This window comes from Equus przewalskii, chromosome 4, assembly GCF_037783145.1.
Source record: "Equus przewalskii isolate Varuska chromosome 4, EquPr2, whole genome shotgun sequence".
In the NCBI taxonomy this organism is placed as follows: Eukaryota; Metazoa; Chordata; class Mammalia; order Perissodactyla; family Equidae; genus Equus; species Equus przewalskii.
This window is the reverse complement of record NC_091834.1, coordinates 50,005,028-50,130,842: the sequence shown is the minus strand read 5'-3', so window position 1 is coordinate 50,130,842 and position 125,815 is coordinate 50,005,028. Positions and strand designations below refer to the sequence as shown.

General features: G+C 37.9%; 2 long non-coding RNA genes across 3 annotated transcripts; one reads left to right on the top strand and one right to left on the bottom strand.

The window, feature by feature from the left end:
* The first annotated feature begins 5,889 nt into the window (after positions 1-5,889).
* LOC139082814 (uncharacterized) lies at positions 5,890-74,712 on the top strand. Of its 2 annotated transcripts, XR_011539072.1 has the most exons (6): positions 5,890-6,133; positions 9,895-10,025; positions 28,391-28,444; positions 53,731-53,848; positions 54,586-54,783; positions 73,496-74,712. It is a non-coding gene; the product is annotated as an uncharacterized lncRNA (long non-coding RNA). The 2 variants fall into 2 exon arrangements; XR_011539073.1 differs by lacking the exon at positions 9,895-10,025 and having other exon boundaries at positions 6,002-6,133.
* On the bottom strand, positions 55,054-66,954 carry LOC139082815 (uncharacterized). The gene is made up of 3 exons (XR_011539074.1): positions 66,805-66,954; positions 55,695-55,764; positions 55,054-55,572 (listed from the first exon to the last, which is right to left on the bottom strand). It is a non-coding gene; the product is annotated as an uncharacterized lncRNA (long non-coding RNA).
* Positions 74,713-125,815: the final 51,103 nt, after the last annotated feature.

The window sequence follows — 125,815 nt, the reverse complement described above, 5'->3', positions numbered from 1 at the left end:
CACTGAATGGCTCCAGCAAGGAACTGAGATCAGCTACTTTCATTTCCTGGTTTTCATGGAACTTTATGCAGATGAAGACAGTTTAAAAATAATATATCACAAGTAATTCTTCAAAATATACAATTTAATGTGATCCAGTGCATGAATTTAAGTATTAGGAGAGTCATTTTATCATAGGGACTAGATTTTGATGGAGTTCACCATACTCTAAGAAAATCCTGTATGGGAAACTGTACATTCACTCAAAAAATAAAAGGTGAAGCGGTTATTAATTATTCACTTTATAAAAACATCTTCTGCTTAAAAATGATTAATAATAGGGCTTTTAAAATGTGATATTCCTCTAACACATTAGGTGTTATGTGAATGGATTTAGAATGAATGTAGAATCTCAGAATTACGGTGGAGAAAGAAAATATCTGTTTTTTGTGTTTAAGCAAAGGGTTGGTGGATGTTGATGGCGGCGGAAGTGCACGTGTGGGGACTGGGGGTATGTGGAAACTCACTGGACTTTCCACTCAGTTTTGCTCTGAACCCAAAACTGCTCTAAAAAATGAAGTTTATTAATTAAAAAGATAAGGGAGTTGATTAGAATTTCAGATCTGTGACTCAGTATTTGTGTGATCTTAAATTAGTTATTTGTCTGTCTCAGTCGTAGGTTTTTATTCTGTAAAATGAAGATGATAATAGATCCCATACCAGTATTGAGAGGATTCACTGAACATATCTATCTCTGTCACTGTCTCTGTCTCTCTCTATCTATCTCCTGGCTCATTTTGAGTACTCAAAAAAAAAAAAGAAAACCCAAAAATGCTCTTTTGTTTCCCCTTAAATTCCCTTATGTCACACTTGAGAGACATGGTGAGTTTAAAGCAGAACAGGACAGAATCCAAACATTCTACCTTCTTGTCCAACACATTTTTCACAATCCCACACACTTCCCAGAAACCCAGCTTCGCATGCCGTGAGAGACGCCCGTCTGCACTGTTGTGTTACAACACAAGTTGTAACCTGTGACCTGCGTCGTGGGGGTTGCTCACCAAATTGGTTGACAAAGGAACCTATTTGGTGGATTTTATTTGTTAAGATTATCCTTGGTGAACTCTACCAGGCACATTTTCCAGGCTCTGTTCAGTTTTCCCGTAATCATTTTCAACAGCCTAAAGCTGTAAGGAGGCCTCTTAAGCAGTGTGATAAGGAACAATAGAGTCCTCTGCATCAGAGAGCCTAACTGTGCTCTCCAGTCTGGGAGCCGACTTGAAGCCTAGTGGTTTTGACAGGTGAAAAGCTGTGCACTTTAGTCATGGATGAGCCATTTCCAGAAAAGGACAACCCACTCTATCTCCTGGATGGTTTAATTGCTTAACTGCCAGATGGTTTCTTCTAGTCCCTTCTAACTTTATTATTTTGATTCTCCAAATCACAAGCACATCTATTCTACAAAGCGGAGGTTTTTAACCTCTTGGCGTCAAGAACTGCTTTGAGAACTGGATAAAAACCACAGACCTGCTCCTCAGGAGATGCAGACACATGTACACACGGCAACCTTTACAAAATGTCTGAACTGAATTTCAGGGAGCTAAACTCTGCTGTAAAGAAAACTCACACATCAAAAACTTAAACACACACAAAGGAAGCAAAACTAATATTGAAAAATAAAATAAAGTGAAATATTGAGCAGTTGCTGCTCTCTCTTAAAAAAATGAATCCCTAAAATGAACTACTTTCAAGAAAAATTTTGAACCCAAAGGGCTGTTTCTCACTGCAACTCAACAGGATTAGGTTTGGGCTGCCCGTAGAGATGGTGGCCAAGAGCAAAGAAGAGTCAGCATGGACTGTCTCAGGAGAAAAAAAACCCGACAAACAAAACCAAATTCTAATGAAACAAAGGCAGCTAATATTTAAAATACGTATTTAAATAATAACTCTTAAGAAAGTATAATTATTCCTTTCTTAGATCACAAGTATATTATTGAGACTTTAAGAAACATGTTGAGAAAATGCAGTAGACATTGTAGCAAAAAGATAAGAATGCTTCAGGATGGACATCTCCAGGTGGGAAAAATGGGATCAATAGACTATCTGATAAATTGGACCATGAGGAAGATTGTTTTGAGAGGCTGTTGAGAGTGAGGGAAGAATATCTATAGTTCTATAGAAAGATAAGTAAAAAAAGAAGAAAAAAATTAAAGAAAGTGTTACTTTCACGAAAAATAAAAGTTGTATATGCAGAAAACAATCATAGCTCACCACTTGGTTTAGCAGCGCATGGTTTATTCAGTCATGGTAATTTAAATGAAAAGAATGGGGGGCAGGTATGGACACCAATTGTCATCTTTTATAATATGAGTTAAATAGATTATACTTAAAATTGGTAAATCAAGAAATACCAGTATAAGTGCAGTTTTTAGCAATGTAGAGACAAATATTTGGAAAAATACAAATCATTAGAAGTGCTTAGTTTGGTCATTGAGATTAAAGAGTCAGAAGTGTTAGGGGACAGCAATTTTTTAATATGACTTTTTAAAAGTCATATAATGGATCTTTTAAAAAGTCATATAATGAGTCTTTAAAAAAATCAAGTTTTATACGGAAACCCATGTTTCTGGATCCTCTTGAGGGTCTATGAGATCTGAAGGTACTGGACTCCAGTTCAAGTGTGTTCTGGACCTGGGAAGCAGCCGCCTCCGTAGGAAGGGACTTATGTTGTCACTTTCCCTTCCTCAGCCAGCCCCACTCCCTCCCTTGTAAATGTGTGCATTTACATTTTCCACTTCTCCCTTGATGAACCTTTTAGTGTTACTGTCTGTTAAGAACACTTATTTGATGTTCAATAATTCCGTTCAGTTTTATTCCAGTTTCTGTTTCTTCTTTTAATTCAAGTATGATTTTTTAAGATATATTTTTTAAAATCACACCTATAGTATGATCCTAATTGTAGAACATTCTTTCTATGTGCCTATCTCTAAAGCTGCCCAGAGGTGTCTGGCATTGTGTTCATCACAGATAACATGGGCTAATCTGGGAAGAGAGAGGGTGATTTATTGCTTCCTTTCTGTGTGATTTTCTATACTGCTTAACTTTAAAAAAAAAAGAATAAAAAGACTTATTTTTGTAAAAAACAATAGAGTCATAACTTTAAAATAATCTCATCCTCTTACCAACTCATCTTGAAGCTCTATTTTTTGGTGAAATGGCATCTTTTCCTCTTTACCACTCCATGTAATTTGTTCCCAGGACTAGTTCCTTATCAAGCCAAACTTTTCTGTTTTTATCCAGCTATATTTGTAAGTATGTAGCTTTCTGAGGTCAGATATTTTGCTAATTTTTTGTTCATAGCTATATCCCCAGTGCCTAGAGCAGTGCTAGGCACGTGATAAACCTTCAGAAAACAGTTTTTGAAAGACTAAATGGATAAAGAACCTGGAGCACTTTTCATAAGAAGTCATGTGGCAGCAAAAAGTGTTTATAAGAAGTACACAAATATTACTAGGTATTCATCACGCCCTTTTGAAGGAGCTCAAGACACCTGGTAGCTATTTTTTTCTAAGAACAGTTTTAAAAGGAGGATATCAGGCCCACGGGAGTGGAGATTTGAGTTGTGTAACTGTCCTTGGTTGTTCCTCAGTTCCAGCACTGACAACCAGTGTAAACTGGGCGTGGCGTGCATTGCCTCTTCAAAGGAGCAGTATGGGGAAACAATGACTCATATTCTAGTGAGAAATGGAAGTGACGACCTGGACCAAAAACGTCTAAGGAATTGGTGGACCTAACTGAGAGCTACAGAGGGTGGCGGGGGGAGTTCTCATGTGCCCACTGCCCCCAGTGTCCGAGCTGCTTGGGTCAGTTGATGGAGTGGTTCCCAGGCCGTGGCTCTGACTTTGGCAGGATCCTTGCTCTCTGCTTCCTTTTATCCCTTAGGCTCTAGGCACTCAGTCAGCTTCCCTTCTCTCTGTAAACCCAAGCTTGGCTGTGGAGAAGGATCCTCCCACCCCCACCCCAGCCCATGGCGTTATCCTTGTCTCTCTGCTCCTGTAGCATTTTGGATACAAGAAAATGTGCTGATCCAAAACTTGCATTCCAGGTTAGACAGACCTGGGTTTGAATCCTTTGCCAACTTAGGGGTTTGGACAAGGCACTCAGCAGCTCTGGAGCCTCCCTTTGTTCGTCTGTAATAGTACCTACCTACAGTATTATTGTGAGAGATTAAATAAAAATAGCCACATAAAGCTCTTAGCACAGTGTGTAGCAAACAGGAAGTGCACAACAAGGGTTAGTTAGTACAGCTGATCCTGTTACAAGTATTTGTTTATATATTTGTCTCCTCTAGTAATGGACTTTTCCAGGGCAGAGATCCTGTCAGTCATCTTTGGTATTCCATTTGCCTTGCAACATAACTTGAGTACAGAAGTTGCTCAATAAATCTTTAACTCATAAATAACTGCATATAGGTGTGTATATATTACACATGTTTATATCTGTGCATACACATACATATAGATACATATAGAATGAGATAAAAAGGCCTTTTGAAGCTCTAATTTGCTTATGAATATGGATAGCATTATTAGAATAATTATATACACAACTATTAACACCCTGATTTAATTATATTGGAGATTTTCCCTCACCATAATTCGAACATTTCCAAGTTGAATTACTCTTGGCCACAAGAAATTTCCGTCTTCATGGCAAGATCCAATCCCCAAGAAAGGAGGCTGCATATTCATGCACTAGACGTGTACATTCTCTGGGCCAATTTTAGATTAAGCCAAAGAGAGAGGATGGGGTACTTCAGGAAAGCTGACCCTTTGGGGGCAGGGGCATGCTGCAGGTCACTCCTTGTTGGAATCTCTCTTCCATGATGTCCGACTCCTCCCTATAGTGAGATTTTTCGTAGTAGGGAACCTGACAGGTGATAGTGCTGACACAAGCTGGGAACTCAAGAAGGTGGGGTGGAAGAACGAGCTTTTTGGGGAAGGAAAGTCAGCTACTGAAATTTCGTTTTAGTTGATATTGTATTCAAGTGGGTGTGTCCAGAAGACAGAGGAGATAATAATGTTATGGAGGTAAAGCTGTGGCTGAAGACGCCAAATGCCATGAGAGATCATAGAGGCTAAAGATGGAGAAAAGCTATTTGAAGTCATTTAAAGCTATCTGAAGTCATCTTGGGTGTGCATGTTATGCTGTTTAGTTGGCAGAAAGAATCAGATAGTCTAGTTAAGATAGACCTGGTTTTGATTCCACAAATGAAACTGGGGAGTTGAGATATGTTATCAGGGAGATCTACAATAGATCTCTGTCTCCACGCAGGACAATGCCCGCCAAAGCTTCATCACAGCTGTCCGTCATCCTCCTCTTGCACTATTGCCGTTTTACAGAGAAGGAAACTGAGGCTGAGAGAGTGTAAGTAACTTTCCCAAGGTTGTACTGCAAGTAGGCAGATGGCTTGAACCCACATATCTGTACGACTTCCTAACTTGCCTTTTTGCCAGTTGAGAAATTCTTTGAAAATCTGAGGAAAGCAGGAACTTCTTTGCTCTGATTTAAAAAAAGCCCAAAGTCACATACACATCACATTTTACATGCAATTGCAGGAGATTCGTGACCCCCTGCAACCCATCTATGGACCTCTGTTGGATGTGTTGACATCAGATTAAGAGCAATGAGCCAATTTTCAACAAAATAACCTTTAAATATGTGTTGGCCTTCCAAGTCATCACAATGTGATGCTATCAAACGACATTTTTGTGGCTCCAAACATTTCTGGAGCTCCAGCTTCAGAACGGCCCCAGAACCCGTTCACTGGCCACAAAAGAAAATTAGTCCCAGTTACTTACTTTTGTTTTCTCCAAATAGTGTTTATTGTCCTGCCTGTTCATTATCTTTGGTTTCAAATGACTTTTGGCTGTTTTCAAAATTGCAAATCGTTCCCAAGGATTCCATCGTTAAAGAAATCCAAAGAATGTGCAATAAACTCAGAAAGAAACCCTAAAGGGGCATTTTAGAAGGGATTCTATCCAAGGTTAAACCTTGGGATAAGGAACTGTTCTCAAATACACCCAAATGACAGCTACACATGTTGTCTGTGGTTATTACTTTAACGACAGGAACTCATATTTCAGTGTATAAGGTAAGGTCTTTAAAAAATATTACTTTGAAAATATCTAGTAAAATTTACTGCTTCAGGATTTTTTTGATTATTGGAAACAAAACTTTGTCATTTGTGTAGGTACAATTTAGTGTCTTTTGCAAATCTAATCTTTCACTGATTCTCTGTAGAAATAGCACTTATCTTAGTCAATGTCACTTGGCCTGTTTGTTTCTACTATCCCATTAATTTCCAATGCTTCTAAGTTGTTGAATAACTACATCTAAAATAATGGTTGTAAAAAATTGTTGTTGTTTCTTGTGGCAGTTTTTGTAGCATCTTCTTTTCTTCTAAGGTCTGGTTGAAATGCATCTATTTTAAAGATTCATTTTGTTTTGGGGATATGATGTTACTGCTTGGATGATTGGAAATAGTTCTAGAACTGGTTGTCTGAACTCACGTTGGATGTTTAAGTTATCAGTAGTATTGGCTAGAAAATTGCTTTGTTCTGACCACATATCCCTATGTGGTGCTAGAAAGCCAGGGACCCTATAGATTGTAGATAAATATCAATATGTAGAAGGGTATGATTAAAATGTCCACAATCTCATCTTATCCTTTATCCCACTTAAATGATTGACTTTGCTGATATGCGTTTATACCAACGTATTGGGCTCCCCATCTGGAATGGAGTCTAGGGCCATAGGGATCAATATATTCTCATGTTATAGCAAATACTTAAGGCAATAGTTCTCACCATTTTAAAAAATATTTTTACTGCCACACACACACACACCCATTCACAAGTTCTTATGGGCAACACAGCCCCACCAGTAACTAATCGTCAGGTCATTGATAATGCACGCTGTGGTGCACATGGGTGGTTCCAAGCCCAGGTACTTGCTCTAATTCTGTCACTTTCCTCCTCATGGAGACATCATACTAGTGCACTGTGGTACTGTGGTTCACAATCATTGGCTTAAGAGATAGACAGATAATGTCCTTCATATGTCCTCCAGTATATTTAGTGTTGATTCCGGCTACTCACAGTATGATCCAGGAACCAACAGCATCAGCATGACCTGGGAGTTTGTTAGAAATGCCGAATGTCAAGGCCCCACCGCAGACCTGCTGAATGAGCATTTGCATTTTAACAAGATCCCCAGGTGATTTGTCTATACTTTAGAGATTGAGAAGCACTGATTTAGATGGTTCTGCATAAGCTCATATACGTAGAAGTTACAGGAAATGTTGAGTTGTTGTATTCTGGGTGATAGATATTGACAAAACAACAAACAAGCAAAAAACCATAAGGGGACTGAATAGACACAACAATTCCCTCTTTGGCAAATGATGGGTATAAATATGTAAAATGGTTAAATTCCAGATATTTGGCTTGTTTACTTTAGCCTTTGGAATTGGTTGTTTTTCTATTTCTGTTGCCTTTTGCATTGAGTTTAGGCCCTGTTCTGGCTCATGTGGTGAAACTGACTGAAGCTCAGCATCCCAAATCTGCATTTTTAATTTGCTTCTCCTGGGAGCAAGAGTCTGTGGTTTCATCCCGTATGAAACTGCAGTTCTTGTGGAGTAATCTTGAATCATCCCAAACAAGTAGCAAGGATTAAGGATGTGACCAACTGACCAAAAATATGCAACCACAGATGCAACCACAGGTTTGTGGCAAACACACAATGCTGTGCCTGGAGAGTAACATTCCATAGGAGTTGCTGCAGAATCCTGTAGGTCTAGTGGGAGCCCCAGGAAGCACTCTCCTGAGCCATTATTTAGTGGGTTGTTGAAGTGGACCCCCCTTCCTTCTTACTCTGTTGGTAGGAGTGCAAATTGGTATAAGCCTTGTAGAAGACAATTTTTTTTTGAGGAAGATTAGCCCTGAGCTAACATCTGTGCCCATCTTCCTCTATTTATACGTGGGATGCCTGCCACAGCATGGCTTGATAAGCCGTGCTAGGTCCATGCCTGGGATCCGAACCAGTGAACCCCCTGCCGCCAAAGCAGAGCATGCGAACTTAACTGCTACGCCACTGGGCCAGCCCCTAGAAGACAATTTTGATAAATGAGTATCAAAACCTTTCAAAAGTGCATATTCTGTGATCTAGCAATTCTACCGATGGAGATTTATTTAAAAATAATCCTATGTATGGATTAGTAGGGGAAGTGGTATGTCGATTCTATGAAGACATGGCTACACTAGCTACAGGAAACAAAAGAACCTTTCTGTTTGCTCCACCATCAGCACCCCTCCTTCTGCTCTCTGCCAACTCCCTCCTACAAGGCTTCCTCAAAGTAGCTGAAGGGCTTTTAGTAAATCATTTCATCCCACTTGGGGCTCAGTTTCCTCATTTGGACAATAAGAAGTTTGGAATAAAGGCAGTGTTTCTCAGAATATTGTCTATGTGGACAACCTGAGTGAGAATCATTTTGCCTGCTTGTATGAAATGCATATTCCTGGGCCTGAATCATCACAACACTGTCTGAAGGAGGGTGAATTTTCTTTTTGTCGAGGAAAGAAAGGCTCAGAGAGACTTTCATTTTACACTTGGTGAGCGGTAGAGCTCAAATTTGAATTCACTTCTACTGGTTTAATTCCAATGTCTGCTCTATCACTCAGGGGCTAGCACAATAGGCAAACACACAGGTGCAGACCTCTGCCCTTATCACATCCTAGCAGGGAGAACTTTGAAGACTATTGTCACATGCCCCACGTTGTTCCTTAAAATGGCTTTTTTGGTGGAAATATCTTTGTAAATCTTTAATTTACTACCATGGATATAGTAGATCTGATTTTCGTTTTTTCTTTCCTTTTTTTGAGTTACAGGAAAAGAGAGATTCCACTCTTCAAATATGTAATATTCAATGGCCAATGAAAACGCTACATCTCACTTTTAAGTTACAGATCTCTCTGGTAGGAATGCATATTGCTCTGCTTGGGAAGATGGTGCTGCTGTGAAGTGGAACACGACTGACTCTTGTTCTGTGGCTTACGTGTACTCTAATCAGATGTGCCTTTTATTCCAGGAAAGCCTTGATTTCGTGTCTAGTAGTTGTAGGTTTGCTACTGCTTCAACCTGTGCTGTTTATATCTCCCTTATACTTTCGGAACTGCTTCCCAACTGTTGGGGAAAAAAGAAATCTTTTCTAAAGCGTTAATTAGAGAAATGTATTTATTGAGCATCTTTCATGTGCCTGGCACTGGGCAAAGCCACGGGGCTAACCAGTGAGCAAAGCACCCAAGGACCCGTGTCTCATGGATTCAGTTCACTGTTAAACTCTTTCCCCTTCACTTTGTTAAGCTTCACTCTAAAATTTAGTTGGTTAAGAAAATAATTAAGTGGAGTTTTGTGTGTAATTTAACTCATTGGAAGTGCAATAGTGTGCAAGATCCTGTACAACTTAAAGCATCACTCCCAAAGAGGAAGACCAACAGTGTAACTCCCTACATAAAAACTGTGAATCAATTTTTTTAATGTAAATAGAATCAATAAATCTGGTTGCTTTGAGAATTCTGCTTTGCTGTTTAATACTCTTTCGTTATATTTGATCTTCAGTTGCATGGGCTGCTTTGGTTAGTGATGGTAGTAGAGGATTATTGTAGCCTTTAAGGGGATGAAAGGAGAAATGGAAATGATTAAAAATAAGTTCGCTTTTTCATGTACAGGAAGGAGGAATAGTGAAGAAGCAGCAATGCACTCTTAAAATGATTAAGTAATTTACTAGGGCAATTTGAAGCCTCGTTAAAAATTAACAAATTGATCTTAATGCGTCTCATCTCATTTTGTTGGCAGGTTGCCCAGTGCCTTGAAGTTCTGATTAATGGGCTTGGATGATTGATAATCTCTACCATATGGCAATAATCTAACATTTGAAAAGCCATCTCTCCTTTCTGTTGATTATAGTGAGGCAAAGACAGAAAAAGGTGAGCCCTTCCTTAGAGTGATTTTCACAAAATTTTCATTTTAATTTGCTGACTGTACAAAGAAGAAATCTGCCAAGTGTTGCGAGTGCATCTGGGACTTGGCGCATGTGACGGTTATAAATGCCTCGCTGGACACCAGCTGTATCTACATACATTTAAATCAATTAGATCAGAATCAAAATTCTAGGTCTCTATCAACTGTTGAAATTTGCCATATTGGTATGGGAAGTAGCAAGACAAATAAGGTGTCCTGGCCCTGTGGCCCGATAGCAGGCTTAGGTCAGTGTTCTGGCTTTGTCCCATTCATGCCTGCTCAGGAAACAAGGAGTTTCTTGTATTCACATCAGCAAGTCAAGGAGCTTCCTGTGAATGTCCATGCCCCAATCAGTGTTTCACCTGCATGGGACACCAGGCCTTTGTTTTTTGGCTTGCGTCAATTCTTTGTATGAAAATCTATGATACCAAGAATCATTGAGTTAGAAAGGGTCCTAAATGATTCTGATTCAAATCCATGCCTTTAGGTTTTTTCTATATCCCCATTTTAGGACTGAGGCTATGAACCTTGCCTAAAGACATTGAACTAGGACGTGAAAGAGAGTCACACTGAGTCTCTTCCCTTTGCTCATCATCTCCCCTCCTGTAAGCACTGATCAAATCCTTCCACCCTATTCATTTATTCAACCCTCGTGAATACGCACACACTTTGCAACCTCTACTATTTCCAGTTATTTATTTATTTATTTAAAGAGGAGTTTTTTTAACTTTTTTTTCTCCCCTAAGCCCCAGTACATAGTTGTATATTTTATTTTATTTTGTTGTTTTGGTGAGGAAGGTTGGCCCTGAGCTAACATCTGTGCCAATTTTCCTTTATTTTGTAGGGGGGATGCCGCCACAGCATGGCTTGGTGAACAGTGTGTAGGTCTGTACCCGGGATCCAAACTTGTGAACTCTGGGCCACCAAAGCAGAGCACATGAACTTAAGCTAGGCTGGCCCCCCTGGTTGTATATTTCAGTTGTGAATCCTTCTAGTTCTTCTATGTGAGCTGCCATCATAGCATGGCTTCTGACAGATGAGTAATGTGGTTCCATGCCTGGGAACTGAACCAGGGCCACTGAAGCGGAGCGCTCTGAACTTTAACTGCTAGGCCATCAGGGTTGGCTCCCCAGTTATATATTTTTGAGTGGAGGAATAATTTGATGATACTTTCAAAGTAACCTTCTAAATATGTCTTTAAAGGGTTAAAAAAAATTCCCCAGTAACCTAGTCAACTCATCAATATCTCATATGTTACCAGTACTTTTTCTAATGGCCTGCATTTATGAATCTTTCCAATGCATCCGCTTTAGTTTTTATAGAAATGGTCTACAACGCTTTTTTTCCACTCATATTTCATGGGTTTACATAAAATTTAATTGATTGTACATTATTAAAATAACGTGTGATCGGAATTTGCAGTTTTGAGAACATAAACAGGGGACAACCCTACATTTAGGAGTAGAAGTGTGCAATGATATCAGAGGTGAATGTAGGAGCCATAAGTGCTCACAGTCCGTGGACATCAGCATGTGTCGGTTAATCCAGTGGCTTGATTAAGAGGAAACTGACTAAGAGAGCTGTAATACCTAACATTTATGAGGGTTTATTCTGGGCCAAGCCCTGTGTTAATCACTTAACGTACAGTCTCTCATCTACTCCTTACTGTACCGATGAAGATTAGGCATTATTATCCCCGTTTATACAAATGAAAAAAAAAATCTCTGCTAAGTAGCTTGTCCAAAGTCACAATGGTGGCAAGTAGCAGAGTAAGAAAAGCCCCAAATCTGGCTGTCTCCAAAGACTTTATTTTTAGCCATCATGCTATATTAATAATAATGGATTTTGACTATCTAAAAACTCAAAGAAATCTACACCTACAGAAAGAATGCAGATATTACAAATGAACTCTCCATTTTAGTAAAGAACTATCATTTTCCTTACTTAGTACTGGTTTGTTGCTATTCCTATTACAAGAAAGTTTTGTTGAAGGAGGCTGGAAAAACACAGTGACTTTTGGGCTCTGCATCAATGAGGGCAAATAAACAAAATGTCTCCTCCTGCTCTAAGTGATTTATTAGAAGTTTACAGTTTCAGTAGTGAGTGATGTCAAATTTAATATATCCTCAGGATTTACATGAGTTCTGTCAGCTTGCAAATTTCTAAGCTAAAAACATGGACACTTTATGGCAGACATTTGTTTTCTTGTGGTTCTTTGTACTGTTGCTCCACCCTGTTCAGTTTAAGTCTTTCAGTTTTGAGGAAAGCTTTGATCTTTGATTAGAGAGAATAATTTGGATAATTAGGGAACGTTTGTGGTTTTTACTCATGATGTAGACAATGATGCATGTATGTGGATAAGCTGTGAGATGAACCTGATTTCTTATATACATGTTTTTTTTACTTCTCCTACATTTAAGAATTAAAGAGTACTCAAAAAAATCCGTTTAAAGTAGAAAATTGACCTTGACTTTATGACATAAGTCTTGGAGTAAGCCAACCAAGTAAACCAACCATTTGTTTTGGGAGGCTCCTAGAGCCGTTGAAGCAAACTGCCTAGAAGCTCTCATCATAAGTGGACCAGCTGGCTCTATTGCTCTTCATTCCGTTTAATGAAGTCAAGATAATCCTGGTTTTAACAGACGTTTGGAATCTCCTGTACCTAAATGGAATGCTCCTGCCTTAAATGAATCTGGCACTCAATTTCCTAGAACACCTTTCTCATCAGCATGTTTATTTCACACCTTTTGCGTATGTTCATGCATCAAGAAGTTACTTCTCTCATTCTTGCCTCTGAGTGGTAACACAGATCACCTAGTTTATCCAGAAGAGCCTCTCCCTCCCTTGGTGGTGTGCTGGTAAAGGCTTAACAACAGGCACTCAGTGGGGAAGCACCAATGTCCTGGCTCTGACTGGTAGCGTTTGGTGATTTGCATGGTGAAAATACTCCCCTCAAGGCCCATGTCAAGCTGCCACTCTGACCATGCTGAATCCTGGGTTGGGAAGAGATGTGCATGATCAGCTTTCACAATTTGGTCCGCGCTGGCTCCTGAAGAGCCCTGCTCTATCTCTTCTGCCCTTTAATCAAACAGCTTGTGCAGGCTTGCTCCTGATGTTGACCAAAAGGAAAGCGACGAAAAATTTCCTCAGACAGCACTTCCTTGCTGAGTTTTCAAGTTATTACTTTGTTTACTCTTTTATTTACTAGTTCACATGCACTTGTAAGCGAAAGATTTCACTTCAGGGCTTGTATGAGTGTGTGTGTGTGTGTGTATTTAAATTGATATTTGTTCTGTTTCAGGCTCTCATTTTCGGTGTTTGCCTCCTATGTTTTCCTGGGTCTCGAGCCTTGTATATTTAACTTGCTCTCTTCAGCCTCCTGAGTAATTAAGTCAGTAATAAAATTGACCCAAGCGTGAGTCCATCAGGTTGAACCCTTTCTCCCAGTCTATCCTCACTGATTTCCTTAGTGCAAACTGCTACATGAAGAGGACATGCTGCAGTGTCTGTGCTTTTTTGCAAGAGGGGAAAAATTGTGCAAATGTGAGACTAGCCCGCAATTTTATGCAAGGCCTTCCTAACATTTGAACAGGATTCCAAGTACAAGTAAGATGCTTTAAATGATCTTTTAATCATATAATGAAATGGGATTACCTTTCTCCTGAAATGTCTTCTGGCTTTTCTTGTCATATTCTGAAGCTCACTACATTGAACTGTGTGACATCAGCAGGATGAAATATAGAAAACACTACCAACCAATGCTCCGTCCTCCTCAGGAAGAGATTTCCAGACTTCAGATAGGTTTGCTTTTCTTGGGTGAGCCTTTAGTCTTTTTAAGGTTGGTACAAAGAAGTGACCACACTGGGCAAAATGAGGCAGAGAGGCCACATTTGATAATCTCTTCTGCCTCAAACACATAGAAATGATAGATAAAACATAATAAGAGAAAAGAACAGGAAACAAAAAAAGACAACTAGCTCAAAAGCAAAATAAATATTTTGGGGGCCTTGAAATGTTGCAGAAACGCTTAAGAGTGAGCAAAGCTGATGCCACTGTCTTTGAAGTTTTTCTCAAATGCCACCATCTCAGGATGCCAAAGCAAAGCAGCTTCTCTTTTCTCTCATGCTGACAAGCACTATCCCTCTGCTCTGCTTCATTTTTATGCTTAGCACTTACCGTCCTCTAGCATGCTACATATTTTACTAATTTGTCTTATTGTCTGACCATAGTGTCAGCTTCAGGAGGTCGGGGACTCTGTCTCATCTTTGTGAATGAATGAATGAATGATAACATATGTAATGCATTTAGCAAAATACTAGCACCTAGTAAATGTTCAATAAATGCTATTGTCGTTATTAGTGTTGTGACTATTAGGACTAACAGGCAAGTCTTGGTGCCGGCGCCGTCTGATGTTTCCTCCCTTATTTCTGTCTCACTCTTGCATCCCTCTGCTGCCTTTGCCTCTATATTTACTGCTCTCGTTTCTCTACTTGATTTGAGTTTGGTGTGGAAATAATATATTTTCCCTGGTTCAGAAATCCACTGAAGACAATAAATGCAGCTTCCCTCCCAAAGAGGGTTTCAAGAGAAATAAGGAACCTTGATGTTGGCTTTTCTGTCTGAAGTCCTGATTTCCTAGACCCCAGTCCATGAGTAGGAAGCATGCGGTGTAGACGGAAGGATGAAATGATGACTCACCTGTGTTCCATGAGCGGGAAGTTGGCAACCTTTGCTTGCTAAGAATAACATGAAGGGTGTGGCTTGTCCCTATTAGCACTCGTGAGATTGCTTGCATCATTTACACTAGTGCTCAGCACATAGGAAAAATGTTTTTAAGAAGCGGCTGAGGGATTTTATCCCCCATAAATAACATGTGGTTGAAGGAGTCATAAGATTAAAAATACCAGCAAAGCAAATTGTTACGGCTAAGTTGAACATTTTGGTTTTGAATTTTAAAATGTAATGACCATAAACGACCTCATGTTGTAATGCTCCACACATCTAACTACTGCTTTGTCAATACATGTTTACTATATAGATTTCTAAATACTTGGATGATTTGCTTCAAGGTGGTGCTCATCTTTGCTAAGTCTCTCAGGGTAGAATGAGGTACTTCGGTCCCTGAAGGGAGCAGCAGGAAGTGGGAGATGTCGACCAGAGAGGCCTCTTGCCTGGAGGAAGATTCCTCCAGGCTGACGTATTTTGATTATTACCCTGCTTCACTAGAGCTCACCACTGGGGCTGATGCCCAAGGCTGCTGGAGCCACAGCTCTGGGGGCATGAGGTGGTGAAAACTGTTGAGGAATTTCATGAAGCAAGAACTCTTTCAACAACAGGCATCCTGGTGCTAAGGCGTGTTGGCGGCCCATCCGCTGTGAGGAATCATTGCATCTCAGAGCTGGGGGAGCCTTGGAACATGCTCTGGTCTGTTTCCATTGCTGCAGCCTTGTGGAACCAGTCCAGGCTCTGCGCTATACAGGTCACTCTGTTTAACCAGCTTGATGACTTTCTGAAAGTCACTTACACTTTCTGAGCCTGAGTTTCTTCAGCTATAAAACAGGAATAATGTTTGCTGTCAAGGTTATTATGAGAATAGACACTTAATACATTAAAAAAAATCTTATTAAGCATCTGCTGTGTGCCAGACCTGTATTAGATGATGGGAATACAATAGTGAGCAAAACAAATACTCTCCTTGCCCTCATGGAATTTATAATCCAGCTGGGAAAACAGATATTAAATAGTGACTGGCACGGAACAGTGTCTCAAAAAATGGTAGCTATCTTATTATTCATTTAAAACATGAGGACAGTGCAGTGCCAAGAGGTTAAGTGATGTGCCTCAAATTCACAGTTAGTGTTGGCAGAGTCAGGACTTTATGTTAAGGCCTATAATGTACAATCAAGTACTTGTCACAAAGGCTGATGGTAGAGGCTAGAGCCTTGGTGATGAGACTAGACCTTTTTTTTCTTTCTGGTGAGGAAGATTGGCTCTGAGCTAACATTTGTGCCAATCCTCCTCTATTTTGTATGTGGGATGCTGCCACAGCATGACTTGATGAGCAGTGTACAGGTCTGTGCCCAGGATCCAAAGCCACAAACCCCAGGCCACTGAAGTGGAATGTGTGAACCCAACCACTACGCCCCTGGGCTGGCCCTGAGACTAGACTTTTTGATTCATTTGGAGGCAGCATTTCCCATCCAGACACCAAGGCAGCATCGGTCTCCCCAGCATTTCTAGGTATTGCCAGGTCAGACTTATTTCAGGTCAATTGGAAAAATTTAAAAGCCACTATTAGTTCATTTTACGTGGAATTTTGTTATGCTTTTGTAGGTTCTTGGAAAATCTACAGAAAGATCAGTAACATAAGTCATAGTCTCAGGATTAAAGGTGCATTGATTTGTACTGGCCGCAGAGCTAGTGTTGAGGAGAAAGCCCATTATGTAACTCAATGACTCCCATGAAAGAACTCATATGAGAAATATGAGAATTTAGAACCAACAGAGATTTTGCTTCCTCCTTTCTTACAATGAGAACCATATAAATAATCATGTTTGCCTTTTTGCCCAGCCTGCCAAAAGTCTTGGACTCAGAAGTAATGCCCAGTTACAAGGAATGCATAAACCCTTGAGGCTGGCATATATATTTCCTTCTCATTGCTTTGGCTCTGGTATGTCTTTCATTTCTATTATTTACTGTCTATATGTCCTTTAGTCTGAGCTAATATACCAAAATAATATGTTAAAAAACTGCTTTCCCTTGTAGGGCAGAGAGTGCCAGTACAGGGAGAAAATAGAAGCTTTGAGGGAGGTAATCTGGAAACACACGAGTGGGAATAATCTCTGACAATCATTCTGTCCTAAACCCCTTTGACCAGGTAACTACAGACTTCTGTTTGCTGCTGATGGAATGAAGCTCAAGGACCTATGACCTCTTGGATCTGATCTCAAAATAAATGCCTTCCAGCCTTTCCTTTTGTTTCTGTGTACATTTGCCGGCATATCAGATAAGGCACAGCAGTTAAAAGCTTTTGGTCCCATACTTCCCGTTTATCTAGATTTGCAAGCTTAGTTTAGTCTTGGCTTCCAGTATGCTTGCTATGATTAGGATTTTGATCTCTGTGACCAGTTACCTTTACCTCTGTTTTCTTTACCTCTGTGCACTAAATTTACATCAATTTTCTACAGAATGGCGTGTGTTCTGCAGAATTGGCTCTTCCCTCGTGTTCTCGTTGCTATTGAGAAGGAAATACAAATAAAATGTTTGGACTCAACTCTCAGATAGGACTATGTTTCAACCAAGTAGAGCTATAAAAACATCATAAAACCACCCAGATTTACCCCAGCTTTCCAGCCTAGGGACAAAGTAAGGTCACACTAAGAGTCCCAGGGCAGCCGATTTCTGGCTCAGCCCAGTTAGTCCTATTGCTGTAGCCCAAGGTTCTTTCTATTGAAGGCGTCACTGGGTGCCCAAGACATACTCACCAAAGCTCATGAATGACCTGCCTTCTTTTTCTGCCGTGGGGGTCCCACTGTTTTCTCTGCTGCCCTGATCTGTGTTTCTCCTTTGATCCTCTCCTGGCTGTAATGCTCATGACTCCTTTTGAGGACATTGTTTTCTGGTGCTCCATCCTCCTGGAGCTGTGGTTGTAGCCACTCCTCTGCTCCGGTTCCACAGGCTCCATGCTGTTCCATCTGACCCGTGTTACACCCGCTTAGCAGGCGCAAAGCTGAAGTCCTATGTCCTCAATTGTCTGCAGGCCTTCTAGCATGACTATTTTTTAACTCGACCTGCTTATCAGTTAATTGGGCAGGCGTAGCAAACTGCTTGTTATGCCCCCAAATCTGGTCTCCCCCTCTTCCATATAAAATGGCTGCTTAGTTAACAGACTACTTCTCCAAGTCTGCCCTGCAGCTAAGTAAGGCCATGGAACTCTCACTAATGGAATACGAGAGTTTAAATATTTGGTCACTTACTTAGAAAGAAAGAGTTTGCCTTGTACATCATCTTTCCCCCTTTCCCCTGGGGAATGTCAACCACACAGATAAGGATAGCATCCTAGTGCAGTGGTTCTCAAAGTGTGTTCTGCAGACACCTGGAGATTCTTGAGGCTCTTTCAGGGAGTCTGGAAAGTCAAAAGTATTTTCATAATCATATTAAGATGTGATTTGCCTTTTTTACTGTTTTGCATTTGCACTGATGGTGCAAATGCAATGATGTGTAAAGTTGCTGGTGCCTTAGCATGAATCAAGGCAGTGACACCCAACTATACCAACAGTCATTACCTTCTTCACAGCCTTGCACTTGCAATAAAGCAAAACAAAAGAAAACAAAATGCTAGTTTCAGTTAAGAATGTCTGTGAAGAAGCATTAAAAATAATCAACGTAATTAAATCATTGCTGTTGAGTACATGTCTCCTTAATATCCTGTGTATGAAATAGGAAGTATGCATAAGCACTTCCGATGCATACGGAAATATGTGGTCTCAAGGAAAAGCACTTGTGTGATTGTTTGAGTTGTGAGTTGAACTATTCACTTTTCTCATAGAACACCATTTTTATTTGAAGAAATGATTGACAAACTATATTTTTTCAGACATTTGGCATATACTTTGTTGAAAATCAGCTTGTCACTTCAAGGGAAAAAAATGGATGATATTTGTTACCAATGATAAAATTTGAGTTTTCAAGCGAAAATTTGAATTTTGGAAACTATGTATTTGCCACCATGAATTTGGCAGCATCCTAATATTTAAAAACTTTTCTGATGAAATCAGTGGTGATATCAATGAATGTGATTTTCTGATATTGTGAAATAAAATGTGTCAACATTTGGAAGTTCTGAATATCTCAATGAACCAATGATTTCTAAAGGACCAAAGCATGATGTTAGAAAATTACGCATGGGTAAAAGATCCATTTGAAGCATAAAGTAAGAAATTTTGTTTGATAAATTTTGACAGATGTATTCAGTTCTATAATCACCACCACAGCAATAGATTTTAATGTGACAGAGTATAAAAAGTTTATTGATATTGTTTCAGATTCCATATTGCAACTAACCTTTAAGACACTGCCACTTGACTTTTGGTGTAGTATCAAAGAACAGTGTTCACAATTATCTGAGAAGGCTATTAAAAGTATGCTATTTTTCTCACCTATATATTTGTGTAAGGCTAGAGTCTTTTCACATACTTTAACTAAAACAACTTACTGCCCAGATTGAATGCTTCATTCAATCATCATCATCAGTGTCTTCTATTATTAAGCTAGACGTTAAAGAGATTTTCAAAAATACCAAATAATGCCACTCTTTTCACTACATTTTGAAGATAGTTATTCTTTGTAAAATAAGTTGGTTATATTAGCATAACAAGGAGTTTTTCCATGGTTTTAGAAAATGAATTAAACAAATATTTTAATAATTTTTCAGTTCTAATTTCGAATATAGTAAGTATCAATAGACGTTACCCACATAAACAGATGTCTTTGGGGTTCTCAATAATCTTTGAGTATAAAGAAGACCTGAGACCAAAACATTTGAGAACTCTGGCTTCAGTTATGGCAGAGCCACATGATGGAATCAGCCTGGACCGTTGGTGAGCTCTTATGACGTAGCCATCCCCTTCCAGACTGTTGTATGAAAAGGGAATATACCTCTATTTTGTTTGAATCACATGTATATTGGGGACTCTTTGCTCTAGCATCTTGGCCCATATCCTAAATAATATATTGGTCTAGAAAGTGATCTAATGAACACAATTAGAATTTTATTTCCCCTTCAACACCCCATAGCGTCCCCAAATCGAACTTGTGTACCTTGACTCCCAGCAATAGCTTGGATGGTTGAGCAGTGACTTTATTTCCTTAACTTTTCAGATGAATTCAGTCCTGAGCCAGTTAGTCTGAACATAGCAAGTCAATTGTCCTTGTCATGAAGGACCTCAGGATTCAGAAATGGAATGTTTATCAAGTAAATGTCTTATGACCATATTCATGACCATATTCTAGGACTCTTACACAAGGTTTTAATCTGCATTCTGTCTTTGTTCCCCTGATGTCAGTGTATTTGGTCTAGTTGTTATGGCAATAATATTTTTCTGAGACAACAGTGAAGGCATGTGATTTAACAAGTACAAGGATATCATTTGGGACAGTGGAAGAATACTTGGATTTGAAACTTTCTGGGGAAATTCATCATTGTTGGTCATCATGTTTATAATAAAATCCCTAGAACATGGGAATCACATTTTACTAATTTCTCTTTATTAGACTTTGCACAGTGGAAAAACTTGATTTACTACAATGCTCTTTAATGATAGCATTGCTGTTCTATTGTTTAAGCTCACATGGATCTAAGACCCCACAAATCCTAATTACTCAAGAGAGGAGAGGAAACCTCCTAGTCTCTTCTTCTTCTTCTTTTTTTTTTGGTGAGGAAGAATGCCCCTGAGCTAACAGCTGTTGCCAATCTTCCCCTTTTTTTTTGCTTGAGGAAGATTGTTGCTGAGTTAACATCTGTGCCAATCTCCCTCTATTTTGGATGTGGGATGCCACCACAGCATGGCTTGATGAGTGGTATGTAGGTCCATGCTTGGGATCCGAACTGGTGAACCCCAGGCTGCCAAAGTAGAGTGCGCAAACCCAAACACTATGCCACCAGCCCACCCCCCAGTCTCTTCCTTTTTAATGAGCCATGTTAAATTTTTTATTTTATCATTTCCTTGTTCAAAATATCATGAATAACTATTCATTTTCTCCACAAGCAAGTCTACGTCCTGTCCTTGGCATTTAGACTCTGTATAATTTGGCCTCATTCTACCCAGCCACTGGGACTCTTAGCAGGCAGCACAAAGCCCTGTAGGTGGCTGAGTCCACAAAAGAGGAAAGAAGGGAGAAGCATAAATTCCTTGGTCTGATACTATCACCACTGTCTTGAAAACACCTTTTATTCTCTTGTTCCTAGTCATACGCATCCGCAACATTACAACCCTGATTGAACTCAGCCTTCTACCTACTCTGAACCTGATCTAACTGAACCTCATCCAACAGCTGAGCATTGTTGGAGAAAAATCAAGCAACTGTGCTTTCTCCGTTGAAAAGCCTAACCACAGATCTTGAGCAGACACCCAACACAGACCGGCAGTCCTGCCAACTTCTCTCATATCTTCACTCGCCTGCTAACTGAGGTGACATCTTTTCTCTTCTAACTTCCTCATCTGATGACTTGTCTCATAATTTATTTTAAAAAGAATGGATAAAAATGACATGTATCTGCTCACACATATTTTACCTTTCCTCTTTTTATGATGAGAGAATTGTCCTCAGTTCCTATCTAACACAGTGCTCCCCACTCCTGGTCTCCTTATTTCTGCTTGTAGACCAGCCCTGTGAAATAGGAGAGAACATTTCTATGCTTTCTGGGAGACAATATTTATCATGCACACTTGCATTCATTGTGCCACAGATACATTGGCTTTCCTTCCGTCTTTTGAAATTTCTGTTGCAGGTCTCTTGCTCTTGTCCTTTTCTTCGCTTGGAACAATGTACATTTAGGTTGCAGCCCAGGTGTCACCTCCTCAGAGAAGCCTTGCTTGACCGTAGTAACCACGGTACCCTTCTGTATTAGTTTGCTAGGGCTGCCATAACAAAGTACCACAGCCTGGGTAACTTAAACAACAGACATTTATTTTCCCAGAGCCCTGGAGGCTAGAAATCTGAGATCAAGGTGTTTGCAGGGTGGGGTTCTTCTGAGGCTTCCCTCCTTGGCTTGTACATGGCTGTCTTCTCCCTGTGTCTTCACATGGTCTTCTCTCGGTGTGTCTGTGTCCAAATTTCCTCTTTCTACAAGGACACAAGCCCTAATGGATTAGGGCACACTCTAATGATCTCGTTTTAACCTAATTACCTCTTTAAATACAGTCCATCTATCTCCAGATATGGTCACATCCTGGGGTACGAGGGATTAAGACTTCAGTATATAAATTCTTGGGGGACACAGTTCAGCCCATAACAGCTTCCCTCGGTGACTCTCTATCCCATTGTGCCATTTTTTTCTTAGCATTTGTCACTATCTGAATTTATATTATTCCTCTATTTGTTTACATATGTCTTCCCCACTGGAATGTAAGCTCTAAGAATGGAGGGACTTCATCTCTCAGTTTCCTCATGCCTAGAACAGTGTCTAGCTCAAAACAGAAGCTCAATGCATGTTCATGGAATAACTGGAAAGGCAGTGAGGAGAGGGGAATAATTATGGATGCTTTGTCTCAACCTGGGATGGTTTCCGTTCTCCCTTCTGCACTATTGTTTTTTAGTTCTCCTGCTGTTAATGCTTCTATTTTCTCTTCAGATCCTTCAAGGCTTATAGCAAGTCATCCCTCTTTCTGGAAATCTTTCCAAATTCCACAGCATAGATTGAGTTTTCCAGTCTCTGAATCTTCTACAGAAGTTATTGCCTCAATTAATTATTTTGGCACGTCATATCATTGACTATTACTTTTGGTTGTTCTGTAACTGTTTCCAGTCTTCATTTTTGTGCTCCATCTCTCCAGCGAGGTAGTGATATGTCCAAGGGTGTCAACCATCATTTATATTTTGCTTCTGGGTACACTATGGAGTCCTAAATTAATAATGCAACTGAGTTAAACAGGCTTAGATGCAATTTCCCTTCCTTATTTAGAAGCAAAACCTGCACCTCCTGGCAAGGCACCATGAGTGGAGCTGGCAGCTCTGTGTGGTGTGCTTTCTGAAGCATAAGAGAAACCTGCTGCCCTGCCTGCACATTTCTGCACCATTCTCCCCTCTGCATTTGCTCACAGATGTCTAATGGGAACTTTCTGAGAAATTGTTAGGCTGAAAAATAGAGCAAGGAGTTTTTTTAAAAAATTGCTTTATTAAGATATTATTGACATACAAAAAGCTATAGATATTTAATGTTTCCAACTTATGTTTAGAGGTAAGTATACACCCTGTGAAACCATCATCACTATCAAGAGCAAGGTGTTTTAAATGTAAATATCTCTTAGGGGAGGCAAGGTATGACTTACACTCACATTTCCTGGCTGATTCTTGTCTATAAAACAGACTTAATAGAGAGTGGGAAGGGAGTGGATGCCTGAAGTGGGAAAAATGTGCTGAAAAAGGAACCTGAGGACCTGATTTACACTTTAGCCTGAGTCAGTCCTGGCCTGCACCAGCAGGCTGAAGAATTAGACAATACTTCCTTGAGACAGAATCAGGTATGACTGAGTATCTGCTTAGAGAACCATGGCTCAAACTTTCACTCTTAATATGAGCCATACGACCTTAGGAAAATTACTTAACTTCTTTGGGTCTGAGAATCCCCGTCTGTAAAATGGGGTTACTTCTAAGTTTATTGTGAGGATCAAGTTAGTGTTTAATAAATATTAACTATTATTATAGGGCACTTTTCTTAGTTTAAACCATTCTCACTGTATGTAAGAACAAACCTGTTCTCTTAGGAATGGTGGAGGGGGTGAGGGATTGGCTAACTGGCTTATACTTAAGGGATTGATATTCCTTCCCTGTCTGCTCTCTTATTAAGGGGAGTTGTCCTCAAACTTTTGGAGCCAAGGAGCTACTTTTTATGTTCTAGAAGGTTTGAAGTTACCAGCATGTAAATGTGAGGGGAAGTACGGATAATGAAAAATCTCAGAGCAAGTTGGAGTGGGTGTGGGGGTGATGGTGCTGACCTTGTCTCTGAGTGATATTGCCTCAGAGAGATTTTGGAAGGAACTAACTCCTTTACCACTGGGAATTCCATCAAACTATGGAAAGGTGGCTAGCCCTGAAAGAAAAATAGGTCTAAGAATATTCCCATTTTAGAATAAACTAAAGCCCAGTGAACTGACTTGAATGAAAGTCCTACAGAGGAACTCTAGCCAAGTGTCTTTTCACGACTTTATGCTGCCTTTCCCATACACTTCAGAAATGAATTGAACTGAAAAGTGCCGAAACTCAAAGAATATTCTAGAAATCCATGTGGAACGTCTCAGAGGTAGATTTGACCTTGTAAATAGTTTAGAAACACAATGTTTATACTACATCAAGATTTTCAAAGGTCCCATCTACTTTGAGGCCAATTTTACACTCTGGAAACGTACACCTCTTCCTGCTGGCTATCAAAACAGCCTTGAAGTGGTGGGCATAAAGACTCATGGTCATGTAACATTCCTTTTAGACACATATCAGAATATTTGTTATTACATTACTGCCCAAACACCCACAGAATCTCAGGAGGTCAAAGAGGATTAATGTTGCAGAATTTAGTCCCACCCATTTCTCTTTCATTCAAATCAAACTTTTGAAATGATTGCTGTCGGGAGTTGATTTTTGCTTCTAATAAGGGATAAGGGAAAGATGTGTGACCACTCTGGTCTCAGTCTTTGGAGTCAAGCCATATTCTGGAACTGTTTTATTTGGAAACTACAGCTAAGTCATAGCAAGGAAATCATCCAACATGAATTACATGACCCAGCTTGCAGGTGAGGAATGGGAAGGAGTTGGCCTTACACAGTACAACATGTAATGGGCAATCAGAAAGTATCCTATAAAGTGCCCATTAGCTACTGAAGGTTGAAAAATGGCTTGCTTACAGCTGAAGCTGGTAATTTGGGTCAATAAAATTGTCAGATTCACCTATCTCAGCCATAAATCTCATGCCATAAATCATGGTCAATGACCAGACTCTTCTGCATAATTTCCTTAACTGGTCTGTAAACAGTATAAAGTACCTATATTATCTACAGTGCACATTAGATTAGAGGAAGGCATATTTTATGTCAACCACAGGGCCTAAAGGCACTAGTACACAGTAAGAGTCCATTACATGTGCATTAATTTCATAGAGTTTGTTAAAATGATGAAAATGTTTTAATAGCCCCCAAAATATTTATTTTCTTATTTTGCAGAGTAATAAAGCCATTCATCTATTTATTTACTAATTTAATAAATATTTAGAATGCCTAATCTAAGCACTAACTCTCATCCTTACTAATTGAGTGAACTTTGGCAATTACTAACTATTCTGCCTCAGTTTCCTCATGTGTAAAATTAGGAAGATAATAGTATTTACCTCCTAAGGTTTTTGTGATCATTCAATGAATGAATATACATGAAATGCTTAGACAAATAGACTGTCTCAAACATTATAAACATTAACATTAATTATTTTTGGTATAGGACAATGATTATATAGCTGGACATCAAATTACCCTAAAATTTAGTGGCTTAAAACAACACATGTTTATTATCTCACAGTTTCTGTAGGTTGGGAATCTGAGCATGGCTTAGCTGGGTCATTTACTTCACAGGCTGCTATCAAGGTGTCCACTGGGCTGTAGTCATCTCAAGGCTCAACTGTGGAAAGCTCACAAACAAACTTGTTGGCAGGATTTAGTTCCTGAATGGTTATTGGCAAGTAGTTCCCCTCACTTCCTTGCCATTTGGATCTTTCCAAAATGGCTGCTTTCTTTGTCAAAGCATGCAGCTTGAGAAGTTAATAGATTAGAATCAGCTAGCAAGACACAAGTCATGGTCTTTTACAACCTAATTATGGAAGTGATGTTCCTTCACTCTTGCCATATTTATTGATTCGAAGTGAGTCACCAGGTTCAGCTCGCACTTAGGAGAGAGTATTATGCAAGAGTCAAGAAGGGTCAGGGATCACTGGAGGCCATGTTAGAAGCTGTCTACCATAATGATGAACAACACAAACTTAAGGCTTGTGTGTTTATTGGGGAAAACAGACATTAAAAATAATTCTGGAATAAAATACCAATTAAAAATTGTGATAAGCACTATGAGTTGGAAATACAATGTTTGATAATAAATTACCATATTGGTACCTGATTTGAGTTGGCATATTTCAAATGAAGGCATCTCTGAAAAAATAATTTTTAGTTTCAGATTTGAAGGATGAGTAGAGTTAGCCAGGGTGGAGCAGGGAGAGAGATGAGCCCTCTTAGAAGAGTGAACAGACAATGTGTAGGCCTTGAGATAGATGAGCACCAGCAGGTGACCTCTCCATGTGGCTTGAGATTTTCACAGCACAGTGGGTAGTTTCTAAGATAGAGTGCTCGAAGAGAAGGAAGCAGAGCAGGAGCTGACAGGTCAAGCTGCAGGGCATCCCTTCCATGGTATTCTATTGATCAAAGCAGTTACAGGTTCAGACCGGAGTCAAGGGAAAGGGTAATAAACTCTACCTTTGAAGGAGCAGCATGCTTGCACGAGAACTGGCAGAATTGTTTGGGGCATCCTTGGAAAATAACAACCACAATGGGTGATTTTAGCAAGAGTAATTTAGATTCAAGTTCAAAATTGGATGAGAGGTAACAAAGCCTGTATAGATACCTGTTTAAGAAGCTTAGATGGGGCTGGGAGATGAGACTTAGCTGGGTAACTGGAAGAAGGTGGGTTAAAGAGAGGACTTTAAAGTGATGTTTGTATGTTTAGGGAATAATGCTATAGAGAAGAGCTTGAAGATCATGATATAGATGGACCAGTGGTTGAAACAGGTTTCTGAGAGATGGGAGGAGAAGGAATTCAGAACAAAAATTTGGGGGATTGGGCTTAGACAGAACTTTTTCCATTGTAACAGGAAAAAAAGAGGAGAAGGTAGGAGTGGATGCAGGTAGTTGAAGGCTGACTTCCATTGGTTTGGGGATCCCAAGTAGTATAAACCCAGCAACACACACAGAATGCAGAAAAGAAGAGTGTGGGCAAGATGGGAGAACTCTGCACTGCAAAAGGGAAGGGAAGAGAAGAATAAGGGAGTGATCGTAGATGCAAGGGAACCCACTCAAGGAAAAATTTTAATTTGTATGTTGCTTCCTCAACAGGTTGTTATTGCAGGATTGATTCTCGTTTTATCTCCGGAACAGGAAACAGCACAAAGAAGGTTTTATTCAGTTGCATGTTCTCTGTTCTCTCCTGTTGGATTTCCTTCTTAAGTTAAGCTAAGCTGGACAAAACAGGAAAAATTTCTTTCAGAAGCAGACAGACCCCAGGCTTTGTTCTTCAGCCCTTGTGGCTTTTTCACTTGTGGAGTATCTCACTGGGTTCCAGATCAGCACTGTGTCCTCAGCTTTGATTAAAGGTTTATATAAGAAACACAGGCATGAAAAAATGCACAACATTGTTTACTGCACCTCATGGTGTCCATTACTTCTCATTTCAGGCCCTGCATGATTTACTCTTTCTGCATTTTGCTCTCAGAACTTTTTCTCTTTTGAAGGAATAGTCTGTTTAATTTTATTGCATAATTAAAATGCCAAAGCAATCACTGTTTTTTGCTTTTTTTTTTTGCATGGGGTGTCAGGGTCTTAGACCTAAATTTAGTACTGCATCTATAGATGGTCATGGCGTAGAGTACAAGAGTACAGAGTTTGAAGTTTTATTTCTCTAAGCCACAGTTTTCTCATCTGTAAAATGAGATATTGTTGAAGCCTATTTTATAAGGTGATTTTGAGGATTAAATGAGTTAATACATGTGAAGTACTAGAATACTACTTGGCATTTGATTGTTTGCTCTATTAGTCTTGATTATATCCTTCAATTTGCAGTGGCTGATTTGCAAAGGGAGAACTTCAGTTTCTGGGCTCTCATTTCTAAAGTAGGTCCACATATGTCCGACATAGTCATCTTTTCATTTCTTTCTTCCAAAACATTTTCCAGAATTTTTTTTTTTTTTTTTTGATCTCTCTATCCTTTTCTGTAGGGCCTAGAGTAGATCGTTTCTAAGGAATCTTCCAGTTCTTCAGCCATATGTATTTTATGACTCTTCTCCATGGAGGTAGGGATAAAAGAGAAATATTTATTCAAGGCAATAATATGAATGGTTCTAACTTAACACTGAAGGACTTTTTATTTATTTTTGACCTGGAAAGTGGATTTTAATTTAACACATGATATTCTTCCTGTAAACTTTCTCCATACCTGGTGTGGATGGATGGGCTGAGCAAACACAGTGTTCACTGGCTCATATTAACTCGTAAAGGCAGGGTAAGAAAGCTTCAAAATCTTTAGCGCGTAGGGACATAGAATCTACACGTATAAACAAAGAGATTATTATTTACCATTAGCATGAGAAAAAAACCCAAGGGTGTCCACATCATTTGAGGCACCCAGAGATTTTATTGTTACTTAAACATTGTGTTGTGAGATAATTATTTCCTTGTTCAAATAAAGTTGATGGTCTTTTTTTCTAAAATGTTATAGAGAATTGATACATGAAGTAGAAGATTGGAAAAGATAAACTCTAATGTCTTTTCAACTCTTAATATTCATGCTTTTGTAATCTTGTCTTCAGAGCATTGAGTCTGGAATTTCTCTACTCACTTGTGATGGCCTCATCTGAGATTAGGTAAGTCATTTTGATTTTATAGTGGGGCTGAGTGTCAGGGCATCCCAAACATAAGCAATCAGACCTTTCCCTGTGTGCTCTAATTAATTCCTCTGAGGCCAACTGTAACTGTTGTTTCAAGATCTGGCTCTAAGTGTGCATTCTTTCAGATCACAGTATGATATTTTCCTCTATTTGTAGCTCTATCATAAGAAGGATTATCAAATCCTGGTTAAGGGTTGGCTAGGTTAGTTGTACATTTGCATGAAATCAGGGAGTTTTTTCTTTTTCATTTTGTATCTAGCTTGTCACAAAAGACAAAAGGGATTTCTTCTATCTGAAGTATCAGGAGTTCACTGGCTGTCACCCAAAGCTTCGAATCAGGCTGGGGTCTCCTTACCAGATTTGATGCTTCGTTTGCACTGTTATGATTATTTGGGGCTATACTTGAAGTTAAAGGCATGAGTATGGGTGGAGGAAGGCAGTTATCTAGAGTCTAAGGCATGGGCGTTGGGAGAGCTCTGCTTACATCCTGAATCTTCCAGAATGAAACTCACTCCTTCAGAAAGGGCCAGCATGCTATAAATGTATCAACAGGGTCATACTGACCCTGTATTTAAAATATCCAGATGCACAGACGTCTCAATCCCATTGCGCAGAAAGAAAACACCCAGCTTAGGTGTGCCCAACATCTTGGTAGACAGTACATAATTATTAGAATAGTGGATAATCACTGCCAAGTATTGCTTTTAATGTATGGCATTGATAACCAAAATGGGTCTGGGGCTTTCTCTTTTAATCTTTGACAACGTCACACTTACTAGGAAAGATGAGCAAAAATGTGTGAATTTAGGGTTGCTTTTCTCTAATAATTCTTTTACTAGGCCATCAGGATTTTTTTTTTTTATTATAAACAATCTTGTATTGTTCTCTAATTATTTAACCTGTGGACTAGAAGCGTTTCAATGATAGGTACTTCGCTTCCTTAACTCCCTTTATATCTTAGTGCCTTTTCCAACACTAGCTCAAAAGTAAAATAACTAACTTCTTGGGACTTATTCTTTGATTGACTAAGAAATAGAGTTTGGTTCTAACTGTTAAAAATTGATTAAAGAAGACAATTTAGTTGATACAAACAAACTTTAATACTTCATGAAGTGGGCAGTCTCCATTTGGAGAACTACAAAATGGGGTGGAAGGCAGGAAGGTATTATCGGATAAAGAATAAAGAACAAGGAATGGAAAAATGGAAAATATCCGGTTGGCTGGGGCCACATAGTCAAGTTTGTTTGGATATTTGGGGTGAGAAGGAACAAGAAAATAAGTATAGAGCCCAGCATTGTCTTGGTATTGGGGGATTGGCTAACTGAATATACTGCATTTTGGATCAAGCAGAGCATTTATAGGGACATGAAAGTTCTCTAAGTTTCAGTTTGCTGATATTGCACCTGGGGCAGGAACGGCTCCATCTTGGGCCTAGAAAGTTACTGCAATGCAACTGATGCATTAAAAATCAGACTTTTAGCTTCTATTTCTTCAGATTATACTAGGTGCTCTAACAATTGGAAGATGTGGAATACAACTGCACACGTTCCCCTCGGTGAAGAGTTATTGTGTCAAAATGAGGGGGATAGGGGAGGGCAAGAGGCAGAGAAGAGGCCCAGAATGGGAGTGAGGACCAGCTTCCCCAGGGCCTAGCACATTGCCTGCCTGGTATACGGTGGCCACTGGTAGAGGCTGGTTGATGAATGAATGAATGTATGAAAGCTGAATTAATCTGGACAAACAAGTGGGTTAGTTCCAAATCTTCCCTGTCTTTTCTTGGGAAAGCTGAATTAAATCCAGCTGTTCTTCAGACTGCCAAGCCACTTTTGAGCAAGTTCCTTTCTATTTCTTCCATTTCTATTTATTTTCCCCTTGAGTGCTGAAAAAATAAAAGCCTCACTAATTATTTATTCTTTATAAGGGTTGGCCGTTGTACTTAACTTTTTCTTAATTGTTCACATTCTGCATATTTACTTATTTTTCCTAATGCTCTTCCATTCCCAGTAAGATCTTATTTTGTGACTGTAGTGATTAAAGTGCAGAGGGTTTCCTATCTGGGTCTCGTTATTTGTCCTTTTCACATGTCTCTGCTATAAATTTTCCCTAATACCAATTTTCTTATCTAAGCTGACCACCTCACTGACTATATAAATGTGACTTGGAAGTTTCAAATGACTCAAGGCGTTGTATCTCTTGCATTTAGAACAAAATGTTTCAAAAACAGGGATGTGCAATTCAGTTCTTTCTCAGAAATTCTCTTAGGCTTTTAGAATGTATGCACATCAATGAGATTCACTGATTGAATGTGACACCTGACCAGCTGGGTGAGAACATATCTGTAAGTAAATTTTACCCCATGAGCAGCCTCCTGGCACCAATAGGTCTTATAGGCTGCAATTATAGGAATTAATAAGGAAGAACAGAAAAACTCTGAATTGGAGCAGCCCCTGGCATATCCAGCTTTCCTACACCCATTAGCCACATAACTTAAAAGAAAATACATTAGCATTAGAGTCAATTTTAAGGAAAAGAAAAAAAATCCCATTAGTTTATTCTACAATGCTGTTCATTATAATATCTTCCAATACTTGTTCACATACTACTATTTTTAAAATAGTAATGATTATATGATACATGCAACTTTGTATTCTGTTCTTTTCTTGACCTTATTCATATCATTATATTTTCTTTGTTATTATAGCATTTATAGTTTACCTTGTTTCTGCCCTCATTTACCATATCTTCCCCTTTCTTCTTACATATTAGCTAATGTTATTACTACTGCCTAACTTCTAAATTACTTTGCAATACCATGGACAAAGCCAACCAAAGCACAGCCATATTCAAACTCGTTCTATCCATCCTTCTCTTCCCCGCTCTCCCTTCCCCTCTTCTCTTCTTCCTCCAGCTCCTCCTCCTCCATTCCTCTCTCCCTCTCCCTCTCCCCTTCTGGTGCACAGAATTGGATTGATTTAATTAACCATGCTCCTAAGTTAGTAAGAAAATATCGTAAGTCATCTAGGCATAGTCCTTATTTTATGACCCTTCTTTGCCTTGTTCCTAAACTTGAGTCCCATTCACAAAATATTCTGATATTTAGGTGGTCATTTTGCACATTCCCTGACTAACAGATACTTCAGGGTTCCTAGGGCAAGTCATTCCTCTTTTTTTGGAAAGAAGGAAATTTTCTCATATTTTCCACATTCATTGATTGCGCTGGTTTCAGTGATAAATATGGTGGAACAGTGGTTCTCAAATTTTAGTGTGCTCGTTTTCACCTGGAACGCGTGTTAAAACAGATTGCTGGGCCCCAGATTCAGAATCTCTCATTTAGTAGGTCTTGGGTGGGGTCCAACAATTTGCATTTCCAGGTGATACTGATAATGATGTTCAACCACTCTAATGAGGGAACTGCCTCATTAGAGGATTTCTACCTTTTTTATTAAAGCACAGGTGAAAAGGAATTGGGGTTTTTTTTAAGGAAGAGGGCTTTGCCTCAGGTCAGAAACCCAAGGATTTACTCAGCCTACATATTGTTCTAAGTCTGGAAGGCACCTCTGCTACCAAAAACCATTTAGCGATACTCGTCAATCCAGGGAGGAGGTATGTGCTTTTACTATTTATTTAGCGATGAGGTCAGGTCTTTCTTTTAATTTATGAGTTATAAGTAAAATTCCACCATAACCCTCTCAGAGAGTCCAAAAATTTAATTGCATAAAGTGAATTCCATAACTTCCACATTAATGAAAGAGCTGTGGAGAGCCAACTTGTAGAAATGTACAGCCAATGGCCTTATGTCTAAATGAGTGTCAATTGCAGTCCAATTATCTGTGGGCTCCATTTTAACATTTTAGTTATTTCTAATCCTTGGTCCCTTTACATGAGGGTAATCAAAAAATAAAACTTTATAAATGTGGAATGCAAAAAAATCAGCTGATTTGGGCTAGCAGTGCAAAACACAGAGGAAGGAGCAGTGTTAAAGCTTTGGCAAGACAGCAAAAGATGCAGTTTTGGGATAAAGAGATCTTCACTTACCTCTCCTCTTTTCCTCCCTTTTCTAGTTCTTTCTTTCTACAGCCATTTATTGCGCGATGAAAAAGTGAACATAAGCTTAACCCATGGCCAGGTAATAGTAGATGTTCAATAAATACTTGCTGCATAAAAGAAAAAATGGACAAAAAGAGGTAGATGTGAAGTTCTGTGGGAGTGGAGAGTGGGGTGATGACATTGTTGCTAAGTGTCATTGTCGGAGCCTTAGGGGACTTTGAGATCGTCCTGCCTCAGATATTACTGCAGGAATGTCATCCCACCATCCAAACTCATGTAGTGATTAGATCTAAGTGTATAGTACAGATCTTCCTGAAAGCATGACACGGTAAGCTGTTAACAATCATTTTAACATGTCGATGTGAATTCATGTTTCCCACGAAATGTGTTATGACTTGGGCATTTTACAGAGAAAGGCAGATTGGGATGATTAGGAGGGAGACAGGGTGAATTTGGACCTGAGGCACTTCCTGGACAGGCTGCCACCAACAGATACCCTCAGTACCTAGGCTCATAGAAAAAAGACACATGCTCAGAGAGGGTGCACTAGATACTGCAGAGGAAAATTTGTTCACCTCTCAGGGATCAGCCCTGCTCTTAGGGTTCTTTATGCCAGGACCTCACCTAGAGGCCTTTCGTTAAAGCACAGATTGCTGGACTCCATCCTCAGTCATTCTGATCCAGCACATATGGATGGAGCCCCTGAACTTGCTTTTCTAACAAGTTCCAGGTGATTTTGATGCTCCTGGTCCAGGGACCACAATTTGAGACCCATTGCTTCAGTTATTTCTGAGCAAAATGCAGACTTCTCAGTTAATATTTTATCTTTAGTAATGAGGGTAAAAAGATTAGAAATGGCTGTAATATTATATTTTAAAGAAATGATATGGTTTTAATGGACTCAAATTTACTGAGAATGTGTTAGAGACTTTCTGTTCCTCCCAGGAGGGCATATAACTAAAAAAGTTTTTTATTGTGATCAGGTCCAAATAGCAAACTGAAATTGTTTTAAGAAATAAGATTAATAAGTTATGTATTGGGGGAGAAAAACCTGTGGCTGTGTATTTTTGGAGGTTTATTATCTTTCAGGTTTAGTACATAATAATTTTTCTACTCCACTGTACATGATTAGAAAAGGAAAACCCGTCCCCCAATCATGAGTAAAAATGAAGGTTAAAAAGTAACATGGCCAGCGTCTGTGTGTGTGTGCACATGCACACACAATCTTGGAGGAAAAGGAGATCTGTTGTAACATTTCAATAGCACGGATGTTTTAGATAAGTATAAGTCAAGGTAAATATTTAAAATTTCCATCTTAGCTTGGGAAGTCCAGCACACAATAACCAGAAGTTTTCTGTAACAGTAAACAACCTATCTTTTACATCCCTTTTGTGTTTTAACAACGGTTGCTTGAACGTACATTGACTCAGTGATTTTAATCTAAGTAGAAGCAGTCTTTTATTTATTTTCCTTTTGATAAACAGCTATGAGGAGGGGATGCTTTAAATGAGTTTCATGACAGTGACAATAACAATCATCATAATTTATGTTTGTTATCTAGTTATTCAGGATATAGTTTCATATCAACTATTGTTTCTTCTGAATGCCATAAATAAATCAAGATGCTGCTATCAGCTCACTAATGTTATAAGGTCACTTTGAAGTACTCACAAAGCAAATATTATCATATCTGTGTTACATATTGGATCCAGGGATCCTGGATGATAAAATTGGTTCCCTATACTTACTCAGCCTGGGTTAATATAAGAGAAATAATGAAATCAAATAGGTGATACAACAATTTCAGCCAGCATCATGACCAAAGCATGTCAATTACATGGGTAATCGATATGCAGAAATAGATAGGAGATAGGCTAAGAAGCCAAATCAATTGAACAAAATTGTGAGTAAAAAGATTAACTCAATCCAAATTAATTGAGCATAATTGTGGGGAAAAAAAATCAGTTTAGGGTCCTATAAAGTCATCCTAACTCTCTATCTAGTGTACTCTTCACTATAGATACAAGCCTTTAGATATGTTAAGGGCTACAGCTTCCTTACAATCATGTTTACATTTATAAAAAGGAATTATGGAATTACTTAATAGGTGAAATTTCCATGATAATATGTTTAAACACAGAGTGTAATCACCCAATCAGCTGCCTCTGTTGTGGACAGAACATAAGAGAGTTGAAGAACTTACTGTAGATTTAAAAGATAACACCCATCATAATGATAGAAATAAAATTTCAGGCTTAAATTTATATTTATTTTATATTTTTTAAAACAAAACAAAGTGTAAAATAGAAAACCATATTAATGCTAAATTATTTGAAACAGACTAGGAATTTTAGAGGTGTTTAGGGAAGAGGAAAGAAAATGTGACGGGGTCATGGGGGGATGTGAGGTATCAACTTGGCTTTAGAGGAAGGATGCTTTTCTGATAGGAGATGAGGAGGGAAGAACATTTCTACAACTGTCCCCATCCCCCTAGATTAGGCACAAGCCTAAACACCTCTACAGTCTATCTGGCACTGTAGAAGATTGTAAGATTGTGGAGGCCATTGTTGTTGTTGTTATTATTTGCCTACCTAGCAAGCTCTCCCACTGTCCTTTCTTTAGCTACCAGAGTATGTGAGCCAGGTGTAGTCACTTATGCCACCCCAGGCCCTGGGGGCCTAACAACAATCTAAGTGAGGCGTGTAATACAAAGAGAGCCAATGAGCATCCTTCCCCGTGGTTCCTGGGGGCATGAGGCTGGGGCAGCTACCAGTCTTATATCCTGCCAATGGAAAAGGCCAACTTCCAGAAAAAGAGCGTGAAGTCAATACATGAGGAGAAGCAGTGATGAGCTTGAATGATGAGATATAAGAGAAGAAAGGAGAAAGAATCCAGGAGACAAAGAGTCCTTGGAGTGTCACCTTTCTTCAGTCTTGAGCCTACCCCAGTAAACATCAATAACTTCCCTTTTGCTAAATTAGTATGAATTGGATCTCTGTCACTTAAATGAAAACAGGACCTAACCTTTCCATGCAAAATAACCCATAACCATTCTATAGACGAGAGAAATAAGGTAAGTTTTACGTAAGCCAGAGTGAGGATTATAACCCGGGGAGGCCTTAGAAAGTGTTCTGGAGAAGCATGGTTTTCAGTACAGTCTTATATCTTTTTAGAACAAAGAGCATACATTAAACACACCCAGGATACATTTTCGTCAAGGTTTCAAAAGCTATCTAGTTGAAAAGTAGCAGGTCAACGTGACTGTGATGTCAGGAAAGGGACTAATTTGGGGATTCCCAATAGGGCATAGGAGGGGAAGTCTGCATTCTTAAGAGAGTGCATTCTTTACTTTAGTGCTTAAGCAGATGTACAATGTATGTTTAATATGCCAGAAGTCAGGCTTTTTAGTTCAAGCTGAATCAGGTTTGAACCCGAATAGTTACCCCATATGCCTCAGTATGTGAAAATCTCTTGTCATTTCTAACTCTCCTCACCCATCATTACAGCTGGCAAACTGTTGTAGGAAATTTTTTTTTAATGCTCCTTTCTGAATATTATTTCTTTTCACCAAAAGTTCCATGGCACTATTCTCTCCTGTATCGAGAATATAGACTCGATATTTGGCTTAATTTCAAATTTTTCTTAATTTTAATGTAAGACTTTGGCTTAATTTCAAAGCCAAAAAGGATGTTACTGGTGAGCTTCCAGACTTTCAGAGCACTAGATGATCTAGGATATAACCTAAGAGTAAGCTAACATTGAATGTCCTGATCCATTTTGGAGGCTGTAATGAGTTAGTCCCTGAGAGTGACAGTGAGGCTGGGTACCTGAGGGTTACTGTAGATATTAAACCAATTTGCTGTTTTCCTGTTTCACTTGAGGGGCGACTGGGTCTTGAGGATTTGTGGGCTTGTTTTGCAGAAGAAAGAGAATGCCTTCGGGGAGGTTGTGACCCATCACTGGATGGCGGTGCTCAGCAGCTGCTGAAGCTCAGAAGTCAGCTGGCCAGGGGCTTAACAGGAGTGACCCCATTGTTTCTCTGAAGCTTCTCCTGCCAAGCCCCTTCCCTCTATAAAACCCCCTGCTTTCTGTTCTTTGGAGGCAGATTTGAGTGAACCCGTGCTCCTGCCGCCTTGTCTTGGCCAGCTTGAATGGGGCCTTTCTCCATCCCCAAGCACTGATGTCTCAGTGTATGGCTTGCTGCACACTGGACACATGAATTTCAGATTAAGAGGTTCCGTATCAACAGAATTCTTAATATTGTCTAGTGAGAGTGATCACCATCATTGACATCTGGGCTGAATCTAAATTTAAATTTTGGACTCATATGAGCTCAACCTGCAGGACTTTCCTTGGTGAGGATAGGGACTTTCAGAAAAACTAAGTTTTTCTACTTCAACCTGCAGCAGACCAGAAAATGGCCTCATCTGATAAATGGCAGAGTTCACTGTCTTTATAAGTGCATTTCCCAGGTGATTCAGCTGTCTTTTTTGGAGAACATTGCCATTCCCTGGACTTCTTTGCAGCAATAACGGAGCACTAGAATACAATTTCCACATCCTCAGCTGGTTTTCAGGGGCTGGGTTGGTTAGCATTCATGGAAATGCCTTCTTTAATGCACAGAGATAGACTAATCCAGCATGTGTTGGATTCATAGACTGTCATGATTTGTTGGTTAAGTATCTGAGAGTTGGCAGAGTGTTTTCTGCTAAGCAGATATTTTTGAACAGTGAGTTTTATTAGAATGTATTAAAATTCATATGTTTGTCATTAATTTGCAATTAACTCATATCAAGATGTTGTTTTATAAGAGCAATTTAACATCCATAAAACCCTCTGAGTATTTTTTTTTAACATGCTGTAAGTTCCTTTTGACCTTAGAAGACATTAGGTATGGTATCAAAGGCAGCTAACTCCACAGTGAAGACGTGGGTTTGGTGAGAGTAGAGGAGCGCAGTTAAGTGGTGAATGAAGAGCCAATAAAGTTTAACTGCAGAAGTAGCTAACTAGAAACTGAAGCCTGGGTTCCAGTTTAGCAAGTTGTGTGATGATGAACTTGCCTTGCCTTGATCTTCTTTTCTACATAATGGGAGTGACAGGGAGTTGTTCTGAACATAAAAGAGCATAAAATTATAGAAGCATCTTGAAAGATGGGACATGGTTCAGTAAAAGTAAACACTGTTATACTTGTAGTCCATCAAACCTTTCTTCCTCAATTGTGACTGCAGACTTACTTGATATTGAGGTGAATGCTGCCTGTGCCATGCACTCCCCAAGTTATAAACTAACATGGGTCGTGTTTCCTAAACACTTCTCAGTGTCTTTATTTTATTTTTCCATAAATGCAAGGTCCGTGGTTCAATTGCATAAGCAAAGGATTTTGAGTCAGAACTGCATATGTTTGAGACACAGAATTGAAGGCAAGTCAATTATCCTGTTCATTCTATGCTTTTCTTCCTCCTTGAAGGAAAATGGGGCAAAGAAGGGGTGATATGAATATGTGGGGAATTGGCCTACAAGGCATTGATCATCTACCTGCCTGAATCAGAAAAATGGGACTATTTTCTTTTTCAGAGTTATATATTCAATATATAAATTAATATGTAAATATATGTAATATAATCTAACAAATGCATTAATGATGTAATTTTCACCAGAAGTTGTTAGGGTAGTAATCGTTTATCATACTTTAATTTTAGCCTCTTACTCTGTTGAAAAGAGATAATTTTTTCTTTTACTAAACTAGGAAGATTCTTTTGACATCTTTTCACCCCAAAGAATCTTCAGAGTGGAGGGAGAAGGGCTTGCAGCTCCAGGGGCCATGAGTGGGCTGCACCTCTCTTCTTCTCCCTTGGACTCCTGGAGGAGCATGCTGATTTCCCTGCCCCTCCTCTCCTTGTTCCTGATTAGCCTACAGGCTGCTGCCAGAATTTTCCTTCTAAATTACGACTCTGGTTATGTAATTCCACTGAGCATAAATTTTGATGACTCCACACTGACTATTAAATAGAAGTGTATCAAACTGAAGTTCAGAATTCTCTAAAATATGATTTAAACTTCTTTGGCCATCTGATAAGACCCTTTAGCTTTTTATGCTCTGTCAAATTAGATTACTTGTTATTTCCCAGATATAGCCTACTTCCATACCTTGGAAAGCCATTTTTCTCAAATTCTTCTTGTTGACTTTCTTTGTTATGGAAGGCCTATCTCAAAAAGCACCACCTCCCTGAAGCCTGCTATGTTCTCCCAACAGCTATTTGTGTGTGATGAATACTTGTACTTTGGTGTGAGTGAGTGTGAGCCTTTCAGGGGCAGGGCCTGGTGCCTGTCATATTAGTCTTCCACCATATTGATAACCCTAGCATTGATTAAGTAGTAGATCTTCAGTGAATATTTCTTGAACTGCAACTTGAGCTCAAATGCTCTCTTCAACTTTTCTCCACCCACTCACTTCGTTATTGCTATTAGCTGGATCAAGCTCAGGCCTCCTCCACAAAATCTTCTCTGATAAGCTCTTCCAATAGCTTCCTTCATCTACATGAAAGCACTTTATTCTTCTTTTTACTATTTCTCCCACTGTTTGACTTCCAACTCTTATATCCTGCCTTTTGTTCCTCGCTTATTTTCTGATGAGTTGGCTCCCCAAACTGCATTTTAAATTTCTTAAAAACACAGATTAGGTTGCATGCATAGCACCTTTCAAAGCACCTGGAGAGTGCCCTGTTAGAACAGATGCTCAGTTGTTAGTTACTGATTGACCAATCCCAACAGTAGGAGAAATGGCCTATAAGGAAGAGGGGAATTTTGTCATCACTGTGGTTGGGCCCCCTAGAACCTATAGATGTTTTAGACCATTGGGAAAGAAGTAATGATCTTAAGACCAGAATATAGCCTGGATTGATTTACCATGAATCATTATCGAGCAAATCCTATTTCTTATTTTTGGAAAGGTTTGGGATGCACTTAGACTACTTTATTTAAACTAATACAGGTTAGACTTCTCCAGGCTAGCTGGACAGAGATTGCTAAGTAAAACTACTGAAGGCTCTCAGCTTTATCAAGAGAGAAGAGTTGTATCAGTGGAGTAATTCTTCCTCGGGGGATAATGCCTACAATTTGGGTAGCTGCCACCAGTTGAATGGTGATGACTGGCAGTTATAATGAGAAGTACACATCAGTTTCTCTGTGAACTTAACATATTGTAATACACATTCCTGGACCCCACCCACCCTAGGAGTTTCTGATTCAGATGGTTTGAATTGGGAACAAAGCTTTTTTTAAAGCTCCCAGATGATTCCGATGTACACCTACAGTTAAAAGCCACTGGTTTGGAATTTGCCATATCTTGATGCCCAAGAATAGGTTTTCTTCAGGTAAGTTAACTGGAACCAAAGATAGAAAATGAGAAGCACTTGACTTTGCTGCTTCTATATAATTATTTATCAGAAACTTATAGGTATATATGAGCTTTTTTTGCCTTCTTATAATACCTAAGTTAGAGTCAAATAAATGCACACTCCGAAGTGGGAACCCAGGAAGTACTTTGTAATAACTGATACAAGCTCTGGGTATTTAAGAGTTTACTTTCCTCTTATCCTAAAAGAAGGTTTTTAGTATTCTCTGTTGGGGCCTCCTCTGGTACTTTTTCATGGCTCTAGGCCCCTTTCCAGCTATTCCTAACTTCTATTCAAAGGAAAGGTGTGATTTTTCTTCTGGAAGGCTCCCTGTTGCTCTGCAATCCTTAATTCCTCTTGCCTTTGTGTTCTTTTGATCAGTGGACTGCTCCCTGGTTACTGAGCCCTTGGATTCATTCTCATTCTCTACCTCTGGCTCTGAATTGCCTTCTGAAAAGATAGCCTTTTTAAGAATTCCCTCATTCAGAGCCCCATTCAGTTTGTTTATCTTAGTCTTCTTAAAAAGGCTATACACTTTAAAATTTGAATACTTAAAAACCATCAAACAAAGCTGTTTTTAAACAAGATTATATAGATGCTATATGGCTGTTATTAGTATGAACTATGCTTAAAAATTTGTCAGGAAACCACAAGCATTAATCTGGGGGGAGGTACAGCACTGAGTACCCCCCACATCTGTGCCATATTGGTGTCTTCTCTATAAAACAATGTTTCAGCAAAGCCCTTTTGGTGCTTATGTCCATTTAAATGGGGGTTATTGAGTAGAATTTTACTCTAGAAAAGTGTTTTATCAAGATGGAAATTCTATGAGCATTTATTGAGTAGCTCCTGTGCCAGCCATCGTGGAAGGCACAATGTAATTCTTAAATTCTTAAAGCCTCGTAAACAGCTATGATTCATATATTTTACGTAAGAAAATTGAAGATGAGCGAGTTACATAATTTGCACAAGGTCACTGTAACTGCTTGGTGTTTGTTTCCTCTCCCACTCATTGCAGCTAAGTCAGTAGCCACTTGGCCCACTAGCCTGTGGCATTGAGGTTTAAGACAAATTATAAAGGAGCCAGATTAAGAGCAGCTGTCCATAGCGTTCCTTCAATCTATATGGAGGATGCTAACCTAGCACATTGATGATGCTGATACAATTAGTCAATAACACCAACTAATGTGTCATTTGGTGAACATATGTATTTACTTTCCACACAAATGAATGGCCTCTGCAAAAATGGGCATCTTACAAATCTAACAGGTTTCTTTAGGAGTCACAATTCAGTTAAGGAGTTAATAACTTTTTTTTTTTCAATTCTGCCTTTGACTTTGTTGATTTGAAGACTTCTTTTCTGACTATGGAACATCTTGGGTAGAGTCTATATACTTCTGGTCAATTTTGATTACTGTAACTCAGTCCAGTTTTCAATTTTCAAGATCAAATCTAACCCAAAGCCCTAAATTTTTCTTGCTCCATCTCTCAGGCCTGAGCACCTCCAGTGTCTTGGAATAGGAGGAGAGAGAAGGGAAGGCGGAAGAATCTCTTTATTCATCTGGCTCTGGTTTAGATGTCTCCTAGTTGGTTGTTGATGTTTCTCTACTGGCCCTGCGTGCCTCTGTGGGGCAGCATCCAAGTGTTGATCTTCTCCTGTGGCGTAAGTGTGTGTTGTCCTCAATACCCAGTTCTCTGATGTTGGAATCCCGTATTTTTCAGCCCCCACGATCCCCACCACCAGCAGTCTAGCCACAGCCTCCTGCTGCCACAATCCAGCCTTCAGCCAGCACTCGATAAACAGCTTGCTTGGGTAAGCTTCCATAAAAGACAGCTGGAGGAGAGCTAATTTCTGCATTGTCCATTTGGCCCTTAGGAACTCAAGTATCTTTTCCACTTCAATAGTCTCCTCTTTCCACCATAATCTCATTCTTATTCTCTTTTCCTTTGCTCAGATAGGCAAAGGCTAAGTTTACCAACAAATAGCATCCCTTCTTGTAGGAAAGCCCTCTTGGAATTGTCTCTAATGACCTTCCTACCCTCCAGGCTATCCAGAGAAGAGAAACAGGCCCCACGTGGAAGAGGGGCATTCCGTCTCACTTTGTATTCAAGGCCAATGTCTTCACCTCACCCTGCTTTTCTAGTGTAAGTCATTCCAACCTCGCCTGCAATTAGAATTACCTGGAGAACTTAAACTTCAATTGCTTAGAATGGTACCCCAGACCAATTAAATAATTAACTCTAGAGGAGGCATCCAGGCATCAGATTCGCAAGCTCCCAGGTGATTCTAATGTGTAGCCAAAGTTGAGAATCCCTGTGTATAGATTAAAAGTGGGAGTGAGAATGATTTTCAGATCACCTGGTTTGGCCACCTCTTAATAAGCCCTGGCAGGCGTTGCAGGTCTCTGCAGGTGTCGACCCTTCTTTGAAAGTGTGGCTACTTCTCTTCTGTTTCCAGCTGTGGTGCCTAGCAGATCATTCAGGGAAAAATTCCCCTCAACATCCTGTTGTGCACGATGAAATGACATCCTCGAGTATAGAAAGTGAATTGAAGAAAGGGCTTGCTGCCTTCCTCAGCTGTGGCCCTTCGAGGGAGGTGCCCAGAACGTGAAACAGCGCCAAGTGTTTGTGCTGTGGACGAGTTATACGAAAGGGTGCAGGCAGCTTGCTTTCTATTCCTTCATTTCCAGGACAAATAAAAGCAGACACTGCATGTGGTTATTTTTTGTTCTCTCTCTCAGTTTGTTTGTTTAAGGAATGCACAAGGCTGAGGCTTTTTTGTTGTGGTTTAACTAGTCTTGGTTTTGTTGTGGTGAGATGCAAAATGAGTGTAGCCAAGGAGAAAGAGAAATTCCATCTGTGAAAATGAGAAACACAGCCAGCCTAAAGTTGGTGGAGAAAAGGAAGCATTTTCATATAGAGATAGCAAAAAGCCTCAGTGCCTGGGATCAGGAAAGCCTGTCTTGACTGTGTTGGAACAGAATTTTCAAAGTGAAAAGAACATGGGATTTAGAGTCAGGAATCTTGTCTTCTGGACTTGACTCTGCCACTGACTGGTTTAGAGAGACAGTGGTTAGTAACCTGACATGTGGAGTCCACACTGGCCAGCCTGGGAACCGATCTTGCTTTACCACTGAACAGGGGAAGTCTCTTAACTTCTCTGTGTCTCAGTTTCCTCATCTATAAAATGAGGACCACAGTGGCACCTACATCAAAATTGTTATGAGGATTGTCGACGAAAATAATCCATATCCAATCTATAAATGAAAATTTGGGTGAGTTTATTCTGAGCTTAAAATCTGAGGATTATAACCCGGGAGAGTCTTTCCACAAAGGAACAGAGCACTCCAAAGAGGTGGGGGGGTATACAGGGTCGTTATATACCCTCAAAGAGGATGTTTCACATATGATTGGAATGTCCCTTTTACAATAGTCTCGAGACTACTCTGTCGGCACAGCCGATTGATGGAAATAGCAGGTAGGTCTTCTGTCTCGGTGAACACAGCAGGGTGGCAGTCTCTTGTCTCCAGCTGGGTGGTCACAGGTGAGCTGGGAGGCGAGTGCAGCAATCAGTTCCTAGCCTAAGGAAAAATGCTAATGTCGGGGGGAAGTTGCATCTTTATCTCAAGGGCCTTTGTTCTGGCCATAGGAAATGTCTAAGCAGATATGCAATGCGTGCTCAATAGCCAGTCAGTCCCTTTTGGAGGAAAAAAAGAGAAGTCAGGCCGAATTAGGTTTATACCAAATGGCTTCCTCATATACTCCAATATATCCTATTGCTTGCCATTTTTACTTGTCAGGATTAAATGGGTTCATATTCTAAAATGCTCTATGTAAGCAGTTGTTAGATAAAATAAAATTAATTAAATTTGGGCAACTCATTGGACCTTGCCGCACTTCAATTTCTTTATATCTAAAATACAGAGCCAAATGTCTCTGAGTTCTCTCCCTCTGGTACAATCTGGTGATCCTACATAGGTTTGGTGCTTTTCACTTTCCTAGTTGCTTTTTTCTTTATTTATATGCAATTGTAAGGGACTGAATGTTTGTGTCCCCCCAAATTCATATACTGAAATTCTAACCACCAATGTGATGGTATTAGGAGGGGAGGCCTTTGAGAGGTAAATAGGTCATGAGGGCAGAGCCTCATGAATGGGGTTAGTGCCCTTAGAAAGAGACCCCAGAGTGCGCTCCAGTCCTCTTTCTGCGAGGTGAGACTACGTTGAGAAGTCAGAAGTCTGCAACCTGCAAGAGGGCATCTCTTTTCCTTTGCTCAGATAGGCAAAGGAAAATCATCCCGGCACCCTGATCTCTGACTTCCAGCCTCCAGAACTGTGACAAATGAATTTGTTATTTATAAGTTGCCCAGTCTATGGTACTTCATCATAGCAGCCAGAATGGACTGAGACAATGATTTAACACTCCAAACTAATATATAAAACTAATACATAAAACTAAATGTAACAATATAATTTCACCGATGGGATTAAGGGTATACCATAACTTTGATTTATTTAAAAAATATAATAATTATTATTACATAATAATGATTTGCTGTTCAGGAAGACCAGTTCTTGAGTATGAGGAATAGTTCCTTATAATGAATTTACATGAAATTAGAGAATTGCATGCTGATGAGGAAAAGTAACCAGTGTCCTCCACAGTCAAACCACAGACTCACGATGTCTGGCCTCCATGTCTTGGTTCCCACAGCTCTTTGTGCTTGGAATGCCCTTTGTCCCCAGTGGTGTGGCAGAGAGCAAGCTATCCTTCAGTGACTAACTCAAGTGCCTTCTTCCCCACAGCTTCCTTGATTTCTCTGGTTGGAAATGACTGTTACCCTTTCTCCCTTTCTGAGCTTGAGCTCCTTCCATAACTGCATTAACCTCTCTTGTGCAAATTTTGCATCATACTCTGAACTACAGTTGTTTGTATGCTTGCCTTTGGCCTTCCCCTTAGCTTGTGGAGCTTGTGGCTGTGTGGCACAGTGTTCTACATCATAACACACGGACTTGAAGGAATTGGAGGGAAAGAACAATTTGTGTTTTTTACCTTAAAAATTAAATAACATGTTAATGACTTTCTTCTTGGTAATTTAGATGCCCCTTTTCTACTGATTGTAGTGTTTCTGGTTTATAACCAGTACATCAAACTATTCAAAGTTATTTTACTGCAGGTTCTGTAGTAAATAGTTTTTCAAATAGTTCTTAAAATAGTTTGAAGTACGTTGTATAACATACCTAGAGTAATATAATACCTGTATTATACACATGTAGTTTATGTATATTATATACATTTTAATAATTTAAAGTTAAGTATGATTTTTATATACGTTTTTCTCATTTTCCTTAGAAATTAGAAAATGAATTATATTTGTGCTTGGGGCAGGAAGTCGTAGCAAATTTCTTTTTGTATTATGTTTACATATCCGACTTAAAAAAAGTCTTTACATTGGTTTTGTAATTTGATTCCAATTTTTCTAGGATGCCCAAGAGATGTCAGTTTGAATCATATGCAAACAGGCTTTTTTTGTTTTGTTAGTCGTAGATAACAGGATGAAACTTTAAAAAAAAAATCGATAGAGTTCTATCGCAAGGGTAAGTAAATGTAGACAGCAAAAAATTTTTTGGAGATTCTGAAAAAGACGTATTTTTCTGCTGCTGTAATTCCCTATGGATCTGTGTGGAAGCAGGGGGAAAGTTCCATGTGGTTATTTCCTAGCATTGATTCTCCAATCAATCACTTACCTGCACTGGAGCAAGAAATAGTCAGTTATTTTTTCTCTGTAGTTCATCATTGTGAAGATGACTATAAAACCATGAGATAAATACCTTGGCAGGCCCCTTGGATTCTGACACATTTCCCAGAATGCCTATGTTTAACATATATTTCTTAATTTAACTTATCTTTTAAAATAAAACTTTATCCAGACACATAGTAAAGTATTCAAATACTATAATAAGGTAAACAATAAATGTAAGTCTGTTTTCCTTCACGTCCTCCCTTATCGCTAATCTCCCCAGTTCCCCTACTGTCCCCCTTCCATGCCCACAGAGAGCTGCCGTTCCTGACGTCTCGGGACTCATTTAAATTAGAGAGTGTCTTCTGGCCACCTGACCTTAAGTGCTTCCCAAGTGACTCTCCCTATTAGGACACTTGTTTTATGTTCATCAGGGCACTTCTCACTGCCTGACATTTTCTTGTTCATTTTGAGTATCTGTTTATAGTCTGCCCCTCTCCCACTCCTCATCCAGAAGGTGAATTTCATGAAAGCAAGAGCTCCCTCTTCTTGCTCAGTGTTGCATCATCTTCTCTTAGAAATGTGCCAGCAAAAGAATTGGTGTCTGTTAAGTGTTTGCTGAATGTTAAATCCTTTTGTAAGTTTTATTAAAGTATAATTGATAACAATTGTATTTACCAGCCTACTGGTCAATTTAATAAGTTTTCACAAAAGTACATAGTCACATAACTACTACTGTGGTTGTGATATGCAATATTTTCATCAGCCTAAGAACTCTCCGTACCCCTTTGCAGTCAATTCTCCTGGTAACCACTCATCTGCTTTTTATCATTAGAGTTTTATCTTGTATATAATTTTCACCTAGATGGAATGATATAGTATGTAGTCTTATTAGTTTGGTTTCTTTCACTTAGCATATGTGCTTTTAAAATTCATCCATGTTGGTGCATTTATTAGTAGTTCATTCTATTTTATTGTTGAGTAAATTTCCATTTCACAGATATACCATATTTTGGTAGATATTTGCTAGACATTTGGGTTGATTCTAGTGTCGGGAACTAGTGTTGGGAATGGTTTACCCAAACTATAAGCTAAGCAGTTACCCTGCCATAGTTTCAAGGATCCTGACAGGAGACATGAGATTTCTGGGTCAAAGACGAAGGACGATTTACTACTCAGTGCAATAGCATAGCCAGAGTCTCAGCATTTGTGCCAGTTTCCTGAGCCCCTATTCTTCCAGGCTGACATGAAGAAGGCTGGGCATGGTTTCTTTCAAGGAGAGAAATGCTGAGGTTGGGGAACTTGAATCTTTTATCATGGGCGGTATGCCCATCTTATCTTTGATGCAGAGGGAGGCATTATCCTTATTGAAATGTACAGCAAAACAAACCTGTGATCTCCCTAGAGGGAGAAACTATATCTTCCCGGGCTGTTTGCTCTATACACATCCTTCAAGAGATAGTAGGAAACAAAGGCAGCCATGGCCTCTATTTGCAAGACATGCAGAAACACAGGAGACTCATGGGGAGTTAATACTCAACATTCTGGTTTTGGCTACTATAAATAAATCTGCTATGAACATTAGCATACACATTTCTGTGTGGACATATGTTTTTACTTATCTTGGGTAAATACCTAGAAGCGGAATTTCTGGGTCATATGGTAAGGGTGTGTTTGACTTTATAAGAAAATGCCAAAATGTTTTCCAACATGGTTGTATCATTTTGCATTCCCACCAGCAATGTTTGAGATTTCCAGTTGCTCCACATCCTCATCAGCACTTGGCATTTTTAAAGTTGAGCTATTCTAGAGAGTGGGTTGGTACTTTGCATTGTGGTTTTAATGTACGTTTCTCTAATGACTAATGATGTAGAATATTTTTCATATGCTTTTTTCTATCTACTGCTCTTTTTGGTGAAGTGTCGGTTAAGCATTTTGTTAAAATTGTGGGTCGTTTGTCGTATCATTGAGTTTTGAGAGTTCTTTGTATAATCCGGACACATGTTCTTTATTGTATAATGTTGGGAGAGAATTCTCCGTGGATCTCTCATGTTTCTGCAAATTTTGTTAGCAGTGACACTGAGGGCTATTGTTCCAGACTATCTTTTTTTTTTAAAGATTTTATTTTTTCCTTTTTCTCCCCAAAGCCCCCGGTACATAGTTGTATATTCTTCGTTGTGGGTCCTTCTAGTTGTGGCATGTGGGATGCTGCCTCAGCGTGGTCTGATGAGCAGTGCCATGTCCGCGCCCAGGATTCGAACCAACAAAACACTGGGCCGCCTATAGCGGAGCGTGTGAACTTAACCACTCGGCCACGGGGCCAGCCCTCCAGACTATCTTTTTAAAGGTATTTGAAAAGCAAAAAAAGCCTTGGGCAATTGAGATGGTGTCTCCCTTTGGGAAGGGAAAATTTGTTTACTGTCTAGCATAGTAAAGATAATATCTCCCAGGTTTGCTTGCAGCTCTTTAAAAAAAATGGGTTTTCCTAAGCTTGTTACTGAGTTGTGATGCAAATCTACTGCATGTGTAACATCCACCAGGGCCCAGCTGCACATCCCTCCCACAGGTGCTTGCTCTGCTCTGAGTAACGAAGTCCTTTGTCTGTGACCCAAGAGTCTCAGGTCTTCTGCTAGAATCCATGAAACTGTGGCAGGCTAACCTGTCAGTTTGCTAGTGGTATAAAATCTCAGACCTTTCACAGCTCTTGACAGATACACTTTTTCCAAAATTTTTTCTCTCAGTCTATGGCTTACGTTTTCATTTTCTTAACAGCAGCTTTTAAGTATTTAATTTTTGATAAGGTCTAATTTATTATTTTTTTAATTATAGTTCTTGCTTCTTGTGCCCTATAATAATAAATCTTTGCCTATCTCAAGGACAGAAAGAATTTTTTCCTATGTTTTCTTCTAGAAGCTTTATAACTCTAGGTTTTATATTTAGGCCTATAAGTCATTCTGAGTTAGTTTTTATATATAGTGAGAGGTTTATTGTTGTTTTTACATAGGGATATTCAATTGTTCCAGTACCATGTGTTGAAAAGATTATCCCCTCCCTATTGAATTTCCCTGGCGTCTTTATAAAAAATGAATTGGCCAAATATGGAGAGGCCTATTTACATATTTTCTATTCTGTGCCATTTATCTTTATGTATATCTTTAAGTCGCACTATCTTGATTATTGAAATTTTATAATAAAGTCTTAAAATCAGATAGTATAAGCTCTAAAACTTTGTTATTTTTGAAAATATTTTATATATTCTAGGTCATTTACATTCCATAGAAATTTGAGAATCAGCTTGATGATTCCTACAAAAAAGTTTCTGGGGTTTCTATTGGGATTGTGTTGACTCTTTAGCTCTATTTGGGGAGAAAAGACATCTTCCAAATACTGAATCTTTTGATTTACTATGCAGTATATCTCTTAATTTCTTCAGGTCTTTGATTTCTTTCAGCCATGTTTTGTATTCACCACTCGCGTGTCTTGTAAATATTTTAAGTTTTTCCCTAAATATTTAATATTTTTTGGTGCTATTATGAGTGGTAATGCTTTGTTTTAAATTTTAATTTCCGATTGTTCATTGCCAACATGTAGAAATTCAATGAATTTTTATGTATTGACGCTCTATCTTGCAATCTTGCAAAACTTACTAATTAATTTTAATCAAGTTTCTTTGTGGGTAGATTCCACAAATTATTCTACATAGACTATCACATATTCTGGGAATAAGAAGAGGTATAATTTTTTTCCTCAATCCATGTACATTTGATTTGTTCTTGCCTTATTGTATTGAATAGGACCTCCACAACAGTGTTAAATGGACATAGTGAGCATAGACATCCTTGGATGTTCCTGCACTTAGGGGGAAAGCACTCAATCTTTCATCATTTAGTATGACGTCAGCAATAGGTTTTTCATAGATGCCTTTAGTTTCAAGAATTTCCCTCCTATTCCTAGTTTGCCCAGAGTTTCTATCATGAATGGATGTTGAATTTGGTCAAGGGCCTTTTCTGTATCTATTGAGCTAATTGGGTGGTGTTTCCTTTTGTAGGCTCTAGAACTGAAGAATTTACATTGACTGATTTTTGAATGTTAAAGCAACCTTGTGCTTCTGTAATAAAACCAAAATGATTGTGATGTTTTATTCTTTTTTTATATAATTGGATTAAATTTGCTAAAATTTTGTTAAAGAATTTTGTGTCTATGTTCATGAGAAATAGAGGTCTTTAGTTTTTTTTTTATTGGCTGCCTTTATCTGGATTTGATATTAGGGTAATGATGTCTTCCCACTCTATTTTCTAGAAGAGTTTGTGTATACATGGAGCTATTTTTTTCTTAAGCTATTTCATTCTTTCATAAGAGATGCTATCTGGGTCTGGACTTTTCTTTTGTAGGAAGTTTCGAAGCTATAAATTGATTTTCTTTAATGAATATAAGACTATTCAGGTTATCTTTTTCTCTTTAGTGAACTTTGGTAAATAATGTCTTTCAAGGAATTTAACCCCTTCATCACAGTTGGCAAAATTATTGACATAAAGTTCATCATTTTCCCTTATTATCCCTTTAATGTCTATAAGTTACGTAGTGATGTCTCCACTTACTTCTGATTTGGTAAGTTGGTTTTTTCTCTCTCTTCTTTCCTCTCTTCTTCCCTCCTTTCCTCTGTTTCTCTGTATTATTTCCAGTGTTCTTTATTGTTATGTATATATCAAAAATTCCCTCTGGAATCAGTTTACTTTTTCCTCAAAGATTCTTTTTACCATTTTTTTTTTTTTGAAGTGCCTGTCTGCTGGCAGTGAATTATCTCTGTTTTTGTATATCTGCAAAAGCCTTTATTTCGCCTTCATTTTTTGAAGATATTTTTGCTGGGTGTTGAATTCTAGGTTATATTTATTTTTATTCTTTCCCTTGTCTTTTGGCTTGCAATGTTTCTGACCAAAATTTCGTGTCATTCTTATCTTTGTTCTTTGATATATAATGTGTCTTTTTTCCCTCTGGTTATTTTAAAAACATTATTGATTTTTAAACAATTTAATTTGGTGTGATTTGGTGTTTTCTTCATTTTTCTTTAGTCTTTAACCAATGAAATTATTGGATTTGTAGTTTTTAAGATTTCACCAAATTTTTATCTTCATCAGTCTTTTAATTTATTTCACCTTTCTTCATCTCCTTTCACTTCCCTACTTCTCTGCATAGGGAAGTTAAATGATAATGTATGACAATCCATTATCTCTGGCCTTTTATAAGAAGGCTAATATGTGGGAAAAAAATTCAATTTAAAAACTACCTTTTTTTTTTGGCCTTTTTAATGCCATTTAATAGTAATGTAGGTTGGGTAACATGGATTATTTCTACACTCTTAGAAAATAGGTAATATATATTTACCTTTCTCAACACAGGACATACTAGACAGTTGCTTTTATACATGATCTCTTTGGTTTTTCTGTTTTTCCTATTAACTTATTTATTTATTTTTTTAAAACATAACTGCATTTTATTTTTATTTATTTATTTATTTTTTAAAAGATTTTATTTTTTCCTTTTTTCTCCCCAAAGCCCCCCGGTACATAGTTGTGTATTCTTTGTTGTGGGTCCTTCTAGTTGTGGCATGTGAGATGCTGCCTCAGCGTGGTTTGATGAGCAGTGCCATGTCCATTCCCAGGATTCGAACTAACAAAACACTGGGCCACCTGCAGCGGAGCACGTGAACTTAACCACTCGGCCACGGGGCCAGCCCCTTTCCTATTAACTTATTAATAGGAAAAACTTACTTTTAAGTGAATCTTACTTTTTTTTTTTTTTTTGAGGCAGATTAGCCCTGAGCTAACATCTGCTGCCAATCCTCTTCTTTTTGCTGAGGAAGACTGGCCCTGAGCTAACATCCATGCCCATCTTTCTCTACTTTATATGTGGGATGCCTCTCACAGCATGGCTTGACAAGCAGTGCATAGGTCTGCACCTGGGATCCAATCTGGTGAATCCTTGGCTGCAGAAGCAGAATGTAGGAACTTAACTGCTGGGCCACTGGGCCAGCCCCTAAGTGAATCTCACTTTTATCTTTCTGAGGACCAACAAAAATTCATGTGATTCTAGTGATTTTTATAAGCTTATGTTTAAGAATGGTTGCATTTGTCTACTTTTTAGAACACTGATATGTTCTATACAATATTTTATGCAAAACAATATATATATATTTTGGTAAACAGATAAATTGTTATATGTTGTGGTCTTGTGATATTTTAAGGTTTATGAACAGAGTGGGCAGATTAAATTGAGACTCTGTACTTTCTTTTGAATAGTTCTATAATGTTATAGACATGTTTTGAAACTGTAGCTTATATATCTAGAACTTAAGGAAATTTATACTTTTACTGTTTGGCTCTATCTGTATCACAGATTGTCACATGGTTGAATAACTGTTGATATATTAAAAAAAAAAAGCCATTTAGATTAATAACCCTGTCCTCAGGTCAAGCAGAGTATAAGAATCACAGATCTGTTATGTGCCCCCAAATAAACTAGTTCTGTGGCTGATATTGTCAGGTTATGTAGCAAGAGGATTACCTGTTATATATAAACTGGTAACTGAGTATTTCTGGAGTGTTTGAAATGGAAACAAATATTTGAATACATTGATGTGTGCAGTACTTTAAAATGTATTGTTAATTTGCTCAACATCCTATGAGGTAAAAAGAAAGAAATTACTATTACGCAAATTTAGTATCAAGGGCATTAAGAACTTAGGTAATTTTCCAAGCCTGTACAAGGAGTCAGGATCAGAATAGCCTTGGGTTTTAAAAGCAAATCTGTTCTCCAAATCCTGGTCTCTGATGAGTCACATGGGTGAAAAGCTCTGTTCAAGAGATGTTCATTCTCTGCTCTCGTATTTCTGTGGATATTCCTGTCTTGGTTAATTTGAAACCAAGGTTACTCATAGTCCTTAATTTGGACACAATTGGTATAAGTGGTCAGCTTACTGTTATTTAAAAAAATGCAATGGCAGTGGGCTAGTCATAGGAATTAAAGTATGTTAGAAGCATCTCCTGCAGTCAAGAAACTCATTGCTCGTAATAATCACTTTGCCAAATGTTCAAAACTATGTTTTGAAGGGGAGGGAATTATTCAGAGAAGTTGGGTACGCATTATGTGTGCGTGTGTGTTTATATATATATATGTATAGACATACATACATATATATTTGAGAGAGAGAGAAAGACAAGCTGTTTATGGCAATAAGGATTGTAGTGGTTTGAGGTAGTAGAAATAGGTTTTTTTTCTTTCCTTCTTTCTTTTTTGCTGAGGAAGATTAGCCCTGAGCTAACATCCATCGCCAATCTTCCTCTATTTTTCATGTGAGCTGCTGCCACAGCATGGCCACTGACAGACGAATGGTATAGGTCCATGCCCAGGAATGGAGCCTGGGCTGCCAAAGCAGAGAAAGCCCAACTTAATCACTAGGCCATGGGGGCTGGCCCAGAAGTAGGTTTTTGTTTTTATTTTTGAGGAAGATTAGCCCTGAGCTAACATCTGCTGCCAATCCTCCTCTTTTTGCTGAGGAAGACTGGCCCTGAGCTAATATTCGCACCCATCTTCCTCTACTTTATATGTGGGATGCCTGCCACAGCATGGCTTGCCAAGCAGTGCCATGTCCGCACCCCAGATTCGAACCTGCAAACCCTGGGCCGCTGAAGCGTAACATGTGCACTTAACCACTGTGCCACTGGGCTGGCACGAGAAGTAGTTTGTTTTTAATGTCAGGAATTTGGAAGGAAAATGAGGGCAACAGTGAAATTGGGTTTAAAATGTCTTTCCTACTGACTGATTAGTTATGAAAGACTATTTTTCATTCACAGATGAAATGTTACCATCTTATGAATTTTATAGGGAGAAGATATTATGCTTCGTAATCTTTCATACATGGAAGTTATGGTTTTCTTCTAAGTAGTTAATTTTTTTCGTATAATAAAAAGTCTGCAATAGGTGTTTGCTGACATTGATTCAGCTCCTTGATGATTCCATCAAAGATCTAGGAGCCTTTTCTCTTTAGCTCCATTGTCCTTATGTTGTTGTCTTCTGTCCTTAAGATTGCTGTCTTATGGTCACAAGATGGCTCAAGAAGCTTCAGTCACCTACAGGATGCTTTATTCCAATCAGAGGCTGAAAGAAGCGGCTGTGCCTCTTACGTCTTTTCTCTTCTAAGAGGTACACAGAAATGCCAGAAGCTCCCAGCAGACACTTCCCTGTACATTTCATGGCCAGGACCAGATCACATGACTCTACCTTGCTGCAAGGGGAGCTGGGAAATCAAAGACCCTTACTGAAACTGTTAAGATTGGCTCAGTCTAATCATAACCCATCGCCTGAGTCTGGGCACATTGCTACCCTAAGGATAAAGCATAGGGGTGAATACTGAGTAGAAACTAACAGTGTCTGTCGCATATGGCTGTATTTTATCCTTCATTACTATAATGTAAGTAGTCCTCCTCTATATAATAAAGCAGTCCATGTATTCACTAAAAGAGAATTACCTTGTACTCTAAAATTCGTAACTCTACAAATGCCAAAATACCTCTGTGAAGTATCTTTATTTATTGACTCTCTGTCTCTTTTACTTTCCTGGGAGAAAATTCAACTAATTTGTCAAAGATTTAATTACAGACCCAGAATAGGAATCAAATAGAACCTACCCCTCAAAATGTGTAAATATGAATTATCATAAAACTTTCCTGAAAGCGAAAGATACTCCCAAATATAAGCTGTATGGTAGTTGCATAGGCAAATGGGCACTCTCACTTTTTTGATTCTAGAGTCTTTGACAGTGAGTAGATTCTAAAGTTTGGGTCACATGTCTGTGTTACATCGTTTAATCATGAGGATGTTGAAGTAAATCTTTGAAAATAAATCTAATAAATATATAATAAATATCCACTTTGTTTCAGAAACTGTGCTAGTACAATGGAGATTAAAAAGATGCAAATTAAATTCTTCCTTCAAGCTCACAGCAAAATGACATGAATTTCTCAGAAACTCAGGATAAAAAGTATTCAAAGTCTCAACAGTAAATTGGGTGGTTTTTTTGTTACCAAGATTACCAGCTTGGGAGTTCTGATATCCAAAGTATGAAGCTATAAGTACAGGTGAGTTTTAAACAAAATAAATAAAATTAACGAATATCACACCAAAAGCACTGTTTTTCCAAGTTGGGGATATATAGAGAGAACAAATATGAGGCGATACTATTTCCCTACTTTCAAGCCAATCGTTTGGGCATTCTGAAGCTGTAGTTAAGTTACACAGGCAAAAGAAATAATGCTGTTACATTTAAAATATATTTTCACATAAACCTTACACTCAATATTCATTCTAGAGACATATGAATCAAAAAATGATTGAAGAAAAATAGTGTGTCTAGGTTCATAGACGTTTATTTAGAAAATATGGTGATCTGGGCCCTGTGCTAAAGCACATGCTTCAAAGGTGTTCTGATCTCCATTTTAGAGATGTGGAAACTAACTCTCAGGGATCAGCAACTTGCACAAGTTCTCATAGGATATAAAGACATGATGGCAGTTCTGGTGGCCCTAAAGGGTTGGGGGGTAAAATTCCTGAATCCATTGTATACAGCTAATATAGTGGTGCTCCACTCTGGCTCACATTGAATCACCTAGGGAGCTTTATAAAATCTGAATGCCTGGCCCCACCTTATACTAATTAATCCAAATCTGTGATGTTGGGGCCCAGACAGTGGTATTATAAAGCACAAAAACAAAACCCAAAAACTTCCTCCGGTGATTCTTTTGTGCAGCCCAGGTTAAGAACCACTACTTTTGCTGTAGGCCTGAGGATATGATTAACTGTGTTGTTGAATCAGGGTGATCCATATCCAGTGGGTTCTTGAAGATTCAGTTCATGTGGTATTTCGTGACCTGAAAGCAAATATAGACAAGTTCCTTGTGTCTTATTTGAAATATTGTCATGTGGCATCATCTTTTCTAGCCTTTGTTCTTTTTTCTGTTTTAAAATGACTCATGCTGAACAGTACACTTACTTCATGTTGCAACTTGGTCCTTCACATGGTTGTCCCAATGCCCATTTATCTTTGTGGTCATGGGCGCAGCCTAAAAATTTAGAACAATGCAAGTCATTTAGAAATTCAAAACATGATTTCTGGTAATGCTTCAGGAAGTATTTTAAGGATAACTTTCTTTTCCACAGTGCCCTGGACTCCTTCCTGAAATAGATTAAAAACTGGTTATTGGCAGAGAAGAGAAATAGGTGGAAGGGACTTGGGCTAACACTGGGAACTATGTGATTAGTCTTGATTTAAATGCTGGAAATGGCTGTTGAGTCACTTATGGCTTTTCTAATTCTGAATCTGTCTCTCTGGAATATTTATTTTAACACTTCCCAGACAAAGATATGCAAGAAAGTCTAGTGTAACTCATTCTTTTGAAAGGAATTAAGAGCCTAGTTTTGTCATGCATGCACACTCCTAATTATTCTTTCGTCCTTTTAGATAAAATGGGGGAAAAGGACAGAGGCAAATTCTCTTAGATATATTCTGACCTAGGACAGAGTCCAAATATTATGTTATCCCAGGTTTACCCAAAGCTTAGGTAGACAGATTGTTTTCCATGTTCTCTGCTTCATCACCCTGGTTCTCACAACTCCTTGAAATTTTGTATGTGTGTACGTACTTCAGAAAAATTGTACACCACACTCCCCTCCTCTGCCTAGAGCAATGTTGTTTTGCTAAAATGACTTATTTGAATCCCAAACTTACTATTGACCAGGCATGGGACTTCAGACAAATTGCTTAACTCCTCCGAGATTTTCATTCATTCATCTCTAAAATAAAGATAATGTTATCTACAGCTTACCATGTTTGCAGGAATTAAAATTACATAATTTATATAAAGCACCTAGTACAAAGTCTGGGACATGGTACCTCCTCAGTAAATATAATTTATCTTCTCTTTTCCTCCCCCTTCCGTCTATCAAAATACATTCACAGGAAGAACCTGATGCCAGCCATTTACACATAAGTGAGAGTTTGTCTTTTTTTTTCATTTCCTAGGATATTCTATAGAAGTAGACTTCTAAGAATAATAATGATAATAATAATAGACAGTTATAATGCTTGTTATATACTTTACTATGAGAGTTATTGGTTAGATGGCTTATCTTCTTTATAGAAATTTATTATCAGTGAGTGGGGAAAGGTTATTTTTGTGTATGGTTGGTTGGAGAACAGAGAAGTCACTCCATACAGGCAGCTCTCTCCTCTGCATATGAGGAAAACCCACCCGAAGTCACATTCAGTGATGTGTTCGTGCAAGCAGCAGTTAATGACCGTCATAGGACGACCTGTCATCAGAGTCTATCCGAGCTGATTCAGGGTTAAGATTAATCATGAAAGTCAGCACCCACAAGACACAGGTTCTGGGAAAGAAATTAGGCTGCACTTCTATGAAAATAGTTACAAAGAAGTAACAATAATTAGGAGAATGGAAAATATGACCTTCAGCCATTTGGTGCCCTGGTAGATATACAACACAGCTCACATCAGCCTTGAGGATGTGAGAAAATCTGCGCAGTGGAGACTTGAATGGTCTTTGAAATATTTCTCAAAGACACTCCTGGGATACTTGTCAGAAGTGCCCTAAGTATATTTTTCTAGAGACATAGAACCCTTTCTTCAAGGACCTATAGAGAAAAGGCAGACAAGGCTTTAGATTCTGCCCTCTCATCCTCTTGAAGACATACCTTACTTACAAAAGGAGATTTAGATTACATGATTGCATAAAACTTGGCACAGAGAAACTGAAAGCAAATATTTATTCTACAAGGATGGGTTAACAGTGTTACGGTAGTAAGACTTACCTTGTACAACTTTGAAGAAATGTATAGAGTTGTTAATGGAATGACATTATGATTAACAAACATAATTAACAGTGATTAAGAAATGTTAAGAAACTGCTGTGAGACACTGGCGCTGTGCCTGAGCGGTTAAGTTTACACTCTCTGCTTCAGTGGCCCAGGGTTCGCTGTTTGGATCCTGGGCACGGACGTACACACTGCTCATCAAGCCATGCTATGGAGGTATCCCATGTAGACGAATTGGAATGACTTACACTAGGATATACAACTATGTGCTGCGGCTTTGGGGAGGAAAAAAAAAGAAAAAAGAGGAAGATTGGCAACAGATGTTAGTTCAGGGCCAATCTTCCTCACCAAAAAGTATACCTTAAAAAAAAAGAAACTGCTGTCAGATTTCTGGTAAATATTTAACAACACTTGTGAATCAGACAACAAAAGTGGAATAAAGCCCCTCCTCTCTACCTCTGCTAAAAAAAAAATGTGCATTTTTCTTTTTGACCCCAAATCAGGATTTGTCCCATAGAATTGGCCTCTTTGTTACTGTATATCCTTCAAGTTTCTGGATCAGCACTATGGGGAAAGCGACACAGCCTCAAGCGAACCTCACGTAACTTTGCTCCATTTTGCTGATTTGTATAGAGAAATATAATCCCCAGTTCTTACTGAGAATACCCTAAATAATGCCTTAATCCTGATTTGGACTAAGGAAAACTAAAGGTCTCTTTGCTTCTTTATCTTTTTCTCTCTATAGTATGTGTGTGTGTGTGTGTGTACATATGTATTTTTTTTTTATTATGATAGATTACAAGCTTGTGAGATTTCAGTTGTACATTTTTGTTAGTCACGTTGTGGGTACACCACTTCCCCCTTCGTACCCTCCCCCCACACCCCCTTTTCCCTGGTAACCACCGATCAGATCTCCTTCTCAATATACTAATTTCCACCTATGAGTGGAGTCATATAGAGATCGTCTTTCTCTGACTGACTTATTTCACTTAACATAATGCCCTCGAGGTCCATCCACGTTGTTGTGAATGGGCCAATTTCGTCTTTTTTTATGGCTGAGTAGTATTCCATTGTGTATATATACCACATCTTCTTTATCCAGTCATCAGTTTCTGGGCATGTAGGCTGGTTCCATGTCTTGGCTATTGTAAATAATGCTGCGATGAACATAGGGGTGCAACGGACTCTTGAGATATCTGTTATCAGGTTCTTAGGATAGATACCCAGTAATGGGATGGCTGGGTCATAGGGTATTTCTATTTTTAACTTTTTGAGAAATCTCCATACTGTTTTCCATAGTGGCTGTACCAGTTTGCATTCCCACCAACAGTGTATGAGGGTTCCTCTTTCTCCACAACCTCTCCAACATTTGTCGTTCTTGGTTTTGGATGTTTTTGCCAATCTAACGGGGGTAAGGTGATATCTTAGTGTAGTTTTGATTTGCATTTCCCTGATGATTAGCGATGATGAACATCTTTTCATGTGTCTATTGGCCATATTCATATCTTCTTTTGAGAAATGTCTGTTCATGTCCTCTGCCCATTTTTTGATCGGGTTGTTTGTTTTTTTGTTGTTAAGCAGTGTGAGTTCTTTGTATATTATGGAGATTAACCCTTTGTCGGATAAGTGGCTTGTAAATATTTTTTCCCAATTAGTGAGCTGTTTTTTTGTTTCAATTCTGTTTTCCCTTGCCTTGAAGAAGCTCTTTAGTCTGATGAAGTCCCATTTGTTTATTCTTTCTATTGTTTCCCTCAACTGAGGAGTTACAGTGTCCAAAAAGATTCTTTTGAAACTGATGTCAAAGAGTGTACTGCCTATATTCTCTTCCAAAAGACTTATTGTCTCAGGCCTAATCTTTAGGTCTTTGATCCATTTTGAGTTTATTTTGGTGTGTGGTGAAAAAGAATGGTCAATTTTCAATCTTTTGCATGTGGCTGTCCAGTTTTCCCAGCACCATTTGTTGAAGAGACTTTCTTTTCTCCATTGTAGGCCCTCTGCTCCTTTGTCGAAGATTAGCTGTCCATAGATGTGTGGTTTTATCTCTGGGCTTTCAATTCTGTTCCATTGATCTGTGGACCTGTTTTTGTACCAGTACCATGCTGTTTTGATCACTGTAGCTTTGTAGTATGTTTTGAAATCGGGGATTGTGATTCCGCCGGCTTTGTTTTTCTTGCTCAGGATTGCTTTAGCAATTCGCGGTCTTTTGTTGCCCCATATGAATTTTAGGATTGTTTGTTCAATTTCTGTGAAGAATGTTCTTGGGATTCTGATTGGGATAGCATTGAATCTGTATATTGCTTTAGGTAGTATGGACATTTTAACTATGTTTATTCTTCCAATCCATGTACAAGGAATGTTTTTCCATCTCTTTATGTCATCGCCTATTTCTTTCAAGAAAGTCTTGTAGTTTTCATTGTATAGATCCTTCACTTCCTTGGTTAAGTTTATCCCAAGGTATTTTACTCTTTTCGTTGCGATTGTGAATGGGATAGAGTTCTTGAGTTCTTTTTCTGTTAGTTTATTGTTAGTGTATAGAAATGCTACTGATTTATGCACATTAATTTTATACCCTGCTACTTTGCTGTAGTTGTTGATTATTTCTAATAGTTTTTCTGTGGATTCTTTGGGGTTTTCTATGTATAAGATCATGTCGTCTGCAAACAACGAGAGTTTTACTTCTTCGTTACCTATTTGGATTCCTTTTATTTCTTTTTCCTGCCGAATTGCTCTGGCCAGCACCTCCAGTACTATGTTGAATAGGAGTGGTGAAAGTGGGCACCCTTGTCTTGTTCCTGTCCTCAGAGGGATGGCTTTCAGCTTTTGTCCATTGAGTATGATGTTGGCTGTGGGTCTATCATATATGGCCTTTATTATGTTGAGGTACTTTCCTTCTATACCCATTTTACTGAGGGTTTTTATCATAAATGGGTGTTGGATCTTGTCGAATGCTTTCTCTGCATCTATTGAGATGATCATGTGGTTTTTGTTTTTCATTTTGTTGATGTAGTGTATCACGTTGATTGACTTGCGGATGTTGAACCATCCCTGTGTCCCTGGTATAAATCCCACTTGATCATGGTGTATAATCTTTTTGATGTATTGCTGTAATCGGTTTGCCAAAATTTTGTTGAGGATTTTTGCATCTATGTTCATCAGTGATATCGGCCTGTAGTTCTCCTTCTTTGTGTTGTCCTTGTCAGGTTTGGGGACCAGAGTGATGTTGGCTTCATAGAATGTGTTAGGGAGTTCTCCATCTTTCTCAATTTTCTGGAACAGTTTGAGGAGAATAGGTATTAAGTCTTCTTTGAATGTTTGGTAGAATTCTCCAGAGAAGCCGTCTGGTCCTGGACTCTTGTTTTTGGGGAGGTTTTTGATTACCGTTTCTATTTCCTTACTTGTGATTGGTCTATTCAGATTCTCCATTTCTTCCTGATTCAGTTTGGGGAGATTGTAGGAGTCTAGGAATTTGTCCATTTCTTCCAGGTTGTTCAATTTGTTGGCATATAGTTTTTCATAGTATTCTCTTATGATCTCTTGTATTTCATTGGTATCTGTTGTGATTTCTCCTCTGTCATTCCTGATTTTATTAATTTGCGATTTCTCTCTTCTTTTCTTGGTGAGTCTGGCTAGGGGTTTGTCAATTTTGTTAATTCTTTCGAAGAACCAACTCTTTGTTTCATTGATCCTTTCTATTGTCTTTTTTGTTTCAATATCGTTTATTTCTGCTCTTATTTTTATTATTTCCCTCCTTCTACTGACTCTGGGCTTTGTTTGTTCTTCTTTTTCTAGTTCTGTTAGGTGTCGTTTGAGGTTGCTTACGTGAGCTTTTTCTTGTTTAGTGAGGTGAGCCTGTATTGCGATGAATTTCCCTCTTAGGACTGCTTTTGCTGCATCCCAAATGATTTGGTATGTCGTGTTCTCATTTTCATTTGTCTCCAGATAATATTTGATTTCTTCTTTAATTTCTTCAATGATCCATTGTTTGTTGAGAAGCGTGTTGTTTAGTCTCCACATTTTTGCACCTTTCTCTGCTTTTTTCTTGTAGTTGATTTCTAGTTTAATAGCGTTATGATCAGAAAAGATGCTTGATATTATTTCAACTCTCTTGTATTTATTGATGTTTGCTTTGGTTCCCAAAATATGGTCAATCCTTGAGAATGTTCCATGTGCACTTGAGAAGAATGTGTAACCTGCTGTTTTTGGATGAAGTGTTCTATATATATCTATTAAGTCCATCTGGTCTAATTTTTCATTTAATTCTATTATTTCCTTGTTGATTTTCTGTCTGGATGTTCTGTCCATTGGTGTTAATGGTGTGTTGAGGTCCCCTACTATTATTGTATTGTTGTTGATGTCTTCTTTTAGTTCTATTAAGAGTTGCTTTACAAATTTTGGTGCTCCTGTGTTGGGTGCGTATATATTTATAAGTGTTATGTCTTCTTGGTGGAGAGTCCCTTTTATCATTATATACTGTCCCTCTTTATCTTTCTTTATCTGTTTTGTTTTGAAATGTACCTTGTCTGATATTAGTATAGCGACACCTGCTTTCTTTTGTTCCTTATTAGCTTGGAGTATTGTTCTCCATCCCTTCACTCTGAGTCTGTGTTTGTCTTTGGGGCTGAGGTGTGTTTCCTGGAGGCAGCATATTGTTGGATCTTGTTCTTTGATCCATCCTGCCACTCTGTGTCTTTTGATTGGGGAGTTCAATCCATTTACATTTAGAGTGATTATTGAGACGTGGGGGCCTACCACTACCATTTTGTGTCTTGTTTTCCGGTTTTCTTCAGTTTCCTTTGTTTCTCATCCCATGGTTTAATCTGTTCTGATGTAGAGCTGCTACTCTCTGTTGTTGTCCTTCTACTTATCTCCTCTGCTCTTGGTTTTGTAGCCCCTTTCCTTTTTTGGATTTTTCAGGAATGAGGGTTTTCCTGAGGATTTCCTGAAGAGGAGGTTTTGTGGCAATGAACTCCCTTAATTTTTGTTTATCTGGGAAAGTTTTTATTTCTCCATCGTATTTGAAGGATATTTTCGCTGGGTAGAGAATTCTTGGCTGTAGATTTTTGTCCTTCAGATTTTTGAATATATCATTCCACTCTCTTCTAGCCTGTAAAGTTTCTGCTGAGAAATCTGCTGATAGCCTGATGGGGGTTCCTTTGTAGGTTAGTTTCTTTTGCCTGGCTGTCCTTAATATTTTCTCCTTGTCGTTGACTTTTGCTAGCTTCACTACTATATGCCGTGGAGTTGGTCTTCTTGCATTGATAAAGTTTGGAGATCTATTGGCTTCTGTCACCTGAAGATCTATCTCCCTCACCAGATTTGGGAAGTTCTCAGCCATTATTTCTTTGAATAGGTTTTCTGCCCCTTTCTCCTTCTCTTCTCCCTCTGGTATACCTATAATCCTTACGTTGCATCTCTTAATTGTGTCTGATAATTCTCGGAGAGTTTCTTCATTTCTTTTAAGTCTTGCTTCTCTCTCCTCCTCTGCCTGCAACAATTCTATATTGCCATCTTCCAAATTGCTAATTCTTTCCTCCTTATTATCGGCCCTACTGTTCAGAGCATCTAGATTTTTCTTAATCTCCTCTATTGTGTTCTTCATTTCCAATATTTCTGTTTGGTTCTTCTTTATCGTATCAAACTCTTTTGTGACATAGCTCCTGAACTCGTTGAGTTGTCGGTCAGAATTCTCTCTTAACTCATTGAGAATCCTAATGATGGCTGTTTTGAAGTCATCATCATTTAGGTTATATATCTCATTTTCTTTGGGATTGTTTTCTGTGTATTTGTTACTTTCTTTCTGTTCTGGAGATTTAATGTATTTTTTCATATTGCTTGATGATGTTGATTTGTGCCTCCGCATGGAGATAGAGTTTAGTTGCTCCTTTCACTTGTTTCAGCTGCTGCGGTGGGGGGAGCAGCTGTTTATACTTCACCAACCAGGAACCCTGTCCGTAGTTGCTAACTGGGCCTGGGCCCCTCTTCGTAGCCACAGTGGCCCTTTGGATTCCCTCCTCTGCCGTGGGGGCCGTCACAGGGGGGCTTCAGGCTGCAGGTGCCTACTGTTGTTGCCCACCTAGATGCGCTCTCTCCTTGGGGTCTGCAACGGTGTTATGGGCTTTTCCAGCGGCCAGGGGTGGGATCACTTATATTTGTCGCTCCGTTGCTGTCGGCACCCACCAAATCTCACTTGTCCTCTATGGGTCGCAGGAGAGCTATTGGCATCTTCTACAGTCTGTGGTTAGTACACCTAGCTATGCTGCTTTTGCCCTGGGGTCTTCCAGCCTTGTGGCTGGCGGCTGGGTGCCTTCTACTGGTGCTGTGCAGAGGCTTTCCCTAAGGCTGCTGTGAGCCTGTAGGGTTTCCCCCTAGGCTACTAAGCTGGGTCTCTGGAACTCTCTCCAGCCCCAGTCCTCTCCGAGATCTCCGGCAATCCCTAGCCTCACGGGGTGGGCAACGGCAGCTGGGGGTCGCCCCGCCCTCTGGGATTCTCTCCGGGCCTCTCCCGGAGCCGTGAATGCTCAGCGTGGCCCCTCTGCTAATGGCAGACAGAGAGTTTTGTCTGCTGCCTGGCGGAGCTCCAGCGCTTCCCCTCCGGGTCGCCGAACCGGCCTTTGAAAGTTCCCCCAGCCTCGGTCCTCTCCGAGATCTCCGGCAATCCCTAGTCCCACGGGGCGGGCAACGGCAGCTGGGAGACCTCCGTGCCCTCCGTGTCTCTCTCTGGGACCCTCCAGGCGCCCCGAGCACCAGGCTGGGTCTCCCCGCCAATGGCGGGGAGAGATTCTCCCCGCGGGCTCAGGTGTGCAACTCCAAAGTTTCCCTCTGCATTTAGGAGTAATTGCGGGGGGTTTAGGTAGGGTTCTGGTCACCTGTTTCCACCGTCGCTCCTCTGTTGTGTTCTCGCTCCTGCCCTAGATGTGTGTGGATCCTCTGGGGGCGTCCGTTGGAAGAAAGCCACTTGCGGGTACTAGGCTGCCCGTCGGGGTCGGAGAGTTTTCACCTATTTCCACATCCTCCCGGAGGAAAGTCCATCCGCCTTCCGATGTATAGTCGCGTGGGTGTCTCAGACGTCCTGAGATGCTGTCTGGATATCCTTTGTCAAGCGATAAGTGTTCAAATAATTGTAGACTTGAAGGGCGAGAGACAAAGAGGACTACTCACGGCACCATCTTGGCTCCTGTACATATGTATTTTTTAAAAAACATTTGTGATTTTATCGAGATCCTGGATGCCTAGACAAAGTTTCCCTGAACGCATGACTGTGTCGTTTTGAAACTTCTTTTGGTGCCGATTTTACCTGATTAGTTTTGCTCTGAAATAGCCTGGAGGTTGTGAAAGTTGATGTCACCAGGGTCCAGAGTGTTGGCACATGACTTCAAACAAGAGATCAAAGTGAATTTCCAGAGGAGTTCCAAGTGTGTTCTGTAAGTGCTGGTAAAGAGTACTAAACATTCATGATTCATTAACTGTATCTACACCGCATAGAAGGAAGTAGAGATTTGGTACTTGCCTAGTCATTAATTTGTTATCCGCCTACACTGATAGAACACATTAATTATATCAGTTGGTTTATTGACAGATCTCTACTTTGCTTTTCTGTTTTATAGACAGTCCTAGTACATAGATGCCACATGTGTTGTTCTATCCTTTACACAATTCTTAGGATGACTTTGGCCAGTCTAAACATTGCCCAAGAATTGTTTATCGTGGCTGATTTAATACTCCTCTTGAAGCATGTGTACTATTAACTTCTGCTTAAGAATCTCCAACAAGCAAACATTTACACAAAGAGGGTGATTCCCTGCTAGCTGCAGGGAGGGATCGAGCCAATGGGACCAAAATAGATATGACTGTGGCCAGGTCCCTGAGACTTTAATCACACTTAATGACCGTACAAGTTGTGCCGGGAGGAAGGAAGATGTGATGTCTCTCTGGATTATGCAATATAGCTTGTTTTTTATTTACATGGCTGCAATAGAAGGGCTACACTGTAGCTTTTTCTCCGACTCCATTTACTGGCTATTTGTAGAAAGCCATTATTTGGTGTATTTAAAAACATTAAGAATAGGGCAAGGCAAGGAAGAGGAAAGATGTTAGGATAAAGGAAAATTTCCCACAGGCATTACTAAGAATTCATTCTGCAGAAGAAGTCCTTCTCAATTGCTTCTTGCTCATGGAAATTTTTTCACCTACCTTGCCAAGGCCTTGATACTGATATCTGGGAGGTATTAAGCAATTCAGAAAGTTTATTCATCAACTTCGATTCATCTTAATTAATGAAAAAGCAGAGAAATCAAAGTTGTGTCCCTCCTCTCTCAAAAGTTCAGGATTTGTAATGCTAACGGCTTGCTCCCCACTTAGAGTAAACACATTAGTCAAATTTGATATACTGACTCATAAGTCACACATTAGGGCCAAACGTGTTCTGTTATGAGAAATTAAGACTCCCTCTTGACACATAACTTGGCTCTGAATTTGAACCAGATAAACAACATCCCTGTTTGCTGCATTTGGAAAGTAAATTGAAATATATAGGCAATGGTGATGTCTTTATCTTTCACAGATATCACTGGATTCAGGGCAAGAAGCCTTGTGTTTTGGGGGCTCCTCTTTGAAATCCATGCCCTTCCTTAGGGCTTCTGACCCAATATGTTTAAATTTGAGATTGAGGTAAATTCGAATGGCTCTGGCTGTTGCAAGGAAGCAAGAGAAAGGAGTGGAGTTGGCCTTACAGAGGTAGCTCCTGGTTCAGTGTGAGGAGCAGCCTCATTGCATGGGATTGAATCTGAACTTGAACACCTCAGAGACTGCCCCAGTCTAGCCATTGGAACCAAAGCATAAGAGCCAGGACGAATGCACTACCCGTGATCTGCAATCGTATTATTTTGGTAACTATGAATCAGCAATGCTAAAAATACTTTTTATTTTTAACTAAAATATTTGAGATCTGAAGAAAGAGCAAACTAACCACTGACTCATTCCACTAAAGGAAAGCTTCAAAGAAGTTACCCAATGAAGACAATGTATTGCCTGGCTTTCCACAAGAAAAACAAATATCTGGTGCTTTTCAATTAAAAAAATAAATCTAAGAGCAGAGTTTTCTTCTTTTCTGAATTCAAGAGACTCCTTTAAGTTATGAGGACATTATATTAATCTCAATTTTTTTGTGGGAATTTTAGATTTTAGCTATCTTTATAGATAGCTTTTTATATCTCTATAGAAGTTTTCTAAATAGAGATTTTTCCAACTCCTGTAAATGTCAAAGCCACACTCACCTGTCTCCTGTGTCCTTAGAAGTGCTTGTCCCTTGCTCATTTTTCCTCTAGGGTCAGGCTGACCTTGGGGTGCTGAATCCCAAGGAGACCAGACCCTGGTTAAGAGCAACTAGACTGTGTCAGCAAAGTTACCATGTGGCACCAGGCTGTGCTTGGCAGGGATGTGAAGGAAGAACTTATGGGCTGTGGCAATATGTTTGATGAAGCCCATTGGGTCTGGAAATCAATTAATAAGTATCTATTGAGTCTTTTGATTTTCTTTTTTAAATAGCATAAGCATCTCCTATGTGCCAAACACAATTCTATACTATCTCTTAGTACCCTTGGCTTCGCACACTATAATATACTTTGATTCCTTCCTTCATTCACTTATACTAACAACAGCATGGTCTAATAGAAAGTAGCAGGATTTTTAAATAAGAGTTCCAAGTTTGTATTTTTTTAATCTTTTTAAAAAATTATGATTATTATTATTTGTGTATTTTTTTTTTTTTGAGGAAGATTAGCCCTGAGCTAACATCTGCCACCAATCCTCCTCTTTTTGCTGAGGAAGACTGGCCCTGAGCCGACATCCATGCCCATCTTCCTCTACTTTATATGTGGGACGCCTACCACAGCATGGCTTACCAAATGGTGCCATGTCTGCACCTGGGATCTGAACTGGCAAACTGCAGGCTGCCAAAGCGGAACGTGCACACTTATCCACTATGCCACCGGGCCGGCCCCCTGAGTTCGTATTTAAGCACTAGCTCTCACTTGTGTGAGCTTTGGCTACTTATATTTCCTGAATCTCAGATTACTGACATAAGAATAAAAGCATCTCCTATATTTAAAATAGTTGGCAAACAGTAAATTTTTTATGGAGTTCTCATTTTCTACATGAGGAAACTAAGGGAAATGGCAGCAGTAAAAAGAAAATAAAGAAATGGAGGTAAGTTTAGAAAATACTATTTGTGAGGAAAAATGAAAGGCCATTGTGACACAGGCAGCTTAAGAACCAATTGTATCCCAGAACTGGGGCCTAGACTTCCCTGCCTGCTTGTGTGGTTTGATTGACAGTAAATGGGCCATCTTTATTCTCTCTATTAGAACCATCTGTCACAGGGCAGAGCCCATCCTTTGTGTATCAGGAAAAGTAGGCCTGTATTCTTGGTGAGAGGACAGGTAGTTTGTGTGGCATTGTTGTCCTGGTCTGCATTGGGAGTTGTTTATCTAGGGCCCGTAGTACCTGAAAGAAAGTTGGGCAGAATGCTGCAAGGTGCTCTTGGGCATGGCCTTTTCTTTCTGCCAAGGCTGCATTAGTTTACATAAAGCTGAGAGAAACAGAGGGCTAGATAGACAGGTTCTTGGAAGGGGAAGAGATCACCAAATGGCTCATTTTATTTTTAAAGTGTTTTCTAATTTTTATCTCTCTTCTTTTGCCATAATGCTTCTTGATTTATTTTTAAAAATGAACTTGGTCTACTTAGCTGCTCCAGAGTCAGCTCTAACCTGGCCAGGAGTCAGCCAAGGTTGAAAACCAGCAATGCGTCATGTCAGGGCTCTTGGCTAAAGCAGAGTGAGCGTGGAAGTTCCTGGGATCCACGGAGGTGGTAGGGCACAGAGTCTCTGAGATCACAGAATCAGTAAGTGCCCGCTTCATAAATGGGGTTAAATTATCCCAGCGCAGAACCTGTTTCTGCTCTGCTACTTTATATAGCCTTTGGGGGCAGGTACCTAGGTGCAGCCTGCAGCCAGAAAGTTAGATATCTACAGGTACAATTTACCCCTCATCAAGGAAAAACACTAAAATTGCTTCAACTGGCAGGCCAGAAGGAAGTGGAGACTATGGGGCAGGAGATAGTCTGAATGAAGAGAAGGAATGCATAAAGTTGTGTAATCTACGCAGAGGAAATTGAAAGTTGATTATGTTCAGATGGTTCACAGAATGTTGATTAATTCCAATAGTGATAGCAGCTAGTTGCAAGAGCGACATCCTTCAGTGCATGAGCCATGCTACGAACTAGTTTATAACCGGAGGGGTTGGGCTTAGATAGAAGTATGTGTGGTTTATCTGGAAGAACAGTAGCCAAGGCAGAGTACACAGGCAAAGATACAGTTTGTTGGGTAGACCAGTGGATGGAGAATGAGGAAGTTCTCTTCTTATTGCTTCTAATTTTAGTGATATAGGAAACAAGGTTATCAGCTGATGATGAGAAGAGAAAGGGTTGTGGGAGGTATGACTGAGAAGTGAGTGGCAGAGAGAACAAGATCATTGGAGGTGAGGTGGTCAAGGAACTGGAAGGCAGAGATAACAGAAAGATTTTCGACAGGGATATGAAGATCACAAGAACTGTTAAAAGACCGGTGATGGAGAGACAATGAGCCGTGAGCTAAACTTTTCAAGAAATGAGGGGAAGTCAGATGGATCTCTGTAGATGGCTGCAACAAGGAGAGACACTGAGTGCTGTACTCCCAGGCATGACTTTTAAATTTCTGAAAGTCTTTTTTGAGACGGGAAGAACAAAGATCTGGAAGCAGCATTAAATAGCAAGGAGGACAGCTACCCTACTTCCTAGTCTAGTAGTGCGGGGATTTGATAGATAAACAGCAACCTTATGGAAAGGCTATAAGAGAAGTAGTGTTCTCAAGGGAATCCAAATTTCAGATGCAGCAAGAAGGTGAAGGGAACATTCACATAGGAGGCTGAGGATACATGGGGATTTTGCTGATGACAGATTGGGAGTGCCAGAGAATGGAGAAGAAGAAGGAAGATGAGTGTGAGTCAAATTAGGGGACAAACAAAGCCATACGGAAATGACATTCTGGGTGATGAGGGATGACCTGGGAGTTTTAGGAGAATAAAAATATTCTTATGAGCACATTTTTTTAGTGGGGGGAAAATGTAGGGCTATAAAATTTAACTTTGTTGTCGTCATCATCGTCATCATCAGACTGGTTCAGTGCTTGTCACTTTGAATACAGGTTTGTTCTTTAGTGTAGGTTCTGTCTTCTAGACCACATTTATTACTATTGATCTCCTAGGCTTGAAATAATCTCAGAGGCCTTTTAGTTCATTCCTGCATGTGTATGTGTGTGTGTTTGGTTACTTTTATGGAGGTATAATTTATATATGGTAAGAAGAGAGAGTCACCCTTTTTAGTGTATCATTTGATGAGTTTTGACAAATACGTATACCACCAACACAAGATCAGAAATAGTTCTAACAGCTCTCAAAATTCACTTGTGCTTGTAGTCAACACCTTATTTCTACCTATTTCTTATTTGTTCAAATCTTTTAAAAAGTTTTTCTTATTACTGAGTTCTGAGAGTTCATTACATATTCTAGATACAGGTTCTTTACCTATCATGTCTTTCAAAAACATTTTATCCAAGTCCTTGGTTGTATCTTCATTTTCTTACCAGTGTATTTGGAAGAGCAGATGTTTATATTTTGATAAATTTCAATTTATCAATTTCCTTTTTTAATGGCTTGTGCTTTCGGTTTTGTATCTAACAAATCACTGCCTAACACAAGATCACAAATACTTTTTTAAAGTTTTCTTCTAGGAGTTTTATAGTTTATGGTTTTACGTTTAATTCTATAATCCATTTTAAGTTAATTTTTATGCATAGTGCATGATAAAGGTCAGGATCATTATTTTTTGTATATTGATGTCCAAGTTTTCCAGCACCATTTGTTGAAAAGACTATCTTTTCTTATTTGAATTCCCTTTGCCCCTTTGGCAAAAAATTAGTTGACCATATTTGTGTGGGTAAAACTATGACCTCTCTATTTTATTCCATTGATGTAGTTAATACCACACGTTCTTGATTACTGTTGCTTTATAGAAAGTCTTGAAATTAGGCAGTGTGAGTACTTCAACAGTCTTGAGTCTTCCAATACACGAACATGGTAAATATCTCTACTTATTTAGGTCTCCTTTCATTTCCTTCATCAGATCTTAAATTTTCAACATATAAGTGTTGATTATCTTTTATTAGATTTATACCTAATAATTCCATGCTTTTTGGTGCTATTATAAATATACTTTATAAAGAATTTTACAATAAAAATTCAATTTCCAATTGGTTATTGTAAATATATCAAAATGAAATTGATTTTTTATGTTGGCCTGGATCTGTGATACTCTACTAGAGTTTTTGTAGGATCTTTGGGATTTTCTCTGTTGTGTGCAAGTAGTAAGTTTGGTTTTGTTCCTTTCCAATTCTTACAGCTTTTATTTATTTTTGTCTCCTTATTGCACTGACTACAACTTCCAGTATGGTCTTAAATAGGGGTGGTGAGTGTGAGTACCCTTGACTTTTTCATGATCTTGGGGGGAAACATTCAGTCTTTAAGTCTGATTTAGCTGAACTCTTTTCATAGATGTGCTATGTCAGACTGAGGTGTTCCCTTTTATTCCTAGCTGTCTGAGAATTTTTGTTATTAATGGATGTTGATTTTTTTATTTTTGGTGAGGAAATGTGGCCCTGAGCTAACATCTGTTGCCAATCTTCCCCTTTTTTGCTTGAGGAAGATTGTCCCTGAGCTAACATCTGTGCCAATCTTCCTCTATTTTGTATGTGGGATGCTACTACAGCATAGCTTGATGAGCAGTGTGTAGGTCCATGCCCAGGATCCAAAACAATGAACCCTGGGCCACCGAAATGGAACAAGAGAATTTAACCACTGTGGTACTGGGATGTCCCCAATGGATGTTGAATTTTATCAAATGATTTCTCTGCATCTATTGAGAAAATCCCATGGTTTTCCTTTTTTTTTTTTTAAGATTGGCACCTGAGCTAACAACTATTGCTAATCTTTTTTTTTCCCCTGCTTTCTCTCCCCAAATCCTCCCAGTATATAGTTGTATATTTTAATTGTGGTCCTTCTAGTTGTGGCACATGGGATGCCGCCTCAACATGGCCTGATGAGCAGTGCCATGTCTACGACCAGGATCCGAACCCTGGGCTGCCAAAGTGGAGCCCATGAACTTAATCACTTGGCCACGGGGCTGGCCCCTGGTTTTCTTTTTAAGTCTGTTCATATAGTGAATTACATTGATTAATTTTCTAATGTTGAACCAGCTCTGTATTTCCAGGATAACTTCACTTGGTCGTGATGTATTATTATACTTTGGATATATTGCTGGATTTTATTTGCTAAGATTTTGTTGAGGACTTTTGCATTTATGTTGATGGAGGGTAATGGTTTGTAGTTTTGTATTCATTGTAAGTTCTTCATCTTGTTTTGGTGTCAGGGTAATGCAGGCCTCATAATGTGAGTTGAAAAGTATTCCCTTCTCTAGTTTTTGGAAGATTTTGTGTATAATTCATATTATTACTTCCTTATGTTTTTGGTAGAATATGCCTGACAATCCATCTGGTCCTGGACTTTACCTTGCTGGAAAGTTTTAACTACAAAATCAATTTTTTTAAGGAGATATATAGTTGTTTAGCTTCTCTATTTCTTCTTGAGTAAGCTTTGGCAGTTAGTGTCTTTCAAGGAATTTGTCCATTTGTTTGGAGTTATTGTTGAATTACTGATATTTGTGTCTCCTCTCTGCCCTTCTGTCACCTTCTCTCTCCTTCTCTTTTTCTGAGAACCTGCTTAGAGATTTTATTAATTTTAATGATCTTTTTAAAACAAACAGTTTTTGGTTTCACTGATTCTCTACATTACTTTTCTTTTAAAAATTTTATTGGTTTTTCTCCTCTCATTTTAAAAATTTCCTTCATTCTTCTTGTTTCAGGTTTAATTTATACTCTATTTCTAGTTTCTTAAGGTGGAAGCTTAGATAATAAATTCAAGAAGTTTCTTCTTTTCTAATATAGATATTTAATGCTGCATATTTCCCTTGTGACCTTCTTTTTGACCCATGTGGTATCTATGTTTGTTGTTTAATTTACAAATATGTGGAGATTTTCAATATCCTTTTGTTATTGATTTCTCGATTAATTCTTTTAGTATCATAGAATATACTTTGTATGACTTCAGTAATCATAAATTGGTTGAGATTTATTTCATGGACCAGAATGTGATCTATCTTGCCGAATGTTTCTTGTGTATTTGAAAAGAATAGGTATTCTGTTGTTGTTGGGTGGTTTGTTTTATAAAAACCAATTAATTCAAGTTGGCTGCTAGTTTTGTTCAGGTTCTGTATTCTTACTGATTTTCTTTCTACTTGTTTTATCAAATACAGAGATAGAGGAATATTTAAGTCTCTAACTCTAATTGTGGATTTGTCCATTTCTGCTTTCAGGACTATCAGTTTCTGCATTTGCATTTTTAATCTTTGTTGTTAGGTGCATATGCATTTAGGATTATAACAGCACTCTTTAACACTAAAAATAGTCCTTGTTTTGAAATCCACTTTATCTGACATTAACATAATCACTGCATCTTTCTTTTGATTAGTGTTTGCATGATATATCTTTCCCACACTTTTGCTTTTAACGTATTTGAGACTAGATTTAGACTGATTTTTATTCTCACCAGTATATATTTGTGTCTTGTTTCTTTCCTTTTCTAATCTGATAATCTTTGATCTCTGATTTTTATATAGTTTGTTTTGGTCATTTGCCTTTAATATAATTATTGATACAGATGGATTAAAATCTACCATCTTGCTTGTTGTTTTTTATTTCATTTTTCTTTGTCCTGTTTTTTCTGCATGTTTTTGGACTGAGTATTTTTTGTTTTTTGTAGGAAGATTCACCCGGAGCTAACATCTGTGCCAATCTTCCTCTACTTTGTATGTGGGATGCCTCCACAGCATGGCTGATGAGTGGAGCAAATTCACACTGAGGATCTGAACTTGCAAACCTGGGCTGCCGAAGTGGAGCATAAAGAAATTTAACCAGTCAGCCACGGGGCTGGCCCCCTGGATTGAGTATTTTTTAACTTCCATTTTACTTATTTCCATTATTGGATTATTACTTTTACTGCTTTTTAAAAATGTTTGATCTCATGTGCTAGCATTGGCAGTATACATCTCTAATTACTTGCATTCTATCTTCACATAATAGGTAGGTTGAAGACTCATAACAGTATACTTCCAATTCCACCTTCCCTGCCTTTGAGCTATTGTTGCTATAGATTTTACTTTTATATAGTGTATAAAGGCATGATAAATTTGTGCTATTTTTGCTTTAGACAATTTTCTATTAGTGTCATTAAAAATAAAAAAACTCTTTTGTGTTTACTTTCATTTTAACCATTTCTAGAGATCTTTAATGCTCTGTATAAATCTAAGCTTGTGTCTTATATCATATTCTTTCTGCCTGAAGAACTTCCTTTTACACTTTATAGTGCATGTGTACTGGTAATGAATTCTTTCATCTTTTCTTTGTCTGAAAAAGATGTTAATTTGCCTCATTTTTGAAGGACATTTTTCTTGTGTATAGAATTCTCAGTTGCAATTTTTTTCTTTCAACATGTCTTCTTATTCTCATACTTTCTGATGAGAAATCTGTTGTCAGTTTTACCTTCATTCCTCTATATGTAATGTGCCCTTTTTCTCTGGTTGTTTTTAATATTTTCTTTCTCTCTCTCTCTTTTTTTTTTTTTTTGCTTTTCACTGCCTTGTATATATGTCTATTTTTTTTTAATTATTTATCCTGCTTGGGAATCTCTGAGCTTCTGGAATATGTGCATTTGATGTGCTTCATTATTTTTGGAAAATCATTAACCATCATCCTTCAAATATTTATTCTGTCCATTCTCTCTCTTAACTTCTTCTAGATTTCAGTTGGTGTATGTTAGACCATTTGATATCATCTTATAGCCCTTGGATGCTCTCATCTGTTTCATTCAGTCTCTGTCTCTTTGTATTTCAGTTTAGGTAATTTCTATTGACCTATCATTAAGGTTGCAGATTGTTTTATTTAGCTGTATCATGTCTATTAAAGTAAAAGTTGAGGGCATTCTTCTTTTGTTTCTGTGTATTTGTTTCTAGCATTGTCATTTGACCCTTTCTTATAGTTTTCATATCTCCACTGAAATTCAATATCTGTTCATGCATGTTGACCTCCAATCCTGCTAGAGCCTTTCACATGTTTGTTATAGTGATTTTAAATTTGCTATATGGTGGCTCAACATATGGGTCATCTCTGGATCTATCAGTTGCTTTTTCTCTCGTCAGTAGGTTGTTTTGTTCTTGCTTTTTTGTATTTTTCATTGAATAGTGAGTATCATGTGTAGAACAGTAGAGAGTGAGATAACTACTATTTCTGCTTGGAAATGGGTCTACCTGTCTTCTGCTAGGCTGTTATTGTGGGGTGTTAGGTCAGTCTATTCAGAAGTGAGCAGGGTTTGGGTTTTGCTGTTGCTGTGGGTTCATTAACTATATCCCCGGCTTCAAATTCCTCTAGCATTACCTCCTGTTTGGGGTGGGGTCTTGTTTGCCATTGGTTTTTTTTGTTGTTGTTGTTAAGGAAGATTGGCCCTGAGCTACCATCTCTTCCCTATCTTCCTCTTTTTGCTTGAGGAAGATTGTCCCTAAGCTAACATCTGTGCCAGTCTTCCTCTATTTTAGGAGTGGGATGCTGCCACAGCATGGCTTGATGAATGGTGTGTAGGTCTACACTCAGGATCTGAACCTGTGAACACCAGGCCACCAAAGTGGAGCATGTAAACTTAACCACTACACTACCAGGCTTGCCTTTGCCATTGGATTTTCTTAATGTTTCTGCTCCACCTTGAGCAACAGACCTTCCCTGTGTACCTATACCTCAGAGGGGGTTTCTCTTCATTCTTGCCACTCCCACAGTGGTAAACTGCTGTTCCTTGTTATTTTGATTCTTGTTACCTCATGGGGGAGAAATGCTTTCTGTTTTATTAGTGGAGAACCATGGAGTTATGGAGAAGAATGACTGAGTTGGTACAAATTCTCCCTGCATCTACAATTTCCAGTGGTTCTATACTTTCATGCTGGCTCACCCTTGGACTTTAGGGATTCATTAAAATTTTTAACTGGGTTTGTCTTACTCCTTGTATGGCAGCCCTGGCTTCCTTCTCTTCCCATTAGTAAGCCCATGCTTGTATTGCTCAGATTCCTTCTCTTTTGAAGAGAGTTGTCTTTTCTTGGGCTCTAGACTAGTTGAATACCCTGTGACTTCAGTTCTATGGGCTCAAGACAAATCAAGATTTGTAGTTTACCCAGCCTTTTCTAGTTGATAGGGTAGAAGTGACACTTTTTTCTACATTTCTACATCCCAAGAAGAAGTCAGAAGTAAGTATAATCTTTTAAATAGAAGATTTTTAGCATTTTTCACTTTTTCACATCAGTATGGATGTTGAAACTGTTTTGATCTTGATTATTTTGTATTTATTCTGATCAAAAATAGAGCTTGTTTTATGAAGCTCTGAGCCCAGCCTGTACAATGTCAAAAGAAGACAACTGTACATTCTACAGAAGGTGACTCTACATGAAAGAACCACATCCTTGGGCAGTGAGTTTTCCCCATAGCCACTGGGGTATTCTGCTCACTATTTACTGCCAAATTATGGACATAATGAGTCACAGGCACATTTCTAAATATATCAACAGCCCTGCAAAGTGTTTCAGGGGCACATCCATCAATTATGGTCATGAGAAAGGTCATAATAGTACAGGCTTTCATCATAATTCAGCTCTCCCTCCCCAATCTGCCTTGGGTGTATTGAAATACTGTGATTGTTCAGTTAGAAACAGTGTTCATTTTTGAAGACGACTTACTGGAAATGAATAAAATATCTGAGGGAGGCTACCCCATTTAAAGGCCTACTTCCTCATTCAAAAGCTTTTTGTGTAATAAAAGTATCTCAAAAACTCTTCTGTGAGATTTACCAATCTCATTCCTTCTAAACCATTGATTAGAATCCACAACTTCAACTGAAGAAAAGAGTCTCTGTGGACTTGGATGCCAGCCATTTTCACTGAATTCCTCTCTCATACACTCCTGTTAATAACAAAAACATTGTTAATAAAACTGCTGTGTCCCTTCTTTCCAGCATGGTGGGTTTTTCTGAAAATACAACCCTGGCAGCCTCAGACAATCTATAAAGTCCTCTGACATTTTAATGTGGCTATAAAATAGGGTGGAATCTTATAGAAAGCTACCCAAAAAATTAACCTTGGATAAAAGAAAATTGTTCTGAATCCCATTTCTGTGAATAGTGTTCACTTCATACCAAAAACAATGATCCTGGCATTTTTCCACAGCCTATGTAAATAAAATCAGATAACAGGGATTAGGAAATCAGAAAAAACTTCAAAATTAAATATCAAAAGATCTTCTAAAGCCAATACTCTTAACCTAACATTTTTTAGTTTTATTATCTCCTTGGTAAACTGTAATTTAAAGCAGTTCATGCTTTCCTTTGCTGACTTTTAGTCCAAAATCATATGGATTTGTTAAACCTCAGGAGATTATTTATTAAAATGGTTAGTTTCCATGTTCTGCCCAGGTTATGGCATATCAGTTTTCCCCTAAAGATTAAGGGTCATATTTTCCATGTGCTATTTAGATAGACAAAGAATTCCAAAAAGAAGTTGCATTTCTTTCTTGCCTGCTTATAATTTGAAACTCATACATTTCCCCCTCCAATTAATTTGGAGTCTTTTTTGTTTACAGCACTTCATCACCTGTTATACATTCTGCACGGATTTGTACTAATGATGAGTGATGAGGTTCTTAAACTACTAAGTTTATGATCACCCACAGCTCTGTGAAGATCTGGAAGCACATCATAAGTCTTTTGACACAAAAGTAGAATATATTTACTTTGGAAGAACAGCAACATTAGTGAAGACCAAACCATTTGGATATATTTTTGTTTGTACTAGAACTAAATTAATCAAACCAGAAAAAAATTGCCTAGCAACATCTGACATTAAAAAGATTCCATAACAAAAACTAATCCACATGGAGGATAAGAGAGAAGACAGCTCAAGCCTTGTCTAGATAAGAGTCACAGTCTGTAAATGGAGCTGCCTTTAACCCTAAAGAGAGAAGGTAGGAAAGAAATTAGAGTTAGATACAGAGGAAGAACTAAGTTAATGTAGGCTAACATATATTGAGTGCCTACTAGATGTCAGATCTTGCACTAGGAGCATTATGTATATCTCATTTAATTCTCACAAAACCGACTATCTCCATTTACAGATAAGCAGAGCAATGTAATTAAAGACTAGCCAACTCATAAAGCCCAGCATCTGTCTTTTTAGATTCTTACTAGATTCTTTTCACTTATAGGAACCTAGACAAATGGATTATCTTCAAATTGTAGCCAGAAAGAGATGTACTTTGGAAATAGATATTTTTACATGTTTGAAGTGGAAAGACTTACTCAGAAAGTTAATTAGAATGTTCAATTTTTCAAACTTTTTAATTGATCGAGTTCTTTTTATTGAAACAGACACATTGGTGGTGGGCCATGTTCAGGCAGTCTTCTGGGGAGGCAGCACTGATGGGCGATGCTGGCCATGGCTACTGTCACTTTGTGGGGAGAGTATTGGGAGAGTGAGAACCAAGAAGTGATGTTTGGGCTGGGGTTGGAGAGTCTTCCAAAAAATAAACTTTAAATCTTGTAAATCTCAGAATTAAAGTTATTTTCTTTGTACTAAAAAAACCATAGAGAGAGATCAAGACTGATTTATAGTAGAGGAAATAAGATAGCAGCTAAAAAACAAATGAAAGAAATTTTAAGATGTAGCATTCTACCAGGGCAAGGGATTGGGGGATATATTATCAATGTATTAATATGAAGGCATGCTTTAGTAGTTGATGGAAACCAGCAATGGTCAATATTTGATGGCATAGATGACCTGGTTTCTGAGACATTTGATTTATAGGATGTTGGTTTCTTTTTGGTTGTGTGAGGCCATGGAGAAAGTATGCATCCAGTGAAAAATGGGAATTTTGTGTGAGTTTCACACTGCTGGTAATCTGCATGCTCAATCTTTGTCATTTTATTTGTTCATGAATCTTTTGTTATTTTGCTTCAAGAATGATTTGGCAAGCTGTAGGGTCTTTTCTATACGGCAACATTGCTGAGAATGCTGGTAGAATATGGGGAGAATATGCCAGGGTAGAAAGTAATGACCTGTTCAGGGCTTTCTGAAACTGTGACTATGATTAGCTTTCAACATGTAATCAACCATCTTGTGACTTGCATGGTTTAGACATTTACATGGCTTTTGTGGTTGGTTACATTTTTGGTGTGTGGGTATGTATGTTTGAGTGTGTGTAGGTTTTTTTCTCCTGTGTGCCATGATCCAACCCATTCAGCACCCTGTAGATTTTTACCTCCGCAGTCTCAGGGGATTATAATACTCAGAAAAAATTAAAAAGGAGGAGAGAATCCTTCAAATTACAGCCTCTCCAGTAGGCTTGGCTCTTCTCTGCCACCCATGACCTCTCTCCTAACAGGTTACTGTGTTCTCTTTAGAGTGAACAAAACTAGGCTTCCCTTCAGAACTCTTTATCCAGTCTACCTGGAGCTGTCAAGAAGGTCATGTTATCCAGGCCAGAAAGAAAAATCAGAATGAGATAAGAGTGGGATCTTAGAAATGCTTAATGAGTTTAATTCTGTTCTTCAAATTTGGCAGGGAAAAATTTTGTCTTTTTTGGCAGAAAGGGAGGACATCCTTTATGTTCATCTTTGGACTGAATCCATCAAGAATGAACAGCCTAGGGGCTGGCCCCGTGGCCGAGTGGTTAAGTTCGCGCGCTCCGCTGCAGGCGGCCCAGTGTTTCGTCAGTTCGAATCCTGGGCGCGGACATGGCACTGCTCATCAGACCACGCTGAGGCAGCGTCCCACATGCCACAACTAGAAGGACCCACAACGAAGAATACACAACTATGTACCGGGGGGCTTTGGGGAGAAAAAGGAAATAATAAAATCTTTAAAAAAAAAAAAAAAAAAAAAAAAGAATGAACAGCCTAATGAATTGGCTCCCTAAGAATCACTTGGCCTAACTTCTAACAGTATTATGAAATATATATATTCTTTCTACTGAATCTCCTCAGCTTCAGTCTGTCTTCCCTTATCTGTCTTTGCACTTTTTCTCCCCTGAAAACATACCCAAAGACATATCCCTAGTAGATGAAACATTCCCCCCTGGGTCAGTGGTCTCAGGGATGCAACTCTCCCGTTCCTGTATCGCTCAGTTATCTGTAAGTCCTCCTGGCTGGCTTCCTAGGTGCTTTGGTAGGAATTAGCCTCAAGGAATCTGGAATTCTCAAATCCAGCCCATGAATATTATTTAGTTATCGAGTTTATCAAGTCCAAGAGAAAAACAGAGTTATGATAGTCTTCTAGCATGTTTTTAAAAAATTCCACAGGATCTGAAACAGACATATTATTCTCACGAGGAAAAGGTGCTTTTACTTTTATATGTATTATAAGTAAAAATAGTTTTGTATAATCAGAGATCTAGAAGAGTTTTATCTTTAAAAAGGAAAAAACAACATTTAAAAGTGTTTAGTGATGTTGTCTAAGAATCCTGGGTTTTTTATTCTCCTGCCCTCTTTATCATTTATTATCATTACTTATTTTGTGGTAGTAATTCTTATCATAAGATCTACCCTCTTAGCAAATTTTTAAGCATCCAATACAGTCTTTTTAGCCATGGGCACTATGCTGTACAGTAGATCTCTAGGACTTACTTGTCCTGTACCTCTGGATCTTAGTACCCTTTGACTAACACTTTCCCATTTCTCCCTCCCTCCAGCCCCTGGCAACCACCATTCTACTCTCTGTTTCTATGAATTTGACTATTGTAGATTCCTTGTATAAATGTATGCTGTAGTATTTTTCCTTCTGTGTCTGGCTTATTTCACTCAGCATAATGTCTTCCAGGTTCATCCATGTTGTCACAAATGGCAGGATTTCCTTCTTTTTAAAGACTGAATAAACGTATACTATATTGTATGTATGTACTACACTTTCTTATCCATCCTTCTGTTGATGGACATTGAGGTTCTTCCATGTCTTGGTTATTGTGAACATTGCTGCAATGAACATGGGAGTGCAGATCTCACTGCGAGATACTGATTTCAATTCTTTTGGATGTACACCCAGAAGTGGAATTGCTGCATTGTATGGTAGTCCTAGTTTTAATTTTCTGAGGCATTCTCATACTGTTTTCCACAGTGGCTGTACCAATTTACCTTCCCACCAAAGTGCACAAGGGTTCCCTTTTTTCCACATCCTGGGTTTTGAAGGTTACTCAGAGGAAAGTATCATCACAGCTTATTATAACTGATTTCAATAGAAACTTGGACATTTTGGAGTAAATATTTGATATGTGGAAAATATTTTTGAAGCTTTACATTTAGATAGAATCTCTGGATACAGTGGTTGATTTCTTATGAACCAGTTGTGAGAAGGCCTTATTTACAGTAGGACCAGCTGTATGTCAGTGTTTGGGTCAGGCAATTCCAGGTAGAACTGGAAAGGAGGCGGAGTTTGGTCTTGTTGTCCCTGGCTGCTGCTTCATGCATCCTTCTGCTCACCCTTCTTAGTAGCACATCCTCTTCCTTCAGTAATCCGAGAGCTTCACACTGAAGTGTCATAGAAAAGGTGATGGATAGCACGATCCGTCGGGTATAACTGTGGGGCCCAAGGATCTTCTCCAGGTCAGGATTTGGACCTTTCTTATTCAGACCTACCTCTTCAGAGGCCTTGTCACCAACTAAAGATTTTTCTGGAAGTGTGTGTGTGGGCGCACACAAAAGAGAAACGAGGTGCGGGGAATGGAATGGTGCCTGTGATCTTCAGACCCAAGTGTTTCATAGGTGATTCCTGCTTATTATCTTTCCATATTCTTCACACTCAAACACCCCTGGAGTGTAGATTTGTTAAGCACAGTACCACAGGAATGTTGGTTTTCTGTTTACTTGTTCTAAATTGACTAGGGGCTAATTCCACCTGGAATCCTGAATTTTCAAACATTGCTGAGCTGTTAGGGCAATGGCTTGGTTGGTGAGGACATGCCCAACAGGGCAGACCCATTCTCCCTGTCTGCAGGCCTTCCTTAATCCCTACAGCTGAGGACTTGTGTTGTGGGGAAGGGAAGTCTCCCTTTGGAAAATGTTTCAATAATTACATTGTATTCCTTAGTCATTGACTCTCCTTTGCTTTGGAAGTAGACACACTGTCATATCGATGCTGAAGGCCTTTTTAGTGGGTCTCATAAAGGCTACTCATTTTGCTCCTTATGATAAAAGGAATACAAATTCAACTCAGAAAATTCGAATAACACCAAAGAATGAAAAAAAAAAAGAGATACTTATAATCTAACTACCCAGAGATAATTTTTCTTAATATTTTGGTGACTATCTTTCCAGTCCTTTTAAGAAAGGGATGTGTGCATATGTGTGTGTGTGTGTATGTAGAGAGGGAGTGGGTAGGCGGGGGTGGTGATATATATTTGTCATAGAGCTTTGTAGCCTCTTTCATCTTTTAGCTCATTGTCAACATTTCCCCATGATAATTATATTTTCCATAATAATAAATATTCCAACCGGGGCAATTTTCACCGCTGGAGGACATTTGGTAACATCTGAAAACAGTTTTTGCTTCTGGCATCTACTGAGTAGATGCTGCTAAAGCTAGGGATGCTGCTAAACATTCTACAGTGCACAGGACAGCCCCCACAACAAAGAATTATGTAGTCCAAAAAGTCAACAGTGCTGAGGTTTAGAAACCCTCCTTTATAACGCAATTTTAAATAGCTACCTATTATTCTATCCTAGGATGAAATTATCCATTGCTCCATTGATGGATATTTAGATTGTTTCCAAATTTTTTGCTATCATAAACAAACTGTCAAATATTCTTGATGACACATATTTGTGTATATTTCTGCTTAGATTGAACCAGAAAATCTCTTAGACATGAAAATTGGTGGTATCAAAAGAAATGTACTTTTTGAGCCTTTAATCAATGTTCTCAAATTTTTCTCTGGAAAGTTGATTTCAATGAATAGTTCCACTGGTATAAAATCCCTATCTTTATGCCTTTTTCGTTACTAATGCCTGCCTTCTTAGAATGTCTCACAGTTTGTTTGAAGGAACTTTTTAGCTTTTGCTCGATTCACACAAGATCCATCAGAGAGGGACAGGCAAAATTAGGTAGCATCTGTGGGGCCCTGGCTTCACTCTGAGCATTCAAAGAGAATTCTGAGGAACAAGCAAGGTATCAGCAGAGGTTTGTAATGCTCTTTTTAATTCCTGATCTACCATTTGACTAAGCGGATTGAGTGTCTAGAGTTTGTGATGGCCAATGGACAGAAAGCAAAATGATTTAGACAGAATTTACATACGGGCCTTTGTCAGACCAAAATCTAAACCATCAGATTAAAATGGAATGAGATGTATCAAGTGCTTGGCATAGAGCCCGATATGTAATAAATGCTGAATACATTTTGGCTGTTATTACTATTTTAGACTTAAAACAGTAAGTTCTCTGACTTCTTCAGATTTTCTTTCTGTTAGGTTGGGCAGCAAACCCACTGTGGACATCCCTTCATTATTCCTGTGGTCACTGACTATCCTTTTAGGCATGACGGCTCCCTTTGGTAAGAGCCTGCATTGCTAAGCTCAGGTTCAAATCACCAATATGTGCAGCTGAGCTTGGAAAATGTTGATCACAAAACAAAACATCTAGCTTTTTAGAAAAGGCATCCTCCTATGACATCGCATCATATATTCACAAAAAAGACCAAGTGAATATAGGTATGTTTTTCCACTTCTACTTCTACTAAAAAAATTAGTCATATTTTTATCTTTATTCCTTCAAATTATTAATTTGTATTGTTGTCTGATTGTTTTTCTTTACATTTCTTTTTATCAGGAACCAGGCATAGGTTTATCATATCAATATTGACTAAAAATTCAGTTTGGTGTTAAACTTTTTACGTACCGTATTCATAGTGTTTTTCCAAGTGTATCTTGATCTGTGCTCAGATATCTGTAAAACACCTTTTTAGTTGCCTGGAGGGGTACACATATCCTTCCAATTTCCACTAAACTCAAATTCCCTTGAGGGAATGGTTCCTGCCTTTTCATCTCTGTGCCCTGTGCCCAGCACTGTGCCTGATGTATCATAGGTGCTCAGCTCATGTTTATTGAAACAAACTGAATATGAGACATTCCTCAGCATCTGTAATATCACACCTTATAAAGGGTTAAATAAAATGAAGAAAAATATTTGTTTAGTTTTCCTTAGCTCATTGAATCATTCTTTGTATTTTCTTTTTTATTTTTAATCAGTCTTCCTTATATTCTGGGGCTAGGCAGGCAGTGGAATGTCGTAAAAAATTAGACTGATCCTTTGGCTGTCTTAGATTTAACCAGTTGTGTTTACATTTGACCTCTAAGATCCTTTTAAAGATACTGTTAAATAGGAGGTACAGTACTTCAGTGTGTTTATGCTGTTTTTCCTTAAAGGATGAGGGGGCACTGACCACACACAGACAAATTGTTTTCTCAGTCTTCTGCTGTAAAGTAGATTGCTATCGCTGTTTTCAGAAAAAGGAGGCAGTATAATTCCAAAGAGTTCAAATTGTTATCTCATCAGAATTACTGCATTGCCTAATCTTGCACAATAAACAAGGTTCACTTTGCACTGCAGAGACTCTTGAGAGGGTGTTGTCCCTTCCTTGAAGCAGCTTTTCTAGAGACATGAATAGTATTTTTTCATGTCACCAGAATATTTGTCAGTTGCTACTTGCAAGGTTGAGAAACGATATTAACATTGGGATCTTGAGCCTCACCAAATCTCGATCCATTGCCTAAATGCAAAGTATGTAGAGAGCCTGCTTGGTACAAGATCAGTTCTGCGCATTTGTTAACTCTGTGGGACGAATGTTGTTCATTCACATTTTGCATCGAGCACCGTAGTGGCAATAAGCTTCTGTGGACACACTTTACCGGGTTTCTTTCTATTCCTGGGGTACTTACACTTTTTAAATCGTGGATACTACTAACTTTCATCGAATGCTCTTTCTGCACCTATTGGGATGATTAGATTTCTCTCCTATAATCTGTTTATGTGTTGAATCATTGATTTTTCTAATATTGTGCTAACCTTCCACTCCTGGGATAAACACAAATTGGTCACGATGTTTAAAGTGTTGTATTCATTGCTGGGTTTGGTTTGCTAGCATTTTATTTCGCTGTATATATGTTCAAGAGTGAGTTTGGCCTCTAATTTTCCTTTCAGTTAGGGACCTTCTCTGGTTTTGGTCTTAAATTTCTACTAGTTTCGGAAAATGAGTTGGGTCGTGTTCTTTTTCTGTTTTCTGGATTAACGTTTGTAGGATTCAGATTTATGGACCTTAAAATGATTGTTAGACCTTGCCTGTCACATGATTTAGTCTTGGTGTTTTCCTTGTGAGATGACTGTAAAATATTGATCAATTTTATTAATTTTAGTGTTTCAGTATTTTCATTTCTCCTTGAATTTATTTTGTTAAATTATTTTTAAAAATTTATTCATTTCATCTAAGTTTTCAGATTTAGTGATATGTTTATTTGGAATATCCTCTTAATAACATTTTAATCCCTGTTATTATCACCTCCTTTTCATTTCCAATGTTTGTGAATTTTCTTTTTCTTAATCTTAGCAGAGTTTTTTATTTGTCTTTTTTTAAAACAACTTTTAGACATTTGATATCTCTATTGTATCTTTGTTTTCTATTTAATTTTTACTCATTTCTGTTTTTCTTGGTTTCTTTTTACTACTTTCTTTGGATTTGGTCTGTTATGTTAAGTTGAATGCTCAGTTTATTGCTTTTCAGAATTTTACATTATAAAATTTCTTAAGGCAATCAATGACTGCTTTAGCTATGTTCTACAAGTTTTGATATGTACTACTATATTTCATTATCTTTCAGTTCTAAATGTTTTAAAAATTTGTATTAGGATTTTTATTTATTTGAAGTATGTTTTTAATTTCCAAGTGTATGATAGTTTTTAATTATCTCTCAATTATTGGATTCAAGTCAGGTAATGCTGTCTGCATGGTATAAATCCTTTAAAGTTTTTTTGGCGCTTGCTTTCTAGCAACTTCTATATTTTTTTCTTTATGCATGAAAAATTTATTAGGTATAATGCATTTTATATGTCCATTAGATGAAAATAAGTAATTATGCAGTTCAAATCTTCTGTAGATTTATTAATATTTTTGTCTGCTTGATCTATTAATTATTGAGGATTTTAAAAAATCTCCCACTGTAGTGATGGATTTATTAATTATCATTTTATAGTTCTGTAAATTCTTGCTTTATGTATTTTGATCTATATTATTAATTGAATGCAAGTTTAGAACTTTTGTAGAACCTAGTGAGTTATTATATCGTGACCAGATCTATTCTAGTAATGTTTTATCTTACTCTGTGTTTTATTTTACATTAATTTAGCGAATCCACTTTTCTTTTGGCTTATGCTTGCCTGTTATATCTTTTTCTATTCTCTTACTTTTAGAGCTCACTTTATCGTTTTTTAAAAATGGTACAATTCAATGATTTTAGTAAATTTATAGAGTTGTACATCCATCACAACAATCTGGTTTTGGAATGTTTTTATGACCCCCAAAATTTCCTTCATGACCATTTGCAGTTAATTTCTGCACCCGTTCCCAGCTCACAACTGATCTGCATTTTCTTTCTGTAAATTTGCCATTTTGGACATTTAATATAAATGCAGTCATTTGCATCTGGTTTTTTTGACTCAACATAATTTTTTGACGTTCATCTATTTTGTAGCATGTTCGCTTCTTTTCATTGCTGAATATTATTCCATTTCTGCATGCATATCTTTTCTTCGCTTCAATGTTCTATATTATTATTTATCCTGCTTACAATTCACTGGGATTCCTGAATCTAAAACTCTCCAAAAATTCTGCAAAATTCTCATCCATCATCTTTTTGAATACTACCTTCTAGTCTATTTTCTCTTTTTTGTGTTACTGGAACTCTGATATTCATAGATATTAGGCCTTCTCATTTTATCACTCACAATCTTTAACTTGTTACCGTATTTTCTATCTCATTCTATATTCCGGACAATTTCTTCAGATTTTTCTATCAGTTCACTTGTGTTCTCATCTTCTAGTTCTACTTTATTGTTTAACCTATACATTGAGTTTTTATATTTAAATATATATTTTTTCATTTCTAGAAGTTTTATGCATTTCTGTGTCTGAACTCCCTGGTTATTCTATTCTTAATTATACATTATTTCTGCAAACATGAAACACACTTATTTTGTATTTGGTGTCAGATCATTCCAATATCTGAAATTTTTGGACATCTAATTCTGCTATTATTTCTGATAATTCTCACTCATGCTGCCCCATTTCTTTGTTTGCATTGTCATGTTTGACTTTGAAGTCATGGTCCTTGATTTAATGAATTCTCTGTGGTCTGATTGTAAGTGTATTGCTTCAGAGCATGTGCTTTTGTTTCTTCTTGGCAGGTGTGGTTTATAGTTTACTCAAGTAGTGGAGCCAGGTAACTGTAGAGGGAAATGATATTACCACTATCAGACATGAATTGTTTTTCTTCTTCTTCTTTCTTTCTTCTTCTGTCATTTTCATGTTTTATAGACACAGTCCAGGAATGCTAATACTGTATCTAAATTTTTCCCTTTTAAAAATTTTGTTCACTTTTTTCATCTCTTAACGTTTTTAGTTACCAGGAAGAAGAAATTTAAGATTTTTAAGCCAACTGAGGGGATTTGAGGTCAAGTGTGTAATGGTAAATGCCTTAAATAGTTGGTTTTGAATGTCTTTAACTAAAGGCCAAAACTTGATGATGAACAAATGAAGCAAACACTTGTTTCTCCACTTTATAGGGCATGGCTAAGGACTCTGCAGTGTCTTCTTTTTATATCCTGAATGTTGTAATGGATGATGTCATCAGAAAATTATCTTTCTGCAAGGAGAGGTATTAGCCCTTGGATGTTACTCAACCCACCAGCTAATTAAATCCTTATTTTTCTATCTCTTTTCTTCTCTTTCCAAAATTGTATAAATCATTCAAATAGAGTATACACATATTTTGTAGGCCTTATTGTTAGGGACATCATATGACCAAGTAGTTTCTTTCACCCACTTATCCATATATAGCAAAAACAGTATTTTATACATGGATTGTAAATTATATTTTACAGTAAAAAGAAGCAGAAGGACAGCATTAAATCTGAGTCAGATCACAGCATTTCCTGTTACTTACTTATACGAGACATGTGTTTCAGTACTTTTCCAATACATTTCAGAGTTTCTTCTGGGGGAAGACATTTCTATGCTTAAGGTGCTATCATTATCTATCTCTGGGTTAGGGACTGCTACAGTTAATACATTTAAAGCCAATGCTGTCATATTTGTAGTCGTGATTTTAAAACAATTAACATAAATGATTTTCTTCCTCTAAAATCATTCTTCCAAAAACCTAAATTATTTTCATGAGCATGGGGATTTTTCTTTCCTGTGTGAAAAAAATGTCTGGCTCATTATAGGAGTTGAATAAACTTTTGTAGTATAAATGAATGAATGTGCCACTTTTGATCTGGGAATTCATGTTATGTATTTTATCTGATGCCACAATTTTAGAGTCATAACTTCAAATTCTGTGGTCTCAGGAAAAATACTTTTTAATTCAAATAGCTATTCTTCACAATATTTATAGTAGTAGGTGGTGAGGTTGGTGTTGAGAGACCCTGCCTTTTATGGCATCCCAAACCAGCATTGAGGCTACATGTAGAACTTGGGTGTGGTCCTAGTCCAAATTGGTTTCCTCCAAACCAAAAGAATATGTAAATTTGGATGTGTGTTCAAATTTATTCATGAGACTGATATTAAAAATTATATTTAAAATTTTCAAGGGTACCAGTGAAAAGGGATTTAATTTTTTTTTCGGTCCATTTAGCAATGTATTTGCCATCTTTTGGGGGGCAAGGCAGGATGGAGAGTATAGGTCACTGGCAATTTCAGTTCCTGGAAGTGAAAATGTCAGAGGCCAAACCATCTTGGACTGGGGACAATCACCACGACTGACACTTTATTTATACAAATACAGTCAGGTATCCACCACCAATCCAAAATCTGAAATAAAACCACCGCTGACGTAATCTGTCTGAATGCAGATTACTGGGTCCTGCTATGTTACTTTTTCAGTTTAGTAATGTGAATAAAGGCAAAGTTCATTTGACTATGACTTGAATAGAAAGAAGAAATGGTTTTCTGAAAAGAGAAGATTGTATTAGATTGTAATGGACAGAGAATTATTTAAAGTGGACTAGCAATATTTTGGGGAATATATTGTAGCCACCTTTGGTTGGGCAAGTTCCTCCACTTTATCTTCCAGTTCTTCAGCTGTACCTATCATGATAGTCAATCAATCTATTAAATTATATTTTTAGAAATCTTTTGTTTTTCAAGGCAGCATCTCTACTTGTTTTTTGTTTGCTTTTTTATGAATCCCCTCTTCCCATGTTTCTTCTTTCCAGTATTGCCTCTGACTCTTTGAGGATATTTTGTATGCTTACTGTCAAAGTCTTGCTTTTGGTCTGTTAATTTTGCCTTAGTAAACATATTTTTTTCTTTTAATGACTGTGCTCCTAAGACATCACATTGCTCTTCCCTTTGAGTTCATGTTGCCCAGGGCACATTAGGTACCTTGGATAGTGACGTGTGTGAGGGTGAGCCTCTTGATGAGTTTAGTTGGTGGAGTTGTCATTGTTATTTTTCCCCTAGGAGAGGTTTTATTTTTTTTATTTGCTTGAGAAAGATTAGATTAGCCCTGAGCTAACATCTGGGCCAATCTTCTTCTACTTTATTTGTGGGTAGCTGCTACAGCATGGCTGATGAGTTATAGGTCTGTGCCCAGGATCTGAATCTGCAAACCTGGGCCACTGAAGCAGAGTGTGCCAAACTTAACCACTACACCAGAGGGCCGGCCCCTAGATGGGCTTTTTAAGAAGGCTCTTGGGATGGGAGAAGGACCAAGTGGGAGGATGGGAGGAGAAAATTCTCAGGAGTGGACAGATTTGCTTATTCACATTGTTAACACTTCACCTCCCAGGCTGGCTAACTGTGCCCTAATTATCCTCTGCCACCTCCAGCAAGCACTGGAGTGGCTTCTGGTTTCCTGCTTCATTGTGGTGATGCATAGGGCAATGATCTGCTCAGAGAAATGGAGGAGAAAATGCCACACAAATGTCCATCTCTGCCCCAACTGCTGTGTCTTTGAATCTCAAGCGTTGCCTGAATTCTAGCGGAAGAAGTTGGAAAGCTGGGAGGTCACTGGATGACTCAGTGCTGTGGCTGGACCTCAAGTGTAGCAAGGAACAAGGAAGTGGATCTTTGTGCAACACATATCACTACTTCCTGGTCTTTCTTATCAGTGAATTGGTTCTTGAAAGACTCCCATCCCTGTTCCTCTATTTCATTACCCTTACCTGCGCAGCATAATTCATCCTGCCTGGGATGAAAAAACAATTCGAGAAATCTTCTCTAGGACCTTTGCCTTCATTGTCCCATGGTCCACAGGGGGTTATGTAATTACTAGTGGGTCTTTTGTCTTTCATCATTAACGTTCCTATCTGATGAGTAATCCATTTTATTTTTTAGGCAGCTGATGTGGCAGTCATATCAACATGCAGTTATAGAAACTAAGCGTCTGTAAGTCCTTTGATAAATATTTGTGAAGTTTCAAAATCCTCACATCTGATCAGTATAAGTCAGTCTGCAAGACAGTCTCCTAGGAAAGCCATTTGGAGACACAGTAGTGCTTTCTTGCCATGGGAACTTCCTCATGGGGGTGAAGCGTAGGGAACTCAGAATCTTCAGCAAACAAAAATTAGCCTTCACAGGAAGCAGACATTTTCAGACTGATACTAATATTTATTGAGATCAAACATTAAAAGCCTCATTTTTAGGAGTGGGAGACTTGGGGAATCAAGTCTGGTTTAAGTCTGTCTAAACAAGAGTCTAGAAGTGAAGTCTCTGTAGTTTGCCCTCCTATTCTCATAGAACAGAGGCAAAAATTCTATATAACGTTTTATCATGAAGAAGAAAAATTTAAATCAAGGTTATATAAATTTAAAACTACAAATATGCAAGATAAATATATTTTTAAAATAACTATAACCTTTGGAATATTTTCCTGAATTTTGAACATGGACAAAAACATCCCCCTTTTTAATTCAAGCCCTCCCTGAAACTAGCGAACTTACGAGCTAAAAAGAAAAGATAGTAGAAAGTAAAATCCCAACTGGATCAACCGAATGGGCTGGACTCAGTAGTATAAAATTAGAAAATGGCTTTATCTTTCTCCAACCATTTTTGAAAACGCCTGTCAGATATTCCTTCCTTGCACCTGGATGATATTTTCTGGAAACTTTCAGTTTCATTATTAAGGTTGTAAAAGAGCAGTCTGATCTAACCTGAACTTCTCATATCCAGTTTAAAGCTTTTCTCTTTCTCTTGGGGCTGATCCAGAAGGTTGGGAAGGGTTGTGGTGGGTCTCCTCTTTCTTGCTTCGCATCTTCCTGACTTGCCATCCTTTGCTCTGGATCCTTCAATGTTGGGTGGGACAGAGGAGTACCACATAAAGGGCCAAAAATGTGTCTTATTTACTTAGCTGGTGCTGTTTGGAGATCCCACTCAGATGTCAAGTGCTCTCTGGCATGGTAAGCTCCTAATGTTGGCTCTTTCTGTAATAGGGCACCATTGTGGGGTTTTTTGTAGCATTGGTGTCTTGCCTCTTCCCTACCTTAGACACTGCACAGTCTCTTGCTGTGGGAGATGTTGTCTCTCTTGCTAAGCCATTTCATCTTGCTCCCTTTGTCTGATCTAGTGGTACCCACCACTTCACAGCTTTACTTGCACTGGGGTCACTCAGATGTGGCAAGTGACAAGTTGCCTTGGGTAAAACTCTCTAAAGACTGCTCAAGCCAGTGGTATTTTACAGTCTTCTGACCCTGGTAATCCAGGCCATTCCAAAGTTTGCTGCCTTTTCCACTTATAGTATCTCAGGACATGACCACAAGTTTCTACTGCTCAGGAAGCGTGAGAGCAGCAGTGTGAGACCTCAGCAGTTCCCCCTTTTCCAGCAAAAGGCACAGTTTATGTAAGTGGAATGAGGCATAGAAAACCCAACTGGGGACATTTATATTGTTTTAGAACAGTATCAAGCCCAAATGATAGTATTAAGTTTTCACTGGACAAATGTGGATGGGATGGGAGTGTGGAAATCAAGATAACTAAGCATTTGATGAAGTTTGGTTTTGGAGATAAATGGATATGTTTTAAGACTCAAGTGAATCTGAGCTAAGGTCTGCCTTCTATATGGTACTACACTGAAGACCGCTAACCATCAGTCTGAATCCATACAGAGGTGCCTGATTGGGTCAACGGGAGTGTTTCAACAAAGGAGAGTTGAGAATGTTTTTTTCTGAAAGTGCCTGTAGATGTCACTAAAGTAAATGACTCTTTTATCCTTGATTTGATAGTGGGGCAAAAAGCCCACAAAAAAGTAAAAAACAGTATTTTGTGAAGTCCATCTACGTTGTTATATTAACAACATTGTACAATACAGCAACAACATCACAATTCACAGTCAGTTTGCAAATTGTCCTTCCATTTCACAGTTGTGATTCATGTTAAACAATGAAAGTACTGCATCCTCAGCAACAGTCTTCAATTTCTAGCAGGGAGGGAAACTCCCTCCATTCCGTCTTTACTCAGAGACGTGTCTCTTTTAGGGCAGAAGGCACATTTCTTCTCCTTTACCATTAAGACACTGTCCTCCAGCTAAGCATGTTGATGCCTCATGAAAGAAAAATCACATTGGCATTGACTGCAAAAGGAGAATGAAGGCGGAGAGAACAGTTTAAAACAGCATTCAATTCTAAAAGCATTTAAATGGGTTTTTTCCTCTGCACTGGTTTTAACAACAACTGTAAATCTTAGTTATCTTGAGAAGGTAATCTTTCCTCTCTCCTTCTAGAGAAAAGAAACTCAGTGCAAAATTATGGACTAGGAACTCTATCTCTGAGCTTTCATAGCTAGGGAGGGGATTTAATGATGTAACCTGGGAAGCACTTGGCCCTGTATTTTGATACAGTGGAGGATATGTTTTCAGGTGGGACCATATTCTGTATGCCATTCTTCTCATCAAAAGGCTACAGCATTTTATCACAGGATGGCCAAGGCTGAGATCCACTGACAAAAGAATCCTCAATGAAGAGGAATTTACAGAGCTTGAGAGCCATTTTAACAGTGTGAGCAGACTTTCTTATGCTAACAAGAATTTTGTAGGCCTCATTGGAAAAAGGATCCTCTTTAGAAACTTGTGGTACTTCAAGTGAAATCCAAGCAAGTGAAAAAGTAGACAGAGAGAATAAGACCTCTGAAAAACAAGTTGTGTGTCCAGGAAAGATGGCTCAGGGCAGGAAAGACATAAAATACTGAAAATTATCGGTAGAATCTAGGAAAAAAAAAAAAACCCAGACAGAACAGAGACTAATCTTATGGTTCTTCTAGCATAGGTGTATTACCTGTTCCACGTGAGGAAGAATTGAAGTTGGCAATAAGATTCCATTGTACATTTCTTATACTTTATGATGAATAAGCATATGCAGATGATAAAATGTAATCTTTTATATTTCAAACTAATATATTCAATTTCTAAGTCTAAGTAAGGATTTAAGCATTTTCTACTGATCCTACTTTTGTCCTTATAAAAGCCTATGCAAAAGAACTCTTTCTGGTATTCTCATTTATAGATATTTGAAGAGATTGGACCGTACTTGCATAGTGTGGTCATGATACTGATGTTCAGCTTGGAGAAAAATCAAGTAAACAGCATCCTTTGCAAAATTCTGTCTTAATGAGACTTATTTTTGCTTGTAATTGTTTTCTCTTTGGCAATATTACTACCAAAAGAAAATTATTCCATTCAGTTGATATAGGAAAGTAAAAAAAAAAATGTATTAAAGAGGTTTCTCGAAGGGTTAAACATAGAATTATTATATGGCCCAGCAATTCCAGTCCTGGCTCTATACCCAAGAGAACATGTTCACACAAAAGGTACATTAAATGTTTAAAGCAGCGTTATTCATAGTAACCAAAAGGTAGAAGCACCCCAAATTGTCCATCAACTGATGAATGGATAAATAAAATGTGGTATATTTTTACAATGAACTACTATTAGGCAATAAAAGGGAATGGACTGCTGTTGATACCTGCTATAACAATGATGAACCTTGAAAACATTATACTAAATGAAATAAAACCATTCGAAAAAAGGCCAGGGCCGGCCCGGTGGCGCAGCGGTTAAATGCGCAGGTTCCGCTTCGGCGGCCTGGGGTTCGCTGGTTTGGATCCCGGGTGCGGACATGGCACTGCTTGGCACGCCACGCTGTGGTAGGCGTCTCACATATAAAGTGGAGGAGGATGGCAAAAAGAGGAGGATTGGCAGCAGTTAGCTCAGGGCTAATCTTCCGGTGGCGGGGCGGGGGCGGGGGTGGGGGGTGGGGGTGGGCGGGGAAGGCCAAATATTGTGTGATTCCATTTAGAGTAAATGTCCAGAATAGGCAAGTCCATAGAGAAAGAAAGTAGATTAGCAGTTGCTAGGGGTGGGGTTTAGGGGGAAGAATAGGGGAGGGCACTGCTAATGGGTATAGGGCTACTTTTTGGGGTGGTGAAAATGTTTTGGAATTAGATAGTGGTGATGATTGCACAGCTTTGTGAATATACAAAAAAATCACTGACTTGTACACTTCAGTAGGGTAAATTTTATGGTATGTGAATGATATCTCCCTGAAAGAGAGAGAGACAGAGATGGATTGTCTTTTGGGCATCATGAAGTCAGTTTGGGTTTCCTTCATTAAAGGTCCCAGGAAGAGAAAGTTTCTCATTTGATCAATTCAAGCATAAAAGGGTAATTCACGATTCCACCTTTCTCCCCTATCCTGCAGGGACAGGGAAAAGGTCTGGGAGAGACGCAATATACTGGGGTGGGAAGAGGGATGTAGTCTTTTATTAGTCACTCTGAAGAGGACCATTTTCTTCAGAGCAGTCTGATCAGTGACTGAAAATGAGTCATTGCCCAAAATAAATGAGTCACACTGAATTTAGGGGGGTGGAGGGAGCCTAAAATAGATAGTAAACTTACGTTAAACACTAACACATCTGCAGGGTTTTGTGTATCTATGCATAGAAATTATATGGGAAACCAATTTAAATATTTGTTTCTGTTTTTGTTCCTTCTGTACAGAATACAATTATACCCAAAAAAGTCTTGATAAATCACTCAAAAAATGACAAGTATTATTCTTTTACGGACAATAACCTTTAGCAGAAATCAAGTTAAAATGGTTTCTGCAGTAAACTTTCCTGTCCAAACAATGTGAAGAAATTACATTAAGGTCAAGACAATCCTGTCATTACATAGTTTACTCTAAGGCTTTGAGTATAAAGTGTGTTTATGAAAACCCAATGGAATTTTATAACCGGCAAAGCCCCAAATATGCTCCTCACTATAACATGCGACAGTCAATCTGCAGACTGATGTTTTGAAGTATTTTCTCACAGACCTTGGATGGTTTCTTTGTGTTTCATCATGTGCTATTGCTCCTCTGGCTCAGGATGGATTCATATGGTTGGGCTGTTGGGCATCAGCAGTCAGTGAATTAGCAACTATACCTGTGATGATACGTTATTCTTATTGGATTGTTTATTTCACTTCATCCTTAGCATTTTTAAAAGTATACTTAAAAGGTGTTTAAGCAATTTTTTTCCTCCAGGAACAAGAATAAATTCAAGAACAAAACTTCCACATAATTAGTTACATCAAAACTCATTTAAAAATGTTTACTGATTTATCATCCTTCTTGTTTCCAAATGACTTCGGGTGGTTGCAGTTATTTCACTGTGCTAATATCAAAAGAGAAAATAGAAGTCATACAATAAGTGAAGGTACAAAAAATAAATATGTAAATGCACGTATATGCAAAGGAGTGAAATAGAAAAGAGATACTAAATTTTTAATCTAATAATTAATGATTTTTGATAGATTTTAACCAGACCACGTAAGATTCATTTTTACTTAACACTAAACAATACAACTGATCTAGGATGGTAGACTTAGCACAAGCATTTCCATCCTTTCCCTCTTGAAATCTCAATATACAGTAAAGGAATCAACTCATAAAATGGAAAGAATGGGGGGAGAAATATTCTTGAAAAAGATTCCAATAAATTTCTAGAAGATGTAAGGAAGATTAAACTCTGTTGACAGATTAAAAGCAAGAAAATCATAACAGCCAAGAATACACTGGGAGGGAATGCACTAATAAAGAGAGACCGGAGCAGAGCTCCAGAGATGATCCTAGCCCAGGGCCAATAAAAACATGAATGAGAAGGGAAGCCAAAGGGGGAGACTAATTGAAAGGCTGACCACTGAATGAAGACTAGGATTGAAACACCCCTTCCTCTCTGCCCTTCCACATCCCAAGACAGGTGGAACTCAGGCATTTCTAGGCAGCCTAATATACAACTTGCAGGCAAAAACAAGGAAAGAAGGAGAAAACAGTAACAGCAAAACAACCGTAAAGCCACTTCTCTAAAGAATCAAATGAACTGCAGGTATAAAATTAGGTTTCCAGTATAAAGTCCTCCTTCATTCTGGCACTGGAAGCTCTGTCCTCTCTCTCCAGCATAAGTGCCTTCTCCTCTGTTGCCCACCCTAATACAAAGCCGCCAGTAGCCCAGTTCTGCCCATATGCACCAAGCTTTGAGTCAAGCATCATCTTTGTGTGAGAGACCTAGCCATGAAATTGAAATATATGAACAACAACTAGGAGACTCACAGTTTTTATCTTAGAAAATCAACCCAATCCAATGTACTTTATAAAAAGCCAGCCAAAGATCACAAAAAATATGATTAAAACCCAGCAGCATGAAAGAACAACTCAAAGAAGAACGTTTGTTTCAGAGGAAACACAGATAATTTACAGAAAGGAACTTTATTTTATTTTTTGCTGAGGAAGATTAACCCTGAGCTGACATCTGTGCCAATCTTCCTCCACTTTATATGTGGGTTGCCGCCACAGCATAGCTCACAAGTGGTGTAGGTCCACACCCAGGATCCGAACCTGCAAACCTGGGCTGCTGAAGCAGAGCACACCAAACTTAACCACTATTCCATGGGGCTGGCCCCAAAGAAACCTTTAAAAGAAGCTAATTCTCATCCTCATGAAAATTTGAGAGGATATTGCATCTAAAAATAAAAACAGAAAACTGTAAAAAAGGATCAAAGGAGAACAAAATCAAGTTCTTTTCTTTTGAAGATATGATTACAAAAATTCAGTAGTTGCGAAAACGAAATAAAGAAAAACAGAGTAAGAGAAAAAAAGACCAAAAAAAGAGAAAAGATAAGAAACATGGAGGATCAATCCAGGAAGCTTGACATTGACCTAATAGGATTTCTGGAAAAAAATAACCAAGGACTATGGAAGGGAGGAAGTTAGCAATGAAAAGATCAAAGAAAATTTTCCAACACCAAAGCATAAGAATTCTTTAAATTGTGAAGGTCTATTGAATTCTCAAGATGATGAAAAAAAATCCACATCTGAAATTTCAGAACACAAGGAATTAAAAAACGAACTTAAAAGTTCAAAGTTGGGATGCAACGGACATATATTTATGACTCATGAAAATGAATCAGATTAACATCAGATATCTCACCAACAACACTGGATCTTAGAAGCAATGAAACAATCTCTTTGAAGCTCTGAGGAAAAATTCTAGTCTTAGTCACAATGACATCAAGTATGATGGTAGAATATAGCTATTTTCAGACCTCCAGAAAGCTTTCTAAGGAGGTTACTTTTGAACTAGATTCTAAGTAATGAACTTTTCTATGGAGGTTACTTAAAGATTTACTCAAGCAAAACAAAGGTGAAAACTAAGAAATTGAAAGACATGGGGGAAAAATGCTGCAGAATTAACCCAGGAGTAATTTGAAAACAAATCCTAGTATATCAATTATATAGAAGATCTAGAAAGCTATTGGCCCCAATTACAGCCAGGCATAGGCGTGACAGAGACCAGCAAGCCTGTATCAGAGTAAATGCCTGGAGTTAGACGAAGAGGACACAAAGAACTAAGGACAAGGACAAGAAATGAGGTTGCAAAATTGTAGAAGATAAGTTAAAGTTCATTCAGATTGTGTGATTTTTCTCAGAATAAGTGTAGGCCAAATATTAGAATTGAAAGTTGTTGACAGGTAGAGACAATGTATTAATTAGAATTAGACTTGAAAGCACGTGACAGCAAAAAACCAAACTTAAGTAACTTAAAAAGAAGTTTTGTTCTCTTCTGCAGACCAAATCCAGTAGTCAGAGGCCTACGATAGAATTTCCATGAATTCTGAAAGCTCCAGGCTCCATCCAGCTTTTTTCTCTGCTACCCCTAGGGTGTGGCCCTTGTCGGTACTGTCCTCATTCCACCCAGGGGGAAGGAGAAAAATGGAGACAAGGTGCACAGCCTTCCTTGGTGGAGACTGTGCACACAATTTCTATGTTCATCTCATTGACTAAAACTTAGTCACACGACTAAAGGCCGTTGGGTGGGACTGTGTACCTGCTAATACTGGGGGAGGTTGGGGGAGGCTATTTGTCAAGAAAGAATGGAGAACAGATGATTGGGGACTGCAGAAAGCCTTTTCCATAGATCCCAAGGAAAAGGCCTTTTGGTGGTAATTCTTATAGGCCTTAATGTCCATATTGTACTATCCATTGTATTTCCCATAAAACTTCCATTGTATTGGGGGACACATGAAATGCAAAGGTCTTTAGAAAATGAATAGATTTGCTAAGTCAGGGCATTAGACTTTTTAGAAGGGTCCATGGAATATCAAATATTGTCATTAGATTAAATAATATCACACATTTTTGTATTACTACTTTTGATGTGGATGCACTTCTGACTCAAAGTACAGTTTTACTTAACTGAATTCATAGTAATTTATTGTTGTATAATTCGTCAATGGATACTTGTGAAATTATAGCTATCATGGCTGTGGGGGAGGGCAGATTGTAGTTTGAGGGTGTAAAAATTTCTAATTTTAGAAAAAGCAACTTCATACTAAAAAAATGCTGGAAACCATTCTTGTCAGATTTTATTGTAAAGATTTATTTGTGTGTTATTTATTTTTGCCTTTGTTTCATAAGCTCTACTTTGTTCTCTTTTTGCCTGAATTCTTTCACTTTCTTCCAATTTTTATTGTCGTGTTGCAATGTTTCTATTTTCTTGTAAGACACTTTATATGGCTTTTGAACAGGGTATGACTAAACACGAAGTCTGATAATAGCTTCCCCTCTCGCTGCAGCCAGGTACGGGCTACTGGAGTCAAAGACTTTCATACCTAGGAATTGAAAGTCTTCCCATCTGGGAGCAAAAGAGGTTAGTTCCAACTTGCATTGGCAGTGGACTTTGGATATTTAATTGTCCTTTGAACTCATATTCAGTTTTGCCCTCTTCTTTGAAAAAGCTTGAAACTTGTAGTGAGTTTCCAGCTGATTTCTGGTTTCTAGTTTCCTGCAATAATTGTTCCCTTTTAAACCCTTCAGAGTCTCTATTCTTGCTCACTGTCCCCAGACTTTCGCAGTGCCTTCAGTTCTTCATCACCTTGCTGATCATGGCTTTTGAGTATTTCATTTCCCTCCCTCATTTCATTTTCATTCGCTGGATGTTTGACGTTATTATCATCTGTAGTCAACTCTTTGAATCCTAAGTGGTACTATTTGAGTGGTACTATTTGCTTTGTCCTCCTTTTCTTCTCCTTCTTTGATGGGTGTGAGATATCAAGTGTTTTCCCCCAGGGATTTTAATTCTCTTTGACATTTATTTTTAGCCTGCTCAAGGGCTATTAAATCCAGACTTCCTTCCAGTTAATCCTGCATTTCTATGGGTTATCTCATCATCATATCCAAACATAACTGCCAAATGTACAATCTTCATCTTGGCTTGGGTCAATCCTCCTCATCTTTTATGAGCCGCACTGAGACCTTTGAAGTACTAGTTCCTCTCCCCACTGATGGTGCTGGCAGAGATACAGGCTGCCTGACATTGATAGGGGGAGGGGCAGGCATCACTGCCAAATAGCTGTGGCATCATAAACAGCACAGAATACCTTGCCAAAGACCAAGCATTGACTTTGCTTGCCTCCCAGGGTGATGAGGTAAGGCTATTGAAAAAAGATCAAGATTGTGAAAGATTAGACTACCATCAAATACTTAAAAGTAAGATAATTTTTCTCAGCAGGGTATGCAAGAAATTTTTAAAAAGAGAACTGACTGTCACTCTGTATACACTGTGAATTTCCTTTTGGCTTGAAGAATTTGACATTTGCAATGTCTTACCAGAATCAGTGTTGATGGACCTAAGCTGAATATAACCTGAACTCTTTAGTAGTTCCAGTCATCTCCAGAGACAGTAATACAGAATGCATAGAAGATCCAATGAGAAGAGGGATCATATGAAAGGAGAGAAAATATACCTGGTATTAAATGTCTATAATTCACTTTATATAGAGTACGTAGGTTTCATTAGGTTAGGCAATAACCCAGGTGCTAATCATCAGTGCAGAAGTCCAAAAGAAGCCAGCTGGAGTTCTGATCAGGAAGTTGATACTCTATCAGTGGCTGATACAGGAGCTCTGTTTTTTTAATGTCTCGGTTGACAACCAATATAGGAATTAGCATAATGATGATTGGCTTTTATTGGTGAAGGTGGCAGCTTATAAATTAGCATAATTTCACTGGTTAATGAAATTGAAAGTTTTCAGGAATATGATTTGGTTAAAAATATTTTAGAGACACTCTGCACACTTATATGAATGTAGTATAAGGAACCAGCAAGGCCTATACTCTCCCCTTAAAATGGTGCCCAGTGCTTGATCCCTAAATGGTCCTTGGCCAGTCATTGATTTAAGATTTCAGGTTGTCTGGAGTTGACTACCAGGGTACTAGGTCCTGCTTCTGGAAGGTAGTTGTATCTGGCTTCAGTTAATTTTTCATGCAGGTGGAGTTCTAACCAGCTGAAAGGACAGAGCTGGCATTTTAGTGAAACGACAGTATAGGTTGTTTATTTGCCTGTTTGTTATTGAATATTTGTTAAATAATTGCCTGTAAGTATGAGAGAACGTTGTGTGAGATTTGCTTTCATTGTAACATGGTAGATCATTTTACTAAATTGTTAACTTCCAAACCGACTTCAGAAAACGTGAGAACAATGTATGCAATTCTTATTGTTTAAAATTTCTACTATGATGAAGGATGAAAAACACGTTATTTTCTTTAACAATTTTTTTTACTTTGATTATTATGAGGGAGAACATTATTTTTAACTGTTAACCATGTATTTCCAGTTTTGTCAATGTTCAGTTCATGCTCTTTGTTGATTTATCTTGCAAATATTTTACCCAATTGTTTTTTACTGTCAAAGTATATGGGTTTTTTGATTGGCAGCATTTTTAAACCTTTAGATCTTTAAATCTAGCAATCTGTTCCTTTGTTTTTAAGCTGAGCTCTTCTCTTTCTCCCACAACTGATGAATTTGCTTACTTAAATTTTATTATTTTTTATGATGTAATTTTTTATTAGTTTGGGTCTTTTTTGCATTTGGCTTTCATCATTCTGGAATTGTCTCAGAACTATTTATCAAACAAATCTTCCCCTCCTCCTTATTCCTTTGGAATGCCCTATTTATTACATATTTAATTCTTACATATTTGACAGTACCATGCTTCACATTGTTAGAATGTCATAATATGGTTTAATATTTGGCAGAGTTAAACTCCCTTCACTCAGAATTCTTCTTTTTCAAAATTTTCTTTGACTCTTTTTATCATTTATTCTTTCATATTAAATCCAAAAATATTCTGTCTAGTTTCAAAAGAATTTCCTCTTAAAATTTTGATGTAATCATATTTATAAATTAATTTTAAAAGAACTAACATGTTAATAATGTTCTGTTTCCTCATCCATGAATATGGGCTATTTCAACATATACTCAAGTTGTTGTTTATATGAATGACCCAGAAAAGATATTCATGATTCTTGCACTTGTGTTTAAAAAGGCTATTTCTGCATATTTTATGTTCTTTTCTGCTACTATCTTTCTTCCATCTTATTTTTTAACTGGCTTCTGCTGATTTGCCAAGGAGTGACTGCTTTTCCTATTTTATCTCATGTCTATCTGATTTACTGAACTTTCTAGTAATTTTCAATTGATTATCTTCGATATTCCGGGTAGAATATTATTCCTGTTTTCCAATACTGAAAACTTCAAGTTTTTCTTTGTATTCTATCTTATTAGCTGAAATGTCTAGGAAAATTCTAAGTGTTCGTGGGGATTGTAAACATCCTTTGTCTATTCTAGATTTTAATGTGTGGGGCTGCCTAAAAGAGTTTCTCTAGTAAGAGAATAGCTATTGATTTTAGACAGATTGATATTTTTGCATGTAAATAAACTGCTTTTTCATTCTAGTTTTTAAGAAATATTTAAAACCAGAAATGGGACTGACTTTTACCAAAATGATTTTTAACAGCTGTGTTGAGATAATCAAACATTTTGTGTGTTTGTTTTGGGTCTTTTGATATGATATGTCACATGAAAATATTCCCAGTTGTTAAACTCCATTTATCCAAAGAGATATTTTCAAAGTTAAAACTCAATAAATCCAAAATACGTAACAATTTAATAAATCTCTTGCATAGAGACCATAATATTATATATTTTAAAAAGTGTATTTTACCTAAATGTTCCTTTTTGCTTTTTAAAACAGCTCCTCAATCATCTTGTAAATCTGGAAAGCAAACAACTTTTTTTGTTTTTAATATCAAGGCTGAGCTTTCCCCACCTTTTATTTATTTATTTATTGCCTCAGGCCCAGAAATGGATATTTAGTTTGGAAAGATTTTTCTCTTTTCAATTATATTTGGAAATTTTACTGTTTCACAAAATAACTTGCTAATGTTTTTCTTTCACATAGCTTATTCCTTTTCATACTGATTTCAGGAAATTATCTGTGGCCAAGGTTGTTTTGTTATTTTTGTTAGCATGTGACTCACGTCCTTCTGTCTTCCTTCCTTCAGTTAGTTCTAAACAAGCTTAAAGGAAAAGATCAAAGGATTTAGTCTATGCAGCCATGACAACAATTAAAAAAATAAATCTATAAACATTGATATTAAAAGAATCATTATTTAACCCATAATTTTGTATTTTGTGCATATGTACTATGTGTAACCAAAGTATTCTGTGAGCAATCCCAGGCTTAAAGATTGTTATCTTTTAAAATTGAAATTTGTAGGTTGAGGTTGTTAATACCACCTTTCTTAATGTGGAAGCCCACATTAATCACATTTTTGGGGGGCTCAGCTCTTGTATCCCTTGGCTAACATTCTGTACAAATTCAGTATAAGTGAGAAAGGTGGAGTCAATATATGCTTTAGAAAATCTCTTCACTAGACAGTATACCTGAGATAACCTGAGGACTCACAGATATATCTCTATAGAGTAGAAAATACAATTTTTTAATACAGACATTTGTACCATTTAGACACAGACCAAGAATCTAGAAGACATTCCATAAGTAAATTATATATACTACTAACTAGCATGGAACATGATATTGATTAAATCTGTTATAACTCTGGGGCTATGAAATAATTAGGAGAATCTGAACAGTTACTTAAAAATGGGAAGTCAATCATACTATGAAGAAAATAAATTAAAGTTTATAGTTTAAAAATAACAAAATAACAACTTCAAGGATGCTGGTCATCCAATGGAAAGAGTAAGGGAAGAAGACAAATGTGGTTGTGGATCCCCTTGGCCACTTATCTGTGTAGTTGGACAAGTTAACCTCATTCAGCTTCAGCTTTCTTATTGATAAAATAGAGAGAACAATAACCATTTCATTGAATTGTTTTAATTTTCATGAGAGTGTATGGGTGTATGTATGTGTGTGTGTGTGTGTGTGTGTGTGTGTGTGTATATATTTCTAGTTCTTTGCTGTTTAAAGAGGTTCCAGACCAGTAGTATGGGCGTTATCTCGAACCTGGTTAGAAGCACAGAATCTCAGCCCCACCTAGACTTACGGAATCAGAATATGCATTTTAACATGACCTTGTCTTTAACAAGACAAGGAATCCAGGAGATTCCTTTGTACATAAAGTATAAGAAGCACTGCCCAGTCTAGCACAGAGCCTAGCATAGGGTTTTGCTCCATTAATGTAGTTTTCTTCTTTTCAAATGAAATGAGTTTTAACACATGAACTTGCCTTCCCCCTCACCCCGCCAGCAACAACTATAATTACAAAATATGAGATTGGCATATCTTCTCATTTGACTGTGTTTCTGGTAATTTTTCCATACAGAATATATGTTTGGTATTCCCTCCTCTTTTTCATTATGTGCACTTACTTCTTGAAACAGGAATCTAAAATTGAGTTTTGAACAAGACACTAAGAGAAAATAGATGTGAATTTTCAAAGACAGATCCTAAATGTAGAATTCACCACTTCCAAAACTCTTGGGCGCTCTACCAGTTGGAGGATATAGAACTGAATCAGAGCGTGGGTCATAGGAGTAGATTTTGGGCAGAAGATCCATTTTTGGAGAAAGCTATGCTGTGAGCCATACCCCTTTGGTGGCAAAGTACCTGCTTCCCTTCATCAAACCTGATGGTGAGGAGACATCCATGAGGACTTCGGAAGCTTAATACATGACTCCTAATCGAGGCATTTTATGGTTTGGATGCCACCAGGTATTTTTAGAGAACAAAACAATGCTAGCTGCTGTGTTGGTAATGGATCCAATAGAAGAGGCAATGTTGGAATTTTCCTGTACTTCTATAGTTTGCTGGGGTAAGGGATGTGTAAGTGTTTGCCGAGGACCCAGTGTCGTGCTGAAAAACTGATCCTCCAAAAAACCCCCAAAAATTAAAGAAATGCTTCCCCAACTCCCAATCTGTAGCATTTGTTTCTGTGGTGTAAATATCACCATTATGACAAATTTCAAGCTATCAAGATGGCATCACTGGACATGGAGTAGGAAAGAAATGAGCATAATCTGCTCTTGTGAGCCTATAGGAGCTGGCTTCAGTTTACCACTGCAAGGACAGAGAAGGGGGAGGTGGGGCAGGGAGAGAAAGAGAGAGACAAACTGACAAGAGGTTGTATTGGGTGGGGATTTCACCATGTATAGGATGGAGAGTTCATGACCATTTGGAACAAGGGTATACCCTCTCAGAGCAAAGAAAAATGCAGTTGGAGCAGCTAATCAAAGACTGTTTGAAGACTCCATCAAAATACAATTTGAGAGAGTCAGCTTTAAAAATCTGCAGATCCAGAGGGTGTGAAGCCTGGTAACAGTGGGGGGCCCAGTATAATTTTACCTGTTGTCTTTCCTTACCATCAATCCTTAGAAGGATCAAAAACAGGCCAGTGGACTGAGAGAAGCAAGCCCAACCTGGTGGAGAAAGGAAGACTTAATGTTAAACCCAGCTGAAAATTTTGATTACTGTCTCAGACTACACATTCTAATTACTGCATTGAGTTTGTGATTGTCTTATACTGAAGGGAGGGCTGTTGACTGTCTAAGAGTGAGCCTGGGAGTTTTCATCTGATGGTAGAGGAAACCACCCTACCGAATAAAGTTTAGAGGATAATTGTGGGAATAAAAACAAATTTTTATTTCAATTAAATCATGAATTATGCTAGTTCAATATCTCAGTTACACACATATCTTTAAGTTCCAGCCTCTAGCTTGAGACTTAACCTATAGGTCAAAATTCATCGCACTCTCAGCACTCCCTGACATTGCCTTAACAATTCAGATGGGTTTTATAGCATGTGTACAGTAAAGCTTTAATACGTTCTCGTGAGCTCTTGATTTTTTTTGGATTCCTGAATGAATGTTATCCTCCTAAGATTAGAGATTATTTCTTCTACTGTGTAACTTTCTCTTCTCCACTAAAACCTTCTAACCCTCATTTCCTGGTAAAGGGTGTGGCTGACAACTGCTGGTTTAAAAAAATGGAATTAAATTTTATTTTCAGTCATTTTTTTTCCTTATTAAAGCAGAAATGATTTAAAAGGTACATGAAAAGAGGAGAAATATAAATTTCTTTTTACTTAATTCTTTATGGCAAATTTGGCTTTTAGCATGGGGCATATTACAGGGAAAACTGAGACTATTTTAAACTTTCTTTCTGTGTTGTATTCTTGAAAATGGCATGTTTGCAATGGACATGGCTACTGAAAATAAAACTTAGAAATTAATACTTTTTGGGTTTATAAATTGTAACATTTCATTTGAGTGGTGTCTAATTTCACCATATCCTCCAAATGAGCAAGGAAGTTTCAGGTCCATAATGATGGAAAGTAAGGTTTATGGTAAAAAGACATTTTTATAGAAATACTACATCTTAAATGTATTTAACCATATTTGGTATTAGAGATTTAATGTTCTTTTACTAAACTTATATTTATGGTAAATTTTTTTATGTTATGAAATGTTAGAATTTCTTAAAGGTATGACAGGTCAAGTTGCCTCCACCATAGTACCAAGAGAAGTGCTCTGTGCCCAGCCTCCCATAATAGTAGTGCTCTGCAATGTTGAATAATTTTCTCTTATTTCTTCTATAAATATAGTAAAATGAAAATTTATATATATATTGCATGTATATGTATATATATATAAATAAAAATTATCTCCCAACATAATAGCTGTCTCCACAATTCTTAGAAAGAAAACTAAAAATGTTACTTCAAGAGCTCTCTGAGTAGGAGGTTAGATCCCAGGAACTTTGGTATTGGCTGGCACCAAGGTTCAGGGAAAACGCAGACAATGACTGTACCTAAGACAGAACAGGAAAGAATTACTTACTTCTTCAGAGAAGGAAAGAGGAGATGAGAGAATGTATAGAAAGAAGGATGGAGAGAAAAACCAACTAGACAAAGATAACTGAGATTACATAAAGTGCAAGGTCAATGACAATCCTTAATGGTGATATAATCACGGGAAATTTTAAGATGGATGACACATTACTTAATTTCAAGATGATTTTCTGGCTGGAATATAAACTCTTTTCTGCCCTCGATTCCAGAAATCATTTAGCAGTCTACTATGCCTTCAGATTCTTACTGTGTTGTATTATTTATTTGTTTTGTGGAAAGCAAAGAGGAAGATACATATCAAGTTTGGGTTGGGATAGAAGAGAGATACCAAGTGTGAAAGCAGAATTCTAGATCAAGAAACCACAAAAATAAAGATTTTCATCTTCTCTCCCATGCCTTATTGAATTTGTTGAGAAACAGGGAGGATTTTTCATTTCCAAAATGCATGGACTTGTTTAGAGTGAAGTGCTAAGTCAAATTAGTGGGGTGTTGTGCAGCTGATATTTTGGTTACAGAAAAATCTATTATTGCCTACATTTACATTTTGGTTTGTGTTTTGACAGTTCTTTCTTTTGAAGAATACATCTAACAGACATGGTAAATCTCATGCATACATCACAGCAGCCTTTTTTCTTGAACATTCTTGAGGTCAAAGCATTAGGAAACAGTTTTCTTGCAGAAACCTTAGCCCACATAACATCTTGATTCATTGATTTGAATGGGAAAATATTTCAGCAGTAAATTAATGGCAATGAATAACTATACATGAGCTGCCTATATTATCAATATAGCACAGTGCCTGACATCTGAACCTCTTCTGTACAACATCAATATCTTCATGTACAAAAAATTAGGTATCAAGGAGCCAGAAAAATCCAGTGTTACTGTGCAAGTCCAACAAAACTAAATTGTTCTAATATGTTAAAATAAATTATGCACTATGAAGGAAAAAAAGACAAGTTTTTTTCTTGTAAGTTACTCAATATTTTAAGGCTAAAAATGGACATTTTGGATTAAGTCTGCTTCTTTTCCATCTTCCTCAAAACTTCTTTTTTTTACATATATCTGTATTTTCACTTTGACATAGTCAATGTCATCCAGTATAAGTTAGAAAAAATAGGTTAATTGGAAACAAAGTATGGATAATTAGGTCTCTCAGGTGTTTAGTTAGAATATATGTGGAAGAATAACAAGTTGAGTACTTATATAGTAAAGAAAGAAATCTCAGCTTAAAAAATTATTTAAAAAATGTTAAACTCCACTCTACGTGGTAGAAGATAAAAATAGTCCTCAAAAGAAAAACAGAGCAGTAGGTTAATTACCTTGAAATTTGGGGTGGAATTACTCTTGAACTATTTTAATTTGGTTCTCAGGATAGACTTAAATCAAGGAAACCATATATGTTGTATAAGGAAGTTTTAAGTAGGCCAAAAATTAACTAGTGGTATGCAATTCATTTATTCCATATTCTGTTTTGTGGTATTTTTATATTACTAAATTGGAATCAATGTTTTTCTTTGAATAAGATTTATATTTTAATCTTTACTATTAGACTCTGAATTTTTTTAATAAAAAGATCAGGTAAATTCTCTATATTACTTTGAGACTCTATTACTTTTTAAAAATATTTCAATACTCTTTCTCAGTAATTAATACAATAAGTGAAATGAAAATGAGTAAGGATGTAGAAAAACTGATTGGTATTAACAGCCAACTAGGCCTAATTAACATTTATAAAGCATTCCACCAAACAAAGCAAGGTATATATATTTTTCAAGAGTCCATGCAACATTTATCAAGATATAGTGTATATTGGATTATAAAATATGTCCTAATATATATAAAATAATTAGAAAATATATAAAAGGGTTAAAATCATGCAATTTGTTCTCTAATCACAACAATTAAATTGACACAAATAGCCAAAAGATATCTGAAATATCTTCAAATATTTGGAAATTAAACAATACTTTTGATAAAAAACACAAGACCAACATTTAAAAAAAATCCCTAGTAGAATTAGAAAATACTAGAATCAAATGAACCGTAAAACACAACATATCAAAAGGTGTGGGATGTAGCTAAAGCAGTGCTTAGAAGAAAATTTATAGTTTTAAATGCTTATTAGAATAGAAAGAATTTTATATTAAATTCTCTACCCCCCTACTTTAATAGTCTAAAAATAAAAGAGCTGTTTAAATCTAAAATAAGTAAAAGGAGGAAATAATAAAAAGCAAGATCAATTAATTTGAAATCAGGAAAACAAGAGAGAAAATAATGAAACAAAGCATATTCTTTGAAGAGATCAAAAAAGTTAAAAATCTAGGGAGATTGATAAAAATGAGAGAAGACATAAACTACTAATATCAGAACTTTTAAAAAGGGGAATCACTACAGAGCCTACAGACACAAGAAAGGATAACAAGAGGAAGCCAACAGTCCCCTTATATTGTAACCAGACAAAGACATACAGGAAAAGGAAACTGTAGGCCAACAGTCCTTATGAACATAGACACAAACACTCTTAAAGGTTCCAGCACTATGTAAATGCAATAATACACCATGACCAAGTAGGATTTATCTCAGAAATGCAAGATTGGCTTCACATTTGAAAATCAATCAATGCAGTTCACCTAACTAACAGATGAAAGGTGAAAAAAACCCCAAAAGTTCATCTCAATAGATGCAGAAAAAGCGTTTGATAAAACTTAACACCTATTTTTATAAAAATATCCAGAAAAGTTGTAATTAAAGGGGACTTCATCTATCTGATAAAGGCATTTGTGAAAAACCTATAGGTAACATCATTTTTAAAGGTGAAGGCTAGCTGCTTCCACCTCTAAGATCACAAACAAGGCAAAGATGCCAACTCTGACCACTTCTAGGCAACATTTTACTGAAACACTTACCTGGTGCAATAAGGCAAAACAAAAACAAAAAACCTCAGCTTGAAAAGGATGAAGTAAAACTTTCTATTTGTAAAAAATATGACCAACTATGTAGAAAATCCAATGGAATGAAAAAGTGCTACTAAAACTAATAACTGAGGTTAGCTACCTTTAAGCTGCAGTGGCAACTTACCGGAACTGAGACTTCAAAGTAGAAATAACAGAATCAAGTTTATTTGGAGGCTGATTATCTGAACAGTACTTGTCCTTCTTCCTTTGAGCACCTATTTTTGACTATACTTTATCCCATGTGCATACCACAATTGAATTAATTTTATCTACATATAAAAGCTCAACAACCTGACTTCAACTCTTGTGTAGATTGTTAGCCAATAAAAATATTTGATAGACAGGGGCTGGCCCCGTGGCCGAGTGGTTGAGTTTGCGCGCTCCGCTGCAGGCGGCCCAGTGTTTCGTTAGTTCGAATCCTGGGCGCGGACATGGCACTGCTCATCAGACCACGCTGAGGCAGCGTCCCACATGCCACAACTAGAAGAACCCACAACGAAGAATACACAACTATGTACCGGGGGGCTTTGGGGATAAAAAGGAAAAAATAAAATCTTAAAAAAAAAAAATATTTGATAGACAAAGTGATGTATATATTTTGAGTTTTTGAAATTTAATCCATGTAATACTAGGAATCCCAGAAATGGTAGTTAATTCATATTTATATTTTGAGGGGTAATACAGAGGGGACATTGTTCATTGCAGGTGGAGTTATTTTCTGATAATGAAAGCTATCATTTCCCTGATTTTAGAAACGTAGAACAAGCATTATTTTTGGTATAAGAATCAACATATTGGTATTATTTTTCACGAAGTGGCATTTTTACTTACTACTTCGGCCAATGTCAGATCTTTAAGCTAATTATACACTTAAAACACACATCTTGGGGAACACAGCATAACCAACAGAAAAATGTCTTAATTGCTTAGTTGCATTGATATTTGTTTATTTCCATCATAACTCAAATACAGCATTTTCAAAGAGACTAAATTCCAAACATCTGTGGACGTTCCCTGCATCCATTTCTGAAAATAATCACTGTGCATCTACAGTTTACAACTATTGGCATGGAGTCTGATTCTCCCACTTTTTATATGTTGTAAATCTGCCAAGCTGCCTTAGCATACACGAATCGTCAGTATTTGAAGGGATAAAGAATTAAAGATGAGAGTTAGTGGTTAGAAATTGGTAGAGAGTTAAGAGCTTTCTTGTTGGAATGAGATAAAGAATTTTAGAACCTGTCAACAAAAAAAGAGTCAGTTTGGTGCTTCGTCATTTAATTGCTCCTACTTTGTAGAACATCCATGTACCCAAGAAAATATGAATCAAGTTTAAAGACAAAGAATTGAGAGTATGGTAGCAGTTTATAAATATTCACAGGGCATAAATGTCATGAAAACATGGAACTTGAGAAAGAGCATGTCTTTAACATAGAACATTGCAAAAATGGTGGAACTTGAAGCAGAGCCATAAATTTAAGACCAATGAAAATGTAGTTCAAGTATTTAGAAGAAAATTTGTTTCATGAGTAATCATTTCTATTAATTATTTTGGTTTGAAATACAACAATATGTTAGAGAACATGGCATTTTCCTTGTGTACATCCCATGTCTTCTCAAACTCTTAAATTTTAAAGAGCTCTGGCCCATTTAGAGGTATAATAGCTAAGTGAAACAGACATTTGAACCTCACAAAGCTAAACTATAGCAGATTAATTGGGCATCTAGCCATAAAATATTCCACATGGATAGAAAAGCTTTTTGGAGATATAGTTTCAGTGCTATTGTCAGTAAGACACTGGAATGTTTACAGAAGGGGACAGTGGCATTTTAAAATGCTTGATAACTAGATAAAGCCTGTGTTGTTATGTATAACATAAGGAAATAAATAAGGCGTTATTATTATTATTTTTTTTTTTGAGGAAGATTAGCCCTGAGCTAACATCTGCCAACAATCCTCCTCTTTTTGCTGAGGAAGACTGGCCCTGAGCTAACATCCGTGCCCATCTGCCTCCAGTTTATATGTGGGACGCCTATCACAGCATGGCTTGCCAAGCGGAGCTATGACGGCACCCGTGATCCGAACCTGCGAACCCCGGGCCGCCAAAGTGGAACGTGTGCACTTAACCACTGCGCCACTGGGCCGGCCCCTGAGGCATTATTTTTACACACCATCAGAAATACCTGTCAGCATGTGCCTTTATTAAAAGGCTTTTTTGTGTCTTCACTTTTCTTGAGTTGTTAATAATTTATTTATGTGCCTTTTTTTTCAATAGACTTGAAGCTCCCTATGGTGAACCATTACTCCCCTGAGATTGCTTATTACTCTAGCTCAAAAACTCATGGAGCAAGTCAATGAGCCACCAGAATAAAAATACTACTAGACCTTACATGTGTCTACCTACAAGCTATTTCTCTCATGTCACACTAGAAGTCATAGCTACAGCCAATGTTAGTTACAAGCTCCATAAAATATTCTACCCTGAGCAGTCAGATTAAAGAGGAAGCCTGCATCATTCAGTGTTAATTCAGCCATGTGTGGATTCTGTAACTGTATTTAGCTACTTTCATTTTTCTATGAAATTGAAGTTAAAATGAAATTGATATGCAGAAAGCATTCTGTAGATTCCTTTAGAAGAATGGATATGTCTTTAAGTCACTGAATATGAAGGGTTAGGCCTCTTCATTTTTTCAACATTATCTTGTATAATTTCTCTCTTAAAAAGTCATATGATTTGCAGTGTTTTTGAGATACCGTTAAATGGTAATCTTGCTAGTACATGGGATCTAGAGAATTTAGAATTGTAAGCCAGCATTTTAAATAATATTTTAATGACAAATAACTGTGCAAGCCACCTGACAGTTTTGGATGGCAATACTATCTTATCAAAATCCCACAGATCAGTTTCCCTGAAACAGGTGTGCACGAGCTGCTGCTGGCAAATCTAATCTGCCAGGTTGGTAATAAAATTCTGTTGGAACACAGCTACGCCTGTTCACTTAGGTATTGCCTACGGCTGCTTTCATGTTACAATGGTAGAGTTGAGTAGTTGCAACAGAGACAGTATTGCCTGCAAAGCCTAAAATGTTATGTGGCCTTTTACAGAAAACACTTGCCAACTTCTGCTCTAAAACAACATTAGAGTATTAGTCCTTTAAGTTGTAAACTAAGGAAAGAAGTGGACTTACAACAACCTTTAAAGTTTAATGTTTGGATTCCATTTCTGCCTTACCCATTCTTGCACTGATTTTTTAAAATGCAAATTTTATAGATGCGTTAATAGTCGGATCTTATGTTAAGCTCTCATAACTTGCTCCATTTTCAAATTCTGTTCCTGTAATCAATGCTAAGAGTAGTTAAATGAAAGGTGAAAGCAGGCTTACAAGGCGGAGTTTTCATGGTGAAAGAGTAAAGTAATAGTGTAATTGCACCAGAAACCTCCTTGATCCTAATATAAAACGTCCAAGAGAGTGTTGAAACTGCTGTCAAGAAGTCAGAACAGGTGCCAGCCTGGTGGTGTAGTGGTTAAGTTTGCATGCTCCACTTCGGTGGCCTGGGATTCATGGGTTTGGATCCTAGGTGCAGACCTACACACCGCTCATTAAGCTGTGCTGTGGCAGTGTTCCACATACAAAATGGAGGAAGATTGGCACAGATGTTAGTGCAGTGACAATCCTCCTCAAGCAAAAAGAGGAAGATTGGCAACAGATGTTAGCTCAGGGCCAATCTCACTAACAAAAAAACAAAAGAAGTCAGAACAAAATTCACTGAACATCCAAAGGTAGTTTGTTGAGAGTCTCTTGAGCCACCACAGCATCTCTACCCTTAAAACCTGGGCAATCTGTGTCCAGACTTGGAAGTGGCTTTAGTAAAGTTCAGCTTGAACGAGAAATTGTCATTTTCTGGCCTAGGAAATACATCAAAAATGGTAGTAAGCAAAGAGAAGTTCATGATTAAGCCTTCTGTAACCTATTTTTTTTTTAAAGATTGACACCTGAGCTAACCACTGTTGCCAATCTTTTTTTTTTATTCTCCCCAAAGCCCCCCAGTATACAGTTGTGTATTCTAGTTGTGGGTCCTTCTGGTTGTGCTATATGGGACACCACCTCAGCGTGGCCTGACAAGCCACACCATGTCTGTGCCCAGGATCCAAACCGGCAAAACCCTGGGCCCCCAAAGCAGAGCATGCGAACTTAACCACTCTGCCACGGGGCTGGCCCCTGTAACCTATTTTTCTTGATTTAACTTGATTGAACTTTATGTTAGTTACCATACAATTTGTTATATTTCTAAATCTCATTGGCTAAATGGATTTCTAGTTAATTCATATAGTCACCCCTAGGAAAATGGCCTATAATAAACCCAAATCATATAAATCATCTATGTGTGGTGGTTTTGGAAAATGCTGTTAAATATTCTATTCTAATTTTTTTAAAGAAGTCAATGACTTGATATCAATCTGACCTGATATGAGACATCAAAATAATCTTCATATGCCTTTGTAAGACAGGCTTACTATTAAGAAATACGAAGTCATTTTTTTAAAAAATAGAAACCAAAGCAGAAAGTTCAGTTTTGAAATGCGTGGGAGCTTAGTGTCTTGCAGCACGTACTGCAAGGACTGTTACAGTGAAGTACATGGCCCAACCACAGCAAGCTCATAGAACTCTATGGATTGTAGGGTTTTTATTGACATGATTCATGATTTTATTGTATCCTTTTAATGTCCCTTTTTTATTTTTAAAAATCTTCCAGGTCTACTTTGTTATTATATTATATTATATTGTATTTCATGCACTCTTGAAAGCTGTCTATAATTTTGGGAAAAAGGTGAGAAATAAATTCTTAAGTGAAGTAAAAATCATTTAAAAAATATCCCGATTTGCTAGGTTTTCATTCATAAAGCCAGAAAAGTAAAGAAACTCAAAACAAAGATACAATAGAATCAATTTCTTATTGGCAAATTGTTTTAGATAGGTTAATATGATAAGGCCTTTGCATTGCAAACCCTACTTCTCTGGGTTATAAGAAATGGAAAATATCACTTGTAATATTAATTAATTATTTAATATTCAATTAATTTAATTAATATTATTTAACTAATATTAATATTAAGCGCTCATCATACACCAAACACATGATACATACGTTACAACCATTATCTTATTTAATTGTCCCAAGAACACTATTATTCCAATATTATAAATGGAGAAATGTTATAGCAATTAATATCATAAAAAATTGAGAAATAGGATTCACTTTTCCAAAGTTTTCAGAGAGGCTGCAGCTCTGCATCAGTAGCTATGGCTTAAATTACCCCACCTGCATTCAGGAGATCTAGCTTTTCTTTTAAACCACGTTAATGTACACCTGACAAATCTCTAGTGGGGGCATCCTTTCGTTCCCAAACCGACATCTCTGTTATGGACGTTGTGATTATTTTAACTTAAAAATTTTGCATGTAAATTTACAAGTGAGATAGATCTATTCACATAGAGATTTATAATCTCTAAGAGGTTAGTATTAAAATAATGCTGTCTTTATAAAATGATTTGGGAATATTTCCTTTTTAACGATCTGAAGTGATTTAAATGACATTTGAATTGTCTCTTTTTACTTTTTGAAGCAGAGATGGAACTAAGTCATAAAACCAAGTGGTCCTGGTATCTTTTTAAAAGAGGGACTTCAACAAGTATTATAATATCTTTTTGGTAATGGTAAATTCATGCTTTCTGCTGCTTCTTGGGATAAATTTTGTGTTTTATACTTTTGAGAATATATATTGAAAATAATATGAAAATGATAATATGACTAACTTTTACTCTAAGAACTTAATATCAGGAAACCTATCAATATAATCTATTACAATAAACAAAGGATAAAAATCCAAATGTCATAGAGTACATACTTGTGGAAGTAACTGTTGGCTATCCTCACACCTGTTCATATCTTCAATGGTATTAAAAATCCCAATTTCAGCTGGGTATGTGATTTCTAGAATAAAGAATGTATTTCCAACTTTCGTTTTGTGTTTCTGCAAGTAAGGACCTTGGAAGTTGCCACTCCATCCTGATAAGTAATAGACTGAAACATTAACGACTCTGCTTGGATCTGTAAGAGAGGGGAGAATAAAGGGCAAACCACTGCCCCCAGGTTGGAGAGTCAGGCAAATGAATACAGGGTGTACCTGCTACCTGAGCGGAGACTCACAAGCAGAAAAGGCTGTAGGAACCAGTGTGGGTGAGAAAGCCTGAACCGTAATTGATGAATTGCTGGAGGCTCAGTGTGGACAACTCAAAGAGTTAAACACTCCAAGTGGATCCGGGCACAGGCATGCCTCCACTTTTGTGAGATTTACCTCCAGGAGCTAACCAGCTTCCCATGGAAAATATTGGAGAAAAATCTCGTCATGCATTTGGCACGGGGAGGAAAAAGGAACCATTTTGAAATACACCAGAGCACTGTGTTCTTCTTAAGAAGGCCTGCATTCAGGAAACTGGTTAACTGGAGCCTAACTGGCCTGGGGGAAGGGAAATATCCAACTTCGGCCTACTCTAGCCGTCCTGTCTCACCTAAGGGGGAGAAAATACACAGAAACACTGGGAAGTTCACAGTCCAGGGGCACAGGCTCACTAAGAGACGGAGAGCTAATCAAAGGAGGATAGACTTCTTCCCCTCCCCCCACACCTCACCACCACATCACTAAAGGCCTATTTACAACAGTTCCTTTTACCTGGTACATCATGTCTAGCTATGAAGAAAAAGTTACAAGGCATGCCAAAAGGCAGAAAACGCAATTAGAAGAGACAGTGCAAGCATCAGAACCAGACATGGCAGGGATGTTGGAATTACCAGGTTGGGAATTTAAAATAATTATAATTAATATGCTGAGGGCTCTACTGGATGAAGCAGCGTGTAAGAACAGATGGACAATATAAGCAAAGAGATGGAAATTCTAAGAAAGAACCAAAAAGGAATGCCAGAGAGAAAAAAAACTGTAATCGAAATGATGAATGACTTTGATGGGTTACTTAGTAGAGTGGACACAGCTGAGGAAAGAATCTCTGAACTAGAGGATATATCAACAGAAAAGCAAAGGGAACAAAGATTGAAAAGCAGCATAGAACATTCAAGGCCTGGGGGGCAACTACAAAAGCTGTAAAATATATGTAATGAGAATACCAGAGGAAGAGAGAGACAGGAACAGAAGAAGTATTTGAAACAACAGTGACTGAGAATTTTCTCCTAAATTAATGCCAGACACCAAACCATAGATCAAGGAAGCTCAGAGAACATAAAGCGGAATAAATGCCCAAAACTACATTTAATCATATCATTTCAACCTACAGAAAATCAAAGAGAAAAGTCCTAAAGAAGCTGCAGGAAAAAAACACCTTACCTATGGAGGAAGAAAGATAAGAATAATATCTAACTTCTTCTCAGAAACCATGCAAATAAGAAGAGTGGAGTGAAATATTCAACAGTGTTGAGAGAAAAAACCCCACCAATCTAGAATTCCATGAAATTATCCTTCGAAAGTGAACGAGAAATAGAGACTTTCTCAGACAAACAAAAACTGAGGGCATTTGTTGCCTGTAGACCTACCTTGCAAGAAACGTCAATTTTTTTAGAGAGAAGAAAAATAGTATGTCGGGAACTCAGATCTACATAAAGTGAGGAAGAGCACTGAAGAAGGAATATGCGAAGGTAAAAAAAAAAAATTTGTTTTTCTTATTCTTAATTAATCTAACAGATAACAGTTTGTTCAAAATAATACCAACAATTTATTCGATTATGTATGCTTATGTAGATCTTGTGTGAATCTGTATATGCATATATATATGGTTATGTAAGCCTATATAAGTGAAATGAAGGATAGCAATGATACAAGGAACAGGTAAGAGAAATTAGGATTATTTTGTACTTCTAAGGACTCTACCTGTGAAGTGGTATAGTACTATTTGTAAATGGATTTGGGTTAGCCATAAATGTATATTGCAAACTTTAGAACAACCATTGAAAAAACAGTAAAAAGAAAAAAATTGATATGGTGAGCAAGGGGAGAAAATGGAATCCTATAAAATTCTCATTTGAAATCAGAAAAGGCAGAAAAAAGAGTGAAAGACTGTATTTCCCAGGCTTCCATGCATTTAGGCACAGCCATATGACTAATTTCTGATCAATGTAATGCAAGCAAAAGTAGTGTGTGCATCTTTTGGCAAGGTTTGTCACAGGAAAGGGACCTGCCCTTTATTTTTCTATTTTCTACTTCCTTCTGCCTGGAATTACAATGTGCTGATTGGCCCTGAGGCAGCCACGGCAGCATCAGCTACTTGTTGAGGTGGCAGAAGAACAGGAGAGAATGAGCCTGAGTCCAAATGATTGTAGATCTGTCATACCAGTCCTTGAGCTACTACCTTTATGCAACAGAGAAAAGTTCTATACCTTTTCATCCACTGTGGCTTTGTCATCTGCTCTTCACAGCTGAACTTGACCTGATAGAATACAATGCAGAAAAAGGACTGTAGGACTGTAGTTCCACGGCTCTTAGAAAAAAGTACTCAAAGTAAAGAATAAAAATAACTTACTTCGATGAAATAAAGTCCATTCCCCAGAAACCAACAGCCAACATCTTTCTACATGGTGAAATACTAAAATATACTTCAGTTAAAATCAGGGACTTGATAGTTTGACAGCTATTGCCATTGTATTGGTGGACCTAGCAAATGTAACAAAACATTGAGAAATAAGATCTAAAACTTCTATTTTTTGCTGATATTATATATTTATAAAGAAACACCACTGGAAAATAAATGTATTTGGTAAGGATGGATACAGGATGAATATAAGCAAAACTAGTAGTTTTTTTTTAATGTGCTAGCAATAAAAATGTGGAAATGAAATGGGAAAACATTTTATTCACAATAGCGATGAAAACTATAAAAATATTTAGCAGTAACTTAACCAGAAAGGTTCAGAGCCAGTCGTGTAGAATTTTATTAAGGGTCATAAAGAAATCTTAATTAGTAGAAGGCATACTATATTCTTGGATAGGAATACTTATTGGTAACATAAAAATATCATAGTTATATTGATATAAGTATGTAAACAGAATGTAGTTCCTATTAGAATCCCAACATAGTTTTCTGTAACAAATTGCATAAAATTATTTTTTTAACTTATGTGGAAAAATACCCAAGAATAGCCAGTAATATTTTGGAAAAAGAGAAAAATAATAATCATAATAGCAGGGGAGTTGCCTTACCAGATACTAGAATACAGAATAGAACTGCCTATGAAATCAATGTGGTTTTGGCATCAACATAGAAAAATAAATCAGTGTAACAGAACAGAGAATCAAGCAGAAGTCCCCTTTATATGTAGAAACACATTTTAATTCAGAGGGAAATATATGGTTTATGTAGTTGTGCTATACACTGACTCTCCTCCTGAAATAAAATAAAGTAGGACCCCTCATTTCCATCTGTCCCATACCATGAAGAACTTGAGCTCATTTTTGTGAATAACACTAGCCCATATTTTCAAGCTCTATCCACATGCCCATAAACATCAAATTCTTGGCTGCCTTTTGTGTTTAAGGGGTACATGCTCTGACAGTCTTGTCTGCCCTCAGAGAGATGGACTCAGGGAAGATGCCCTCACATAGCCCATTTGGGCAGGAATTCTGAGATCCTAATGCCAGCAGCACAGTCCAGATTGGGGTCGGGGGAGGCACATGGACTCAGAAGGGGCATGACTCTTTGGCTCTTTGGCCTGCTCGCCCCATTAGGAAGCACATGGCCAGGGAACGGCCAGATTAGTGCCTTCTAAGAGGTGTGGACTAGGGCAGGATATCTCTTGCCTAGGTCATAGTTCAGTGTTGTCACCATATTATTTTTCCTTATGCCACCACAATTTTAACAACCTCTCCATCAACAAGGATCTAGGAATATAGACAACTTGCAATAGAATTTCCTAAAATGGAAATGTATCATGATCAAGAAATAAATCATCATTTATATTTTGGGATCATTTGTTACAGCAGCATAATCAACATGTATATGATGTCCATGTGTGTGCGCACATGTGTGTATATATGTTTATGAGCAGATATATAAACATGGCAGTTTATCAACTAGTTTGTTAACATGGGTTACTGGTCAGGAATGATGTGTACAGAGGTTGGGAGAAAAGAATGAAATGGGAAAGGTAAGATAAAAAAGTGAAAAGAGGAAATAGTAAGACAACACACTAAATTTTAAGAAAAGCATATAGGATATAATGTCATTTATCTACAATGACATGTCTATGGGTATTTGTGCACAAGGAGATGCATGAAAAGGTTGGAAAGATGGGCACTGAATGTTGTTTTTTTGTTTTAGATTGGCACCTGAGCTAACGTCGTCTTTTCTTTCGCTAGTCTTCTTTGTTCCCCGCTTCTCCTCCCCAAAGCCCCACAGTACATAATTGTATATTCTAGTTGTGAGTGCCTCTGGTTGTGCTACGTGGTACACTGCCTCACCATGGCTTGCTGAGTGGTACCATGTCCGCATCTAAGATCCGAACCGGTGAAACCCTGGGCCACTGAAGCAGACAGTGCAAACTTAACTACTTTGCCACAGGGCTGACCCTGGCACTAATGTTAATGGTGAGCATTTCAGGGTGGGATACCAAGTGATATCTTACTTAGAGCTTTATGTCATTTGAATTTTTAAAATGATCATGTTATTTAAGAGCAAGAGAAAAACAATGAAGACATTTTCTTTATAGAAGGATAAAAAGATTAATCTGTGAGAATGTGAGCCAGTTTCTCTCGAATTGAACTGCCTAACTTCCTTCTGGTCCCAATGACTGTAACCTTCTTTCTTCTGTAAACTGTGGTTTGTTCCCAGAATTTACCTAGAATCCAACAGTTTTGCAGAACAGAAATCATGAGGTTTTCTCACGGTTTCCTTAAATGGACTGGCTAATTTATGAGAGAAGATCAGTGTAATTCAGGTATTCTTGTGTGCTGTCCATAGAGGCACATTATCTTTATGCTAAGGGTGTATTTTTGGCTTGTAGGTTGGTTCAGTTACCTAGCATAAAGGGTTCATGACAGGAGTCGGACTCTCCTTTCAGACTGATTTCACAATCAAAAGATTTATCTAGGGAGGAAATTTAGGAATCATCTGTAGAGATCTGGAAGAGATGTTATAAAACTCAAAACAGGAAAAAATATCTTTCAACATTCCTTTCTTAGGGCCTAGACCGACCTCCCAGATGCCTCCTTTTAGCCAATATTTCTGCTTGCCGTTTATAAATGTTGGGTAACATTCAAAAGAAAATAAGAACTATCTTTTAAAGTAGATGATAAAAATAATCAAGATAACATAATAAAACAGTAAGATAAGGTGGCATAAAATAAGCACTATAAAGTGGCAAAAATAAAAGTCAAGAATTAATAAAATATGATGAAAGTTAGAGATGAGACAATAAAAACTAGGAAATAAAAGATTAAAGAAAATAAAATGTAGAGTTAAAAAGCAAATGATATTACCTAGGAGAGCAAATGAAATGAAGTCATAAAATAGAATATGTAAGTTAGCTTAGAGAATATAATAAAAATGATTAGAATCATAAATGAGGACAACATCCAGGGATTAACTGGGACTCATTGGTCTGGGGCCACTGTGAACAGTCCCTGAGCTTCATGCTGAATTCTTCTTCCTAGGCTAGAATGTGTTGGCGGAGATTTCTGGTCTTTAAGACTCCCAGATGGATGATTTCAGGAGAGCGGAGCCCTGAGGTTTTGGCCATGAAGCTCCCCTCTTGTATTTTCCCTATCATGACCCCACCCATCACTTCCAGGCAGACGGAGTTGACCCTGAGAGCTCCCCAAACATATGACTGATGCAATCTTTATTTGAACACATACTCAAATATTTGCATTTCTTTGTACTAGTTTCTTTGGGGAAAGGGAAAGACTAAAGTGAAACAAACAGCAAAAGCCCCTAAATTTTAGTTAGCCCTTACTCCCATTTTCAAGAGAAATCACTCTACACATTAGATCCTCCCAATTTGTAAAGCTGGTTTAGATCACTTTTGTGCTAGGACCAATTCTTATTACAAAATCCTAATGTTTATTTCATTTCACATTTATGAAGTTTTCTTCTCGTTATTGGCTATATAATACAGGTGGTGCAGACTGGTTTGGGTCTCAAAAATCTATGAATAATTTTACCAAGGCTGGAATTCATCAGTTTTCCTTTCAGTTCTCTGAACAAATAAAAGCAAACTTTTCTTGAACGGAATTGATATCACTGAGATATGAACAATGAACAAAGAAAAGCCCAGCTTTTCCTTGCTTGGAATAACTTGAGATCATTTTATTTGATGAACCTGCAATGATTATATCATAGGCAAAATGATTTGAATTAAGCAAATGTCCTTGAATAAAATTTCACCTTGCCTTGATTCCCATTTGACTAAATCTGTTGTGGTAAACCTATGTGTTGTGTATAAACAGTACCACATGCGTGTAGTCTCCAGAAACAGGCAACAGATGGTAGACATCATATTGAAAGTGACACACAGAACAATTGTGGTTTAGAAAGATCTTGAAATCTGGGCAAAATTGATAAGGCCTGTTGCTTAGTAGGAGAAGGTCAGGAAGGAGGCTATCTGGAGAAGTAAGCATTGACTATTTTCTCCGATTCATTCATTTCTGAGTTAGTGACTGCCTTCTTTGAGGCAAGATTTCAGCAATATTGTCCACAATACGTCTTCAGAAGTAGTTACTCATTCAAGAACAACAGCAATTGTAGGATTGTCTCTTAAGGATTAGCTAAAGTTAATTATTTTAGTTTAACATTTCAAACCCAGGATGGGCTTATCTCAAAATAGTACAACTGGTTTAAACTGGTTTTGAGGTCTCAGTTCTAAGGGAAGCCTAGGTATTGGTGGACCTTCTGCAAGCTGAGAAAACAACAGGCATGGTGGTGCCACCATACAGACCCTGTGACAATATTGCCTGGCAGAGCTCCTGAGCTGCCCTAAAAGAGCCGCAGAACTCAGCATGTATTGAAGGGCCATCTGCACTGCCAGGGCCACTGGCATTCTTCCTATGTCATGACTCACTTTGCTGAGGTTAACATGGATTTCAGATGCTTCTGGATCAAGCATGCTTGAAAAACCACATGTATTCCTGATTCCCATGCACATTGGGAGATAGTAGTGTTAGAGTTTATTTTTAATTTCTCTCCATCACCAATTCTTGACAGCATCATAATCATGGTGGTGGACTAACCAAGAGGGTCCCGTTCACCCATTTTATTGATCTCAGACAAAACAGCACATTTCCTACAGGAAGCATTTGGCTGTATAGCGTACTCAAAACTATTGTTTGTTCGGTATATCTTTGCCCAGCCTGCACTCAAGGATGATATTTAGTTTAACTGCTTTAAAAGCCTGGCCATGGTCTTTCCAAGCTAGGCTGCTCAGAGAACAACATCCCAGTGGATGCTCAGTCTTTGCCTACAAAACTTCCCTGTTTGCATTTTCTTCCACCTCTTAGATTCCCTGTTTTCCGATTCATCTTCCCTGGTCCTGCCTCTGTCAGCCCTAGTTACGTGTTTTCCTGACTTGACTTTTGGTCCCAGAATTCAAGTCACATAGTCTATCTACAAAACAATAGTTGATATTGACCTCCTTCCCTCTTTTTCGTATTGTGTAAATTCCCTATCTGTGTACTATTCTTACAGACAGTTCATTCCAGGCATGTCTCATTTGAAAGGCAGGCATTGGACAAGGCTAAGACCAAGAGAAAATTGGTGAAAATGGGTTAATCCAACATAAATTAGTTCAACTCAGTTCTAACTTTAACAAACCAGATTCAAAAGGATTCAAAGTAGGTTGAGCAGTTAAAACTTATCTTTTAACAACTATCACATTTCACATTGGAGATCCAATTTCTCTTCATCTAGTCTCAGTTCTAGTCAGTAGCCTGTTTAATACACAACAGGAATAAATTGGAAGAAGAATGTTTTCTTCTTTTGGCACCTTAAGATCTTGTGGCTGTAAAAGAATTATTTTCTTAAAAATTTATCATATATATATATCATCAATCTATTTTGAGCCTAAAATAGTAATTTCATTTCGAGAAACACCAGATAAAATAATTTGACCAAATACAAAGAGGTTTCCTGAAATCTTAGAAGAATAGAGATTGGAAAATACATACCACTTGCAACATTATTTCTTTGAATTTCTAAATTTAAAAGTAAAAACTTCCATGTCTGAGAATATGGAGACAGAAAGTAGCATAACTTTAAAATCAAATACAGTTAAGGGAAATGGGGACAGAAAAGAGAATGTTGAAACTATGCAAACCATTTTCATTTGAAATGTAGCTCGTAAACTTCCAAGCTTTGACTTACACTTCTCAAAATATCTAATCAACACCACAAAGTATATATTTTTAGGTACAAAGTCGTTCCAAAGTCTAAAGAAAGGAGTCTTTTCCTATTAAAAGGATAAAAACTTACGGTGTAAAAGTCATTTTCCTTTCAAGCAGTGTTCATATCCAGGTTTTGTTTTGTTTTTTTAAAACTACCTAAATATCTTTTCATGCACCATGTTTTTTCAATCAGTCTTTGGCAACATATCTTAAATTTAGAATTGAAACTGTTCCATTGAAGCCTCCCAGAAAAGAGAAAATGAAAAATTAAGTGCTGATTTCAGGCTTATTGAAGTCTCTGCCTAAATCTGCTTTTGAGAATTAATAGTGCCAAAGTTATTTCATTTGTAACTTATTTACCATTTGGCTGAAATGAAAGAATAGAAATCATTATCTTATCACATCTTTGTTTCCAGGGCCAGCAATTTCCCTTAAGTGAATGCCTCCTAAAACAATTTTTTATAGGAAAGTGATGTTTGTATTAGAAAGCAGATATTCTCTTGGTCTCTACTGGCGATGTCTCTTCACACTTAATAGATGGATGATTTTAAACTTTGTGTTGTCCTTTGTGAAAAGCTTAGTTCTTTTGGTACTTCTTGTATACCATACAAAACAGTCAAGTTATTGTGCAACTCTTTGCTATTAAGATGTGGCCTGAGTAGTGAAAAATATATGATATCACCATATGAATCTAAGTGATTTGAGGGCAAATGCCTTGGGAAGAGGAAGAAAACTATATATTGTTGAATCAGAACATTAAGAGATGGAAAAGATCTTTGAGATCATGCAGTCTAAATTTATTTTAGTTAGAGTCAAGAAAATTAAAATCTAGATAGTTTTGAGTTGTGCTCCAAATCCCACAGATTGTTTAAGGCAAGAATCAAGCCCAACTTCCAGAGTCCTATCTGGAAATGAATAGAATAAATGTCGGCAGTATACTTTTAAGCAAAAAGGAATCTCTAAAGTTGTTCAGTTGCCCACAAGCACTGTCAGTCAAGCTGTATATTGTGAATATCAGGATTCAGTTAGGACAAAAACCACTTTTCTGTTTTCATTTGAAGTTGGGCCACAAATTCTCAAACATGCAGTTGGCAGAAAGCAAAGTTTCCATCAAAGAATTGTGTTTTGTTTAGCTGATTTTTTCCCATCTGATCTGATGGCTGAGCCAGCCAATTTTGAACATGAGGGCAGTATTGGATAGCCCTAGGTGATAATGATAATAATTATTACACGTGATTTGTCAAGTTTACTACAGTTCTTGGAGTTTCATTTCTAGGATATGGCAGGCAGTAGTTTTCAACCTTGGGTGAACATTGGAATTATCTAGGGGACTTTGAAAATACAAATGTCTGGGTGCAAACCACAGAGATTTTTATTTAATTGATTTGGGGTTTCCTTATGGGCATCAGATTTTATTTTGAAAGTTCTCTGGGTGATTCTAATGTAGCTCTAAGTTGGGAACCACTGGGTAAGGAAATGTGGTTACCATCACTGTAGCTGACTGCAGGCCCTTGGAAATCTCAACTGCTGCTCCAGTCCTCTTAAGAATCCCTATTTCTGCTCTGTGTCTCAGAGCTAATGTGGTGGGCTACTGGGTTAGGGGTGTCAAAAGTAGGGGATGATTCCATTTCTCCTTTTGACCCTTAAGGACCCTGTTCCTGAGGAGT